Below are 144,179 nucleotides of genomic sequence, written 5' to 3' on the forward strand. Positions count from 1 at the left end.
ACTCCCATACCTTAACATAGACTTAAGGTAGTCTTAGAGCTAAGGTTGTTTTGTACAACGGTACCCTGTTCTCTAATATACACTCTGTGGGAGTATATCTGATAGCATACGGTAACCGCAACACAAATCGATAGGTACAGCTCTCATATACCTCACGTTCAACTGTCACGTTGTACTATTGAGTATTTTATGTGTTTCGTAGGGTTTCAGTGAAACACATATCAATAATGTATCAAACTTGCGTCACTGAGAATTGACACAATACGTGTGGACATCACCACATTAAGCAGCGGACCGACTGGGATAACAACTGATGGAAGCCACTGGTACTGACTGAGTATGGTTTTAGACCGCTTAAAGCAATATTCCAGCAATATCACCACGGAGGACACCTGAAACAGGCTTCACACATTGTAACCATGTGGGGAATCGAACCCAGGTCTTCCGCGAGCGAACGCTTTAACCACCGCCCCAAGCCACTGTTAACAGCGGTTTACCACTTTGGTGAGGAGGGAAAGTACTGTCACAAGGAGTGTGATTATTTGAACTCACAACCAGGGTATCCTTGAAAGGCTTAGGAATACAATGCATCTCAATACAAAATATCAAACTGAACTTCATAATAATTTCATAACATCTTTTATTAAAACTTTCCCTGACACTCTCTGCAAATCATAGTTATTTTTCATCATTCACCTATAACAAGAATGTCAGAGCACATTAAGACTTCACCAGTCCAAACCTCAGCAACATGTTTCATAAATAACAAACAAAAGATCAATCTGTATGCATGTATTTTAAACCTTGTACAAGGCCAGCCATTTAGTTTCACAGAAACCATCACAAACAGGTAGGAATATTCCATTGTACACAAGACACTGTAGTTGGTAATTGAACCCGCTGAACACAGAGGTTTCACCTTCATGCTAGGATGCACCATTGTGCATGTGAAAACACACCAAATATGTTCATGCATGTTCTTCATCAGGGCTAGAAAAAATAACACAGCCTTGATTTGACATACATATATTTCAAAAGACAACATATCCACTGTTAAATGTTTTTCTCCACACTAACCCCAAGATATTCAGAGACATATGAAAACATACTTTTCAAAACATGCCTTGATCACAAAACCAGACATCAATTTCCATACAGCAATAAATACTTTGTCAAAGGTGAGTTGTTAACATATTTACAAAACTGATGAATACTGTTACCAGATCCAGGTCCTGGCCATGTATTTGTGGCTGCAGATCATCCTTAGTTTCTACAGACACGAATATCTCATAGTAGCCCTCATGAAAATACATGTGGAGTTTGAATACTCATACATTGCCTAACCTGTAGACTAAGGCTTAGTCTCTGAATATATATAATTTTGATAGTAACAAACAAGCCCATTTAAATTGAAAAGGGGCCCTAGGGAGACCAGAGATTCAGAACCTGGAGAAATCTAGACTTGCTTTGTTTAGGGCTTTAGCACTACAGGGAAGGCTAGGCTGTAGGGAAAATAATGTGGTTCAGGGACTGTGAGACAGACTACCTAACCTGTTACAAAACCTGCCTGTGTCTAGTCACTTTCATCTTAATTATAGTTTCAGTGAGGGAGTGGGTGAGAGTTTAGTTTTACCCCGCACTCAGCAATATTCCAGCTATATGGCGATAGTTTCAATGACAATTTTTACCGGTCTGTTCTTGTCCTCTTCCTTTTGCATCTACAATGACCTAGCTTGAAGTAAAAGAATAGCTTAATTTCTTCAAACATTAAACAACTTAACAGTGGGTGCGAATTATATACAAGAACATATGGCAACAACCACAGGGTTACACAAACAGTGATCAGGTATTATCATTGTTTATATTTAAAATGTGATATCATTTTAACGTATTTCCTTTCTGTTGATAAAATAGATATGTAAAATAAACAAAATTCTTATGGCCTAAACACCCACCTAATGTAAAGCCCTTTTAGTTCTCAGAGAACTTGTCATGTTCCCTGGTGACACTTGAAAACAACATACAGAGTCATGCCCTCGGCTGAATGCAAACTCGAGTGATTATTTCAAGTCCAATCTCATAATAATCTCCAAAATCAAGGCATCACTTCACCACATGGTAAAAATGTACACAGATGATTGTATGACAATTTGACTGATATTGAAGTGTTGGATACCAAATGATCCAGTCAGATGCAGGCCTCTGCCTCAGTTGTACAATACTGGTGGTATTGCATGAGGCAACACGTTTTTATGTTTTTATTTATGGAAATGAAACCACAGCCAGATAGAACATTAATTATTTATTTTAAAAACGTTTTCTACGGCTGATTTGAAAATAGAAAATACCACAACAAAAAATTCAAACAAAAAGGTAATGCTTCACTTTTTAATTGTAAAAGGTCAAACTCATTTTATATTGTCTCTGGTCACAGCAAACCTCTTAAAATGAGAAGAAGCCATCCAAAAAATATGTACATACTTGATTCTGTAAATATGGAAACTTTCATCCCTTTACACACCATCGGCACTTAACCTGTGGTCCATCACACATGCTGATTTCCTATGACTCTCTTGCCCTACCTCAACATGTACAACAGTCATTCCTCTTGAGCACTAATTTTCCACGTCAAAAATACCTAATTAAGAAAACACTAAAAAATGAAAAAACAAACACTAAATCTGTATATCTTTATAATTTATTTGCCTGCACTGACAGCATGGAAAGGGAGGTCACTGCAATCATGTGTGGGAGTAACAGTGGAGCTGGAGTGAGTCAAGGTGTGCAACTAAGCCCTGGGGTATTTCAGCTACTGCGTTGTGTTAATAGCATGTACTGGAGAAGTATCTTCCCTAGGTGATACAGGTCAATTCCATTTTGGAATTGTCTTTTTTGTTACTTGGTTCATGGAACTGCTGACCCTCAACTCATGAATTTGGAGAAAAAATACTTCCATTTCAAAGCCATCTCTTTAAAAGCTGAGGCTGGGATTGTAAATGAAAACAAATAGAAGGGTTTCTCTTCTTGACTGACACTGTTGCACACTCAATGCCCAGTTGCTGTTTGTCCAATACAATTTATAGTACAATACAATAGTAAATTGGCTGAATGATATTCATGTTGCATTATATAACGTCACAAGAACAAACCAGGCAAATAGAATACATTTCATTCTCATTCCACTCCTCTATATTCTTACAAAAAAAGAAACACAAATGATTGAAATCAATGAACCAAGCAACGAAAAAACTGAAGGCCTCGCTATGCCTCTATTTTTCAAAATTCTTCCTGTATATCAAAGAGGCAAAATTCATATTTTCAAGCATTCTCAAGTTTTCTCAAGTAAGTTAGATATCTTGATTTATGACACCACTGAATTTCTGTGACTGTTGAGCTGGACCATAAACATACTGTAACCATCGTTTTTAGAATGCAAACAACAAAGTCATAGAAAACCAATATGATTTCAATTTTTCATCTTGAACATGCTCTAGAACAAATTACATTCCCATAAAACTGGAATCAGTTCCCATCCTGACACTAGTAAATTGACATAGCATGAAGTAATCAGCAATCATAAATTCAAACCACCTCAGCTCCAGAAAATCAGAGAATAAATATAAAACAGTATGCAAAACACTACAATCTGTGCAATACAATCATTGATCAGAAAAAGATGAAAGTATATTTTATGCAACAAAATAAAGAGTAGAGAATCTGACTCACAATATTATAAACAACATAATAATCATAGCACTTGTCATGTCACAGAGTAGGTCAAATACTGCATGTCTATTTCATTATCAGAAGTACGATCAAATTAGGAGACAAAATTTATAATTTGATAATATTTTTATTATCAACCACATCTGCTTGTTGTTATGTTTGACATTGACACGCTCGGGAAGATAATTTCATTTTGTTACTGAAATAAATACAATTTCATAATCAGCACAATCTCAATCTTAGCACCACATCATAACAAAACACAGACTATGTGGAAACAGCTTCCCAATCCAACATTAATAAATACAGACATTGTTCAGGATGCCTGCTCAAAACGGTCATAATTCTGACAAATTTATGCATGTCTCACCTTGTGTAAATTCCCTTACCAAAAGGCTAATCTAAACTCTGATACTATGCTAATAGGAATGTAGAATCTGGTCTGGGTTTTGCCTGGGAATGAGTTTGATCTGCATGGGGCTGAGAAATGTGAGCACCAGTTGTTTCAAAATACCAACTAGCTACTCTCACCACTAGCTACAGATGTCACTGATGGTCATACTGTGGGTTTTCAGATGTATTGAAACTCTGAACAAGGTCAAAGAGAATACAAAACCAAAGTCAATACTTCACAGGTTTGTGTACACGACCTTCCACCGCCACTGATATACACATACAGCCATAATGCAGTGTAATCACGGTGGTACTAGCATCCCTGTCTGGAGTCACGTAACAAAATGAAGATATGTTTTCAGGACCAAACATTTGATATATATATATAAGGTGGTGGGAGGAGGAGCGGGTAACTTATCCAAAAGATAAAATTGTTGGAAGGTGATTTTTTGCCAAAATATATCTACAAATTCACTGATGTGTTTCCATCGACATTTAATTCAGGCATCAGGCATTGCCAATGGTATCTTAATGGATATTGTTTACAGCAGTTATACATAAATCTCAGTGAACAATCATGTTTCGACCTAATTATTTGTCACTTCTCATTCTAAGTGATCAAACGTGTCAGTCATGGTGTCCAGTTCGGTATTAGTATCTCATATCCGTGGTGTACTGACAAACCCAACAGTGTAAAAGCATGTGTAAATGCCAGTTTAAAATCAGGTGTCCTTCAAGATGTCCAGCTTGGTATTAGTATCCAATTTCTGCAAGGTACTGACAAACTGAACATTGTCAAGAATGTGTCAATACCAGTTTATAATCAGTAGTCCATCAAAGTGTATAGCCAGGTATCGATATCCATAAGGTATTGATGTACCAATATAATGACATAAAATCAGGTGTCCACCAATGTGTCATGTCTGGTATTTCTACCAGTTTCCCTTCAGGTGTCCAGTTAGGTGTCAATACCAGTTTCAAATCAGGTGTCAATCAAGGTGTCCAGTCTGGTGTCAACACCAGTTTTCCTTCAGGTGTCCATTCTTATAACACTGCATTTTTCCAATCAGGAGTCAAATGAATTGATATGATCTGTGATTACACCAGGTGTCCAGCCTGGTGTCCAGACTTCCCACAAGGAGATCTGTCAGGAACATACGCCATCTGACAGTACTGTGAATCCAGGTGCATCTGCTGCCAGTCTAAGTGAGGGTTGTACTATCTGGTCAGCTTCTTGATCATCTTCATTGTCTTCTGCATCATTGGCGCCACTCTCCTCATCGCTGAAACAACAACAACTTAGTCATATTCCTGGCGGCTAATTACCAGTTAAATACCCAACTCTACGGGGATTTACATGGAGTCCTGTACTTGAGAGTCCCTGGGACCCATACTCTTAATTTCAAGGGTCCTAGACAACAAAATTGGGGTCCCAGACACTTAGGTATTATTATTAATACTGTTATTGTATTGTGTATCATGATCATCACATTGTTACAGTAATTAAATTGTAAATAATACCATAACCAAGCTAGTAGCAAACTCAGTGATAACTTATTTTCACTTGACTGGAATTTTTACAAAAGGTATTTGGACTTTTTTCTGCGTCCCTATGGACACGCTAATAAATTTTGTAGCATCCATTGTCAATTTTTATGCGTATAGGACGCAGGAATTCGAGTCTTGTAAATCCCTGACCTCTATGTCCACCCACAGAGTATAAATAAGTCCTTGGGATTTTTCAAACAGCACACTTGGGATTACATTTAAGTGAATATTGTCAGGATTTTTCCTAAAAATTTCGAGGCCACTCAAAGATTATGGGTGAGGTGAGGTGAGGTGAGGTGAGGTGAGGTGAGGGATCATAAAGGGTAAAACTGTAATGCAGCATTATAAACTGTTCTTATCCTATTGAATCCTTCAAACGAACACTCTAAGGACTCACGTTTTGGAGGGGGGATGGGCCGAGTAGCCGCAGGAGTTTTAGAGCGGGACCAGCACATATCAACGTTGCCCTTGTTTGGAGCCTTGGAGATGGTGGCAGTCCCATACTTCTGCTGCATGCGCTTGACCTCCCGGGGCGGCTTCGCCACCACGCTGTCCACATATGCCAGCTTCACCTTCTTGGCTGGAACATACCACATGGTATAGTCTTGTAGAAGTAGTTGATCACTGATTAGTGACCACAAGCTATCCACTGGTTATTGCCTTCATTTGTATAATGTACAGAGTGAAAACAAACAGAGCCAACACAGAGGGTTCTCCTGGCTTTCTTGTAAAATGGAACACAATCCCTTAGCAACGTGTGCAACGTGTAACGCTGATGGCTGCAAGGCTGAAGCACACAGCGCATGAGAATTACTGTTATGTATGTGATGTATTCTGATCACTGGTCTGAGTACCCACTGCAAGCTGCAACATGGCTTGTTTCTGTGGTTAATATAGCAACTATACTACAAATTCACCATACAGTAGAATACTTTTATAATAAACACGGATATAACGAACTGATGGCTATAACCAGGGATTTACATGGAGTCTTGTATTTGAGGGTCCCTGGGACTCATACTCTTAATTTTCAGGGGTTCTGGACAACAAAATGGGGGGTCCCAGATACTTAGATATTATTATTAATACTGTTATTGTATTGTGTATCATGATCATCACATTGTTAAAGTAATTGAATTGCAAATATTACCATAACCCAGCTAATAGCAAACTCACTGATAACTTATTGTCACTTGATTGGAATTTTTACAAACAGTATTTGGACTTTTTCTGAGTCCCTGTGGATGCGCCAATACATTTTGTTGCGTCCATTGTCAATTTTTATGCGTATAAGACGCAGGAATTCGCATCCTGTAAATCCCTGTATAACGAACTGTTTTAAAAGTCCTGAATAAACCTTATATTATCATATAAAAAAGTGAATAGCAAACTACGGATATAACGAACTAATTTCAGTGGTCCCTTGGATTTCGTTATAAAGGTATTTTACTGTATTTGTTTGTTGTTTAATGCTATACTCAGCAATATTCCAGTCTGTAAATGATCAAATTCAGACAATCCAGTGATTCTCAATTATGAGCATGAATCTGCACTTGATCTTGGGATACACTGACATGCATCAGTTAGGTCAGCAAGCCTGACCACCTGATCCTGTTAGTCGTCTCTCACAACAAGCACGAGTTGCTGAAGATGTGACAATATGTATTCACCCATGATTGAAGAACATAGCGTATACAAAACTGTCTACTGTCTGGATATAAGGATATATTTTTTTAAATAGCAACTATTTAACACAAGATGTTGATAAATGTATGTGCTTTTATACACATTTATACACCTAATACAAGAGTTGTCTCCCTTGAAATGCCAACCTGTTGTGTCCAGGTTCTTGACAGTTTTCGACATGCGTCCCTTCAGTCTCTCGTACTTGGCTTCCCTTTCATCAAGCAGGCGCTGTAAGCAAAACAACAGGGACTCAGTCACAAGAGAGTCCTCAGAGGGGTAGCTGTGTTAAATGCTGGATATTTGTAATTGTGCTGTTTGCTTCATTAATATTATAGTGCAAGAACGGGATGTATTTTGATTTTGAGCAACACTATATTCTGAAATTCGGAGCTATAATGTTAAAAGGCCCTGTGAAAGGTATTTCACTTAGGGCCTTGAATGTCAGAAAAATATTTATGCTGAAAGTACCCTGAAACCAAACCACATGATACTGACAGGTCTGGGCATATCAGGGATCGGGACCAACAATCAGCTGATCCAAGCATGGTCAAGTGGCCAGTTCTACTCACAGAGATGCAGTGACTTAGATGACCCAGGTATTCGTAACCCTGTTGACAAATAGTTTAAATATGGCCATATACATTTTCCCTTTTCCGAGGGATTTTGACTGTTGACCAAGACAGAATGCTTCAGATGATTAATCATCATTACAAGTCAGATTTTCAAATTGATCATATTTTATAGGACTCAAAAAAAGGCCAAGAATGTTACTCTTTTATAACCTATTGATTGAAATCAAACTTTATGATGATACAAAATCATGTACTATTGACTTTTTTCCTTCCTACTGTCAAAATTGATCATTGCAAAATTTCATGTACCTGCCCCCAAAAGACACCTGCAAAAGTAAACGAATATACAGTGCACCCTTGTTATACTGCCCCTGGTCATAATGCCATCCTGGATATAATGCCATGTTTTTGCCAGAACGGTTTCCTGCCAATATAATACCCTGGTTATTGGAACCCTGGTTTTTGGAACAAAAAGTCATTTTCCCCTGGTTATAATGTCAATTACATTGGTTGCATGTAGTATACTAGTACTTACCTTAATTGGTTAATTGACATGACTCAAATTAATTGATTAAACTCATTAAGGCTGTAAGTAGTCATGTAATCCCAGATAGGATAGCAATACACTTCCTGCCACCTACAACACGTCACTTGCAGTCCCAAGACACTGGGATTATCCAGTCATTCAAGGCTCATTACAGGAGACATCAGCTCGATCACCTTGTTTACTCCTCAGGTCCTCTAACTGGCCTACCTGATTATAATGCCACCCTGGATATAATGCCATATTTTGTCCTGGACCAACAGTGGCACTATAACCAGGGTATACTGTCGGTATGGTGCTGATAAACCAATGACTTTTGTCTGGCATGTGCATCCAGTATCATAGGATCCTGGTGTATCAACATGTAACACTGTGCCACTCCCTCTACAACGCCACTTACCAAGTACATCTCTCGCCAAGTCTCCATCTCCTCCGGCTCCTGCTTCCGGAAGTCTCTCTCACAGTGCCGGTGCCAGAGTTCATCTGTGTCCTCGAGGAAGTGCTGAATCAGACATACCAGTACTTTACCATCAAACATAACAGTAATTCACCATCAAACATAGAAGCAGTTCACCTTAAGACACACAAGTAGTTCTAAGGACAATTCAAGGTGCTAAATATAGGTCTTAAAACTATTAAAATCAAGTGATTGCCACTAATATGGCAATGTTCCCTGCTGCTAAAGAAGAATGAAATATTTATAACACAGTTACTACTTTTTATATTTGGGTCACATACAAGAAATGACTGGTGTCTGCAAAATCACCCAATGTAGGCTGTTGACATAATTGAGGTGAGGTGAGGTGAAATTGGGTTTAACGTCGTGCTTGAGAATATTTCGCTCATATGACGACGTGCATGCGTGTCTATGTGCGGCTGCTTGTACTAGCCCAGACTTAAGTTGGTTTTATAGTGCTAGCCCACTGAGATACCACACCGCAGTGAAGCATGAATACCCCACTCAGACACATTATACTGACTCTGAGCCGACCAGTCCTTGTTGTACCCATTAATGTTGACATAATTGAAGACATTGGGTGCAATGTTATATGAGATATCGCGTTTACATAAGCTTGAAAAGTGATCAAAGTGTCGTGGTGACCTTGAACATAAGGTCAAGGTCACCAAAATCAACTGGTGTCTGCGTAATCCCCCCCAATGTAACCTGTCACCACATTTGAAGACAATGGGTACAATAGTACATGAGATATTGGTCAAAGTGTCGTGGTGACCTTGAAAATAACGTCAAGGTCAACTAGATCGACTGGTGCCTGCATAATCCCCTAATGTAGGCTGTCACTAAATTTGAAGACATTGGGTACAACAGTACATGAGATATCATGTTAACAAGAATCAGGACGTATATACGGACAGACAGACGCTGCTGAATACATGGTCCCCCGTTCCGCATTGCAGCGGGGGGACAATAAATCAAATAACAGACAAAATAAATATACGCAAAATATAAGGAGGAATTATAAATGGGTAGAGACATTTTCGGTCAGAAACGTGCACTTCAATGGTCATATTAGTTTCATAGGCCACTATTACAACCATATCTTTTGTCAAAAGCATCGTATGTTTTAGCAGATCACAAAAAACAAATGGGTGAGTGAATAGTCTTCTCACACTCAGCAATATTTTAACTACAACTCGACATCCAAGAATAACTAAATCTGGGCCTCCATAACCATTTTGGCTGACAACCAGTAACCTATTCTGCCCTAGAATAGCCTCAGAACAAAGGCATGGAACTCACAGGGTTACAATCCTCCAGGTTGTACAGCTGTGTGGCAGTGCATCTCTTCAGGACCGGCATCAAGATGTCAGCAGGGATACCACCCACATAGTCAATAGCTGAAACAACAGAGTAGGTTACAATGGCTGGGGGAGGTGGGGTAGCCTAATAGATAAAGCATCCACTCGTCACGCTGAAGACTTGGTTCGATTCCGCACATGGGTACAAGTGTGAAGCCCATTTCTTTTGTCCCCCGCCATGGTATTGCTGGAATACTGCTAAAAGTTGCATAAAACCATATTCATTCACTACAATGGCTGGACCCATTGTTATATCAGGTAACACCATGTAAGCCTCACCAAATACTTCATATGTAAAGGGGCCGGTGGGGTAGCTTAGTGGTTAAAGCGTTGGCTCGTCACGCCGAAGACCCGGGTTCGAATCCCCACATGGGTACAATGAGTGAAGCCCATTTCTGGTGTCCCCCGCCGTGATATTGCTGGAATATTGCTAAAAGCGGCGTAAAACCAAACTCAGTCAGTCAGTCATATGTAAAGACAGCTGGTCAAGTGGTGTGAATGAATGAGTAAGTGAGCTGAGTTTTACACTTCTTTATGAATTTTGTATATTCCAGCAATATCACAGCAGGGAACACCAGAAATGTGTTCACACGGTATATTCATGTGATGAATCGAACCACACATTGGAGTGACAAGGGAACACTTTACCAACGAAGACAAGGAGATCTATGACATTACTGGATCCAGTCCTGTAAAGGACAGATAACTACTACATGAATAAGTACTGATTCATCATTTACTAAATGTATTTTCATCCAAATAATCCTTGTCTCAAGTGATAACGTCAGGGGTGGAAATAACTTTAAAATTGATAGTGTACTCCGGTACAGTGGCACATGTAAAGTCACTTGCCCTGATAATTTGTCCACTATTCCAACCGTTTTCTTGCTGATTTTCTAAATAAACAACATAATTAACATTGGAAAGTCAACTGAACACCGGTACAGTGTGATATACAAATTTGCTTGCCCAACAGAAAAAAACACTGGACTTATTTCCACCCCTGAACGTGGATATCATAAGCTAGGTATGACACTCTTAATCTTATGGATGACAACTTCTATTACATTATGATGCAACGTTTTGGTATAGATTCTTATACCGTTTTATAGCAAGAGTCGTCAAGCAAGTCACTCTTGAGTCAAAAACTATGCATCATAATATAATAAAGAAGCTGTCAACCATAAAGTACCATATCTTTCTTATTATTCATCAACTTCTAAAATGCCAATCAAACAGATCAATGTGGATATCAACTCCACATGTTAATAGGTACACATCATAAGTTGGACTTGTTAGATATTGCACATTTTGGTCAGAACTGATAGGAAATCTGACTGAGGAAACGTAAAACACCTCTTAAAGTAAAACTATTGCAATGCTATTTAAGTGAACTTGCTTGGCACGCATGATCTGATCAACTTCTGACTTCAACAACCTCAACATTCTCCATTGAATCATTACCATAGCACATGTGACTTTTGATGAAAATATAGTTTCTTAGATATTAATAGCTGCTATTTAACATTTAAATGTTATATCACTTTAATAGCAGCCTTACAAATATCACACAGAGAACCATCCACATTTGACAAACACCCTCCTGACCATACTTACAGTCAATGTTATCTATAAGAACTTGCATACAGATGTCAAAGAGAGGCTTCATTGCTGAAAAGATAAGAAAAAACATCAGTAATGGACACAGAAGATTTATGACATGACGAAGTGGTAAATAAGTGGGCGTGGGACAAGCTACAAGTGTTTAATAGTGTGAGTACCATGGTGCCATGATGCACAGTAAAGGGTCTTTGATCCCTATGATAATAAATATATCTTTTCCTTTCTGCTGGCTGCTATTCTTCAAGATCACTACAATGGATGTTGAAACCACTTGCATTTAGCATAAAAGAATGAGTGTAAGAGCTTGTGAGAATGTGTATCGTTGGTTCAACCTGTGAACTTCAGTGCTTCTTGTGACAATGTATGTCATAGCTTCATAGAGTGATCATCAGATCTTGTGTAACATAACTTCATAGGGTGATCACAAGATCTTGTGGCAATGTGTATCATAGCTTCATAGGGAGATCATCAGATCTTGTGACAATGTATGTCATAGCTTCATAGAGTGATCATCAGATCTTGAGACAATGTGTACCATAGCTTCGTAGAGTGATCATCAAATCTCGTGTACCATAGCTTCATAGAGTGATCATCAGATCTTAAGACAATGTGAACCATAGCTTCCTAGAGTGATCATCAGATCTTGAGACGATGTGTATCATAGCTTCATAGAGTGATCATCAGATCTTGAGACGATGTGTACCATAGCTTCAAAGAGTGATCATCAGATCTTGAGACGATGTGTACCATAGCTTCGTAGAGTGATCATCAGACCTTGTGTATCATGACTTCATAGGATGATCATCAGATCTTGTGTACCATAGCTTCATAGAGTGATCATCAGATCTTGAGACGATGTGTACCATAGCTTCATAGAGTGATCATCAGATCTTGTGTATCATGACTTCATAGATTGATCATCAGATCTTGTGTACCATAGCTTCATAGAGTGATCATCAGATCTTGAGACGATGTGTACCATAGCTTCATAGAGTGATCATCAGACCTTGTGTATCATGACTTCATAGGGTGATCATCAGATCTTGAGACAATGTGTATCATAACTTCATAGAGTGATCATCAGATCTTGTGTATCATGACTTCATAGGTTGATCATCAGATCTTGAGACGATGTGTACCATAGCTTCATAGATTGATCATCAGACCTTGTGTATCATGACTTCATAGGTTGATCATCAGATCTTGAGACAATGTGTACCATAGCTTCATAGAGTGATCATCAGACCTTGTGTATCATGACTTCATAGAGTGATCATCAGATCTTAAGACGATGTGTACCATAGCTTCATAGAGTGATCATCACACCTTGAGACGATGTGTACCATAGCTTCATAGAGTGATCATCAGATCTTGTGTATCATAGCTTCATAGAGTGATCATCAGATCTTGAGACAATATGTATCATAGTTCATAGAGTGATCATCAGATCTTGTGTACCATAGCTTCATAGAGTGATCATCAGATCTTGTGTACCATAGCTTCATAGAGTGATCATCAGATCTTGAGACAATGTGTATCATAGTTCATAGTGTGATCATCAGATCTTGTGTATCATAACTTCATAGGGTGATCACCAGATCTTGTGGCAATGTGTATCATAGCTTCATAGAGTGATCATCAGATCGTGTGACAATGTGTATCATTGGTTTAAAGAGTGATCATCAGATTTTGTGACAATGCTTATCACTGCTTCAAAGAGTGAACACCAAGGCTTGTGACAATGATTATCATAGCTTCATAGAGTTAACTTCAGAGCTTGTGACAATGATTATCATAGCTTCATAGAGTGAACCTCAGAGCTTGTGACAATGCATATCATAGGTTGAAAATTTTATCACAGGATTCAGAGCATGCGAACCACCCGTACATCTGACTATCTGGCAAACCTGTCACATCACACTGTCAAATATTGCCTTACTTGTAGTGGTGTGTTTTCTGCCTGAGTACACCTGTGTGCGGGTATTGGACTTGAAGCCAATCTTTGTTGGGTCATGCACTGTAAACATAAAACACACATATCACTAAATATTGTTTGATAAGCTTTACCTGTTCATACCAAGATGCAATTTAAATGCAAAACTATGAGTATCTCCTGTACAAGTGAGACATTTTGACTTGCTATTTCAAAACAAAGAAAATGTATGGTTGAAGAGATTTTATGGAAAAGGGGGTATTGGAAAATAGAATACAGGGCCTCCTTTCACGAAGTAACCTTTACTAAGGTTAACCTTAACTCCCACTCTTTAACATTGCACTAAGGTTAGCTTAGTGACTTACGATCACCTTAGTGCTTTGTGAAAGGAGGCCATGGTGAGATTAGGTTATCACTGCATTCAAGACTTTTATACTTATATAAAAATATGCACTCTTGTGAGTGTGAGATTGCTGATACTTGTCTAAGATACCAATTTACCATGCAACAGTAAAAATAACCACTCAGAGAATATCGCTGTAACAATGCATCGAACTATCGACGGATTGCAATTGTTGAGTCTCCAATAGTAGAAACGAAAAGCTATTGATGCATCGATAGTATATGTGACTATTCGATAGTTTAGTAATTGACTTCTGTTGATAAATGCTCTGCACAAAAATACAGGAAGTACTGAGATTAGTTCACTGCTATCTCATAAACAAACATGGTGGCAAACACAGCATGGGACTAGGAGTTTGAAGTTGAGAATAACAATAAGTTTATGCTTTAACTGTTTACTTGATCTGGGTTTCAAGTTTGACAGTTTTAAAAGAGACTGAAACTACTTCAACTTGTTTTTATTTCATATAAACTATACCGGTACATTGATTTGGGAAATGACTTCAAATAGAAAAAACTACCGTATATTACCGTAGATAAGCCTAATTTTGAGGGAAAAAAAAGCAGTCTCTAGAAGGGGGTCGTCTTATCTATGAGATATAATTTCTTGAAAGTATTTTTCATGTCGTCAGTGCCCTGTCAGGACGATCTTACAGGTTAGCGGTACAGCAGTGGATGTTTACTTAATGATTACAGCCACTTTCTTATACATGATAAATAAAATACATATACAAGTATACATTTTGTGGTTATTTCAAAATATTTTGCCCTTAGTCATTATTAAGTTTAGTACCTACCTATTTACACTCAATAAATCCACAAACAGGAAGTGATAATCCTGTCCGATTCAGCCATTTGCAAAATACATATTAAAGTATACATTTTGTTGTTATTTCAAATATTTTGCCCTTCGTCATTATTAAGTTTAGGTACCTACCTATTTACACACAAAAATCCACAAAACAAGAAGTTATAATCCTGTCCGGTCCCCATTTGCAAAATGACATGTGCCAATCGCGATCAGCCGATCGCTTGATTGCATTCACTTTCTTATAAATGAGCAATAAAATACATATTAAAGTATACAGATTTCGTTCTTTCAAAATATTTGGTCCTTAGTCATTAGATTTTGTAACTACCTATTTACACACAATAAAGCACAAAAACAAGAAGTTATAATCCTGTTCTGACATGTCCCAGTGCGATCAGCTGTTTCCTGTGACGTCACATACAGTGAAGAGGGTGATTGCTTCCTGTTGTTTTGTCATGCCACACAAGCGATACACAAGTACTGATAATAATGGGCCCGATTGCTATTGTTGTGTTGTTTGCACAAACACTTTCAAAGAATGGGAGATTGTCGGAGTAGGGGCTTAATTCCTTTGTTTACCACAAAACAAACATACAGTAATAAGCGTGTGAAACCTCTTGAATAAATGATGTATGTTCAGTGTGTATTATAGTTTATACAGTATGAATGGATTAACGTATTGTTGCGGCTGTAATGTTTGATGAATAAATGATGTATGTTCAGTGTGTTTTATAGTTTATACAGTATGAATGGATTAACGTATTGTTGTGGCGGCAATGTTTGATGTTCTGGAGAAGTTGTATCAAGGAAATTGGTAAAGTAGGTATTGGTATGTAGGTATAAAAGTGTGCATAACTTCTGAAAATGACAGTGACACCGAGTTCGAGGGATTCACAGCCGATCTATATATAAATTACTGTGAATGTTTAATGAATGTACTTATTGTGTAATATAGTGTTTACAAATTAATTTCATCACTGTATTCATTCTGTATTATTGTCGACTTATTGTGTAATATAGTGTTTTGAATGAAAAATGACTTCAGTTTTATTTACATCGTGGGTACGTTTTCTCATGGGTTCATATTTTGCAATAGTATTGCAATAGTTGGTCGCATAATAGTATGTTGCAATAGACTATCGCTATCGCAATAGTTGCTTCCCCCTCAATAGTGACCCATAGAGAAAATACACCGAGTCAGAGCCCGGTCCATTTTTCATCCCCTTAATCATGTCAATGCTGACCACCATGCAGGGCAACAACAAGTACCACGTTTTAACATCTTTTGGTATGATGTAGTCTGTCTCACAGTCCCTGAACCACATAATTTTCCCTACAACCTAGCCTCTCTGCAATGCTAAAGCCCTAAATAAAGCAAGTCTAGATTTCCTCAGAATCTGACTCTCTCGTCTCCCTAGGGCTCCTTTTCAATTTAAATGGGCTTGTTTGTTACTATCAAAATTATATATATTCAGAGACTAATCATTAGTCTAGGTTTGATGCTGCCTAGTGATCGAACCATGACCTTCTGTTCTCTGGACAAACAGTCTATCCACTAGTGTTGGGCCGATAAACTGAAATAATCAAGACTAGTCAGCGATGACCATACCACCAAGCAATCGATCATGTTTTCTCATAATCGAATACAAACAATTTTGGAACACTTGTTTGCATTAACAATATTTTTTCACAAGGTTGGTTTTGTCTGTTACATTTCATGGGCACTACAGGCTCGTTCCAGGTCATAATTGAATTTATCTTAAATATTCCAGGAAATTTATGTTCCTAACATACTAGACATCCTTTAAAAATGTGAAATTTGAAAAAAATGAAAGAATTACATGTCTTTTTTTATTTTTTGTGGAATAACAAACATAAACGGTTGTAATGAACCAATCATCAATTAATAGAAGCAAAACAATTCTACTATCCACTACAGCATGGAGATGGTCATGAAACAGAATGGAGTTATCACAAGGATGAAAGCAGGACACATTCTACAGATGAGATATAGGCATGTTCGACAGTCCCTTACCTTGCTTCTTATCCACCTCGTTGAACCTCCAAGGCCTGTAATGGGCATGAGTCTCGGGGAGGTAGCCCAGAATATCCTGCTCTGTGATCTTCACCTGAACACAACCACGTAAATCACATCCAGATCCTCATCATGTTCATGTTATCATACTGACATTTTCCCATTACATTTTCCAAAACACTGATCATATATGCTAAAGGCAACAGTTGTTTACATTTGTCAATATCCTGAACAGACTGCTCCACACAAATTATAACAAATAGGGCTGGGACGATTCACCGATGCACCGATACATCGCGATACATATAAGTTTGATACAGCTATCGTATTGTTGACTGGTGTATCGATACAAAACAATACACAACTTTTTTTCAAAACAGTATTATCTTAAACATGTTAAAGTACTTATTTAGAGAAAAATATGCAAGTTTTAAAAGTTTACAACCCACATTAAACTAGCTGTCTGTTCGGTAATATTCGACCACTACCAGACATTCAATTTAAATCTTAATACTGTGTCATTCTTTCAAGGTGTATGTATCGTGATGCATATCGTATCGCACGTAAAATATCGCGATACATATCGTATCGTGACAAAGTGTATCGTCCTAGCCCTAATAACAAATCAGTCAGATTTGAAAACTCAACACTTATGAAAGTACAGGATTCAAAAACAGACATCAAAGGATGTAATTTCTAATTCTATATATGAAAACAGAGGAAGCCTCAAATTGATGACCCAAGGACTAAAACCCTTTAGTTTAAATCAATATAGGATCCAGACCATGTGCAAAACATGTTTTGCCATTTTCCTTTTTTTTTAATTACAGATATTTTTTTTTTTGGCTATTTATGTACATGGGCAGCTAATTCCTTGTCAATACCAGAAAACTGACCACTGATAAACATGGTAAACATTGCATTGTTGCTTGTGTCTCACTCATCAATATTACAGCTGTATTATGGCAACATGTTAATATTAGAGTCAAGGCAAGATAAAACAGCAAGACTCACATCTCAAGCTGTCAAGGTATAATGACACACAAACAACCAAATCATAGAGCATGACCACACTGTCCTCAATACCATCAACTCTTGTCACAAGCATGTGGGGTGGTGGGGTAGCCTAGTGGTTAAAGCATTCACTCATCGTGCCGAAGACCCGGGTTCAATTCCCCACATGGGTACAATGTGTGAAGCCCATTTCTGGTGTCCCCCGCCGTGATATTGCTGGAATATTGCTAAAAGCGGCGTAAAACCATACGATAAAGGTCGAGAAAATCATTGGATCAACCTCACTTGAAGTCAATAATTGAATAAAAGGTATGATACTTTATGGTTGACAGCTTCTTTATTATATTATGATGCATAGTTTTTTACTCAAGAGTGAATTGTTTGACGACTCTTGCTATACAACGGTATAAGAATCTATACCAAAACATTTCATCATAATGTAATAGAAGTTGTCATCCATAAGATTAAGAGTGTCATACCTTTCTTATGATATCCATGTTATCACTTGAGACAAGGTTTATTTGGATGAAAATATCTTTAGTAAATGATGAATCAGTACTTCTTCGTGTAGTAGTTATCTGTCCTTTACAGGACTGGATCCATTAATGTCATAGATCACTTTGTCTTTGGGCGGAAAGGTAGCCTAGTGGTTAAAGTGTTCCCTTGTCACACCAATGTTTGGTTCGATTCATCACATGAATACACCGTGTGAACACATTTCTGGTGTTCCCTGCCGTGATATAGTGCTGGAATATTGCTAAAAGCGGCATAAAACCATACTCACTCACTCACTCACCCACAAGCACATGGTACTGGATCCATATAAGTTCATTATCCTAGGCAAGCTTTTGTGCCACTCACCTGCTCCCAATAAAAAGCAATACTTACATTCTTCGGTGCTGGGGGAACCCCAAAGCCTGATGTTCCTGCTTCAGGTTGCAGGACTGGACTCTCCTCCCTCGCTGGTTTCACCTCTGTCTTTTTCTTCACTTTAAATTTGTCGTAATTCATTTTTCTTTCCACAGGTGCTGCCATAGTTTTGGGTTTCTTTGGTGCCAATGAAGTATCACAGTTCAAAAATCATCAAATGACATACTGTCATCATCTAAATTCACATGTTTCCGTTTTTCTACCTTCTTCTTCTTGTCACTACTTTCCCTCCCACTATCCTTCCCACTATTCTGAACAGCACCACTACTCCCTGAATGAGTATCCCTGCTGCTACTCTTGGGATGATTGTCACTAGCACTGCTCTTTGAGGGTCGATCTTTGGACCTCTGTGTATCATGCTTAGACTTCTCCTTCAGATCCTTCGCTTCTCTCCTCTCATCCCTATGTTTGTCCTTCTTAGGCACATCGGAAGAATGTTTATCACCCCTATGGTCTGACTTCACATGACCATTCCCTGAGTTTGAATACTTTTCATGTTTACCAGGCACAGCATTAGAATGAGAATTAGTTTTGGAAGAGTGAGATGGCTTAGGAGAATGAGTTCTCTCTGGTTTAGGCAATGAAGGTTTGGAAAATGCACCGGTAGGATCCACTGGTTTAGGCTTTGGTTTAGTTGAAACTGTTTTAACTTTTTCAGTATTGTCAACACTAAATAAATCAAAAACTGACTCGCCATGACCTGATACAGGTTTGGCTTTCTTTTTAGGCACCATCTTCTCATCTTTATCTGGACTAAACAAACTGGCTGAGGAATACATATCATCTTTGGAAGGTTTGGCACTGCCAGATTTAGAATGGGAATGTGAGGAACTAGATTTGGAGTCTTTATCCCTCCTGTGTTTGTCAACATCACTTTTTTGTTCTTTTCTGTGATCTTTTATTTCCTGTTTCTTTGATCTATCATCACTAGTCTTCTCCCCTCTGTGTCTTTCTTGTGGCTTAGGAGACTCCAGTCTGTTTGAACTGGAGTGACTTTTCTCCTTACTGGAATGTTTAGTTCTATCTGATGAGGCACCTTCTCTGTACTTCTCCTTCTTGAGTTCCTCCTTCATTCTGTGCCTGTCTTCCTTAGAAGGCAACAGTTCAGTGCGGTCTCTATGTTTGTGTTTGACATCCATCTTCGGGGAATATTGTGGACTTTCTCTATGTTTGTGTTTGATATCGGTCTTTGAGGAATATTGTGGACTTTCTCTATGTTTATGTTTGATATCCGGCTTTGGGGAGGACTGTGCACTTTCTCTATGTTTGTGTTTGATATCCATCTTTTGGGAAGAGTGTGGACTTTCTCTATGTTTGTGATCCCTCTTTGGGGAGGACTGTGGACTTTCCCTATATTTCTGCTTCTTTGACTCTTGGTATGATGCATGACTCCCCCTGTCTGAACTATCTTGATAACCATGTCTCTTTTTATCTGAACTATCTTGATAACCATGTCTCTTTCTATCTGCACTATCTTGATAACCATGACTCTTTCTATCTGAACTATCTGGATAACCATGTCTCTTTTTATCTGAACTATCTTGATAACCATGTCTCTTTCTATCTGAACTATCCTGATAACCATGTCCCCTTCTATCTGGACTCTCTTGATGCCCTTCACTGCCACTATCAGAGCTGCCCCGATAACGGTGTCTCCCTCTATCAGGACTATGACCATGCTTTTTTCTGTCCGGGCTCTCCTGGTAACCATGCCTCCCTCTCTCTGGAGAACTTTCGTCTGACCTCACATCCTCATCATCCTCCTCACTGTCTGAGGTATGCTCATCGCTGTCAATAAACATGTTCTTGGGTCGGCGGGGTGGTTCATCGTATTCCTCCTCTTGTGCTTCACTGTCGGACTGTCCCCCCTCTGAGGAATACCTCCTGTCTGATTCGTCCCCTGGAAATAGGAAAACTTCATCAAACTCAAGATATAACAAACCAATATGACTTATCTAGGTGTTCTGTGGGAAGATCTTCAGACATGGGTCGACAGTATGAGTCAGTAACAAGACAAAGTCATTCATATCACAAATAGTAATCTATCTGTTTTATCATACCTTCATGCCAGAGAAGTTTAACCTGCATATAAGTCACAAAATATACATCTTACGCCAACGAAGTTTAATGCTAAATCTTTTTAGTACAACAGACATTATGATGGATAACTGAATCAAATCTGTTCTTCAAATGCTTTCTATACCTTCCAGTGACCAGAATTGGCAACAAGTAATTTTCAGTAGATACAGCCTTCCATTGGATAGCAGTTACACACATATTTAACATTCTCAATTATTTTCATGACATAAAAGCAAAAGATCAATCTTCCCTGGATGTATGTATGGATTGGTATGGATTGTCAGGTTCCCTTAAAACTAGTTTTATACCTCAGCTGCCTCACTCTTAATTAGTCAGTTTAATTCTTAAAAAGGCAGATGCCAATTATATTAAATTAAGCTGACAGATGGACAGGTGAACAGAATGATGGATTGGACAGGTCACTTGGTGTCTAAGTTAACCTACCTGAGACATGCTCTCGTTCTCGTTCAGGAGATGGGGACCGAGATGGTTCAGGAGATGCAGACCGTGAACGTTCAGGAGATTGGGAGGGTGACCGTTCAGGGGAGGGTGATGGTGATGGGGAGGGTGGGGGTGATGGGGAGGGAGGTGGAGAGGGTGACCGCCTAGAGGAACCTTTCTTCTTTGAGGAGCTGGCCTCGGTAGCAACTTGATTCTTCCATCTGGCAACCAATTCTCTAGCTCTGACACCTATTTCAGTGTCTCTCTTGCGAAATCCATTTACTAGCTTGCCCAATCCAGTTTCCTGTAAAGGTGAATTTCTTTCATAAGTAATTTGAGTAAGTAAATTCAAGGCACAAGGACAATGCCTTTAGGAATGAGAGGTTGATAAAAAAAAGACTGCTGGAAGCAAGCTGATGCAGTTTGAGTGAGTATGGTTTTACGCTGCTTTTACTTGAAGTTTAAGCAATATTCCAGCAATATCACTGCAGGGGACACCAGAAATGGGCTTCACACATTTTACCCATGTGGGGAATCGAAACCGGGTTTTCGCCTTGACGAGCCAACGCTTTAACCACTAGGCTACCCCACCGCCCCTGATGCAGTTTGATATGTCTTTGAAGTAAATGATTATAATAACCATATGATTGATTTGCAGTTACCTTAATGCAAGCACATATCTTACAGGCATATGAATGATCAATGGCTAAAATCCATGTGTTCATTACTCATCAGCAAATCAATCATGGAAGCTTTACTCACTGACAACGCTTCCACAACAAGGTGAGGTGAGGTGAAATTGGGTTTAACGTCGTGCTTGAGAATATTTCGCTCATATGACGATGTGCATGCGTGCGTATGTGTATGTGCGGCTGCTTGTATTAGCCCAGACTGAAGCTGGTTTTATAGTGCTAGCTCACTGAGAAACCATGCCGCAGTGAAGCATGAATACCCCACTCAGACACATTATACTGACTCCGAGACGACCAGTCCTTGTTGTACCCATTAATGCCAAGCACCAGGCAGGGACCAACAAGTACCATATTTTAACATCTTTTGGTATGACGCGGTCGGAGAGCGAACCCGGAACCATCCGCTCTCCGGGCGGACGCTCTAACCACTACCCCACGGAGGCGGTCTACCACAACAAATATGTGCCTTCCAAATTATCAGATTGCGAGTCTCCAAACCCTCAGCTTTTACATTCTACCAATCTAGTTCCAGATCACAATGCATGGCATATACCACACAAGTAATACTGTCTACACTTCCTTTGACTGACCTGTAACAGTGATATGGAAACTTGGAGGGCGGACAGTTTGTTGAGGACTAGCAGCACCTAAAATGATAGGAAATGTTTTCAGCTAATGGAATAGAGAAAGATGTTTCACTTGAAAATCTTGGATCCGTAGCAGGATATACAGTATTGTATCCAAATACAAAGCATACAGTGTAATACAATAATGTACCAACCTAGAACTACAATACATATTATATACTGGTATAAAAACATGTCAATATGAACAGAAACTGTTCAACAACAAACTTATTCCCTACAACCTTCAGATTCTCTAGCATATGCAAGATCCCTTTAACAACATATCATTCAGGATTAATAATAACAGTGCATATTTGTAGGGCTGGGACGATTCACCAATGCACCGATACATCACGATACATTTAAGTTTGATACAGCTATCGTATCGTTGACTGGTGTATCGATACAAACCGATACACGACTTTTTTTCAAAACAGTATTATCTTAAACATGTCAAAGTACTTATTGAGAGAAAAGTATGCATGTATGGTAGAGTTACTTGTTTGTTTATTACAATAGTTTTATTGTTATACAAACATACCTTGAAATAAATCATTTTAAATCTTAATACTGTCATACAGTGTCATTCTTTCAAGGTGTATGCATCATGATACGTATCGTATCACAGGTAAAATATCGCAATACGTATCGTATCGTGACACTGACATAGTGTATCGTCCCAGCCCTACACATTTGTAATGCACACACATCCACGCTCTTAAGCATGCTCTTGTTGGCGCTAAAGGGTTGTGATTCACATACAGAAAGAAAATGGTCAACTTATGAAATACCAATATCATGTTGGGATATGAACCATAATGCACATATAGTTTAAGTATATATGTCATAAACCAGCAATGTGTTGCAATATGAATCATATTGCACCTATAGTACCAGTACATGCATAATGTTTACAATCGTCTAAGCACCAACATCCCTTTGTGGAACTGCACCCTGGATTTTAACTTAGTAATCAATGAATTTCCTTATTTTATTTCTTGGAAGATTGTTCAAACTTATATGGTGTTATTTTCATTTCAGATTCCTTATTACATCTACTTGCCTTGATAAATTTGAGACACTGACAACAGAAAGATATGATTTGTGTAAGCATTGAAACAAACGTGTGAATGACTGGTTGGGAGGCAAGGCAGTTAAGGAAATTAAATTTATGATATGAAGTAAATTCAGGCAAATGAGATTAAGATTACACTACTTAAAAATTGAATACTTTTGTCCTAAACACTGGAAAACATAATTAGCCTTGAAAAAGATAGTCTATATCAGTGTACATAGATCTGTACTTACTTAAGTTTCACGATCCTAGCATTGTGATTTAAGTGGCTTACATTTTTATTAGTCTGACAGTAAATCAGGGAGTTTCATTTTTGCTTTCTTTTCGGTCCCACATGTATAGAACCTGAGCACCATCAATTATCAGTTTTCAGCTGCTAATAATTTGCATGTATCATGAACCATACTTCATATTTGAATTTTAGCAATAATTAAATTCACTGTTTAGAATATTTAGATTACCATAAACAAAAACATCACTTAACCGCAGTGTATTTTCTTTTCGATTTCTTGTATGTAGACGTTGAAAATTTCAGTGCATTTATTTTTAATTCATGCTTAGCATAGATATAATCGGTTCATATTTATTGCACCGTGTATGATGGGGACGACCACATATATTTATGCTACCTTATCCCCGTATGGATGTGACTCTAGATACGCTTTATATTTCTTCAGTTTGTGTGAAATCTCTGGATCCGCCATTGCATACGTCTACTAAGGGCAGATAACTCTAATTCACTGGTAACGGTCTCAGAAACTTATACAGTAGCTTCTTTTATCCCCACGTTACCGCTTATGACCTATGAGAAATGCGGATGTTTGATGCATCTTACTAAAATGGACAGTTGTTCTGCCAACAGATTATTTGTAAATATACATTCGCCGTTCATTAAATAATGATATGTTTGGATATATTTTTTAATTTGATGTTAAAAGTATCTGCTGAGTGCTACATAAGGGACCGTTCATAATTTATGGCTGGGGGTGATGATGATTTTAAGGGGTCACCCATTTTGTTCTGAGAAGCTAGGGGGTCAGCAATTTTGTGCACACGTATTAGGGGGTCAGCAATTTTGTACATAAAGATATGTTTAAAATTATGCTTAGAAATTATGGGAAGTGGAGGGGGTCAATGAATTTGTACATGACATGCAGGGCGGGGTCACTAATTTTGTACATACATTTTAGGGGGCATTCACATTGTACATGTTTCTCCATAAAAATCATCATCCCGCACACACACACACCCACACACCCCCACCAACCCCCACCCCTTGCCATAAATTATGAACGGACCCTAAGCAGTACTAAATGATTTCATTCCAAAAACGAACAGCATGTACAGTTCTAGCACAAGCAAATAAGCCCTATTCCCAGTACGATCTCTCATAAGAAAATTTGTCATATGCCCAAAAGATGATCTTAAGTTATTTGATTTATAAATTGTACCTATACTTATGTATGCCAGTGAAATATTGGGTTATAAAGACATGCAACAAATTAAAATTGTACTTCGATCATTTTGTAAATTTGTATTAAATGTTGGTAAATCAATTCTAAACGTTGCGATACATGGAGAATGTGGTAGATATCCACTTTATGTGAAACAGTTTACAAACTGTATAAAATATTGGATAAAACTTGTTACAACCCACATAAAGAAATTGTTATTTACGTTCGAGTTGGGCCATGTTTGGCTGTATCAAGGTGTTTGAAATGTAGATAGTTGAAAAAGAAATGTTAACTCAAAGAGTCATCGACTGTGCGAATCAAAACTGGCATTCTGAATTATTAGAAAAGAATTCTCTATGATTTTATTTATCCATTAAAACTGTATTTAATCAAGAGTTGTATATTAATGCTGAGAAGAACCAAAAATACAGATGGTCATTACTTCTATTTAGAACAAATTCTAATCGTTTAAGAGTACAAAATGTTAGAAAAGGTTTTTGTAATGTTGAAAATGATGATGCTAAATGTCCCCTGTGTAATATATTAGAAGATGAGAAACATATATTTTATCCATGCACATTATATATACACAATTTAGTCTCCGTATGGAATTAACTGTCTCTTTACAATGTAACATACGTCCGGATAATTTTAAACATTTACTGAATTCAAATGATACAGATACTTTGTTTATATTAGGTAAATATTTATATAATATCTTTAAGATCCATATACAACAATTGTAAAGCGCACATGCATGTCTTTCTGTATATATTTGTATGAATGTGGATCAATTGGCCTTGAAAACAATAAAGATGATGATAAACGCGAACGGTTGTATAAGCCAGCAACCTCATTGTCTCACTGTGACGTTTGATGAGTTTTGATAAAATAAGCAACACTTCAGAGACAAAATAGGGTACGTAGATGTGTAGTGTGATCTCCTGGTTATTATAACAGGAAACAAAGAAATCACCATTGGCTTTCGACACACCAAAGACGACTCATATCTGTCTTTATCAACAAAGCGATATATAGAAGTTGTGCTAAATATATGGGGGAGTTTTGCCTCTCTCAGTCAGTTAAACTTCAATACGAACACGGATGCTGATATAAAAATGCCAACCAGGAGTACATTTTGTGCCCGATTTAAAGATACTTTGCCTTTGAGGTATCTTTTTTTCTATTGGAAGCGTTTCAAACTTTTTGCATTTCGTCAATTGAAGTGTGCATGTCACAAATAACATATCACGGCTTATCAAAGTTGTTTGACAGACTTATCTTTTTGACATCTTACCATTTAACATCAAACGCATGGTCAAAATTCAGCTCATAAAATTTTACCGGACACAGACCAGTTTAGAAGGAAAAGGTCACCTATTAAAACAATCTATAGCTCAAAGACCTTTCATGACTGTCTTACCCAAGGTCTTTTTAACCTGCACGTCTTCTTAACCGTGTATATGTCAAATACAATAGGTTTTGTGTTTCTTTTATCATTTTCATATGTTGATACATGTCATCGTATCCCAGTTGCGTAGATAGATGCTCATGCTGTTGATCATTGGATTGTCTGGTGCTGGCTCGGTTATTTACTGACCGCCGTCCTATAGCTGGAATATTGCAGAGTGTGGCTTTATAAACAAACAAACAAACAAACAAACAAAATGTTCCACGATGTTTACTGAGAATCATTACCATATAAACATATTGAAAGGAATTTCGTGCCATTTGATTGCTAACCAAGCAATTATGCTTAATATGCACACATTCGCTGTCATGTTCCTGTTGTTAGGTATAACTAGGTACAATAGGTTCCCTAAACCTCGTGCTTATGTATGTCCGATGGGTGACCTTGCTGAACGCGTGCCATCGTGAACCGACGGCATAAATCATTATTCGTGTTATCAACCCGTGGTCTGGCTGGCTCAGACAAGACTATTTATTTCTGGTTAAAGGTAGTCATCGAGGGCGCTCATTCCAACGATCCTTCTATTACCACGCTCACTTCCTACACGCTAAACTTCATTCCTGCAGGCTACGTTAGAATGAATCGCGAACACTTTACGAGTGGTCGTTAGATAATCGGGTGGTCAAGCTCGGGAGCTTGGCTGATCGTGTGTCTTTCTCCTTAAACGGCGTGGGACTTCATAATAAAATCAGTCAATACTTCGTTTAGTACTGGTACGTTATTTGCTGGCCACTTAAAAAGTGTTGGACTGTGGCGTAAAAACAATTGTACACATATTCTCGCGTAACAGTTGGAATGTATTGGCCGTCTTAAGAAACAGTTAGTTAACTATTTAAATAATATATTAACGAGATTCAAGAGAGATTTTAAAAAATAGGTTTGAATTTATCGTGATATTATTTGGGGGTTATAAATCGTATTGGAGAAAAGAAAGAACTTGCATCTGTAAGTGTTCTGGGTATGAAATCATTTAGGTGTGGTATATTTGTCTCCTGAATAGGCATGACCGCCTCCGCGGTGTAGTGGTTAGAGCGTCCGCCCGGAGAGTGGAAGGTCGCGGGTTCGATCCCCGACCGCGTCATACCAAGGACGTTAAATTATGGTACTTGTTGGTCCCTGCCTGGCGCTCGGCATTAATGGGTACAACAAGGACTGGTCGGCTCGGAGTCAGTATGATGTGTCTGAGTGGGGTATTCATGCTTCACTGCGGCATGGTATCTCAGTGGGCTAGCACTATAAAACCAGCTTCAGTCTGGGCTAATACAAGCAGCCGCACATACGCATACACACGTATGCACGTCGTCATGAGCGAAATATTCTCAAGCACGAAGTTAAACCCAATTTCACGTCACCTCACCTGAATAGGCTTGCTTAAAAGGAACTGGGAAAGATGACACACTCGGGTGCGCAAGAAAATGATATGAGAAACAATGAAGGGAACGATTAAATGAAGAAGTGGACGGATCTTCAAATCCTCATCAAGGATCATGAGTTTGGGATTAAAGACATAAGCAAGTGCACGTGAGCGGTAACGTAAAGCTCTGTCGGTTTCTCTGGCGTTATTCGAATTTCACCACATGAACAAGTTTTAAAACCGCAGATTACTAGACCTGTAAGTAATTATAAGCCAAGAAAACTTTAAACATTCGCTATTTGCAAAGTTCTCCACCCTGTTTCAATTTGAGGCAAATCAAAGCTTATGTTGTAAGAAACAAGCTTATATGACTATGTTGTTGTCGACAACAGGGTGAGACAGGAGGAGAGTCAAAGTAGTGACATTCTGGAGTGAGTGAGTGAGTATGGTTTTACACCGCTTTTAGCAATATTCCAGCAACATCACGGCGGGGACACCAGAAATGGGCTTCAAGCATTGTACCCATGTGGGGACTCAAACCCGGTCTTCGGCGTCATGAGCGAACGCTTTGACCACTAGGTTACCCCACCGCCCCAGTGGCTGTTTGGAACTCATGGAGTATGCGGACAGGGGCGTGTCACGCTTAGAAACAGCGTTAGAAAGACATATAGGTACATCCCTTTCCTTTTATATAGTACTAGGGTTGGGTCTATATACCTATATGTCTTTCTAACGCTGTTTCTAAGCGGACACGCCCCTGTGGGAGTATGCGGACAGGGTATCATCTTCTTGGTGACTGGGCATAAATCTTTGGGTTGTGTTTTACCAGTTGAATGTTTCACTGATGTGACTCGTTATTGTGTACGCATCTAAATAATGTGAATTATATGATTATGTATTTATGTTTTGTATCTTACAAAATATTTGTTTGATACGTGGAGAAAACTGAGCTGAAAAACTAGTTATCATTTGGGAATAAAAATTTCAACTACCACGTATCCCGTGAAGATCCGGGATAGAACTGTTCTTCAGTAACCCATGTTTGTCCTTAGAGGCGACTAACGGATCGGGTGGTCAGGCTCTCTGACTTGGTTGACACATGTCATCGTACCGCAATTGCGTAGATCGATGCTCATTATGTTGATCACTGGATTGTGTGGTTCAGACTCGTTTAGTTACAGACCGCCGCCATATAGCTGAACTATTGCTGAGTGTGGCTTAAAACTAAACTCACTATTTAGCGCGACAGATGGTAACACTGAAAACACAGACAGTCGTATCAACAGGGGGCTAGGTTTCAGGGTTACACCCTATATTAAAAAGGGGTATAAATCAAGGGCTGATCGGCCTGGGGGCAGTGTAATGTGTCGGAGTAGGGCATCCAGTTAGAATTGTGGCATGGTATCTCAGAGGGATAGCACTATACATGTAATACTGGCATATACCCCTAAGCTCCTATAAGCAGCCACACCTCTCAGCACTGGCACCTATGTGAAACAGTCTTGAATTCCAGGTGAAACCCCATTTCACACCTTTGACTGAAAGTATCCATGATATATAATCTATATAGTTTATATATATAGCAAGAATGCACTGTGCTTGGGGAAGCTGTAGAGAATAAGTCACTTCTGAGAAATAAACTACCCATCAAAAGTTTAGTCTCACTAGTGTAAATGTAGCCACTTACTTCAGTCAACTGTTCTAAACCAGATTTTGCAAAATATTCCATACTGTTTAAAGGTACTGTTTACATAATAACTGATGTATTGTAAAAGAAATTTGTAACATTGAAAAGATTATTGTCATGAGTTCAATAAATGATGAAACTCAGTGAAACCTGGAGAATTCTTAAAACTTTACACCAAAACACAGCTGTTCACATGCACGATATTTGCACATTCTTTTCAGCAATTTGATGCATGATCCTCGTGCAATTCATCTGCATAAGATTTGCAGTTGGTTCCCCCAAGTTAGTGGAGAAATTCATCTTCGATGTAACCACATATATATATATAACATATAGTGAGTGCTTTAAGTGAGTCTAAACTTTTGATGGGTAGTATATAATTGTGAAAAATGGGATTTGCAAAGGCTAGTTTTTCACCCAGTGACAAGATACCCTCTCTTGTTGTGCTGGTGTAGTTCAGGAAGTCACACATGTATGACAAGGCAATTGTTATAAAAGGATGAATTTATTATGACAATGTACAAACTTTGATATTATCTTGGATTATATACACATGAGAATCGTAGAAAACACCTTGTAGAAATCAACAACATGTAACAATGTGTTTATAACAGAACCAAGGCTGCATAAAAGTAAAAATGACTGACTGACAGAGTTTGGTTTTTACGCTGCTTTTAGCAATATTCCAGCAACATCAAGGCGGGGGACACCAGAAATGGGCTTCACACATTGTACCCATGTGGGGATTCGAACCCGGGTCTTCGGCGTGACGAGCAACGCTTTAACCATTAGGCTACCCCACCGCCCCTAAAAGTATAATGAACTGGTTTTAAGGCAAAGTCCCAATCTTGCTGAAATTTGTCTCTTACATTTTCCTTATTTAATTCACATTTGCAGATCTCAATCCATTATCCACTTACTATAGACATACTGCTGGCCTTACAACATGTGACAAAAAAGAATATTGCTTCACAAATGTCAAACTGAGCAGACAGGTTAAACTATGATTTTGTTAAATCATATCCAAAATGGAATGTTTTCTCACAATAAGTAATACAAATGTCAAGGTCAAAGGGGTATTCTTTTTGTATATCAAACACAAATATAAAGGCAAAAATTCACAAAAAGACAATGGGACTACAAGGAATAGAAATACAAGGAACATTTGAGATAATCTGTGTCGCTGCCATACACACATAAAAATTATAAAACATATTTACATGATCATTTACTTAGACATGTAATTTGTCAAACTCTCATGTTTTACAATACTATTAAAATGTAAACTTCTCATCAAATGACAACACTATTAATAATAGCAGTTTAACTGAAATTGCTACTATAGATGCATAGATAACACAGTGAACAGTGAGTGAGTTTAGTGTTTATGCCACACTCAGCAATATTCCAGCTATATGGCGGCGACACAGTGAATAAGATGTAGAGACTCATACTTTTATGCATTTTTTTAATTTAACTGAAACATCATCATAATCTATCACTCAAAAGAAGTTAAACTTATTCTGACATCCAAGTAGCTGTAGGGAGTGGAAATGCCATGTTCTGTTCAGCAGTAGAAAACTGTATCGCTTACTTCAACCACAAAGACTGTGTAAGAATTCTGAACTGTAGAGATTGATGCAGACCAAAGACTGTTGATGAAAGAATTACTGTCAGGTTATCTCTTCCAACCATGGATGATGTTAAAACAACAGAGAAGAATCCTATTTACAGTGTCTTTAACAATTTTTGGCATATGCTTCTAAAGCTGCTCTAAAAAAGCCAAACGATGTCATCAATACATACATTACCTTTTTATGTACAAACAGTGGGACATGGGTATCCAATGCTGCTGATAAGACGTTGGCATCAAGCCATTATAAATATTCTATCTAGCCGTGGAAGTATATACCCATACATATTACAGTTCCTGGAGATGGATGATGGCTCACATGTACACCTAAATCCCTGAAAGGTATGTCACTGAGATTTCAGTTTATATGCTACATCAAAGACAGAACTTCCCACACAGAAGGCAGCAAATCTCATAAGACTCAGCTTTGACAGTATACATATCAACATGATGAGCTGACATACTTGCAAGCCGTGTTAAATGTTAAACATATATTAAAAATAATAGGGCTGGGACGATACACTATGTCACGATATGATACGTATTGCGATATTTTACCTACGTTATGATATGTATCACGATACATACACCTTGAAAGAATGACACAGTATTAAGACTTAAAATGATTCAAGGTATTAGTGTATAACAATAAAACTATTGTAATAAACAAACTCTACATTATGTAATTACACAGACAGGCAGGTGTGATACTTGACTTGTTATGATGTCTGTTGATTGCAATTTTCCTCTAAATAAGTACTTTAACACGCCGTCATATGTTTAAGATAACACTGTTTTGAAAAATTTCACACCTCACCTCGGTTTGTATCGATATACCATAATCGAAAATATTGATAGTTGTATCAAATTTACCAATGTATCGATAGTTGTATCAAACTCGGTGTATCGATGCATCGGTGAATCGTCCCAGCCCTATAAAATAAAAGCACTAACAATGTATGCCAATTTATTCGGACATTACTGTAACAAATGTATTACACATCAGATAAAGTACACACAAACTAAAGAAAATAAAAATACTGCAGAACAAAAGATTTCCTGTTTTCAGTATGGACTAAAATTCTGCTGGAGAGATGGAAAGTCTTTATCTAACAATACATGCATGGTATAATCTGTCACGCTCAAATTATTCCTTCCAAGGTGTAAACAAGCCAAATAAAGTTTTAATGCTTTCTTTGACCACAATTTGAATTAAAGGACTGATAAGGTTATTCCATGTATCTAATCATATCTGTATTATTTAATCACCAAACCATCTCACACAGCATATTTGTAGGCAACAATAGATATACAGGTGAGACGAACACAGGTGCAAGGAAGGTTTGAGGGTAAGGCATCTTGGCAAGGTCAGCAACGAGACACGTTTGTCATGCTGCTTAGTTTTGAGTTTGTCGATCCTCTATAATCATGTTTATCATACCTGAAATGGTAAAACAAGCATTGAGGTTGAGGTTCACAAAACGAGTATTTAGTGCAAGCACATCTGTTAATTATCTTTTTACTTTACATACAAATGTTAAACTGGCATTCAGAGCTGCCCCAACAAGAGAATTAAAGAAAGATATGTTTTTATCAGTGTAGAAAACATTTGATCCATCTGAAAAAAAACCTTTGATTCCTATCAACTTTGTCTTTAGTCCATGTTGTGTAAGTAGATGTTACATTAAAAAGACTAGGAAAAAAAGAAAACATGACAAGTTATAGGAGGACAGAGATTCATAAGAAATTCATTTCTTATTCAAGTTAACATTTGTAATTTGAACTCTTTGATGGAAAAACATTACAGAAATTTACCAAAGTAACCATCAGATTTCAATTTAGTTTGTCAAGATAAAATACTGACATGTTCTAATGATCGTAATAAAAGCATCTTAAAAGCTTGCAAGATGTCATTTAACATGAAAGGTAAAAATCAAAGTGTATATAATGTATATCATAAAAAATATTCAACCTTATAAAATCACTCCAAAGGGAGACAATCCTGCCCCGGCAATGACGGTTTTGTGACTGCTCCCAGTCACCCTCACACTATACCATCACCGGACAGTTATGTTTGTTTGTTTGTTTGTATGTTTGTTTGTTTAACGTCGCATTCAGCAATGTATGTCTGTTAATGCATTGGTTGTACTCAGTCTTACCTGTCTGCCTCTCTGGTTCTAGCTGGTCTATATTTCGTCTCATAACTAAAGAAAGAAAGCCACAGGACCTTCTTAAGCAAGTGACAAAAGAGGGGAAAGTACAAAGCAGACAAACCTGTGAACTTTTGATTTTTAACATTAATTTCCTCATTATCTCATACAGTCACAGATACAAACAGAACCAAACATATTCCTAAAGATCTCAACATTTGCAGGGATTTACAGTACGCAAATTCCTGCGTCCTATACACATAAAAACTGACAATGGACGCAACGAAATTTATTAGCGCTCACAGGGACATAGAAAAGGTCCAAATACTTTTGTAAAAATTCCAATTTAGTAACAATAACTTATCACTGAGTTTGCTACTAGCTGGGTTATGGTATCATTTGCAATTTCATCACTGGGTAAGAGTTCCTCCCGTTCCCCCATCCCAAATAATATTTATAAATTAATATATACTAAAATTATTAACAAAACCTAACACAAACAACTCACACAAACAACTAAAATCCCAAAATTTTAATTACAAAATTTAGGGTCGAACAACGTTGCATTACCTCTATTAATCTGCAGAAGAAAGAAGTGGGCAATATGGGGGAACGGAAGGAATTCTTTCTCATTACTGTCACAATTAATGTGTTGATCATGATACACAATACAATAACAGTATTAATGATAATATTTAAGTGTCTGGTACCCCCATTTTGTAGTCCAGCAGCCCTTAAAATTATAAGTATGAGTCCCAGGAACCCTCAAATACAGGACTAAAGGCAAATCCCTGCATCTGTTTAGTGATATGAATATTTGTTGCCGCACCTAGGTATTGAATCTTACTTTTGAAAAAAGAAAGATGTTTCACCGATCTTACTGAAAGAATTACTAATCAATGATAGAAATACCTTGTGATAAGAAGTAGGAGTATAATTAATAAGTAGACAATGTATCATGACGTATTATCTGTAACAAACTTAGTTCACAGATTGGCCAAGCTGCGTGTGGGATTAGGAAGCACAAATACTGGGCAGCTCTGAATTCACTGTTATAATTCATGCTAATACACATTCAACCACTTCTCTAGACAACATGAGAGGAACTTGAAAGCAATTGGTTGAAGGAGTAACAAAGAAACATGTTACTTCATAAAATGACACGTAATGAGTATGACCAAATCAATTATACAAGTGAAAAAGGAATACTTTAGAATTGTAAAATCAAGGTATTAAAGGAATTTTCTTATTCATCTATAAGAAAGAAAATATACCAAGAAAATAACAGTGCAAAGTATAGTATAAAATGAATGAAACAGTTGACATGCTTTTGATAAATACCACTTCGGGTGTGAAAGAAACCTCAAATTTATAAGACAGATAAAGAAAAAATCAATACTTTTTAGTCCTTGTCTTTCTGGCGAGGACAATACAGACGGCAATGATGATGATGATCATGAGAGCACCTGCTGCAACCAGGGCCCATGTTGATATCTCATAAGCTGATGTTTTCACAGTTTCTGGAGATTGTGTCGTCCCAAAAGCAACTGTAAAAGAATGTACTATCATTACCAATCATGGTTATCATGACACATGCTGATCAGGAACAATATTTCATAAGGGCAATTTTAAATCATATAATCATTTCAAGCAGGAATATAGTGGGGGGAAAAGCAGATGAATGCATGTTATTACTGTCAATCCCATTAGTAACGCTTTATGAAAAACATATTGTGTATCTATCGTTCCCTGTCCAATTGGTCAGTCAGCACTCATCCTTCATCAGTGTATGCTTGTGTTTTAAGTGCATGAAATAAGATCTATATGCTTGTATTATTTCACTGAATGTCAAATTATAAAATACAGGACATATTCTATTTTTTAAATTGGTACAATACCCATTTGAAGGCCCTAATTCTTTTGTATTTGACCAAGGACTACAGGTCCTGAGAAAATAAATCTGCAAAGAGGAATAAAAGGCCTGATTTTATCATAAACAGTCTAATCCTTTGCTACACCATCTGGTACTTAGCCACTGGACATACTAGGTCAGTTTAAAAAGCTAGCTAGTAAATTCTCAGGTGTTATATAGATGTCCATTATTACTATTCAGTCTAGTAAGACTTTCAAGTTAATTTCCATCTATGGCCAACATACAAGTATTGTTTGTAATACTCACATAAATCTCTCCCTGAGACTTTGGGGAAGTATTCTGTCCAGAAGGCATACTGTTTCTGTCTGAAGTTGGTCAGGTTCTCGGACTTGTCGGTGATACACAAGTAGCTGTGGTTGGTGGGGTTGTACCCTAACCAGGTTGCGTTGCGGAAGTCTTTGATGGGACGGTCACGTGGGGTTGGATTACTGGAACACAATTTCATGTTATGAGCCATAGAATGAAAACGGCAGCACTCACACATGATTAATATGCAACTTTAACACTGCCATCGACTGTTAGGGCTGGATATTGCCCTGATTGTCATATTGCAATATATTGCAACAACTTAAGAGATATTGCAATACATATTGTGATATATTGACTGGAAGGTTTCTGCCCAAGTACATCATAAATTCATAATAGCTCTCTGTGTGCGACATCATCTTCTTAGTTACTGTTACACCATACTTTGAGGCTCCCCGTCCCCATTGTGTATGGCTGTATGTCAATCGTTTACAGATAAATAAAATGATATAGAGTCTTGAGATGAAATGTTTAATTGAAGTATTGCAACACAGTTTTGCGAACATAATGATAAAGGTAATCATATAACATGATTTTCAGTGTTGTTTGCTTCAACAGAATGCACTTCAATGCAGTATGTAATTATTGTTACTGTATGTCAGTGATTCGTTCAGATTCAACTCCAATATTAACATGTGTTAACATGAACTGTTGCAAAATGAAACAAAAACATGATTTAATTGAACTACTTGAGCATAAAATCGCATATGAGCTCCAATTACTTGGATCCTGGACTAGAACGTCATTATACAGTCCTACAAAATTTATAAGGCTTTGACCTTTATGATAAATTAATGTCAAATGTCCCATTATGAAACAAACAAAAATAAAAAAATACTGTGAATTGTGACATGGTCACTCACAGGCCAGAGGCTCTACTAATAAGTCCAAATAAAAAAATGGTCCATTTGAGGCCACTTAACTCCTCCAAATGAAACCATTGAAACCCACAAAACGTAATGCATTTGGTAGAATATTTGGCACTTTTGGAGCCACTTATAATGACACTTCCACTTGTAATATGTTACATGAAACCAACAGAAATAAAAATATATTTGGCACTTTTAGATCACATATTTTGCTATGGAAATCAAGGGCAGATAATCCAATATATTGCAGAATCTGAACCATCTGAAGATGATTTACTATAATGGTAATTTGGTGGTGTAAGATGATTGACTATGATTGTGGTGTGGTGGCCTAAGATGATTTGCTATAATGGTAATTTGGTGGTCTGAGGTGATTGACTATGATTGTGGTGTGGTGGCCTAAGATGATTGACTATAATGGTAATTTGGTGGTGTAAGATGATTGACTATGGTTGTGGTGTGGTGGCCTAAGATGATTTACTATAATGGTAATTTGGTGGTGTAAGATGATTGACTATGGTTGTGGTGTGGTGGCCTAAGATGATTTACTATACTGGTGATTTGGTGGTGTAAGGTGATTGACTATGGTTGTGGTGTGGTGGTCTAAGATGATTGACTATACTGGTGATTTGGTGGTCTGAGGTGATTGACTATGGTTGTGGTGTAGTGGTCTAAGATGATTGACTATACTGGTGATTTGGTGGTCTGAGGTGATTGACTATGGTTGTGGTGTGGTGGTCTAAGATGATTGACTATACTGGTGATTTGGTGGTTTGGTGGTCTGAGGTGATTGACTATGATGTGATTTGTGATTGTGATGATTGACTATAGGTTGTGGTGTAAACTGGTGATTTGGTGGTCTGAGGTGATTGACTATAGTTGTGGTGTAGGGCCTAAGATGATTGACTATACTGGTGATTTGACTATAGTTGTGGTGTAGTGGTCTAAGATGATTGACTATATTGGTGATGGTGGTCTGAGGTGATTGACTATAAGATGATGATTGACTATAGTTGTGGTGTGGTGTAGTGGTCTAAGATGATTGACTATACTGGTGATTTGGTGGTGTAAGATGATTGACTATACTGGTGATTTGGTGGTGTGAGATGATTGACTATGGTTGTGGTGTAGTGGTCTAAGATGATTGACTATACTGGTGATTTGGTGGTCTGAGGTGATTGACTATGATTGTGGTGTGGTGGTCTAAGATGATTGACTATACTGGTGATTTGGTGGTCTGAGGTGATTGACTATGGTTGTGGTGCGGTGGCCTAAGATGACTGCCTCTGACTGTGGTTTAACGTACACTTACCCTCTGGCCGTAAAGTTGGTGAACATGTTGATCATATATTCGCTGATGTTGCGATCATTCAAGTCATATTCTTGCCGAGGTCTCAGACCGGTCATATTGATGTAGGTCTCGTTGAAATATGGCAGCCCAAATACATACTGTACGTCTTGTCCATGGGCCACACCTGGTTTATCAAAATGGTGAGTGAGTGACATACACTGACAAGTGAGTGAGAGTGATTAGTACCATTTTAGTGATCACTAGATTGCAGATTAACCAACACAAATTGCCCTTCAGACACTGGTTTTCTCCCAAACAACTAAAGGCTTTAGTAAATTATTACATTTTGATGGGAGGTGGAAGGCATCTTGTTTTATTATGTTAAACTTTATCAATACAACTGCTCACAGTAAAATGTACATGAACTGTCAACTGTGATTCACATTTCGACAGGTCTATCCCAAATGCAGACGTTTACTGTACTTAAGGTAGTTAAGTGCTCGTTATCCCTGTTTGTCAACAATATCACACACCCTCACAGGCGGATCCAGAGGGGGTTGCAGGATTGTGCTACCCCCCTCCCCCCTGTCCTGAAAGTTTATTAAATGACCATTGAAACTCATGAAATCGGGTGAAAATGAACTGTGCACCCCCCTTTCTCAAAAAGCTGTATCCGCCCCTGAGAGAACACGTGATATAGGCTTCACACATTGTACACGTCGGGAATTGAACCTGAGCTTTAGGCATGCCAGGTGACTGCTTTACACACATGGTTACCAAACTGCCCTTGAACTTTTCCCCCTGATAACTGTTCATTTGCTACATCACAACATTTGAACACATTGCAGACTATACATCTAATCAACAAAGACAGAAATTATCTCACCTCTCCATGGTGGAAGGAAGTCATTCCAGGATTTATACTTGAAGACATAGAAGTAGGTTGTGTTGAAGATAACCTGGGAACGCAACATCTCATTGATGCCAGTTCCAAACATGTAGTCTGACATCAGCTGAAAACATTCACATGATTATTGACAGGCAGACATGAATATTTAAACACATGCATTTCATTTCAGCATTAAATGTGAGTGAGTGAGTTTAGTTTTACGCCACACTCAGCAATATTCCAGCTATATGGTGCCGGTCTGTAAATAATCGAGTCTGGACCAGACAATCCAGTGATCAACAGCATGAGCATCGATCTGCACAATTGGGAACCGATGACCACCCGATCCCGTTAGTCGCCTCTTACAACAAGCATGGGTTACTGAAGGTCCATTCTAACCCAGATATTCACTGGTCAGCATTAAATGTATGAACATGTAACAATACCAGGTGTTCTCCTCTGATTGCACTCAATACTGCTTATAACCTCTTTCCTTACTGACCAAGGGTTGGTGGGGTAGCCTAGTGGATAAAGTGTTCACTTTTCACACACGATCCAGGTTCTATTCCCCACATGCTTACAATGTGTGAAGCAAATTTATGGTATGTGACTACTATTTGATGTCTGACAACTAGTAGTCTAGATCACATACTTTTAGTACCCCTCTGACAAGTGTAAACTGGCACAGCCCCCATTATCGAAGCTATGGATACACAATGCCTTTTAGAAAGTTGTCAAACGCAACATGTTATTTTTGAGGATCACAGTAAAGTACCCCAACTGGGATACGAACATACACTGTTGAGAAGTAAGGTGAAGAAGAGAGACTTACATCTGTCAACATCTGCCTGACTTGGCTGTAGTTCTTGGGCTCCGGCCAGTATGTGTACTCATATGAAAGAGCATCAATGGCATTGGACATGTCCACAATCCCTCGGTCACGAAGAAATTCCTTCAGGATATTGTCAAACTGGTCTGGAGTTACACCATCCAGGAGATTTTGTAGGTTGGCTGGATCAAGCAACAGAAGAAAAGACAAAAATATGCAAGGTCTTTAAAATAAATCACAATTAAAGAATATGCAAAAAGTTGATAACAATATCTCATGTTTTCAAAACTATAATTATGATATTTCCTCAATAAAACAAGTGTCATCAGAAGATGACATATCCCCCCAACAAATCATCTGACAGTTACTTAAAAAAAAAGTCCAGCTTGATTTTAATCATTTCCATGGAAATCACGAAAAATATAAATGCCAAAAATCTGTAAATAGCAATAGGCACCACATCAAGATCTGTCTCATATATCTGCCAAATTCTGATGAAAGATATTGAACGGTTTTCAAGTTGTGCTCCGGAAACGAAGCCCAACCCTCCTTTTTGAGACTAAGTCCGATCGTTTCCATGGAAACCGGGATAAATATAAATGCCAAAAATCTGTAAATAGCAATAGGCACCACATCAAGATCTGTCTCATATATCTGCCAAATTCTGATGAAAGATATTGAACGGTTTTCAAGTTGTGCTCCGGAATCGAAGCCCACCCCTCCTTTTTGAGACTAAGTCCGATCGTTTCCATGGAAACCGGGATAAATATAAATGCCAAAAATCTGTAAATAGCAAAAGGCACCACTTCAAGATCTGTCTCATATATCTGCCAAGTTCTGTTGAAAGATATTGAACGGTTTTCGAGTTGTGCTCCGGAAACAAAGGCCACCCCTCCTTTTTGAGACTAAGTCCAAATCCATGGAAATCAGGGAAAATGTAAATACCAAAAATCTGCAAATAGCAAAAGGCACCACTTTGGGATCTGCCTCACATATCTGCCAAGTTATACTGAAAGACATTAAGAAGTTTTAGAGTTGTGCTCCGAAACGAAGCCCATCCCTCCCTTTTGAGACTAAGTCCGAATCGTTTCCATGGAAACTGAAAAAATAATAAACCACAAAAGTCTGTAAATAGGTTCTGTTTGATATATCTGCCACGTTTTGTTGAAAGATATTGAACGATTTTCGAGTTATGCTCCGGAAACGAAGTCCACCCATCCCTTTTGAGTCCAAAACGTTTCCATGGAAACCAAGACAAATAAAAATGACAAAAATCTGTAGATAGCAAAAGGTACCACTTTAGGTTCTGTTTGATATATCTCTACCTAGTTTTGTTGAAAAATATTGAACGGTTTTTGAGTTATGCTCCGGAAACAAAATGATTACGGACGGACAAGGCGTCAACTATATCCCCACCATTACATGCGGGGGATAAGAACCAGTAACTTTAGTCCAATTCCAGAACTGACATGATACATGATATCTAATAGTTTTAAAAGTCTTTTGAACTTGAGTGTACCATACTGCTTTGGAAATGAAAACAAACCCCAAGATTTCAAATTACCCATAGATTTGTCCCATAAAGCTCAGCAAGATATAAATCAGTTTATACGTTATGCTCAAGAAATGAGCAGGATGGATGGATGCAGCCATGTCTTTATCATCCATCCCAAAATGCTTGAGTGGTGATGACAATAAAAGCACATTAATGTACTCACGGATAAAAAATGAGCCTTCATCCAGGACAAGGCCTGCCAAGACCTGCATCTTCTTGAAACGACCCTGCTTGCGGATGGTGCTTGGGGGATCAGGCAGGAAGGAGTAGTCCACTCCTAGCACCTGCCCATCTACCACAGGGCCCCAAGGGTTCCCTACCTTGCCAGGCTGAAACACAAATCATGGACAGATAAAATCAGAAAATGTAGCTACTCAAGACTAACATCTTCTTGAAATGACCTTGCCAATAGATGATATTTTGGGGTTCAAGCAGGAAGGGGTAGTTTCTTCCTTGCCAGTCTGATACAAAAATGAGTGATATAGATAAATAAATATAAATATTGCTCAATGCCACATCAGCAGTTTTGCAGCTATTTGCAGTGAGCTGAAAGTCATAGTCAGATAAAGTGGGAATGTGTGGCTTCTCTTCAGTTATTAATGTCAAAGATCCTGTAATAATGAAATGTAGTCATCTTGACTAAATAACTACATTATCATGGGAGCAAACATTTGAACTGAACCTGACAGACAATGCCATAAGAACAGAAAGTGTTCCAAGAATTTAGCCTTTGAAATATTCACAAATACATATTCTTCATTAGAGGTGAGGTGAGGTGAAATTGGGTTTAACGTCGTGCTTGAGAATATTTTGCTCATATGACGACGTGCATGCGTGTGTATGTGTATGTGCGGCTGCTTGTACTAGCCCAGACTGAAGCTGGTTTTATAGTGCTAGCCCACTGAGATACCATGCCGCAGTGAAGCATGAATACCCCACTCAGACACATTATACTGACTCCGAGCCGACCAGTCCTTGTTGTACCCATTAATGCCGAGCGCCAGACAGGGACCAACAAGTACCATATTTTGGTATGACGCGGTCGGGGATCGAACCCGTGACCTTGCGCTCTCTGGGCGGACGCTCTAACCACTACACCACGGAGGCGGTCTTCCTTCATTAGACTTCTAGTTAGAATTTCTAGAGGTTTAATCCTCACCTTCATCATGACCCGAGCAGAGGCATTGACGATTTCATTGTAGCTACGATACATTCGGAGACATTCCATGAGCCGCTGGTTGTCATTAGTGGGGCAGCCCACCTCATAGCCCAGAGCCTTGGAATATTTCTTAGCATCATCAGACGGGATGATGGCCCACTCACTCAGGTCTGACCCACTCATCATGATGGCTCGGTGGAACAAGTCTGTAACGCATTACATTAGAACACACTCTTACCATTAGAACACACTCTTACCATTAGAACACACTCCATCTGAACATACAGTTACCATTAGAACACACATTTACCATTAAAACACACTCTTTTCATCTGAACACACATTTACCATTACAACACTCTGTATCTGAACATACAGTTACCATTAGAACACTCTTTCCATCCTTACACACATTTACTATTAGAACACACACTTTCCATTAGAACACACATTTACCATTAGAACATACAGTTACCATTAGAACACACTCCATCTGAACACACAGTTACCATTAGAACACTCTCCTTCCATCTGAACACATATTTACTATTAGGACACTCTCTTTCCATCTGAACAGACAGTTACCATTAGAACACACTCTTTTCATCTGAACACACATTTGCCATTAGAACACACTCCATCTGAACACACATTTACCATTAGAACACACTCTTTTCATCTGAACACACATTTACCATTAGAACACACTCCATCTGAACACACATTTACCATTAGAACACACTCTTTTCATCTGAACACACATTTACCATTAGAACACACTCTTTTCATCTGAACAGACAGTTACCATTAGAACACACTCTTTTCATCTGAACACACATTTGCCATTAGAACACACTCCATCTGAACACACAGTTACCATTAGAACACACTCTTTTCATCTGAACACACATTTGCCATTAGAACACACTCCATCTGAACACACACTTACCATTAGAACACACTCCATCTGAACACACATTTACCATTAGAACACACTCTTTTCATCTGAACACACATTTACCATTAGAACACACTCTTTTCATCTGAACACACATTTACCATTAGAACACACTCCATCTGAACACACATTTACCATTAGAACACTCTTTTTATCTGAACACACACTTACCATTAGAACACTCCCCATCTGAACACACTTTCCATCTGAACACACATTTACCATTAGAACACACTCTTTCCATCTGAACACACATTTACCATTAGAACACACTCCATCTGAACACACATTTACTATTAGGACACACTCTTTCCATCTGAACACACAGCATGACATTCTTACAATCACAACAAACATTTACAAAGAAAACACTTGGTGTCTGTGGCAGACAAAACAGACATTTTATGTCAGGACACATTTTATCAGAACACACATTTCCTGTCGAAACAAACAGTAACCATCCAAATACACAATTTCCTCTCAGCAAGAGAAATTTCCTCATAGCACACAATTTCCTCTCCCATGTTCAAGGGATGCAACTCCATACACATGGATAGATAACAAAAGACCACATGACAGTAACTTACTGCCACTCCTGGGAGACAGCAGGTGGAGCCCCACACTGACAGCCCCCACGCTCTGCCCCATGATAGTCACCAAGTTGGGGTTGCCCCGGAATGAGGAAATTGTCCGCTTCACGAACTCGAGTGCTCGAATCTGATCCCACATCCCATAGTTGCCAGGGGCATGCTGATCTCCAGTGCTCAGAAACCCTGTAAATGTGTCACACTTATGAGACATGTTGTTACCATGGGTTACATTGATCACAAATACAGCCTATAAAATTGAAACTTTTAATGGAAATAATGAAAGATTGGTAAATAATATGCTTTTGGGACTAGTTACCATTCATCTCATGAGTGAGTGAATGAATTTAGTTTTATGCCACTTTTAACAATATTCCCGCAATATCACGGAAGAGGGACACCAGAAATGGGTTTAACAAATTGTACTCATGTAGGAATTAAACCCCTTTTTCTCAGGAAAACAAAACTTGTTCAGCTTCTACAATAAAACACCCGTGAAGATCCTGGTTAGAAATGATCTTCAGCAACCCATGCTTGTCGTAAGAGGCGACTAACGGGATCGGTTGTTCAGGCCCGCTGACTGGGTTGACACATGTAATCATGTCCCAATTGTATAGATTTATGTTCATGCTGTTGATCCCTGGATTGTCTGGTCCAGACCCGATTATTTGCACTGACTGACTGAGTTTGGTTTTACGCCGCTTTTAGCAATATTCCAGCAACATCGACGGGGGACACCAGAAATGGGCTTCACACATTGTACCCATGTGGAAATTCGAACCCGGGTCTTCGGCATCACTAGTCAACGCTTTAACCACTAGGCTACCCCACGGCCCCCGATTATTTACAGACCGCCGCCATACAGCTGGAATTTGCTGAGTGTGGCGTAAAACTAAACCCACTCACTCACTCTACAGTGAGACCAGCAGCACCAGTACTAACCTAGAGCATTCAGCCTGTAGTTGAATGTGACAACTACAACTGATCTGTCGGCCAGGAACATGCCTGGATACTGTTGTCCAGATCCCATGGTCCATCCTCCTCCATGTATAAACACCAGCACTGGGTACAAGTTAGTACCTCCAAAATCATCAATTTTCTGAAATTTAAAAAAAAAAATCATCTTTATAATTGAATTGCTCAAATTAGTGTTTTACTGACACAGCAGAAAAAAATAAACCAGGCATAATTAATACAAATTACTTACAGAGATCCAGCATTAAACCAAACTCATTAGGTATTCAATATGATCAAACTATCACAGAATAACATTACATTTTCTACATTGTACGACCAAACATCAAAGCTTTGTAAGTTCCACATCAGTGTGAGTGACTGATACACAGAGATGGCTTAGTGTTCAAAATAAAACAATACATCCAGATTCACTTTTTCTAAAATTTGGTAAATCAAATAATGGCTTAACTTGACATCCCATTTAAGACTGCACATAGTCCTTCAGCATGTTCAGTCTGGTAGAAACACTGTCATGTCTGTTAGCAAAGCATGGTCTAATATCAGCACTTACCTTGCCACACACTTTTATGGAATAATGGAAAATGCAATGTAGTTTTTGGGGGGACTCACATATCAGAATGGTGGCATTCTTTATCAGCATGATCAGGCACTCAATTTAAAATAGAACAATTCATTTCAGGACCTTTCATGCTGCCTCTTTTCACTCTCTTGACAGAAGAGAAACCATAGTAGCAATTGTAAACAAAAATCATTTGATTGTCATCAAGCTTATCATGTATTGTCACTTACATCAGGTGTGTAGATATTAAGGTAGAGACAGTCTTCACTCGTTTCGCTGTACTCGGGGAGGGTCTCCCTGAGGAGCCACAGCTGCTGGGGACAGGCCGGGCGGTGGTAGGTGGCGTCCCAGATCCCGTACCAGGAAGGTGGCTCAGCATTCTGCACAAAAATATGGTGAGATTGCCACATAGCATAATACTGAAAAAACATCCAAAAGGTTCACAATTTATATTTTACAAGCCAAGACTAGCCTGCAGTCATTTTTTTAAAAGTGCAGATAAATATTTAGGACACTGAATACTATATATACTATATAGAGGTCATTCATTATTGCTGAGGTGACTGTCAGTGTTAACTTATTTCACACACTTTACCCCAGTCCTACAAACAGTAACTGTTTCCTGATAACATCCATTCGTTTAAGTGAGTGAGTAAGTGAGTTAAGTTTTACGCCACACTCAGCTATATTCCAGTTATATGGTGGCTGTCTGTAACATGGTAAATAATTGAGTCTGGACTAGACAATCCAGAGATCAACAGCATGAGCGCCAATCTACACAATTGGGGTACGATGACATGTGTCAACCAAGTCAGTGAGCCTCTGTAAATAATCAAATCTGGTTCAGACAATCCTGTGACTGACATGATGAAAATCAAACAAGTCAAAAAGTCTGACCATCTGACCAAGTTATCCCGGTTTGATAGAATCAGATATGGATCAAACGTTCAATTATTAGCCAGTGATTTCAAATATAACTTGGAATTACTAGTAACATAACTCAGAAGGGGGTTTGTTGATGATTTTAAAAGGGGCTCACCCATTTTGTTCTGGGGAAGCTAGGTGGGTCATCAATTTTGTACACACGTACTAGGGGGGTGAGGGGTCAGCAGGGAAAGATTTCCGCCCGTAACCCCCGTTTTTATCATTCTATAAGATTTATAGTAAGACTATATGTTTTTTTAATAGAAAGCCTACCGTAACCCTAACCCTAAACCTAACATAATGCGAAATCTAAACCATAAACCTAAACCCTAACCCCTTGAAATAATAATAATAAACAGAATACAGAATACATAAGCAAACTTCCTATGTACTTGTATAATTTCTTATGTTTGTTTGTTTTTGACAAAATATGCATTTTCCATCTCAGAAAAACAGTGCACAGTTTTGAAAATAGTTGCTATAAGATGTATACAACATTTTATCCTCATGACAAACTCAAAAGGAAAATTTAAGATAGTATCTATAAATTGTAGAGGCTTAAATAATAGTTTTAAAAGGAAACAAGTTTTCAGGTTTTGAAAATACAAAGTATATTTATTGCTTGCAAGATGTGCATTTCACAGCTGACCAAGAACAAATCATAAAACAGCAGTGGGGTTATAAAGAATGCTACATTAGTCCATTTAGAAGTAATGCAAAGAGGTACAGCTATCTTATTTAATAATACCTTTGAATTTAAAAGTACTGCAATGCAAGTTTGATAAAGAAGATGGTAACTATGTAGCAGTAGATGTTAGCATTGATGATAAGATATTCACTTTAATCAATCTCTATGGGCCTAATTCTGATAAACCTGAGTTTATTAGGAAGACAAAAGAAATTGCTGGGAATTTAACATGTGATAAACTTATTATATGTGGAGATTGGAATTTAGTTTTAGACCCTGATAAAGATACTTACAATTATAAACATATAAATAACCCTAAAGCAAGACAGGAATTACTCAAAACAATTGATATATTAGATCTTAAAGACCCATGGCGAGAGTTTTACCTATCAGCTCGAAGATTCACCTGGCGACAACCAACACCATTAAAAACAAGCTCGTTTAGACTATTTTCTAGTTTCCATTATATTCTCCAGTCCATTGAGAAAGTGATATCATACCTAGCATAAACTCAGATCACTCTATAGTATCTCTTACAATTTCACTTTCGGGACATGCAAAGGGGAAAAGGATTCTGGAAATTCAATAATTCATTACTAAAGGAATATGTAGAAATGATTAAAAAAACAATAAATAACACTCTTGAACAATACGAAGACAAAACTGTTAAAGATGGAAAGATGTTTACAATAAATGATCAGTTATTATTATGGGAGATGTTACTTTTAAATATTAGAGGAACATCAATACTTTTTTCATCCACTCGTAAAAAAGAATATCTAGCTTTGGAATCGAATCTAGAACAGAAACTAAGTGAAATTGAGATTAAACTGGGAGACGTAGCTAGTAGACAGTCAGACGTATTACTAGAAGAATACAAAGCAACTAAACTTGAATTAGAAAACTTACATAAAGTAAAAACACAAGGTTCCTTTATTAGGTCAAAAGCCAAGAGGATAGAACATGGAGAAAAAACATCCAATTACTTTTTAAAATTAGAAAGTAGAAATTTTCTAACTAAGTCTATCTCAGCTCTTGAAAAACCAGATGGTACGTTATTGAAGAAACAACATGAAATCATTCAAGAAGTGAAACATTGTTACGAAAAACTGTATGAAACTGAAGACTGTACACAGATTGATCTTGAAAACCTTTTTGAGAAAGTATCAGTGCCTAGGTTAGACTGTCAAACATCACTTTCCTTAGAAGGGGAGTTGACCTATAATGAAGTACCTGAAGCACTAACAAAAATGAGTCCTGGCCCAGATTGCTTCACAGCAGAATTTTTAAAGTTCTTTTGGTTAGACCTCAATAAATATTTAATAAATGCTTTAAATTATGCATATAAAACAGGGGCCTTATCTACTACTTGTACTGAGTACTACCCAAAAACAAGGTCTAATCACTTGCTTGCCTAAAGAAAACACATCAAAACTCTTTCTAAAAATTGGCCCCTATTACTCTTTTAAATACTACTTATAAATTAGCTGCATTGACAATTGCAAATAGAATAAAGCCAATCTTACCACTGATTATTCATGAGGATCAAAAGGGTTTTGTATCGGGTAGATATATAGGTGAAGTGACTAGACTTATTTATGATATATTAGACTATACAAAATCATACCAGATACCAGGCTTACTACTACTTATTGATTTTGAAAAGGCATTTGATTCTGTGGATAGAAAATTTATACATAATGTACTTAACTTTTTCCGCTTTGGGCCCAGTATTCAAAATTGGATAAAATTATTTTTCGAAAACATTGAAACAAGTGTTTTGGTTAATGGTTTTGCAAGCCCCTTCTTTAAGGTTACAAGAGGTTGTCGTCAGGGGGATCCTATATCACCATATCTCTTCATATTATGCATGAAATCCTAGCAATAATGTTAAGAAATAATAAAATATAAAGGGATTAAAACTTGGTAATATATATTTCCTTCTAGCACAATAGGCAGATGATACCACCCTTAGTTTAGATGGATCAGAAAAAAGTCTCTACTCTACAATGAGTACATTATCCTTTTTTAACAGATTTTCAGGATTAAAAGCAAACACAGAAAAAATTTTTTGATATGGATAGGTTCCAAAAGAGATCAAACTCTGTAAAGAGTAAAGTTGGACTGGACACAAACACAGTTTAAGCTATTAGGTATTGAATTTGATATTGATTTAGGAAATATGGTTAATCTGAACTATGTAAATAAATTAGATAATATTGAAAAGAAATGGAACATTGGACAAAGAGAACTTTAACACCAATGGGTAGAAATATTGTGTTAAAATCATTATTACTACCTAAACTAAAACCATTTATTCAGCAGTATACCAAGCCCACCTAAAAATATAATAGAAGCTTTTCAAAAGAAATGTTTTCAATTTGTTTGGAAATTTAAACCAGATAAAGTCAAGAGAGATACAATGTCACTACAGCCTAAGTATGGTGGCATAAGTGTACCCATATTAGAAAAAGTTATTGCAGCTCAGAAACTTTGTTGGATCAAAAGACTATCTGTTAGTAAGTCCAAATGGGCATGTTTCTTTTATGATCATTTAGTTGAGGCAAAAATAGTAAATTTGGCTGATGCTTTCTACATAGAAAACAATATTGTCCAAAATATCCACAACCAGTTTTGGAAAGAAACACTGTCAGTATATGCATCATATTTAAATTGTTGTGATAATATTGAACTATCTGTTACGGATGTAATGAATAAGTCAATCTGGTACAATAATAACATAACAATTGATGATAAGCCAGTATATTTTTCCCATCGGTATGAAAAAGGTATAACATATATTAACGATTTCTTCAACGATACAGGAAATTGGTTTAATTTCCATGAATTTATTCAAAAATATACTTTGAATACAGACTTTTTAACATTTCAAGGGTTGAAACAATCTATCGCCCAATACATGTACTTACAAAGAATTAACTTTAGTCAAATACAAGACATCACTCAAACACCAATATTACCTTATAATATTTCTAAAATCAACAGTACTTCAGGTAGTAGATTATTTTCTGAAATGTTGCAAAATTCTAAATTTACAAAACTTAAAAGCTATAGCAAATGGGAGCTTTATCTTAATAAACACATTACTGAAACAAAATGGATAAACTATAGTTTGATGGCAAAAAGATGTACACAAAGCAGTGACTTAAGATGGTTTCAGTTTAAGATTTTACATAATATTCTTAGCACTAATTGTTATTTATATAAGATTGGCTATGTTAAGTCACCAGCATGTTCATTGTGTAAAGATCCAGCTGAAACTATAGCACATGTGCTTTGTAATTGTCAATATGCAATAGATATTTGGACAAAATTTACTGAATGGATTGAAGGATACATGGAAAGTAAAATTCACTTAAGTGAAGAACATATATTATTTGGATTTAAAGGTAAACATAATAATCCTCTTAATGTGGGGATAATAATAATCAAATATATGTTGTATAAATGTAGTAAGAAAACAGTGAAACCTAATTTTATATGGTTTCAAAAGAAGTATTAAAATATTATGAAATCTCAAAATTTATTGCCTTTTCTAATTGTAACTATGCAAGTTTTCATTCTTTCTGGTCATCCTTCCATTTTACTTTTTCGAAATACTATAACTGACTGACTGTAACTACATGTATTTTGTATATATGTGTACTATATATATAAGAGGTAATGTACACACTATGTATTTACATCAACACTACTCACTGTACACTAATGCGAAATCTAAACCATAAACCTAAACCCTAACCCCTTGAAATAATAATAATAAACAGAATACAGAATACATAAGCAAACTTCCTATGTACTTGTATAATTTCTTATGTTTGTTTGTTTTTGACAAAATATGCATTTTCCATCTCAGAAAAACAGTGCACAGTTTTGAAAATAGTTGCTATAAGATGTATACAACATTTTATCCTCATGACAAACTCAAAAGGAAAATTTAAGATAGTATCTATAAATTGTAGAGGCTTAAATAATAGTTTTAAAAGGAAACAAGTTTTCAGGTTTTTGAAAAATACAAAGGCGCATATTTATTGCTTGCAAGATGTGCATTTCACAGCTGACCAAGAACAAATCATAAAACAGCAGTGGGGTTATAAAGAATGCTACATTAGTCCATTTAGAAGTAATGCAAGAGGTACAGCTATCTTATTTAATAATACCTTTGAATTTAAAGTACTGCAATGCAAGTTTGATAAAGAAGATGGTAACTATGTAGCAGTAGATGTTAGCATTGATGATAAGATATTCACTTTAATCAATCTCTATGGGCCTAATTCTGATAAACCTGAGTTTATTAGGAAGACAAAAGAAATTGCTGGGAATTTAACATGTGATAAACTTATTATATGTGGAGATTGGAATTTAGTTTTAGACCCTGATAAAGATACTTACAATTATAAACATATAAATAACCCTAAAGCAAGACAGGAATTACTCAAAACAATTGATATATTAGATCTTAAAGACCCATGGCGAGAGTTTTACCTATCAGCTCGAAGATTCACCTGGCGACAACCAACACCATTAAAGCAAGCTCGTTTAGACTATTTTCTAGTTTCCATTATATTCTCCAGTCCATTGAGAAAAGTGATATCATACCTAGTATAAACTCAGATCACTCTATAGTATCTCTTACAATTTCACTTTCGGACATGCAAAGGGGAAAAGGATTCTGGAAATTCAATAATTCATTACTAAAGGAATATGTAGAAATGATTAAAAAAACAATAAATAACACTCTTGAACAATCACGAAGACAAAACTGTTAAAGATGGAAAGATGTTTACAATAAATGATCAGTTATTATTATGGGAGATGTTACTTTTAAATATTAGAGGAACATCAATACTTTTTCATCCACTCATGAAAAAAGAATATCTAGCTTTGGAATCGAATCTAGAACAGAAACTAAGTGAAATTGAGATTAAACTGGGAGACATAGGCTAGTAGACAGTCAGGCGTATTACTAGAAGAATACAAAGCAACTAAACTTGAATTAGAAAACTTACATAAAGTAAAACACAAGGTTCCTTTATTAGATCAAAAAGCCAAGAGGATAGAACATGGAGAAAAACCATCCAATTACTTTTTTTAAAATTAGAAAGTAGAAATTTTCTAACTAAGTCTATCTCAGCTCTTGAAAACCAGATGAATGCGTTATTGAAGAAACAACATGAAATCATTCAAGAAGTGAAACATTGTTACGAAAAACTGTATGAAACTGAAGACTGTACACAGATTGATCTTGAAAACCTTTTTGCGAAAGTATCAGTGCCTAGGTTAGACTGTCAAACATCACTTTCCTTAGAAGGGGAGTTGACCTATAATGAAGTACCTGAAGCACTAACAAAAATTGAAAAATGATAAGAGTCCTGGCCCAGATTGCTTCACAGCAGAATTTTTAAAGTTCTTTTGGTTAGACCTCAATAAATATTTAATAAATGCTTTAAATTATGCATATAAAACAGGGGCCTTATCTTATCTACTACCCAAAAACAAGGTCTAATCACTTGCTTGCCTAAAGAAAACACATCAAAACTCTTTCTAAAAAATGGCTCTCTATTACTCTTTTAAATACTACTTATAAATTAGCTGCATTGACAATTGCAAATAGAATAAAGCCAATCTTACCACTGATTATTCATGAGGATCAAAAGGGTTTTGTATCGGGGTAGATATATAGGTGAAGTGACTAGACTTATTTATGATATATTAGACTATACAAAATCATACCAGATACCAGGCTTACTACTACTTATTGATTTTGAAAAGGCATTTGATTCTGTGGATAGAAAATTTATACATAATGTACTTAACTTTTTCCGCTTTGGGCCCAGTATTCAAAATTGGATAAAATTATTTTTTGAAAACATTGAAACAAGTGTTTTGGTTAATGGTTTTGCAAGCCCCTTCTTTAAAGGTTACAAGAGGTTGTCGTCAGGGGGATCCTATATCACCATATCTCTTCATATTATGCGCAGAAATCCTAGCAATAATGTTAAGAAATAATAAAAATATAAAGGGATTAAAACTTGGTAATATATATTTCCTTCTAGCACAATAGGCAGATGATACCACCCTTAGTTTAGATGGATCAGAAAAAAGTCTCTACTCTACAATGAGTACATTATCCTTTTTTCACAGATTTTCAGGATTAAAAGCAAACACAGAAAAAATTTTTTTATATGGATAGGTTCCAAAAAGAGATCAAACTCTGTAAAGAGTAAGTTGGACTGGACACAAACACAGTTTAAGCTATTAGGTATTGAATTTGATATTGATTTAGGAAATATGGTTAATCTGAACTATGTAAATAAATTAGATAATATTGAAAAAGAAATGGAACTTTGGACAAAGAGAACTTTAACACCAATGGGTAGAAATATTGTGTTAAAATCATTATTACTACCTAAACTAAACCATTTATTCAGCAGTATACCAAGCCCACCTAAAAATATAATAGAAGCTTTTCAAAAGAAATGTTTTCAATTTGTTTGGAAATTTAAACCAGATAAAGTCAAGAGAGATACAATGTCACTACAGCCTAAGTATGGTGGCATAAGTGTACCCATATTAGAAAAAGTTATTGCAGCTCAGAAACTTTGTTGGATCAAAGACTATCTGTTAGTAAGTCCAAATGGGCATGTTTCTTTTATGATCATTTAGTTGAGGCAAAAATAGTAAATTTGGCTGATGCTTTCTACATAGAAAACAATATTGTCCAAAAATATCCACAACCAGTTTTGGAAAGAAACACTGTCAGTATATGCATCATATTTAAATTGTTGTGATAATATTGAACTATCTGTTACGGATGTAATGAATAAGTCAATCTGGTACAATAATAACATAACAATTGATAATAAGCCAGTATATTTTTCCCATCGGTATGAAAAGGTATAACATATATTAACGATTTTTTCAACGATACAGGAAATTGGTTTAATTTCCATGAATTTATTCAAAATATACTTTGAATACAGACTTTTAACATTTCAAGGGTTGAAACAATCTATCGCCCAATACTTACAAAGAATTAACTTTAGTCAAATACAAGACATCTCTCAAACACCAATATTACCTTATAATATTTCTAAAATCAACAGTACTTCAGGTAGTAGATTATTTTCTGAAATGTTGCAAAATTCTAAATTTACAAAACTTAAAAGCTATAGCAAATGGGAGCTTTATCTTAATAAACACATTACTGAAACAAAATGGATAAACTATAGTTTGATGGCAAAAAGATGTACACAAAGCAGTGACTTAAGATGGTTTCAGTTTAAGATTTTACATAATATTCTTAGCACTAATTGTTATTTATATAAGATTGGCTATGTTAAGTCACCAGCATGTTCATTGTGTAAAGATCCAGCTGAAACTATAGCACATGTGCTTTGTAATTGTCAATATGCAATAGATATTTGGACAAAATTTACTGAATAGATTGAAGGATACATGGAAAGTAAAATTCACTTAGTGAAGAACATATATCATTTGGATTTAAAGGTAAACATAATAATCCTCTTAATGTGGTGATAATAATAATCAAATATATGTTGTATAAATGTAGTAAGAAAGCAGTGAAACCTAATTTTATATGGTTTCAAAAAGAAGTATTAAAATATTATGAAATCTCAAAATTTATTGCCTTTTCTAATTGTAACTATGCAAGTTTTCATTCTTTCTGGTCATCCTTCCATTTACTTTTTCGAAATACTATAACTGACTAACTGTAACTACATGTATTTTGTATATATGTGTACTATATATATAAGAGGTAATGTACACACTATGTATTTACATCAACACTACTCACTGTACACTTAAAATACTTTCAATAGAAAAACATAAAGCTGCTGTAATGGAAATTGTAACATAAAAATGGAAATAAAAATTAAAAAATTAAAAAATAATGCGAAATCTAAACCATAAACCTAAACCCTAACCCCTTGAAATAATAATAATAAACAGAATACATTTCAAGCGGGGGTTACGGGCGGAACTCTTACCTCCATAAAAATCGCCCACACCCCATACATTATGAACGGTCCCTAATGACAGACCAGTAATAACCACTTGCATACCTTAAACCTGAATTCCCTTCGCCAATCACTGTACTGCTCAATGCGTTTAGCGTACGGTATCCCAAGGAACATGTTGATGCGCCAGTTGAACTTGGTCCCAAGACTGGATTTTATTCTCACACCTTTCACTTTACCATACACAGTATCTGTGGTGACATAGTCGCCGCTGTAACTATATCCACAGGTAAGTTCTATCACACCAATTAATATCACAGACAACAAGGTCAGGGCCCCTAAGGACCCCTTGCCCAATCGCATCATCATTGTCCCCATCTCTTCCGCGTTCTGTCAGCCATTTTCTTGTCACAAACGAACATGGCTGTTAGCCGTTTATAGTGTCACGTGATCAAGGTATTGCTTCATACCTGTGTTCAGGTGTGTCAAGAACGGTAACTCATGTGCGATCTACTCGGTGTCCCCAACAGTGAGAAGAGAGTCGAAATAGATGTGATGGGGGGCATTGCTTGTACCAGGGAGACTCTATAAGTTGTAGAGTATCCCTGCTTGTACTAGGCGAGACTAATTTCGGTTTCACACAACGCATGTGTAAATTGCTTTTGATTAGCTTATCAATTTACAGACGTTTTTCATTTCAAGTGTTGTATAGTAAAAGTGATTTTCTAAGTTAATTTGATAGAATGAATCGTAACATTTGTGGAAACTATAATGGTCAATCTGTCTATTATGTTGTAATGTTTTCTGTGGAGCAGAACCGAACCAACATAACAGGGATCACGCAACGATAGAAAATGATGCACTGTAACAGTTACGTCACGAAATGTCTAACTATAATGAGAAATGATTATCAGAAATTGCGCACTTTCATTCAACCTACAGGTGTAGGGCGTTGTCCACTCATCAGTCTCTGATTTGTCTTACAGTTATTGAAGTACACAACGATTTCATACTCAGGTGTAATACTGCTGAACTTGGTGGGGGAAAACATTCACTCACTCACCATTAGCTGCTTATTGACTTTGGTGGTGGGGTAGCCTAGTGGTTACGGTGTTCGCTCGTTACTCCGGAGACCCGGGTTCGATTTTAAACGTAGGATTACAAACACCTAATGTTATAATATATGGTGAATGTGGACGATATCCTTTGTATATAAATGCCTTATGTCGAGTTATTAAATATTGGTTAAAACTTACAGAAATGCACTCTGGTCGAATACCAATAAAATCATATGACATCTCATTATATTTAGATAACATTGGGCAAAATAATTATGCTTCTCATATTCGTAATATACTTTTTCACATAGATTTGGCTTTGTGTGGTCAGCACAAAGTGTAGGTAATAAGGTTGATTTTCTTAGATGTTTTAAAGATTTATGTGTAAATATGTTTTACCAATCTTGGCATTGTACTCTTGACAACAGTTCACGCTACAATTTGTGTAGAGAGTATAAGTGTTTGCTGAAAAATATTTAAGTGTTATACATGAAATTAAATATCGTAATATTCTTATAAAATTCCGAGCAGGATTATTACGATTAAAAGTAAATGAAGGAAGATGGTTAAATATTGATGCATCTCTACTCACATGTCCTTTTTGTAAATTTGGAATTCTTTTAGTATGCAAATATTATTCAGAAGAAAGATTACGTTATTTTCCACATGTTTATAACAAATATATTTATATTCAAAAGCCTCCGCTTCAAATGAATCATTATTGAATTTATGTAAGTACCTGAATAAACTCCTTCTAAAAAGAGTCAGACTTTGTTAAACTCTTAAAGAACAAATAAACTTTGTTTATTTTGTACTCTTTTAACTATTACATATGAAAGATTTGTGGTTAGTCTTATGCGGAACACCAAATTTATTCTTAAAAAGCTTGTGGTTAATTAATACCGAGCGATTAAAAGTTGCCAAAAAGTCGCCTGCTTCACTCTGAGAATTGTGCACTGTTGTCAAAAAGGTCGATTTAAGTTAATTAAAGATCGAAATGAGTAGTTTTAATGACGGGGTTTCATTTATAACGATCCCAATTAGTGATTTATGTATTTGAACCCCTAGAGTATATGTGATCTTTAATTGTTTTACATCATGTTTCCAACATATTCTGATTGTATATATGTTATATGCATATGGGCAGGCGACCTTCACACACAATAAAGATCTTTGACTTTGACTTGGATTCTCCACATGGATATGTAATGTGTCATGTAATGTGTCAAACCCATTTCTGGTGTCTCCCGCTGTCTGTCTCCGGTGTCTGCTGGGATATTGCTAAACGCTACTTAAAATTAACTCAGCAGTGCTGAAGACTATCTATTTGAAACCGAACTGTCCTTTAGGCGTGCCAGCCATCGACTATTATGCATACCAGACTCACCCTGATTATGTATCTAGGTTTGTTACTGTTAGCAGCATACCATTCCACCAAAATGGCAAACGTCTTACATCTGCATCACTTTAGCTTTCTCCACCATATTAAGGGGGCGATGGGATAGCCTAGCGGTCAAAGCGTTCGCTCGTCACGCTGAAGACCCAGGTTCGATTCCCCAGATGGGTACAGTGTGTGAAGCTCATTTCTGGTGTCACCGTTTCCCAATTGCTTTGATGGATGTTCTACGCCGCACTCAGCAATATTTCAGCTGTAAGGCGGCGGTCTGTAAATAATGGAGTCTGGACCATACAGTCCAGTGCTCAATACCGGCGTAGAACATCGATCTAAGCAATTGGGAAACGGTGACATGTGTCAACCAAGTCAGCGAGCCTGTCCACCAGATCCAGTTAGGACTTCGCCTCTTACGACAAGCATGGGTTGCTGAAGACCAGTTCCTACCCGGATCTCCGCGGGTGCTGGCATCTGGCGTCAAATTGACGAAGGACTTAAACCTCAATACAATGCTAAACCCGTTAAAGCTATTCCGTCCTTCACAAACTGTTTCTGTGTGAGCTCTCATGTTACCTGTGTATATTCAAACTTCCTGACACCATATCGTGACAATACCTCGGGAGAAGGTTCTTTAATCATTGATGACAGGGTATTTGTTGAAATGCACCGGACGAGAACATCCGGTGTTTGTACTCACTTTAAATGGTATTGGCTTTCATTTTCTGTTATTTTATAGGACCTTCTTTATACACATTTATTAAATATAAAACACTAACTCCAGAGAAAACACGCATCAACCATGTCAGCGAGCCTGACCACCCGATCCTGTTACTCGCCTCTCAGGTTTCTTGGTTTGTTGTTTTACGCCGCACTCAGCAATATTCCAGCTTTGTGACGTCGGTCTGTAAATAATCGAGTCTGGACCAGACAATCCAGTGATCAACATAACGAGCATCAATCTACACAACTGGGATACGATGACACATGCGTCAACCTGACCACCCGATCCCGTGGGTTGCTGAAGACCAATTCTAACCCGGATCTTCACGGGGAACCTTTTAGGAAAAGCGTGGGCTGCTGAAGGCATGTTCTAACCTGGATCTTCACGGGTAGCCTCTTAGGACAAGCATGGACCAACTTAATACAATCTTGTACATATATTGGATATAGAACGCAAACGCTGAAATTCAGACCAATCGGCTGGTACAGACTCTACTGGGCAGAAACCCAAAGCTCGTGGTGAACAATATATGAACTGAACGTCAGGCTCTGACACCAGGTGTTAACGAAAACAGAGGTAGCGGTCACCACTCATAAACATTGCACATATTGTCCTCTCAGTAAACTTCATATGTCATGCATATTGGACAAACTGTCTTGAAATTCTTAAGACAAGGACATCTATGGACACAACGTTTGGAAACAAACGCCCCGTGGATCAAGAAATGAAATCATAAAATTGCAAAATCAAATGTTTTGAGAGATTTTTGTCTGATTATTTTCTAAGATTGCAAAAAGTCAAGCGAAGCTAAGTATCACATGCATAATGTATAGGTATTCAACCACTTCCTCTCAGTGGTTCGGATAGGTATCAACATCGATTGTCCAAACTGCCAGTGTAGCGAGCACAGAGACAATGAAGACTTCTGTATTCTTAACCATCGTTATTTTTGTTAAGTATATACTTTTAATCGAAGCTGATGCTGTGATAGACCAAAGTTTTGAGACACGAAGACTAGGGATCAAGCAATGTCTGGAATTGAGTCTCCAAATTGTATCGATAGAAATGAGATACAACCCCGATCAGTTGCTGTGTCAGCTTCTTGAACCCAGGGATATGCGGTGTAGATGTATCAGGCATACACACTCTTCTAAGGTGAGTGCATCTGTAGAGTATGTGGAAGTGAAAAAGGGACGTTCTTATACCCTCCCTCATATTCATCTGACACTTCTCAGTTTCTAACAAAAGATATAGAGAATCTCACCCGAGTGTCTTTTGATATCACCACGAGTTGTTTTTTTCAATATTTTTATTCATTTCAGTGAAGCATACAGGATGGCATATGAATATCATTTGATGAAATAGTAGACAAGCATGACATATGCATTGAGTACTAAGAAGGTGTAATCCCGAACCCGACACATGTTACATTTGATTTTCATAAAGTATCAAAAAGTAGTATAGTGAAATATCCGTATTGACATAGCAAACATTTTGGTCCAGCCAAAACAATACAATAAATAGCGCATGATACACTTATAGAAAAAGTATTGTAGTTTGAGGATATTATTTCAGTTCCTTCTATGGTAAATATGGTACAGTGAAATAACTGTGTTAGCATAGCACACATTATAGCTAAGTATAATAGATATAATAGCGTAAAGCACTTTTATAGTAGGTATTGCATCGTACATTTATAAGAGAAAAATACAGTAAGGCAAAGGATATTCTATCCGTTCCTTGTGAAAGCAAGAATCATAGTTTGAGGATACTATTTCAGTTCCTTCCATGGTGAAGATGGTACAAAGAAATAAATAAAAGGATATTGTTTCAATTCCTTGGGCTATTACCGCAATGTTGTTATTTTTCTAATGTATGATGGAATAACAACATTTACATAGCAAGCAGTATAGTCTGGTATGCCAAGTAAGGATAATAATACTTGGTACACACCCAAAATAAAGTAGAGTCAGGCTACAAATATATATTGGTACTACAGTTTCAATTCCTTGGGCCATTTTCTCTGGAACTTTGCCATGTTGTTATTTTTTCTGGCTATATATCTTTCAATTGATAGAAGATTTTTTAGTGAATTTAGAAATTTGTCCAAAGTCGGTTTTCTATCATTTATACTGGCTAGGTATATGAACCTTTTTCCAGCAAGAATGATGTTATCAATAAAAAGGTAGCCAGTGTTAATCCCCAGTAATATTGTAAATTTCGTAAATAGGATATTAATATTAACAGTATTTTTAATATATATACTTAAGTCATTCCAGAAAGTCTGAACAATATCACATGAAATATACACATGTACAATGTCTTCAGATTCTTTTTTACAGAATGTACAGCGATCATTATCTATTATTTTCATCTTTACTAATTCTTTTCTTGTGTAAATAACTTTGTGAGTGAATCTGTACTGAAAATCTAAGAGTTTAATATCATTTGTACATTTTCTATAATTTAAGAAAATAGCGTCCCAAGGTATAGCAATGTTTATCAAAACTTCCCATTTTCTGCAAACATCAGGCAATCTATCTGATTTGATCAATTTGTCATAAAATGTTCTACAGCCTTTAGAAGGTGTAAGCAGAGTTAATATCGCTTCATTAATACCAAGATTTTGATTTTCCAGTTTATGGTCATTTATTGTGGCTTTCCATGTATTGGGAATAAACTCTGTCAAAAAAGAAACGCAACCCCTGTCCTCAGATATGAAAAATTCGTTTGAATGAAGTTATTGCTTCCAAACTAAATTTTATTCGAATGTATTGAAATGATACACGTAATTAATGAAGATTACCATCCAAACAACTGCATTTGTACGCATAAGTGTATTTTATTGCTTATTCCGTCACAACGCATGAAATGACCCTCATGGTGACTTCGCACAAAAAACACATGCAAATCATGAAAATGGCAGTTAATGTAGGGTGTATAAAAAGCCCATGTGCTTCCGTATTATATTCATTCATTTGTCGCCGAAAAAGCTGTGTTAAATGCCACGATTGAGTGCTGCCGACCGAAATATCGCCATTGGTCGTGTTCAAGCCGGAGAAAGTTTTGGAACTGTTGCACGGCACCTAAATGTTCACAAAACAACGATATCCCGACTTTGGAGCCGCTACAACAACTTTGCAATTTGACCAACGATCGCCCCAGAAGTGGAAGGCCAAGAATCACGACCCCCTTCAAGATCGGTACATCCAAATCCATCACCTGCGTAATCGGCATGCCCTACCAACCGTGACTGCCACACAAATACCAGGTTTGAGGAGAGTGTCAGCTCAAACGATTAGGAACCGTCTGAAAGAAGCGGGTTTACGTGCCTGTAGACCAGTTGTTGGACCTGTACTACGCCCCCTACATCGACGCCGACGACTCAGGTGGTGCAACAACGTAAGGATACGGACTTTACAAAAACTGGAGGCGAATCTGGTTTTCTGATGAATCACGTTTTCTTTTTGCAACGTCACGACGGAAGACAGCGTCTGTATAGGAGACGTCATAAACGTTTTGCGCCCATCTGCGTCCGACAGGTGGACAGATTTGGCGGAGAAAGCGTCATGGTTTGGGGAACCATCTCATACAACCAGAAATCAGAGTTGGTGATCGTTCCAGGGAACCTGACAGCCCAACGTTACATCAACCACGTGTTAGAGCTTCACCTTCTCCCGATTATTGACCAACAGACACAGATTTTTCAACGGGACAACGCCCGGCCTCATACTGCACGTGCAACAATGAACTTTCTGCAGACTTCCAACGTCAATGTCTTGCCATGACCCTCTAAATCACCAGACCTCAACCCTATTGAACACCTGTGGGATACTCTGGATCGACGCGTACGTCAACGTCAGCCGCCGCCACAGACGCTGCAACAGCTCGCCGTTGCACTGCAGGAGGAGTGGAGAGCCATTCCCCAGGAAAGAATCCGGCGTCTTATCCGTTCTTGTCCAAGGAGATGCCGTGCAGTGATTGCAGCGCGTGGTGCTCATACGTTATTACTCAAAACTCTGTTGTAATCCTAAAAGGTACCTTTAACTAAGAATTTATTTTTAAAGTCATCAAAAGATAATAGCCCGTTAAAGTTACATATATCTTTAATCTCAGTTACACCCTTATTGAACCAATTACAGATAAAAAGAGAAGGGTTTGCAAAATGATGATTTAGCCACAACGGTTCATGAAGTATTTTCTGATAGTCGCATTGATCAATTCAAAGGAAGATCTGTACCTCTTCCATGCCTAAAAAACATCTTTCCAGTAAAGGTTATCAACTTCCTTAGATAGATCACTATTAGCTCCTAATTGGAGTAATGGTATAATGGGAACATTGCAGGGATTGTTGCAAGGAGCTCTACAAAGGCATCTTTTCAATGCTGCTATTTTTAGTGAGTCGATGAAAGAAAGGATATCTGTCATCCTAATTCCCCCCTCCCGGTGGTCCATTTTCAATGTTACTCTTTTTATTTTGTCAGGTTTCCCATTCCACAGAAAAGAAAAAAACATTTGCTCTAAGTGTTTAATAACAGCTTTTGGTGGATTAGGTAGAGCTGTAAAGATATGAACCAAGGAGGAGAGAGCTAGAGTTTTAATAACTGTAATTTTTCCAATAAGAGTTAAATTTCTTCTTCGCCAGTTTCCTAAAATATTCAGTATTAGAGTCATTCTTTTTCTAGTGTTGATAACCAAGAGGTCGTTCAACTTAACGTTTAATACTATACCCAAGACCTCAAAGTTACCAGAAACCCAATCCAAAATATATTCACTACAGATAATATCTTTACTATTAATCATAGCCCCTAACCATACTGCTTTGGTTTTATCAACATTAATTTTCAATCCTGAAATTCTATAAAAAAGAGAGAGAGTATCCATAGCTGCCTTTAGACTATCCTCTGTGCCATCCAAAAAAGCTATATCACCACGAGTTGATAAAGTAACAAATATCCGAGGCTTGCCGAGGATATTTTTACTTTTATCAACGAGTGTTGATATATTTGATATCAGAAGACACCAGGGTGAGATTCTATTTATCAGAAAAAATCCCTCTTCATTGGTTTCCAATGATAAAATGTTCATCTCTGAACACAGTACTGCCATTAGGCTTGCAGTGCAGCGATGTCATAGCATTGTGACGTCATCAAGTTCATGACGTCATAGCATTGTCAGGGCATTGTGCAAAATCTACTATCAAAACGATATCTCCTAGGAGATAAGTAGAGGTTATTACACTTCATTTTTCATATCTTGCCCGATATCATCCCGAGACACCCATATCTGACCGAGACCGTCAGGCCGAGGTCAGATATGGGTTGAGGGATGATATAGACAACATACAAAAAGGAAGTGCAATAATCTTTTTATCAAATAATACCTGCCTAAATTAACATTTTCTTTCAGTTGCATGTTGTTTTATATCTCTTTGTCCAAATACACGTTGTTTATTAAAAAATAACTGATACAAACAGCAAAGACAAATATTCCGTTCAATGAATTTAATAAACTCAGAAAACATAGAAATACACTTTCAACATACTGCTTCGTTTCGATTTCCATATTTCCTTCCTCCTCCATCTCCACTAAATCTTCCAGTTGAAGCAATCGCTGTGATAAAGACGCTAGAGTCCATTCCCCAGCCATGATCAAAGAATAATCTAACATGACGTCATCTCTATGACGTCATTCTTGATGTGACGTCATTGGATTCATTAACGTTCCGTGACGCCGTGTACAAAATTGACGGGGAAGAAATCGATATCTTCCCTCCTCTCAGCGGGCAAGATATAGAGATTACTAAATGAGTGTCTGTCAGATACCATTTATCTTACAACGAGTTGTTTCAAAACGTATTTAACGAGCGAAAGCTAGCCGGGCGTATAGTGTTAGCCCACTAAGGAACCATGCTGCAGTACCACGTGTACGCACCATTCAGATACAGTAGCCTATCTCAGGGCCAAACAGGTTTTGCTTTGTCGTCTTAGTGCGTAGCATCAGACAGGGTAACAACATATACCATCTTTTAAATATATTTTTAACACGATGGGGGTTGAAATATCGTGGCCATACCATTTTTGGTTAGTTGTCTGACACGTGTGGTGTGGATGCTACATCTCAGGAACATTGCATCAGAAACATGGAAACCTGCATACACAACGTGCAATCCTTGACGACAAGCAACAAGCTGATGTTGAACGTGGACAAAACAGTGACTATGATGATCGATCCACCAGTTTGCCTTGGAAAGTTTGAACATCATCACATAACAGTTGATGGATCGGATATTCCCTTCTCACCCTGTCTGAACAATCTGGAAGTTTATCTTGACACCTCACCCTCCATGGAACAACAAGTGACACCCAAAGTAGGGAAATGCTACTTCTACATGAGAAACATCGGCAGCATCCGCAACCTTCTCACTGAATCATCAGCAGCAGCACTACTGCTCTAGGCTCGACTACTGCAATAATCTTCTTGCAAGAGCATGTTCAGAGCAGATATAACATTACAGATACAGAAGCTCCAGAAAACAGATGCCAGGATTGTAAACAGATCACCAAAGCACTGCTACATCAAACCGATTCTTTAAGTCCCCACACTGGTTCCCAATCCAGAAGAGAATCCAGTTCACCTACCAATGTGTCAACGGAACAGCGCCAAGCTATCTTTACGAATTGGTCATAGAGTATCATCCTCCCAGAAGGCGCAGGTCATGTTCGCAACACAATCTTGTCATTCCGCGGAAAAATTGAAAACCTTCGGCTGTCGATCATTCTCTAACGTATCGGCACAACTCTGGAACGCTCTTCCAATTGAGTTGGAAGATTTTACGGTCAGTGACCAAAATCAAACGTCAGCTTAAGGCGTTTTTATTCAACTACCACTTTGTGTTCAACCTGTGCTTCTCTGACATGTACTCTCTCTGAGCATACATGCGTATGGAATTAAGCCCTATATAAGCAGCCATAGGCGAGATATTTGAATAACGTTATAAATTTGCTAAATTATGCTAAGATTACTTTGTACCGTATAGAGACACTTTCCTTTATTTGTAAACAAAACAACATTCGATTTTTAGCACGGGAAAATATTCTCGTCTATGGGGGGATGTTCTAATAGCAATATGAATTAGCTGAACTAAGTTTAAATACGTTGAATTATGTGTCATGATGCCTAAGGAACACTCCATTAATTTGTTAATTTAACAACATGAGTTTTGAACAATGGTAAACATTCTTTCCCATGGGGAAATAGTTTCAATTTTATGTTCTCATTTTTAAACTTTAATACATATCCATGAAAACAGCATGTTGAATTTTGTAAAATTCTTTGCCAGAAACGGTCCCAGCGAGTAGAATCTCTGGACAAATGGATTTCCATTGAAATTGTGGCGTGTATGTTACATATAATATAATCTTGTTTTCAATCCAACCTTTACATTTACTTTGTTGATGTAATCCTAGCGTTACCACAATGTTGTATCCAGTGTTCCCCGCCTTGTGCCGTGAGAGACAGGTGTCTCACTTCCAGAACCAAGGGGCATGTCTGTGCACCTACGGGGATCACCAAGATACCTCCAGCCACAACAAATACAGTTGACCATCCCAGCCTAACGTGTAAGAGTTGACGTTTTAAGTCAAATTCGAAGTATATAACATATGATATGAATGTAATGTTCATAAAGCAAAACCCTGTTATTCTTCTGCAATGAAACAGCATGAGTATTGAATCCAAATTTGAAAACATAGGAAGTAAAAGAATATCAATATTCAATAATGATGTCGATTTGAATGAATATACACAACACAATGATTGTTCAGAACGTTACGTCTTGGTTGAAAGAATGACCAGCTTTCGTTTAATATTTGTTTGCCTGTCAAGCCTTGCCTAACTTTCGCTGACTCAGTTAGATAATTATTCAAACCAGGCAACCTAAAGGTATGTTCATTTAACGGCCCATTTGGAAATGTAATGTCTCTTTACCAACTGAAATCACCCTGCCTGTATATACCAGTTCTTTTGTCTCCATGATGATCAGGGTTAGATCTGGTCTTCAGGAACCCATGATTGTCGTAAGAGGCGGGCGGGTCTCTGACTTGATTAATGCATATCACTGTATCCCTATTGCATAGATCGATGCCCATGGTGCCAGTCACTGGATTGTCTGGTTTATATGAGTATACACAAACCGACGTCATATACCTGGAATACTGAAGAAGAGTTACGAACCCATGTTGATTGGAAACATCTTGACATTTCTTCAGGTGTTATTTTGTTGCTATGCATGTACTCGTATATTCTGTGCTTTCAGGTCTGTTTGAACCAAACTTCTGTTATCAATCACATGATACGGGAAGGTGCTGTTCCGAATCTCAACAGGACAACTGTTTCAACGTTGTGACCAAACTTGTCTTTTCCAACAGCTCGATTTATAATGCAATTATTAGAGTTAAAATCGTGATGCATGAAGCAGCCATTTATAAACGCATTCTTACTATCAGCAGTGGTATGAATAACACTAACGATCCTGATCCCTTCACAAATGTCTGTAGTCTGTTCCAGAAGAACACGACTATCTTCCTGACTGGACGGTTTGTGGATATTCCACTTTCGATGTTAAGCAAAGGCCACGGTGAAGAACTGGACATCGGAATCAGTTTGGACACTTTGTTGTCTCGAATCTATTGCTCTGTCTTGGCTGTCAATGACAAAGTCATGAATTTGGATACATCAACCTTTTCGATAGTTAACATCACATCTGATACTTTTTTGACAAGGATTTGGTTCAACTGTGATTGGCCAGGTACCGACTTTGTTTGCATCCGCACCTGTGAAGACACACACAATCTTTCAAAACTATTTTCACAAAATTCGAAAATATCTCTTTGCGTCAGAAATCTCTTAGGGTCAAAGATATTTGAGTTTGAGAATTTTGGGGAAATATTGATAATGAAAATCCGAATAATGAAAAATCTATTACCTTGCACAGATCTCAAGAGTTTTGCAACATTTGGAAGGTTCCATTGCAATCCATTTCTACTATAGAAAAGACTAATTTATATGTGTACATTTGGAATTATGACAATCCAGTGATTAACATCATGAGCATCGATCTATGCAATTGGGACATGATGACATGTGTCAACCAAGTTAGCGAGCCTGACTACCCGATCAAGTTAGCACTTTCTGATAGTCATGTTTATCATATAGTCATATAGTAAAACTACAGTTACATTTCCTGTGATCGTGGAAACGTTGTTTGTCGCTTCCATGATCATGGACATGGTTTTGTCGCTTTTACCAAGACGTAGCCGAATACTAGAATCAGTTTTACTTTATAAATTAGCATCTAAGAAACAAAACCCGTAAGTCTACAGAATGCCGGATACCTTCCGCCATCTTTGAAAGCACGCGAGTTAACTGAGGGTTAGGGTAAGGGTTAGGGTTAGGGTGACGTGACGCAAGACAATATGGCTGGTAGGTATCCGGTATTCTGTAAGTGTACCGCAAAACCAATATATAATCTCCCATTCCCACCCTGTCAGTGTGAAAATATTACAAGAGATGAAAAACTGTGTCAAACTGTTATTAACCGTGCCTCTAAGTGCTGCCGTCATGTTAAGGTCTACGTTGTGTGTCACGCTGCTCTGGAAAGCTTGGTAAATGTGCACTCGAAATTAACGACAAGTATGGCTTTCAAAACGATATTGGTATCATTGGCCTCCGTCATGATAATTTAATTAGGATCCCCTTCCTCTAAATAAGTATATGTATGGGATAACAAACTGGACCAAATACCATTCTTTCTCCTTTAAAAAATAAATAAATGAATAAATTGAAAAGAAATATTGACATGTTTTGTAAATATTTGTATTGATTTATCGTTATTTATAAATTGGGAGATAAAATTAGCAACTCAGATTGTTACGCTTGTATCATCAAAGGGGGTTAAAGTATTGTAAAATTGTTGACCAACACACAGGGTGCTAAAGCAAATTTAGGCCTACCAGGTTTTCAATCGTAGTATATTTGTTGTTTTAATACATCGCTATATTTGTCTACAATCGCTACCATCTGTAGGGATTGTATAAATCTACCTTCAGATCTATAGCTCGTTTTTATAATGTTTCGCATATAGAAATATCGTTTTATGTTTTTTTATACTTTTAAATGTAAATCTGTGACATTCCAGTTAGGACCTTCATTTAGGAATTGTCGTCAATGCTTAACAATAACTGCTTAAATCATGTGGAAAGGACGGGTCACAGGATAGCTATACAGCCAACGCTGATGTAGACTAGTAGAGGCAAGAAAGGACCCTAAATTATTTTGGAAAATACTTAAGGAAAACCGGAGTTCACAGGGTTTATGTAACCAAATCACAGATGAACAGTGGGTAACACACTTTGTAGAGCTCCTGAGTACAGATACTCAAACAGACTTCACCTCCCACTGTAGTACTTCCAGCATGGACTCCTCATGTAATACTAAACAGACCAATAACAGAACAGGAAATATTAGTAAGTATTTCAAACTTACAAACCAACAAGACACCTGGACCAGATGGGCTTGCCACAGAGTTTTTTAAAGTAACAAAACATAAGATTATCAAACCTCATATATTTCTTTTTAATAATATTGTGAATACAGGATACTTCCCAAACAGCTGGGGCAAGAGCATCATATGCCCTTTACATAAATCAGGAAATAAACATGACACAAACAATTACAGAGTCATTTCACTTATTGATACACTCTGTAAGATTTTTACCTCAGTTCTTAACAAAGGCTACAGCTGGTTACTCTACTGTGGATCAAATGTTTGTTCTCCAGGCTGCTATTCAAAAGTATTGCTGCAAAAAGAAGGGAAGATTCTACTGTCTCTTCATAGATTTTTCGAAGGCATTTGCTACAATTAGACATGATGTTCTTTTAGCCTCTTTACATAGGGCAGGAGTATCCGGCACGTTTTATAATATTATTGCATCAATGTATTCCAACCTTTCAGCCTGTGTCAGAACTAAACATGGCCTTTCATCTTGTTTAAATGTTCTGTAGGTACAAGGCAGGGATGTATTCTAAGCCCACAGATGTTTCTTATATTTATTGATGATCTGTATAAGAAATTAGAATTGGAGGGAGGTCAAGGAATCTTCATTAATCAATTTTTCTCGAATTTATGTGCACTTATGTTTGCAGATGATATTTCAGCACTATCTGGCACATGTAATTTGCTTCAAAAGAAATTAAATGTTTTAGAAAGCTTTTGTAGTCTTTAGAAATGGGGGCCTTTTCGTCATTATGAGAAATGGTTCTATAATGGTTCCCCTGTTGAAACGGTTCCTTTTTATAGGTATTTAGGATTAGTTTTCACACCCAAGCTTGTCTGGAGTAAAGCCCAGACATGTCTTGCATCTCAGGCCTCTAAAGCTATAATGTCTTTAAATGGTTTCCAGAGGAAAATTGGTAACATAGTTTGCACTGATCTACTTAATATTTTTGATTCAATGGTTGTGCCTATTCTTTGTTATGGCTCTGAAATCTGGGGAACATGTCACTCCAAAATAATAGAGGCTGTGCAAATTAAATTTTGTAAACAATACTTAAGGGTGAAAAAACTACATTAAATGGTATGGTTCTTGGAGAGTGTGGCAGACTCCCATTACAGCATTTATACATGTCAAGAGTGATCAAATTCTGGTGTAGACTTATACATATGCCACAAAATAGACTCCCACATCAATGCTATTTATTTAATGTTAAGATCACTAGATAGCTTAGGCTATAATACCTGGGTAACAAAAGTTAGGCACATCCTGTTTCAATATGGATTTGGTTATGCTTGGCTAAGCCAAGAAATTGGAAATGTGGAATATTTTGTGTATCTATTCAAGCTAAGGCTAGGTGATAACTTAAAACAGTCTTGGTTCTCATCAATTAGTGAATCTCCTAAATGTATATTTTACAAGGAGTTCAAAACTTTCTTAAATGTTGAAAGATATTTGTGTTGTGATATCCCTATGCATTTAAGAATTGCTATATCAAGGTTTAGATGCAGTAATTTTAATACGGCTGTTGAATGTGGCAGGTATAATGGTATTGAATATAACGAAAGGCTATGTCCTTTTTGTAAAGCCAGACGCCAGCATTATATTGAAAATGAATATCATGTACTATTTATTTGTAATGCCTATGATATACTTAGAAAGAAATATATAACAAAGTTCACTAAAGAACCACTTACTCATTACTCTGTCGTAAATCTTTTGCAAAGCAAAAATGATGCTGTCATATACAATGTTGGCCTATACTTATACCATGTACAGAAATTGATAAACTCCAGGACATAGAGCTGCAAAGTTGTTTTGCGCACCCACTAAACACAATGTCAGTCTGATTGTATTATGGGCGAGGGCCTCTTTACTGAATAAATACTGTCTGTCTGTCAGGACACACCATGCTGTGGAAGACACTGCACCGGATTCAAGAGACAGGCCTCTTTGGAAATAGTCCACAGTGAAAGTTGCATTACAGTTGAAGTGTTCTGAACATTTGTGAGAGTACTAGCGTTACGTTTAGGGCCTGTTACTTATTACAGGCGCCGCTCATCTGATCTACTGTATTAACCTTTAACTTGTAAAACTATGTATAGATATATATTTCATTGTTTAGTGGTTGATATTGTGTGGTCATATTTAGTTCTCTTTATATTCTGATGTGTTTGAATCTTAAATTTGGGATATCAACTCGTAACAACATGCCAGGATGCAGCCTTTCTTAGAAACAGATTTTACTGACTTGTAAAAACATCTACTTGTGAAATTTATCTATTGTATTGATAATAAAGTGGAGAAAACGTGTGTCACATTGTTAAATTGCTAACAGACAATCAGAATTCAGAGTACATTAGATGTAATCGCAAGAAGGTGTTCAGTGTTGTAAAGAAAAGGATACGGTAATTGCGTATGTCCAACCAAAGTCAACGATGCGGCAGTAAAATAGTTCGCTGCCAGCCATCGAATATTATACATACCAAACTCACCCTGATTATGTATCTAGGTTTGTTACTGTTAGCAGCATACCATTCCACCAAAATGGCAAACGTCTTACATCTGCATCACTTTAGCCTTCTCCACCATATTAAGGGGGCGGTGGGGTAGCCTAGCGGTCAAAGCGTTCGCTCGTCACGCTGAAGACCCGGGTTCTATTCCACAGACGGGTACAGCGTGTGAAGCCTATTTCTAGTGTCCCTCGCCGCGATATTGCTGGAATATTGCTAAAATCGGCGTAAAACTAAACTCACTCACTCCGTACAGCTGAACTACTCATCAATGCAACTTTACATAATGTAATGCTATTAAAGGTGATGTGAAAAAAGGTTTGTCGAGGCTTCCAAATGTACTGATAGCACTATAGTAACATAAAATTATTCGTAAACGCTTGTTTAAAATATTAGTCAGATTAAAGTTCTTGTTGAGTAAGTAAATGAAATGGAGTTATTATCGGATAGAGCCGCAACCCGTGAAGATCCCGGTTAGAATTGGTCTTCCAATGCTTGTCCATGCTTGTCCTCAGAAACGACTAATGGGATCGGATGGTCAGATTCGCTGACATGTCATTTTAAAGTACCCAAACAACGGGGCAAAATAGACACCATACCTGGAGTCGAAACACTTTAAACCTCAGTACACTGCTAAACCCGTTACAGCTAATCTGTCCTCCACAAACTGCTTCTATGTGAACTCTAATGTTACCTGTGTATATTTAAACAACCTGACATGGTGAACATACTTCGTAAGACTTTTCTTTAATCATTGATGAGAGGATATTTGTTGAAATGCACCGAACGAGAACATCCGGTTCTTGTACTCACATTTAATGGTATTGGCTTTTATTCTGCTATTTTATAGGACCATTACTTTATACACTCGTGTACATATAATGAATATAGAACACCGACGCTGAAGACCAATTCAGACCATTCGGCTGATACAGTCCCTACTGGCCATAAACCCAAGGCTCGTGGTGAACATTAAATGAACCAAACACTGAACACCAGGCGAAAACTGAGGGTGTGCGAAAACTGAGGTTGTATTTGGCAACGAACGCCTATGGATAAAGAAATGAAATCATAAAATTGGAGTGAGTGAGTATGGTTTTACGCCACTTTTAGCAATATTCCAGCAATATCGCGGCGGGGAACACCAGAAATGGGCTTCACACATTTCACCCATGTGGGGAATCGAACCCGGGTCATCGGCGTGACGAGCGAACGCTTTAAGCACTAGGCTACCCCACAATCACTCATAAAATTGGAAAAATCAAATGTTTTGACATTGCAAGATTGCCAAAAAGTCAACAAATCTATTTTCACTTCCACTTGTCTCAAATACAAACATTATTAAGGATTATGGTTGCTCTTGGGGATTTGGGATTTGGAGGTACATATGCTGGACCAACAATATCTTTGTATGGATTCTTGTGGATCTGTGGAATGCAGTTCAACGGAGGTATGAACGAAGCTATGTATCATATGCATGATGTAAAGGTATTTGAAAGTAATTCCATCACTTCCTGTCGGTTGTTCAGATTAGCTTCAACATCGATTGTACAATCTGTCAGAGCCGCGGGCACAGAGACAATGGAGACACCTATTTCCTTAACCATCCATGCTTTTGTTCAATTTATACTCTCAGTCGAAGCTGTGATAGACCAACGTTTTGAGACACGTCGACTGGGGATCAAGCAATGTCTGGACTGGAGTCTCCAGATTGTATCGATAGAAAACATGAGATACAACCCCGATCAGTTGCTGTGTCAGCTTCTTGTACCCGGCGGTATGTGTAGGTGCCTCGGGAATACATACTCTGCTAAGGTGAGTGCATGTGGAAGTGAGAAAATGGGTATGCTTGTAAGTTAAAAGTGGATTTCACGCTTAGTTGGTTAAAGGGGGATTTCACGTTTAGTTGGTTAAATGGGGATTTCACGTTTAGTTGGTTAAATGGGGATTTCACGTTTAGTTATTGACAGGAGCCTACTACATAAGGGGTCTGACTATACAGTTTGATCCAGGAGAGCCTACTGAACATTTCTAGGTACTATGTAATCCCAAATTAGAGGGTAGGTAAAAATCTAGAGGCATTTTAATGGAAGGTACCACTTGTAAAAACTAAGTTCATTTTATAGATATATCTGCACGGTGGGATAGATTCAACATCTGTAATAACTGTTACAGGGGTCATAATGTGATGAAACATGGCACAAAATTACTTCAGTGACCAACAATGATTTCTAGTTGTAGAAATATTACTATATAAGCTAATGGCCGCCATTTGGCAAATTAACTATTCTGAAAAAAGTATGGTAATACAAATTATGACCAATGATTGCTTTTGTATGTGTAATTCACAAATACAACTGAGCGCACTTAGTGTAATGGATTTGCCACGAGTGCTAAACTCTGCATTATGTGGCACATTCTTGTAGTTTAAAGGTCTGCTTCCACTGAGATCAGCGGTAACCTCCCAAAACCCCTACATCTCATGACCCCTTCAGCTCTTAATAACAAACTTCATGGTCCAGTGCACCACTAATCTCCTGCCTGTTACCTATTTCATACAGATGGACCAGCCCAAACACTTAGCAATTGAGAGAATGAGTTTAATTAGCAATAACCAAAATTAGAGTTAAAGAGAATGGTTTTAATGGACGATAAGAGACCGTTCATAATTTATGGCAAGGGGGCTGCTGCTGATTTTTCTGCAGAAGCATGTACAATATGAACGCCCCCCCGCCCCCTTAAATTTACGTACAAAGTTACTGTATCTGTAAAGTGACGAATGTGAACCATTTGTGTTTAGGTTCTTTGAATGTCATTAAGATACACATAACGGCAAGGATTTTGTGGATGTCAAGTTCTTTATTGCGATTGGCACAATTGTTTTCTTATCCAATGTTAAATGCCACCATTGTAACAAATCCCTGGCTTCCACTTGTCCATCAACTAATTTACTGTTCTGACCATTGTGTCTTAGGTCACATCATCCCCGAAAGAGGTGGCATGAAATTATCATTCATCATGTATGTGTTATGCAACTCCTGTTCAAATAGCTTTAAAAACACGAGAAATAACTAAAAATATAACTGAGATAAAAATGATTAATGCTCCCTTTTCATTTAGTGAGAGAGTAGCCTCCCACAGGTTATGTTTGGGTCTATTTTACTCAATTACTCGCTCAGTTGTTTGTGGTACACATTACTGAAGCTACCTCATGATCCCCGATTCCATTAGACACGCCATAGTATGTATCCATAAAAGCAACATGTTGAATTTTGTAAAATTCTTTGTCAGAAACTGGCCAGATCGAGGAGAGGTCTGGACAATTGGACTTCCAGAATAAAACTGTGACCGTGTTTACGACAGTTATATATAATATTATCTTGTTTTCAATCCAACCTTTACATTTACTTTGTTGATGTAATCCTAGCGTTACCACAATGTTGTGTCCAGTGTTCCCCGCCTTGTGCCGTGAGAGACAGGTGTCTCACTTCCAGAACCAAGGGGCATGCCTGTGCACCTACGGGAATAGCCAAGACACTTCCAAATCCAGTTGACAAGGACAGCTCAACGTGTAAGATTTGACCTTTAACATCAAATTCGAAGCATTTGTCATATGATATGTATGTTATGTTCGGTATCTTCCCATTATGACTACTCTCAGTATGACTACTCCTAGTTTGACTACTCATGAACATAAACATATAATGGAGCACCCCTACACTTAATAATGTACTGTAACTGTATAGTTGATTACTCCCAGTTTGACTACTCATGAGCATAAACATATAATGGAGCACCCCTACACTTAATAATGTACTGTACCTGTATAGCTGATTACTCCCAGTTTGTCTACTCTTTGAAATAAACCTATAACAGAGACTCCCAGGGCTTACCTATAATGATTAGAAGCCAAGCGAATCGGGGATCTTGTGATCATTTATTGTTTGTTTTGATATTTGGAGATAACTCCTGTACTCGGATTAAAACTTTGTAAACTTATAGTACAGGTTGTTTGTTTTGATATTTGGAGATAACTCCTCTACTCGGATTAAAACTTTGTAAACTTATAGTACAGGTTGTTTGTTTTGATATTTGGAGATAACTCCTCTACTCGGATTAAAACTTTGTAAACTTATAGTACAGGTTGTTTGTTTTGATATTTGGAGATAACTCCTGTACTCGGATTAAAACTTTGTAAACTTATAGTACAGGTTGTTTGTTTTGATATCTGGAGATAACTCCTGTACTCGGATTAAAACTTTGTAAACTTATAGTACAGGTTGTTTGTTTTGATATTTGGAGATAACTCCTCTACTCGGATTAAAACTTTGTAAACTTATAGTACAGGTTGTTTGTTTTGATATTTGGAGATAACTCCTCTACTTATAGTACAGGTTGTTTGTTTTGATATTTGGAGATAACTCCTGTACTCGGATTAAAACTTTGTAAACTTATAGTACAGGTTGTTTGTTTTGATATTTGGAGATAACTCCTCTACTCGGATTAAAACTTTGTAAACTTATACTACAGGTTGTTTGTTTTGATATTTGGAGATAACTCCTCTACTCGGATTAAAACTTTGTAAACTTATAGTACAGGTTCTTTGTTTTGATATTTGGAGATAACTCCTGTACTCGGATTAAAACTTTGTAAACTTATAGTACAGGTTGTTTGTTTTGATATTTGGAGATAACTCCTCTACTCGGATTAAAACTTTGTAAACTTATAGTACAGGTTCTTTGTTTTGATATTTGGAGATAACTCCTGTACTCGGATTAAAACTTTGTAAACTTATAGTACAGGTTGGTTGTTTTGAAAACTGGACATAACCCCTCCTAACTTCCATTCAAACTATTAACTGTAGAACGCAAAGATATTCTCAGTCATTTATACCGAGCGTGATTTCATTGTGGAATTCATTGCCCGATGGAGCTGTTCACGCTATTTCCCGTAATCAATTTAAAACCATACACAAACAGGAACTCGCAATTACTTGATTTATATTTTGGGACTAGATTTTGTCAAATCATTCATTGTCGCCTCAAGCTCGGCTGTAGTGATCTAAATGCAGACAGATATTATCGACATATATCGGAAACATCTAAGTGTTCATGTCGTCATTATAACGAAGACGTTATTCACTACCTTTTTACATGTCGGAAATATCAAAATTTAAGAACAACAGTGTAACGAAATAAAATATTATACAGCACAATAACTTCTTAATTCATTTACTATGTAATATACACTCATGTGATATATCGTGTAACTCGGTATATGTGTGTACATGTACTTGAACTCTTCCACAACAATGACCTATGTAATTAGCTGAATAAATACTGTATGAAACTGGTACAGCTATAATTGTAAGTAAGTGTTGGTGGAACGGTCTATCTGATGGAGGGGGAGAGAGCTAGTAATTACAAACCACTCGACTGGAACAGGTTGTTTATTGGACGGGTAGTCAAACTGGGAGTAGTCATAATGGGAATGAAGCTTATGTTCACACTATGATATGTATGTTATGTTCATACTGCAAATCCTCGTTATTCTTTTGCTATTAAATACCATTGGTAATGAATCCAAATTTGAAAATATAGGAAGTATATCATTAATGATGTTGATTTGAATGAATTCAACAATGATCGTTCAGAAAGTTAGGTCTTGGTTGAAAGAATGACCAGCTTTCGTTGAATATTTGTTTGCCTGTCAAGCCTTGCCTTGTCTTCGCTGACTTGGATCAGGTAGATTATACTTCAACCCTCTCAACCTAAAGGTATGTTCAGTTGACGGAAAAGTAACACAGCATGTCTCTTTACCAACTGAAATCCCCCTGTACAAAGTTCTCTACCGTGTATAGCCTTTTGTCTCCGTGATGATTCGTGATGAACTGGTCTTCAGCAACCCATGATTTACGTAAGAGCCGTGCGGGAATTGGGTGGTCATAATCTTTGACTTGATTGATGCATATCACTGTATCCCTATTGCATAGATCGATGCCCATGGTGCCAGTCACTGGATTGTCTGGTGTATTTGAGTACACACACATCGACGTCATATAGTTTGAATACTGCTGGAAGAGTTATACAATAAAGTTACGAACCAATGTAGATGGGAAACATCTTCACATTTCGACAAGTTGTATGTTGTTGCTATTCATGTACTCGTATATTCTGTGTTTCCAGGTCTGTTTGAACCGGAATTGTGTTACCTATCACATGTCGTCAGAAGGTGCTGTTCCGAATCTCAACAGGACAACTGTTTCAACGTTGTAACCAAACTTGTCTTTTCCAACAGTTTAATTTATAATGCAATTGTTAGAGTTAAAATCGTGATGCATGAAGCAGCCATTTATAAACGCATTCTTACAATCAGCAGTGGTAACGGTCCTGGTCCCTTCACATATTCCTGTAGTCTGTTCCAGAAGGACACGACTATCTTCTTGTCTGGACAGTATGGTTATAGTCCACTTCCGATGTTACATAAAGGTCACGGTGAAGAACTGGACATCGGAATCAGTTTGGACACTTTGTTGTCTCGAATCCATTGCTCTGTCTTGGCTGTCAATGACAAAGTCATGAATTTGAACACATCAACGTTTTCGGTAGTTAACATCACATCTAATCCCTTTTTGACAAGGATTTGGTTCAACTGTGATGAGCCAGGTACCGACTTTGTTTGCATCCGCACATGCGAAGACACGCACAGTCTTTCAAAACATTTTTTCGAAATTCGAAAATATCACTTCACGACATAAATGTCTTTTAAGTTAAGAAATATCCCGCAGCCCAGAAACCTTTCGGGAAAATAATGACAATGAGAAATCGAATAATGAAAAGTCGATTGCCGTGCACAGATAGAGTTTTGCACAGTTGGAAGATACAATTGTTATCCATTTCTAAGTAAGAGAAGACGAACCCTAATTTATTATATGCATATGGGATTATGATAAAATATAATGTTCCTGTCAAAAGTCTTATTTGAACCCTATTGTGGGATTCTTTTCGCCAGCTCTACGCATCACCATATTCTGACATTCGTGTCTATCATACAGTCGCGTAAAACAACAGACTGAGCAGTTAGATTTCCTGTAATCCAGGAAATGTTTTTGCCGCTTCCATGATTATGGACGTAGTTTTTCCAAGAGGTAGATGAGTATTAGAATCAGTTTTACTTTATACTAGTATTTGAGAAACAACACAGAAAATAATGCCCCATTCCCACCCCATCAGTTCGAAAATATCCCGTGAGATAAAAAGAAACACGGATATTTTTGTGTTCTGTGTCTTACCGTTATTAACAGAGCCTATAGGTGCTGCTGGCGTGTATAGGTCCACGCTGGGATTCACGCTGCTTTGTAATGCTTTGTAAATATGCATTCGAAATGAACGACCAGTATGGCTTACAAAACGACATTAGTTTCATTGGCCTCGATATTGAAAATGTTTAAAGGATCCTCATCCCTAAATAAGTATACTATGGGGCAACAAAGTGAACCAAATACCTTTCTTTCCCGTTTTCCAAAGAATAAAAATAAATTGAAAACAAATATTAAAATATTTGTGAATAGATGAATGTTATTTTTAAAATGGTAGATTATAATTAATCAGCAATTATTAGTGACTGTATAATCAAATGGGGTTGAAGTATTGTAAAATTATTGTCCACCGTAGAGGGTAGTAAGTAGAGTTAGACCGACCAGGTTTTTAATCACCGTATATTTGTTATTTCATTGCTAAATGTGTCTATAATTGCACTTGAAGGGAGTCTGTAAATTCAGCTAGGGCCCATGCAGGTAGCGAAAGTAATGGTCTCTAGTATGACCTACCTTCAGTTGCTGAACGATCTATGAACAGTTTTTTTTTATAATTTGTTGTTTAAGATATGTACATGTATTCTACTTTTTAATGTAAATCTGTGATATTCTAGTTATTTTACTGTGCTTTGTTGACAGTTATATTTATATCGTTTGTTATTGTTAAGATTGTTTTCATTGTGAATAAAAGTTCTTTGGAAATAGTCCAATCTCAGCGGAATTACAGTGGAAGTGTTCTGAACATTGTGAGAGTACTAGCGTTACGTTTAGGGCCCATCACTTATTACAGCCGCCACGCATCTGATGTATTGTATTGACCTTTAACTTGTAAAACTATGTGTAGAAATAGAGTTATTGATTATTCGTTGATGTGTAGTCACATTTAGTTCTGTACGTACAGGACCCGTGAAGATCAGGAGTAGAATAGGTCTTCAGCAACCCATGCTTGACTATGCTTGTCGTAAGAGGCGACTAACGGGATCGGGTGGTCAGGCTCGCTGACTTGGTTGACACATGTCATCGGTTCCCAATTGCGCAGATCGATGCTCATGCTGTTGATCACTGGATTGTCTGGTCCAGACTCGATTATTTGCAGACCGCCGCCATAAAGCTGGAATATTGCTGAGTGCGGGGTAAAATTAAACACACTCACTCACTCACTCACTGTACGTACATAAGTGTTTGTCAACCTCTGCGATTGGATTCTTGAATTTGGAATGTCAACTTGTAACGACATACCAGGAAGCAGCCTTTCTTCGAAACAGAATGTCTTACTTGTAAGAACATCTTGGTGTGTAATATCTACTGTATTAGTAATGATGAATGGATAAAACGTATGTCACATTGTTAAATTGCTTACACTGACAAGCAATCAGAAATCAGATCTGAGTATATGGCAACACAGAGCACACAGACAGATTTATTTACAAGAAGGTGTTCAGTGTTATACAGAAACTGATACAGTAATTTCGTAGGGCCAAAGTCACCAAAGCGGCAGTAAAATACAGTACAACCAGAAATTATTGAGAATATAAGATTGTAATTTTATATATTTTTTTCACTCATTCAAATACAGGTGAACAGTTAATATTTTGTCAAGTCACCATGGGCAGCAATGCAGGCTTCAATGCGGCAGGGCATACTACTGATCAAAGAAGTTAGAAAGTCGTGGTCCATGCTGTCCCAATATCGGACCACCTCTTCTTTCATTTCAGCAATATTTGTCAGATATTTCGCATTGACACTTTCCTTCATAAGTCCTCAAACATTTTCTATTGGATTTAGGTCAGGGCTATAGCTTGGCCAATCTAATAATGTCATATTTTGGGTCCGAAACCAGGCCTGTGAATGCTTTGAACGATGGTTTGGGTCGTTGTCCTGCTGGAAAATCCAAACATTTCCATAGAACACGTGAGCAGATGGAAATACATGTCCCTCGAGAATGTCTGTGTACCGCTCACTGTTCATATTCCCTTCAAATACACAGAGGGGCGTTGCCCCTAACACAGATATGCCACCCCACACGTTCAATTTCGGAATGTACTTTGGGTGATGATACAAAGGTTTTTCAGTTTGTTTGGTCCAGAATTTCAGTGTATTAGGAAACAGCCACACAGAACTTTCATCTGAGAAAATCACATTGTCCCAGTTAAACTTTCTATGCTGTAAGCACCAGTTCAACCTTCGCTCCTTTTGTTCAGGTTTCATGATGGAATTCCTCGACTTTTCTGCCAACCCATTGCATGCAGCTCAGTTCTATTTGTCTCCTTACAGACAGCCACAGTTCCTCTATCAATCATATCCAGCCTTAAGTTTTCTAAACTCCTTCGTTTGTTTTTAGAAACAAGAATACCAAGCCGCCTCCTGTCACCGACAGTCAATTTTCTGGGCCTATCTGCGCCTCCCTGGTGCTCAATGCTATATCCATTGGCAATATTTTTCAAAACACGATAAACAGTGGACAAAGGGATGCCTGTTCTACTTGAAATCACTTTAGCTGATCTGATGTCCTTGCTATAATACTCTAAAATCAACTTCCTCTTCTCTAAATAATCCATACTGAGGATCACTGAAAATGTCGTCTGCTAGCAAGTAAACAAAGGGGGATAACTCTTCACAAACTCATGAAAAAGGATTAACGGAGTTGTCTCTCTTGAATGAAACCAAGCACTTGATAGCTGGTCAAGGTTGTTTATACTAGAAATCCAATTAAACATATTCCTAAAATTCTCAATAAATTCTGGTCATACTATAGCTCGCTGACAACCGTCCAACATTTATGCACGACGTTGTTTGGAAAATTTGTAGTCTGATGGTTATGTCCTGAAATTATTACGTACTAATAAACGCTTACTCGGTGTCCGGAATATGTGAGGTTGGGACAGGGAGTGACATCGCTCTGAAATAAGGTTTCTATATCAGAAAGCTTCGCCTGTGTTTATTGTATTATGTGGCAACAATGTTATCTGGACTCCATTCCACAAAGCGATTGTATCGCTACGACTGTCGTACGTCCGTGTTAAAGTATGGAAGTTACGATCGCTTTGTGGAACGGTGGCCCGGACGATATAATGGGCCTAAAGCGCCATTTACACCTGTCCATACCTGCAAACATCAAATGCAATGGGACACCTACACCTATTTTGTCAAAATTCATACGTTTTGGATTCATGTTCCGGATCCGTTTTCCTCCAATATTTTTTCTTTGAGCAATGTTTACGGACGCTTAATCCGGACGCTCCCTCTTCTATAGCATGAAATATTTTCTATCGAAATTTCTTGTTGCTTCATTTACTTTCTCGTTATTTCAGTTATTTTGTTGAAATTTCGAATTTTTGTACGAAAATTGAAATATTGAGAAAATAATCGACATTTCGCCGAACAACATAATTTATGATACTAATCAGGCTTTCGCAGATACGGAGGGAACCTTTTCTGTGAACTTCGTTGAATTAATGTTAGCTTGTCTACAGAATGTTCTAGGAGAGGACACATGAGGAAACAACAACGAACAAGTATAAAGGTCGCATATAGTGCCGTTTTGGCTCCGTATTTGTGTCCATGACAAGCATCCGTATTGTACGGTGTACACGGTGAACAGTCCATCAATCACGGGTTGGTCTGTTAATTGTGATATTCTCGTGGTTGTAACACATTTTTCATTTTTCACCAGTTGTAGACTACTCCAAACCTAACTGTTTATCGTTGCGTATGTTGTAGAGTCTGAAACCTGTGACAACAGAGTTGAATCTAAGAAGATCCTGATTATGTGTCCAGCTTTGAGAACGCCATACTAGCGATGAGTTGCGCACGACTTGCAAACCGGCATCACTTGAGCCGTCCCTCCTAATGAGCCAGTCACGCTGTGATGTAACTGAAATACCGGTCACCAATTCACTCGCTCACTCATTCTCAGTATCATATTTAACGTTTCATTCTGTTGTACTATGAAACCCATCTTGCGTCTGCCAGGGTAAGAATGTAGCATCTTCCGCCATTACGGTAACGGTTCATTCCTAATTCATTCCTAAGTAACGACTTCAGTGTTCTAGACGCCATCTTTATCGCCTTGCAAAACGGGTTAGAGGAAATACTTTCGTGAATGAGTGAGTTAGTAAGGTTTATATCTTTACGGCAGACACTTGAAATGGGCTTTACACACTGTACCAATGTGGGAAATCGAACCAGGGTCTTCGGGGAAACAAGCGAACACTTTAACCACAAGGCTACCCCACAGCTCCTCTTTATAAATAATATAATGTTATATTACCAAAGCTGATACAAATATCTATGTGTTTGTTGTAACGAGATGGATGAGGCTCAGATGAATGTCATTGATGAGGTTGTCACATGGCATGTTGTAAATTTAACTATTCGAACGCTTTTTTTAAATGTTCATGTCCACTTTCCAATGTTTATGGATTGCTATGATTCCAATTCCGAGGCTGAATCAGATTTAACCATACAAACACAAAGGTCGCTTATTTTGAGCCATACAACCTTGTGTTTCAATAATGATGCTGTCTCCAGCCGCTATATTGTAGCATAAAACAACATGGCGGACATATGACCAGTCACAATGTATGTTGATCTCACTCAGTCTTTACATAACAGTTTAAGAAGGCAAACCATGGCTACAGCTTGGAATCACAAGCACCGGTCTCGACTGTAGGATGTGTTTGTGTTGGTTAGCGCCACAAGCAGTCATATCTCACATATACAATGAAAGTTTGTAAATAATCGTGTTTGTGTTGTCAAAAGTAATAATATTATTACAACCGCATTTCAAGCGAGTCACCGAGTCTGACCGCCCGATCCATTACGTCACCACTTACGTCACAAATGACGCACTGGAGTTCTATTACTCAAAGGACAAAACTGAGAGTCGACCATTACCTATATCACACATTCAGCACACACACACACACTCACTCTCACACACACACACGTACAATGCATGAACCTTCTTGTCAGGAATATCCTACGACACATCACTTGAAATATTGCAGCGTGAACAATACACAATCGTTCTTGATTAAATGGCACGTAGATCGATATTCATGCTGTCATGCTGTTGATCACTAGATAGTTTGGTCCAGACTCGATTAGTTAGACCGCCGCCATATAGCTGGAATATTGCTGAGTGTGGCGTAAAACTAAACTCACCCACTTGATCAAAGAGCGATGGTGTAGCCTAGTGGTAAAAGCTTTCGCTCGTCACACCGAGGACCCGGGTCCTATTCCCCTACATGGGCACAATGTGTGAAGTCCATTTCTGGTGTCCCCCGCCGTGATATTGCTTGAAAATGGTTAAACGTGACGTAAAACTAAACGCGCTCACTCTTGATTAATAAAACAGAAAGGTGGCACAATTTGGATTAACTTTTTATTGTCGTTAGTGGCACCCCTATTTACAAAGTTGATAGTTAACGCTAGCTACAGCCTCACCCACCGGCAGCTTGCATTGACAGTGTACATCGCATGATGGGCAGACAGTAAGAAGCAGTAATGCAAACTACATACAAGTGCAAAAACATTTACATTCACAGTATAAAACCTGTGGTAATTATCCGTCAATGAAAATACCGTTAAACATTGCAGATTCGGTGATATATTAGGATGGTTATACTTACATTCCTAAACTGCACACTCGTGATTTATTGACAACTGAATAGCCTGTTTCAGAACAATAATACCTGGACAGGGTGTGTATATTCTCATACAGATATAGAAGTAATGACTTCACTGTTGACACTGGAGGTATCTGTCTTGTGAGTGTAGGAATTTATATAACTGACATCATCAAGAAGCAGGTCATGAATTAACAATGTGTGTATCAATGATACATCAAGCAACATGTAACAACTAAGGTGTTGATTTTCGTAAGGTACGTTCGGTTACAAAGTGTATCATTTTGAAATAAATAAATCTGAGTTGGGGTAAGTCAAACCAGCAAGGTAAGGCACACTATTGTATGAAGTATGAAGATAAAAGGCACAAAAACCCAAATGTTATAAACTGTTACAAAATACACATCAATATCGTCCACATATAAGGCACATTTATTAGTTAATATAAACAACGATTCGGTGACCTTTAGCAAAACATATAAACTAAAAACACCGGCTTGTTCAGGTCTGAGGTGTTTAGAATCTGCAAAAAAAAATAATGTTAAAACCCCGGATACGGCATAACATAACGTGGCTTAACTAATGCGCAGTGCTTAAGGCACAAGAACCACGAGCAGAGGTAGTCCATATATAGAAACACGTGTTTCTCTAATTGTAAAAAAATTGAAATTTACAGAACCGATTAGCTGTGTATATAATGAAAAAGACAAAGGGAATCCTGAATACTTCTTGTGGAGAACTGTGAATTTCACTAGAATTTAAGAACGTCCAAGATGTTTCAATCACAGATTGCACTTTTCAATGCTCTCGTGACTGAAGTAAAAAGCACTGACAAGAGGAAAGACGCTAAACAGAAACGGAGTACGACAAAACAGTTCATCAAAAGTTGGAATGGACATAACGGATCTTAAAACGAATGAAGCAAATTTACATTTTTACAAAGTCTAAGAAACTAATTGGAGATGAGTGATAAATGCATGGATTATGTTGTAATGGACGCCAAACACCCCCCATTAACATAATTGTCCTGATCTCATCATTAGCATAATGGACTAACCTTTTAAATAGTTTGCATAGAACATCAAAGGCCATTTTGTCATTTAAAAATGACGTTATTTGTTATGCTTATCTGCATTCTACTTATGAAAGGTGACATCGTTAAGGAGTATGAAGAACAAGAAATGAATTAATTGACAAATAATGTGGCAAACGGTAAACTTAGGTCCTTTAGTAAATATGACAACTGAAAGCAAGGTCTTCTTGGTTGACACTGTGGATTACTCATATGTCTGTAAATGTCTTTAATGACCTGCACCCAATTTTATTGTACTCTAGTAATACGAGCAGTGTTATTTTAAGCCACAAACGTACATTACCCTCACATTTGTGCAACAACAAAGACTAACATAGGTTTTCATTACAATCTCATCTTGATGGACATGACCGCGGCAATTACCAGAAGCACTGAAGAGGTCCAAGCATTTACAACGGAACTTCCGTTTGTTTTATATTTCAAAGTATAGCTGCAATTGCTCCCATTCCCCATTGAACCTCCATTTGCGGTTTTGGAAGCAAGGTAAAGAACAAAACTAATTTCGGTGTTTGAGTATCGTTCAAGCAGAGGCTCGCTAACTTCCCATCTGTGATTTTCAAAATCATCGGTAAGGTCAATTGTTGTATCATTTCCAAACATTTCTGTGTCACTGGCCGAAACGAAACCAAGGCTAATTTCACATGTTTGGTTGGCATTGCCGGGCTGGGTACGGCACATGGTGACGACTGCTTCTCTTCTGTTCCACGTCATTTCGCCGTTGTGTTTGATGGATACTTTGGGGGCGAACATTGCTCTTGGAGGGACAGCCCTGAAAACGTATAAGAGCTTTACAGGAACACGTTACATAGGTACGTATGTAAGAATATACGTTTCTGTTTTTTTATACAACCGGTCAAACCAAGAAATTGGATTACAAGCAACCAGGGCCTAGATTTTCGAAGCTCTCTTAGGGCTAAGATAGTCGTAAGAGCCATACATTAACATTAACTTACGACTATCTTAGCTCTAAGAGGGCTTCGAAACTCTATGCCCAGAATGGTAATGAGACTCAGATCGTATAAGAAGTGCGCCTTACCCGTTCGTGTAGACAATATCAGGTGACCAAACCGCGCTCACATTGGCAGTGATCTCCTGAACCTGGTAGGGGTACCAAGCTAAACGCTTGTCTTTCCACATCTGAAGAAAAAGAGAGAATGGTATAGCCCAAATACATAACACATACTTGAGAGGTGGCGCAGTAATCTCATCATGTTGATCAGCAATCAATGAGGAAGCAGTCTGAATCAATTTTCATTTGAAACCCGTGTGGAGTCAACGTATTGACTTCTTCACATGGGGGTTTGAAGTAATTAGTTTGGTACATAATTCGTTTATACATTCAGTCTTATAACGGTACATTACAAATACATAATCGAGACAGGATAAGGAACTTAATGATAGAAAACATGGCAAGGATGACAAACACTTGGCCAACCATTAACCGAGCTGGAGCACCCGGCACCATCTGATCTCCCATAAAATCCTCACCCTCCTTTCTGTTTGTTTGTTTATTGTTAAAGGCACATTTTCACTCAATAGTTTGGCCTATATTATATATATTGGGGCATATGCACTCACTTCAGACTCAGTATAAGACTTATTATCCCTTGCGACTTGCCTGAAATCGATAACTGAAACTTCGAGAACTTCGAGACAAACAGTTTCCAAACAGAGAAAACTTGCCACATATGGAATGTAAATCGAAAACTGTCGCACGCGATGTTGTCGATGTTTGCCGAACTGGTTTCAATCACAAGTTGTGCGTAGGATATTCGTAAAGAGCGCTCCAAGGGACATAACTCTAAGGGGTTCGCTTCAAATAATGTTCTGCCGGTGGAGGGCACGTGAATCATTTAATGCAACGCTGCATTAATTCATTCTAACTTTTTCAATTCAATACTGGAATCTAAATGTGTAATTTTTTTGTTTTGAATACATTACATGGTAGCTTCACTGAGGGCTGATAGTAATTTTGAGAGAAATGCATTATTTATTTTTAGAGAAGTGTCTTTAAAATAGTGCCTTTAAACTTCGAAACTCAGCAATATTACATATATATGACGGCGATATGTAAATAGTTGAGTCTGGACCAGACAATGCAGTTATTGGCATGTGCACCAATGTACACCTGAACAAGTTGGTAGTCACTTACGATTTTCATGTCCAGCAGCGACTCCAACTCTCGCCTGTTGAGGTCCAGATCTCGTATGTGGTATAACGTGGCCTCGATTGTCACCAGCACAGGGTTGGGGAAGTTATCTGGTGGGCGGACTCTTTCATTGTACTTGTGAAAGATGGTAGAGTAGATCTGGGCCGCCTCTTCTTGAAATGCATCAGGGTCGTTTTTGTCTCTTTCCTGCGCCACAGCCCCGTAGATACTGAAGCATCAAAGACAAAAACGATTAGGGATATATTTACTCACACAAAATGTGAGCGTAGTTTGATGCCGCATTTCCAATTTCATCACGTTCGCATCATAATAATTGAGTCTTGACCAAACAGGCTATTCCATGAACAACCTCCCGTAACCATCAGATCAGAGAACGAATTGCTGAGTGTGGCGTTAAACAAATAACAAACCGTTCCAGAAAAACGAGTGCATATAGCTGATCAGATCAAGTCTCAGAGGTTTAGCACCCGATCTATTTCAATCGCGTCTTTTGAAATAAGAGCGACGGTTCCTTAACCATAAGTAATCTATGATAAAGGCAGAGACCTTTGTAAATTCACGAATATATCAATCGAAAACGATTGAAGGAACAGCATCTACACTTCCACTGCCATAAGAAAGGTATGACACCTTATGGACGAAAATTTCTATGTTATATTATGATGCGACGGTTCGGTACAGTTTCGGTTGGCAACTCTTTCCGCTTCCATATCGAAAACGGTCATGGGTTCACACGTTAATCTGATGTAAACAGAGTAAAAACGAAGGAACCATTTACTTGATGATACCGGGTACTACTGGAACGGATGACTGACTGACTGAGTTGGTTTTACGCCGCTTTTAGCAATATTCCAGCAACATCACGGCGGGGGACACCAGAAATGGGCTTCACACATTGTACCCATGTGGGGATTCGAACCCGGGTCTTCGGCGTGACAAGCCAACGCTTTAACCATTAGGCTACCCCACCGCCCCGGAACGGATGAAGATCTACCCATGTCGCTGGCACTAGTGGTTTATGAGGATGTACTAAGCACTAGCTACTTCTACTTAGACAGGGATTATCACAGTCGATGTCTTGCTTTACAGGTTATAAATGGAAGCCATGATACCTAAGGACGTCAATGAATTGAGTTATTTATTTATTTTTGTGTATATATTTTGTCAGTAACCATTACACACAAAATGATGATTCAGGAACCTACACCAATAAATCACAGTACGCTCGGAGTTCGAGAAACAGGTGTGCCTGTCAGTCCCTGTAAATGTTAATGTCTACTTTACAAGTGTTTAAATGACTACGTTAAGTAGGAGAAGACGGGGACTGAAGTGGCATGGAAATAAGTAACTTGAAGAATATATATGCATAATTTGTTGGTTAGAGAATGTCAACCTTTGGTAAACATAGACACCAAAAAATTGGGTCTGATGCACCGAATAGTCTGGTTCAAACGATGGATTTTTGCACCGACTAGTCAGGTTCAAATAACTGAACAAAAATAGTTTTAAAAATCACAATAAATTTGTATACCACACGTATTTCAATAAATTAACTTTTAAGTTATTCACTACGATCAAATGCAATAAATTGACATGATGCGTAACAATTTTAGTTCAGTATATCAAAACTACATTTTATAGTATCACGTATACTGGAACTCTGTGTTACCTCGCCTGTTAGAAACATTATATGGGTCGTGCATTTATCGCCCATGTAAAGAGCAGGAACAGAAGACCTTAACGGGTAATGTAAGGGCAAAGTGTATCATCTAACCCAGCCGTTTATAAGACATATCCAGCCAGCAGGTGCGCTGTCAGTCATTCGCCTTGTACACATACACAAGTCCACTCAGCATGGCTGATGTTTAAATGCATCATTGATTGAGATAATTGGCGATATTTATTCCCTACGTCCGGCAAGCATGAACTTGGGACCCTGTATTGGCATGTATGTCATGGCCGACGGGTCCCGTCATGGGCCGTCTAACCTCTCCCATAAACACAAAACCCTTGCTCTGTTTGAGCACGTCAAACAAAACTTCATCCTTCTCAATAAGTAATTGGACACGCAAACGGATTTTCTCTTCCCAAAAGAGCAATGGTAAACATTTTGAAATTGTCACTGGGATAGTAACTATCTCATTACATGCTTGTGAGAACGTGAGAGTGGAGCAAGTCTGTCAATGTGTGGTTCTCTGTTTTCATATATATCGCAGAGAGCATCACAAGAAGCCTGACGACACCAGCAGCAGCATGTTTCAAGGCCCCGACAGATAACATCAACAGTATCACATTTCAAATGAGACTCGACACGATGTGATTATTTACATAACGTTAACCTGTATAGTTAACCGGAATCTTGACTAATCCGGATTTCTGTCAATGTCGGACACATATTCACGGGCCCATATATGCCGCCAGAAAGACTAATAGTTCCGTAGCTTTCTCCCCGTTTATATCTAACTAATCCCACACAATTAGAATTAAAAATACTGTACGTGGAATTATTGTGGAAATGCTTCAAATTTTCAGCATTATTTCTAGTTACCACCGCTCTAACATTTAAACCCCGTAAAGATCCAGGTAAGACTTGGATTTCAGCAACCCATGCTTGTTGTAAGAGGCGACTAACAGTATCGGGTGGCAGGCTCGCTGACTTGTTCATACTGTTGATCACTGGATGGTCTGGTCCAGAGACGATTATTTACAGACCGCCGCCATGTAGTTGAAATGTTGCTGAGTATGGCGTTAAACAAAAACAAACCAAACCAAAACTAACATTAAAAATAATATCACAAAACGTTACATACGGGCTGGGCCAGGGATCTTGCGTCTAATGCATTGTTAAAATTGCACACGAATGGTCATAAATAAACTGACCCTAAATGTTCCATTAATGTATATAACGGGAATAAATGATTTCTTCATACAAGTGTTTAACTCGGCCATAGAGTATCGGTAATGTACAATCCACAAGGAACGAGTACAAGGCCCTTACTAAAATAGAACCAAGTAGTTGTCAAGACGTCATCATTTCACTGAAAAACAGAAACTGCTGTTAAACTGATCGAAGCAACGACCATTCTGATACACATCTGATACCACCTAATGATAGAACCACAAGTCTAGCTCGGCACTGTCAGCAGTTTTCTGCAATCTTAAGTATGTTTCAAAATAACCCAGCCAACATGCAAGCTTAAAGGAGAAAAACAAATTTCAACGTCAAACGCAAATAAGGATGGTCATATATATTACACTTTGAATTAAATGCGCATGATATATGTGGCCAGACATGTTTGCTAAATATATTACACTCACACACTGTCGTGTGGAACTTTGATGTTCACACTCACACACCGTTCTGTTGAACTTTGATGTTTACACTCACACACTGTTGTGTGGAACTTTGATGTTCACACTCGCACACTGTCGTGTGGAACGTTGATGTTTACACTCGCACACTGTCGTGTGGAACTTTGATGTTCACACTCGCACACTGTCGTGTGGAACTTTGATGTTTACACTCACACACTGTCGTGTGAAACTTTGATGTTTACACTCGCACACTGTCGTGTGGAACTTTGATGTTTACTCTCACACACTGTCGTGTGGAACTTTGATGTTTACACTCGCACACTGTTGTGAGGAACTTTGATGTTTACACTCACACACTGTCGTGTGGAACTTTGATGTTTACACTCACACACTGTCGTGTGGAACTTTGATGTTTACTCTCACACACTGTTGTGTCGAACTTTGATGTTTACTCTCACTCACTGTTGTGAGGAACTTTGATGTTTACACTCACACACTGTCGTGTCGAACTTTGATGTTCACACTCACACACTGTCGTGTCGAACTTTGATGTTTACACTCACACACCGTTGTGTCGAACTTTGATGTTTACACTCGCACACTGTTGTGTCGAATTTTGTTGTTTACTCTCACACACTGTCGTGTGGAACTTTGATGTTCACACTCACTCACTGTCGTGTGGAACTTTGATGTTTGCACACACACTGTCGTGTGGAACTTTGATGTTTACACTCACACACTGTCGTGTGGAACTTTGATGTTCACACTCACTCACTGTCCTGTGGAACTTTGATGTTTACTCTCACACACTGTTGTGAGGAACTTTGATGTTTACACTCACACACTGTCGTGTGGAACTTTGATGTTTACTCTCACACACTGTCGTGTCGAACTTTGATGTTTACTCTCACACACTGTCGTGTGGAACTTTGATGTTTACTCTCACACACTGTCGTGTGGAACTTTGATGTTTACACTCACACACTGTCGTGTGGAACTTTGATGTTTACACTCACACACTGTTGTGTCGAACTTTGATGTTTACTCTCACTGACTGTTGTGAGGAACTTTGATGTTTACACTCACACACTGTCGTGTCGAACTTTGATGTTCACACTCACACACTGTCGTGTCGAACTTTGATGTTTACACTCACACACCGTTGTGTCGAACTTTGATGTTTACACTCACTCACAGTTGTGTCGAACTTTGATGTTTACTCACACACTGTCGTGTGGAATTTTGATGTTTACACTCACACACTGCCGTGTGGAACTTTGATGTTTACACTCACACACCGTTGTGTGGAACTTTGATGTTTACACTCACTCACTGTTGTGTGGAACTTTGATGTTTACTCTCACACACTGCCATGTGGAACTTTGATGTTTACACTCACACACCGTTGTGTCGAACTTTGATGTTTACACTCACACACTGTCGTGTGGAACTTTGATGTTTACACTCGCACACTGTTGTGTCGAATTTTGTTGTTTACTCTCACACACTGTCGTGTGGAACTTTGATGTTCACACTCACTCACTGTCGTGTGGAACTTTGATGTTTGCACACACACTGTCGTGTGGAACTTTGATGTTTACACTCACACACTGTCGTGTGGAACTTTGATGTTCACACTCACTCACTGTCCTGTGGAACTTTGATGTTTACACTCACACACCGTTGTGTGGAACTTTGATGTTTACACTCACACACCGTTGTGTCGAACTTTGATGTTCACACTCACACTGTTGTGCCGAACGTTGATTTTTACACTCACACACCGTTGTATCGAAGTTTGACGTTCCCACTCACACACCGTTGTGTCGAACTTTGACGTTCACACTCACACACTGTTCTGTCGAACTTTGACGTTTACACTCACACACTGTTCTGTCGAACTTTGACGTTTACACTCACACACTGTTGTGTCGAACTTCGATGTTTACACTCACACACCGTTGTGTCGAATTTTAATCTATCGAACTTATTGTCTCACGGTAAAAGCTGGGTCCCTTCGTATCCTTCAAACATCATTTTCTGTTGTGTCGAACCATGGATCACTCAAAGTACTTACGTGGGTCCATTTATATTTTTCAAGCCGTTAACATGATAGTGTTATTAAATATTTGGTGAAGACCTTTTCAACTGGAAATCATTGTTCACAAGATTAGGACCTAATTGAACGATCCAATTTCTGGTACTCCACATGAATAGAATCTTATTCAAGCTCAATTGTTGTAAGCTTTAAAATGTTAGAAAAGGGGGGTGACAGTACGCGTGAGATTACCTTCCAACTTCACATACGATAATATGTACAGCTTTGCAAAACCATCACTTTCACAACAACGAAAACAAGGACCTACACCATTGATCTGTCACAAAATGTTCTTCTCGCATCATAAAACATGTTCACTGTCTACCGATGTCACGACAGAACCGTGTGCACTTTGTACTAACAACAACTTGCCCACATCAAGAGGTCTCGGAAATACTCAGGAATGGTCGTGAGTTTGAGGAATACGAGTGAGTCAGTTTTGTGTCTTTTTCTTTCATAAATAAATTTCAATAAAAGGTGATTTGAAGTATCCTCCGACAGTAACTAACAGAATGTGTTTCTGTAGTGTTCAAGAAGGTCATATTTTACTCTTATTAAAGTTTGTGAAATGTACTCTGCTGACAGTTTAACTGATAAAAACTACACGAGGGAAAGTGTGTTAAGTACCGATGTTCCGATCTATTTCTGGCCGTACGTAACCAACTGATCAGCATCTGTCAAGACCTGAAATCTCGCGTTCGGTTATGTCCGTAAATAAATAACGATAATGCCAGCGCCATCTGCAGTCAGACTGATCGACGACCAGTAACCAGATCAGCAGGTCAACTCAAGTTCAAGACGGCTATTGGTGTAATTGGTACAGTCTGCTAACTAACATCATCATATAAGTATGTATTAAGTGACCACTTTATCTAAGGGGTGTGTCTTGATGCTGCGAGGGAGAACACCAGCCATTGCAACTATCTTGTATTGGTGAAAGAAGCATTCAATGCTATGTTTCTTAATGTAGGCAGTTAACCTTTTCTCAAAAAATGACAATATATCTCTTCTTTGAGTGGCATTTTAGAAGTTGGGAAGTACAATATTGAAAAACTCTATGGACAAAAACTTCTTTTACTCGTGAGTGCAACATTTCGATACGGATTCTTGCAGGAATGCTTGACAACGGTACATGGATCTGTATCGAAACGCCGTACTCACAAAAAAAACAAGAGTTGTTGTCCATAAATTTGTCAATATTGTACAATATATTTCATTGCAATGTTCAGATATTGATTTATGTGTGGAGTATGGGGTTGATTGATTGAAGCAATCGGTCGTTTCGCCAAATACCCGTGTTCGACTTCCGCCATCGGTACAACATCAGATCCCCGCTCTGATTTCACTCACACACTATAGACGTATATTCATCAAACGTTGAGAATGTATGTGTCACAAAATGGCAATAACGGACATACATTAATTATGATATGTATGACAATAATGGTTGTTAATGTCTTAATCATCATTTCAGGTCTGTTGTCTACATGACAAGAAACTCATAATGAATTTACTCTCGTAAAAACTTCCGACAATTATACAAAAGCATAGTAAACGACTTTAGATGGTCATGCAGTGTGCATCGCCACATCGGGTCGTTATGCTTCAAATGGCAAGTGAGTCGGATTAGAGCACACCCTATGATCTACACACATTAAGTGGGGATAATTGCATGCACCTGCTCCATTGGTACCATACTAAGCTTGTTCTGTAATTGAAGCACAATTAATAACGATACTGAGACTAATGGACCACGTGGTTTGAGAACTGCTTCACTTAGGTATGCAAATACTAGTTCGTTAGAGGTAGTTAATTGTAGAGGTCATGTTGGTTCAACACTGATCTGTATCGTGTGAAAAAAAGGGCATGGACAACACTATTGGCAGGACGATGACTCTAGGCAGTGCACTGGATTGGTAATGAGTACAAAACATGCCACATGATTTTGTTTCATTATTTGAGGCAGTCAGATATAAGTAGTTTAAAGTCACTGTAAAGTATGAAAGTGTAATTCATTTTTTTTACAATTCTCAACCTTTCGGCCATCGGTCTTTGTTCTGAACACTCCTTTAGTTTCGCAGTGCATTGCTGTTAGCCGCATCTTTAATAATTTAGTGCAAAACGAAAATAGCGTACCTGATGAGTGAGGCCCAAACCTTGAGATTTTGTTCACTTGTGTTTTAGTGTTTCTCATAAATTGTAACTGTGAAATGTGACTAACAAATTGCCTGCCTTTAAATTTGGTGCTATTACTTTTTCTGCTTTTTAATGACAATGTAATGAATATATGTTTTCGAAATAAAACTCATTCCGAGTATGCACTTACAATGTTTATTAATGCAAACTTGTTCTCGTCACTATATGGCTGGAATAATGCCGATGTGACGCAAAACCCAACTCAACTCAACTCAACTATTATATGGTCTCTGTTCATTAGAAGTCCCCCTGAGGGAGCGAACATAATCTAAGATATATTTTTGCAAATATAGTAATGGCACACCCAATAGTTTCTCTAATTCATGGTTTCCTAAATGTTCTAAGGTTTGCTTAAACACCTATGAAACTTTCGGCTTTGTACATCACAGACCTATGAACAGCGAGAAGCCCATTGTCAGGAAGGCCATTAGCTATTCCAAGAAAATATAGTATATAATTCAAAATTGGAACAAGTTTAAGTGTAGCACCTTCAGTGCCTCGCCTTACATCAGAATCCTAAGTATATGTCTGGAAATGTTCCAAATGAATCGTATAATTCTTAAGCAAATAATGTCCAAAATTAGCCTCCTAATAAGAGCCCATTTCAGTATTAGGTCTCTTCAGCGGTGACACTTAATCTTCCTTGCACAACAAGAACACCATGCAGGGACTAGCCGGAACTATGTTCAGGCAAAGTGTTATGCTGATGTACATGGTCCCCTAGGCTTGGTGTGCAGCACTGCCACACGTAAGTGGTGCATATATGTCGGATGCATTACCACACATGTCAGCAGAAGGTCAGGCTAGCCCCGTGAGGGACGCGAGGCAACGGGAACCCCCGTCACATTCGCTACAGGGGGACAATTTATTTGTAAATCTCGTTTATCAGGTTGAGTTCAAACCAGTGTGTTAAAAATACCCATAAGTGTAAGTCATTTAGAAAATTAATTTTCAGCTGTTTGCGTTTTAAAGGCCTCACATGATGTTTCGTGATACGTTTGAAAGTGTCTTATTTTCATTTAGAAAATCAGAAATGAAAGTTCCGCTAGTAAGCTACTGAATTGTATATAATCCTGCGGACTTTTCTCACATCATGATAGATGTCTTGTAATAGGATATCGTATACATTATCAAACATAATAGAACTGGATCAGGGACGGAAGGCCTGGTATTCCGATGCACCGGTACTGAAATCTGATACACATGTCCTAATCAACTCGTGCCACGATACATTTTGAAAGTACTTGCAAGTCCCATTTACCTGCACACCTTGACATATCTGATACCGACAGCTTTACAAGCTTCACAATGAACACATTGACCTCCTGCGCGCCTTTCCACGTGAGATGCGGGTAAAGCACGCTGAAATATAAGCACGACTTTCGCGCAAAAAATGCCCATCACCATTCCTTCCTGAATTACAGTGTCAGCATTCCAGTACCAAATGCCAAGGTCGGAACAGAAGGGGACATAACTCTGCAGGATGTGAAGTGGAACACATGTATTTACGTCAGTGTTGCCCTTCTTCAATTAGATAAGTAACAATACTCATAGCCACAGGGTCTTATAGCGCTTAATCAACATGTAAATGTTTCCAAATGAAAATATGTAGAAATGATATTCTATGAAAAGTTGTGTTAAAGGTTCACGAGCGCAAGGCTTATGACTCGAAAGATTGGTTGCCCAAACAGATCAATTGGGCAATAATGGCAAATTAGTGATCACATTTATGAGAACGGATCACTGTTTTCCCAAATCATAGCCCTTTACTCCGACCCAGCTGAACTCAATTGTAAAAGAGAAACGTCTATAAACAACATTCATATTCCTATGATAAAGTGTCGGTTCCCCTGTGTAGGCGTTTGATGGTTACATTATCAGGCAGATGCCACATATTACCATCATCCTCCTGTCTTTGGTAGCTTCTAAACAAGGAACACGTGCAGCCTCCAAAACAGCTACCATCCCCCAGACCAATTAGATACACAGCGTTTAACCACTTCTTACAAACAATTGCATGCTTGAGAACAAGACGAGTTCAAAATAAACGTTTCGAGGGTAATCTTGTAGATTATCGGTGTAAATGATAAACAGTGCATTTGATGACTTGTAATGTGTTTTAAAGTTTAAAATTAGGCATACTTTGCACTTGTTTTTGGCATTTTGGTTCCTCTAAATAGCTGAAGATGAAGTATTTGTGCTTCTTAAAGGTAGCAAATTATCAGTTATGGGGATATTTAGTTTCAGGACGTGACCTGGGAATAGTTCACTTCATTCCTGATAACCCTCGTCATGTATCAGCATTTATGGGCAAGTACTTACATACATGGTATGTGCAACGTAAGCAGTTATCTATCTGTTGGAGTGTAACCTGCAAACTGCAAAATACCAAAGTCTGTGACATTCACTTCCTCCAGCGATTGCATCTAGCATCTAAATCATTCTAAATATTTGATAATTTACATGTGTAAATTTCGAATTTGATGTTCTGTCAGTATCTGGTCGAATTCAGGAGTGAGTTGAGTGAGTGTGGTGCTAAACCACTGTTAAGCAATGTTCGAGCAATGTTACCTCGCACATTCTACCCATGTGAAGAATCGAGATCATGCCTTCGGTGTGACGTCTGAAGGCGTTTCCCACTGCCCCTCGCTTGCAGGAGGGTATGCATAACTAGTTCGTACTAACCTCTACAGAGGCAATCATTCACAACTGAACTGCTTGACGTAGATCACAGTAGGTGGTTAGAGTAGGGCCAATGTTAGTGTTGTTTGTAGTGAGAGTCAATTAATGGAGGCCATGACGTGCGACCTGGCCGATGGTGTGTCATCCTGTTCCGACGGCATCGGTAGTTGTCTGGGCTGTCAACCACCGCCTGGTTGGGTTGTTGTGTAACGACTCCATTCATATGGCTTCGGTCTATACATAATCGAGTGTGGACCAGACAATCCATTGATCAATAGCATGAGCATCAATCTACGCAATTAGAATATGATTACGTGTCAACCAAATCAGTGAGCCTGACCACCCGATCCCGCTAGTCGCCTCTTACGACAAGCATATGTTGCTGATGACCAATTCTAACCCGGATCTTTACGGGACGACCATTGCTTTGCCTTCCAAGATTGGGTTTATTTACAGACCGCTGTGATAAAGCTTGAAAACTGCTGACTGCAATTGCACGTTTAGTGACGTTTTTTACGTTAACTGGGATCATCTTTTCAGTTTTGGCATTGGGTAATGCTTTTAAGGTCGTTGATCATTTAAAAAAATGATATCTTAATGATAGCTTCTGTTTTGGCTTCCCCAAAATAATTTAAGTAGATTGTTTTCTGCACATAGCTGTCTTTGAAAACCTTCTTTTCAGCATCAAGACTGTACTTTTCAAAGGAGAACTTCAATTCTGTTAGTTTAACAGGTTTGGCTAGAAAACAGTCGGAATAGCAACAACTGTTATAACTCAACATGACTAGTTGGAAAATAAACACCAGCCAGTGTCCAACTAGGCGTGGTGGGATGTGTATTCTCAGCATTTCCTTGCCTATCTTATGGATCCATATGGGTATAACTGTCTGTTCAATTCGCGAGAAGGTTGAAGACAAGCTTACAGTGTTCGCACCACTAAGTCGACTACCGTCAGAAGCGCTACGTTCCTAATACCTAGCTTTCATTTGTTCATTTGATACTGTAAATAAGCGTCAGCTAAAAGTTTCGGTCTTAAATACATGGTAAAAAACAGCACAATGAGTCACTGCAATAATGCATACTGATGTTATTACCAAAATAAGGAAGGATGATGGGAACCAAGCCGATTCAACAGCTTCACTTGTTAAGGGGTAAAATTTAAACAACTGTGCTATAGGATAGGTGGTCCATACCTCTCAAAGGGTAAATGAACAATATCATTGCAATATTATTATATATTAAAATCGAAATCTTGAAATTAGATCATACATTGCAATCTGCTGTTCCGCTATACATTCATCCATCTGACGATTTGTTGTTTTTCCATCTATATATCTATTAATATTTTCTTCTCCAATGATAATCGTCAGTTATGAAAACATTGTTCCCCAAATATTCAAATTACTATATAAACATACATTGGGCATATTTGTTCGTGTACTTGCGTTTACATTTCCAGATGACTGGAAGCGAGGTGATACAATGTTGCCCTATCTGTACATCTGTTTATCTGTAAATTCACTCCTATCCATCGTCATGTGCCCTATATTTAGTAATGGCAGTGTGTAAAACTGCCATCAGTATAACACATTCGAAATCCAGATAACGCGTCAAAAAATCACATCGATGCGAAGGTCATTAAAATATGCTTTCATCCATCAGATGAAGGTTCGGGCCGACATGAATTAATGAACTTTCCAGTGATGATGATACGAGCTTCTGCTTCGAAAGGGCACCGATGTCTGTAAATTAGTCTCATGAGTGCAGCGGTGTACGAGTTAGAGCTGTATTCAGAAATAACACGCATAAAACATTGCATGCCTCGAAATTCTAGTGTTATTTGTTGTGGAAACGACGTGCACAGGATCTATATATACCCATATAGTCTAAATGTAGATAATAAGAAAAAGACAACATGCAATCCCAAACAAACAATAGTCATGGATGCATACACCGTCAAATCATGGACTTTAAAGACAGCATTTCCCATCCAATGTGTTGAAAGAGAACTCTAAAGAGTATTGTCTAGACCTGATCAGGGCCCGTTTCACAAAGCTCTCGTAGCGCTACGACTATCGTAAGTCAATGTTACAGTATAGGAAGTACGAATGCTACAAAAGTTACGAGATCTTAGGCTTACGAGAGCTTTGTGAAACCGGGCCCAGGTCGCTTATATTTCTTAATACGGAACATAATATTCTCATTTTTTATACGTCAGCTGATTTCATTGCATTAAAATATCGAACGCCGGTGGACGATCTGCAGCTTTTAGTGATATACACAAAATACGCACACTCATGAACAGCAATTGTCAACAGTGCTACGCGTATAACATGGATGTTTCCTTCGGATTTCATAGGTTAAGGACGTGTTGAAAAAACAAATATCTGAACATTCACTACCAGGACATGTCAATGCATTCCACATCAGCGTTTCACATTTACGTGATTAAAATACCCGGTGACAGATAAAGCGTATGATTTACACATATCGTGAGGCTGAGATACAACTTTGCCATCATAACCGGATATCACGCTGTCGACGAGATTCTCGTATTAGTTCATTGGCAAGTACAGGTCATTACTCAATTAATCTGCCACGATGTACTTCCTGTCTACCTTAACCTTTTCGATATCTGCAAGTGCGCACTGCCAGAACTTGGAACTAAATGCTTTCAAAATAACAAACATGGTTTATATAATAGAGTGTGCAACAAACAGAGTCAGCCTCTAGCTCCTATTCTCTGTGAGGTTTGATGTACTTCATTACATAGCTGCTGGGCAAGCTGTTACATTGGGGCGGTGTTTGTGAATTTCATGTTCCACCAATTACAGGGTGTTTTCTTTGAAGTAAAGTCTCTGAAAGATTGACAAAGCATATGGAACATTTTCTAACCCGAGAATCTTCGAGACCCGGGTTTGATTCCCCACATGGGTACAATGTGTGAAGCCCATTTCTTGTGTTCCCCGTCGTGATATTGCTGGAATATTTCTAAAAAGCGGCGTAAAACAAACCTCACTCAAATTCGGATCAAGAAAAGTCAGTTGATAGAAAATGAACTTCTGACACAAACAATTAGGATGTCTGGCAATTCTCTCATTTGTACATCGACGACATTTCTGTTGATTCTGGCACCTTGAATCCCAGCAACAAGTTAATTTGCCATTCATGCTATTGATTGGCATTCCTTATATCAACCAATAGAATGACAATGATTTTATTCTCCCTCCATGCCTTTTGTGGCAGATTTTTTATAAGTGTCAAATGAAGTACCGCCCATTGTATAGTATACCCTGGCTGTACAAATTCCACACTCACGTTGAAGAGAATCTGACATTGCCCATCATAAATGACTGAAGCATTTATACACATCATACGCACTTCTCGATGAAAATTCTTACACTGTGATCAAGCAAAAATGTACATCGAAACGTCACTAAATGCAATAAATGCAATAAATCAGATATCCACAAATTTGTATGTTTTCGTATTTACTCATCATCTCATATAATGAAAATTAAAAAATAGGTTTTTATATAAAATATTATCTTTACACGACCTGAACTACTGGGAATATGTTTGTTAGATTAGAGGATCAAGTGCCTTGTAACTTAGCTGACTAAGGGTATGTTTAACAGATTACACGAAGGTGGATCAAGACTTCTGAAGAATATAAATCTAAACGAATGTGGCACCAGAGAAATACACCAACAGGAAAAGGTCTTAAACTTTAGGGAGATTACATTAACTTCAGCAAACATCCTTCCTCAGCCCAGGATTCCCATTTACACCCTGTCGGCTTTGGAGATAAATGCTTTGGAGGAGGACCTCTTGAGGTAACGAATCCAAAACGTACATATATTTTAGATTACATTCAACAGGAGGTACCCTGCTGAATGAGCCAAACGTATGTCAGAACAATATCGCAGTTTGTACTTTGAACTGCATTACGTACATGTCGCATCATGATGCATCATTTGTACGTAATGCTATGTAACTTTGTAACCTAAAAATGGCACGCAACTTGCGTGCGCATCACAACCTTAGCATGTAAATGTGTGCCTCGCAACCTGATTGTCACGAGGAACGTATGCATAGCAACATCAAACAGTTGTATATCTATCCAGTCCGTGTGGTTATAGTATACCGTATGAAAAGCAAGGAGATTGTTGTGTGCACAATGTGCATCGCGCTATTATTGAAGCGCGTAATCTACCGATCCAAACATCATTAAAGCCGGACATATTGGCATACAACTTCATTAAGCACGTAGCATACGCACTGCAACACCACCAAAGTGTGTAACATTCACGTAGAACCATAACCAGTGGCAAAGTGACTGGTGTAAATAAATACTATATGTATATAGGTAATGAATCCTCTCGAAGCAATAACAGTCATGTTTCGGTGATAAAACAGCTACGTTTTACGAGTTTCCCTTCTTGCAGGAACTGCTGGAGAACCAATGTGTAGCTACAGGAACCTATATAGAACATTATCTGTTCTCCGACAATCTTCTCTGGCTGACAAACCATACCAAGCCTACGGGGAACTGTGCAGAGTGAGTGAAAGCCATGCGCTTAAAACAAAATGTCTCAATAAACTAATATGCCTCAAGTATTACAGTTGTGTGTAGTATATGTTTCAAGACATTGAGTCATTACACAGATGTCATCTTCATCTTGCCAGCTTGGTCAGGTGAACACGACGTCCGAGCTCAGATCAGAAGGTCATTTAACATCACATGAGAGTAACTTCGATTCAGTTGGACTCAGGAAGAATGGGGAAAGCTGACATTTTCACGAAGTTTATGTACGGATTGCAACATCTTGTGAGTGAGCGATGGGAATCTTGTAAGGTTGGAGTTTTTACATAGATGGAGCATACTGCTCTTTAAGGGTGATTGAAGAAACTATGCTATAGGGGATAGTGTTACCTTCTTAATCTGATAAAACAGCTCAGCGTAACTCATTTAGTTTTGTTGAGAGAACTGTCATTACCAACAAAAAAGTCAACGTTTGGCATTAACGTTTCACTTCAGGTGTATTGGCTGTAAACCGATGTATCTTGTAAATATAGCTTATGCCCTCATATGATTCTATTATTACGCCATAAACCCCACATCAAGGTTTGAATACCGATTCGCACCGAGAGTTCCTAGGTTCATCAGTACCATCTACGTGTTCTTGAGTTCAACCACAGTAGCAGATGTCTGGGACCAGTCTTTTCCGCACATACCAGTTAACCCAACTTGTTCAATAAATCACTGACAACACTTAAATGCTCCTTTATGTCACGAGAACAATCCAGAGAGGATCAGGACAAGATATACCTTGATTTTCATGAATTAGTCCCAGGCTCAATCTGTAAACTCTATTATCTGTGAAGTTTAACGAGCTCCATGTTTGTTTTAGATTTTATGGAACCAGGCAAACGCAAAATTGATACGAACATCAGCCCAAACATATGTTTTAGTGAAAGTTAACAAATCATGCATAAACGTATCACCCAGGGCCGTGTTTTATCCTTTTCTCGGAAACTTGGTGTCATAGCTGATTTTCAGTGATTCAGTCATATAGGTTTTAGCAGCATTTAACACCCTGTTTGGAATCTGTTTCGGTGAGCAATCAAGACTGGGTCTCACGTTCTAGATTTACATACACGTATAGTGTAAAAGCACAAACTGAACGTATGCATATTAGGTTTTTTGCCAAAATACAAATTGGCCGTAATAGCCAGAACGTTAAATCTACGTGGAACTGAACAATGGTAAACAATGTTCTGTTTCAGCTGAATCAGCGCAAAAGTGTGGTGTCAAGGCCATATCAGTTAGTGGTGGTGGTGGTGGTGGAATTGGGTTTAACGTCGTGCTTGAGCATATTTCGCTCATATGACGACTATCAGTTAGTAATTTGTGTCCAACGGTCTTGATTCTCAGATACAGAGAGTCAGTTGAATGACTTTAACTGATGAGTTATTTGTCATGCTTACTTAATTGCGTTTTGCGGTAGCATAATAATTGTGTTTTTTCCTGGGAAATGTTTCAACAATATGTAACTATCATATTTCTCACGTAGATAATTTTCAATGTTAAGAATAGGTCACAATAACAACAGTGAAATGCAATTATTTGGCTGTGTTAAGGTTGCATATCAATTGCTTACAAATGTTAATTATCTTGTTGTTAGTTTGGGATTAACTAGTTCATGATTCTTGGTGATCTTTGTGATTATCATGGTGTACTTCTCACCGACATTTCTGTTGGCATTTCTCTTTCTGTAAGCATGTTTATATGTTGGTATAAGTATGTTGAAAACTAATACACTATGTGTGTGTGTGCGCGCACACGGGTGTGTATGTTCGTGTCTGTTTTTCGTGTATGCGTGTAGGTTCAAAGGAACCGGTTCAAATGCGTGAAACTGTCCGTGCCTCTCCCTGAATGTGTGTGCGTACGTATGTATATGTGTGCCAGTGCCAACCTCTGCGTGTTTAAATCATTTTTGTGTGTGTGAGTGTGTAAGTGTGTAGGTGCGCACGTATACGAATATGTGTGTGAAAAGGTTCCTACAATTTCTGGTGCTTTCTCATAAAACAATCTCGCAAGAAGCTTCTCAGAATTCTGTTTTGAAATTGGACCCAGCATTTTCTTTACAAAGCCTAATGTCATGGAGTCCGAACATTTCAACGGACTGTAGCTTGTCTATGGCGCTGTTGAGATATATTTGTCTACATTCAATGACAGTAACAACACTCTGGGCACGTAGCGTGGATAAGACGATCACGTCGAGCTTGTAACGCTATCTGTCAAGATAAACCTAACAAATGCTTGCTATTCTGTAAGCACGTTACAAAACAAACACTTAGGCTATTTCGTATTTGGGTGTTGTTCCTCGTGATCCTTGTAGACAAACCAGATGAGACTATCAGCAATGAAACGTTACACATCCCGGCATCGGCGCTTTTGGAAAAAGCACTTCAAGAAAAGTGTTCTCTTGGGTTCAAAAAGTAAAATGTATTATTCATGTAGTGTACATCAAACAAGCCCTAGTGCATGCTGGCGAATGTCTTGTCAAGAGTAATAAAGGGGGGAAAGAATAAGATATTTAGTAGAGAATCTTTTTAAGAGGATGTCATGTTTTTCACCTTGTGTTATTTAGGATTCCATTGGCCTTTTACTCATTGCTCTGCAATGGATGGGGGACACCATTCATGTTTCGTTACAACTACAGGTTTGTTCCTCTGACCGTTTTTACTTCGGAAACGTATTCCAGATGTTACTACAAGAGGGGAAAGCACTGCGTGAGTGGGTACGGTCTGAGACCGCTTTGAAATATATCACGGCGGGTCAGCTTAATGTGCAAGTAATACGTCTTGAAACGCAAAAGGACGGGTACATTGCTGGCTAAACTTCGAACGGAATGCACTTATTCTATAATTCTAACAGTATATATTTATTAAGTCATGAAGCTCTTTCTTGCTATGATATTTCCTTAGGTTTGATTTGGAGAAACGTTTACAGAAAGTATTCGTAGAAGTAGTTATTCAACACCACAACATGTATCTTATAAGGTTAAGCTGGCAACCAAGAATTAAGTCCATTCGATAGAGGTTCACGTGTTGTCTTCTTACAGACATTGGACAAGAAGAAGGCATCACCATACGGATCCCATGTGCATATGAATCAGAATCAGAATCTTGGGTTGGCAAGATCACAAGGTAATTTGGTCAAGTGGTTTAACTTAAGCTCCAGGTATACCGATTATCTGATATCGACAAGCCAATTCCCTTCCACTGGTAAGCCCAGAGGAACTTGACATAAAGGAGACAACTGTACCCGTTTCGTGTGTATAGTTAGATCTATGCATTCAGAGTGACAAAATTTCGAAGATTACTTCAATTTTCAAACCGTTTAATTTCCATCAGCTCGATTCAGGGATACATGATATCAATCAATTCAGTATAAACACGTATAGGAAATTTCAAACTTTGACGCATCAGTAACAAAAATGATAATACGATACAATTCCACATTTCGACTTGTACCATACGTTCCCGATGTTTTTCCGGTGAACGATTGACTAGCCTTTGCAAGTGTTTATGATGTGTGTCACAGGCGAGGCAGGATAGGCTCACTTTGTCGTGAAGACCTGGTATCATCGCTATTTGATACTGATTCATAAACACATGCTCATGATATATTTGAAATCGTACAATCGACTCTGCTCCTATCAGAGATTTCGTGAGTTGTGGAAAGGGTTTTGTCATTTCATATTACGTTTTCAGTGGTGAGAATGTTTTGTGTTCATAATTGTTTTCAACAAACCTTTTCATTTTCCAATTAAAAAAAGAGTGGAAACAAACAGAGTGTGTTCCATTTAAGTTATTGTCAACAAATCATCTCGGATTTCACTCCCGGCGTCAGACACGTATTACGTCACATGACCTTCAACTTTCACCACAGTGTCAATTTCGTTCATGATGTTGGTTTTATTCACTGACATCACTGTATGGCACGGTTCCAGGACATGGAGGTTCCAGTGCTCTCTCCAGAAACACAAGCTCGCACACTCCCACGCACACGTATGTCTAAAAGTTATGAGGACCATTGGGAATTTTGTGGTTACGCTGATTCTTGTGTATATTTTCAGAATGTCGTATTAAGAGACGATATTGCTGACTGAGCTGAGAATTGTTTGTTACCGAATGCTACTGCACCCACATTCGTAGATGTGACATACGAATAATGTCGATTCGAAACAAATGCATGAATTGGACGAAGCAACATATATGTTACAGTCAGATTGTGAAATCAGTCATTTCATGAAATGACTAATAATTTCAGTCATTTCGTGAAATGACTAAGAGGATCAGCCATTTCGCTATTGGCTATATAAATAGGTTTGGACGTTTCCATCAAATTTGATGTACATGTGCTTGATAACGATTGCCAATATGCGTGATGTACGAAACAAATCGCCAAAACGCATTTTGTGGCCCCGACTCTCAGAAACACGAAACACATGTCTTAGTCGGATACATGGGAAAGATCGTGCGAAAAATCAGTATAAATGTCCTGTCCAATACTGCAATATCACTGCACAAAGAATGCCTAGGTTAACCCAACAAGAAAGAGAACGAGCAGTAGGGATAGTTGAATGGCTGACCCTCTTGGTTATTTCAAGAAATGACTTAAATGTTTAGTTATTTCACGAAATGACTGATTTCACAATCTGACTGTAACATATAAGCATGATACCGAAATGGCAAACGAACATGGCGAGCAAATACACGATCTAAGCCAATTCGAAAACAGTATGCTTATTTGAATGAAACTATACAAATTATGTCCAAACAATTTAGGATGACAGCGTTATGAAGCAGGAAACGATTCATCTCAACAGCACGTTGTCAGTGTTTTTGTGATAGGTGCGAAGTAATACATTGGACATTCACGAGACATTTGGAAAACATTCAAAGTTCATATTTGTACTGAAGTATATACATGCCATACTTAAATCCAATAATATATTGATGCTTTCGGGGAAAATATAAGGAAACAAGATTACGGTTTTAGGATAAGATAGATCTTAACGGCCAAGCACTCTGTCGTCAATGGCAGTCAAGTTTTGACAAATATTACCAAGCAACAGTCCTCCGAGTCGTTATGTGTGATTAACGATCTGCGAACATCCACTCGCTGCACACCTGTTTTCCTTGTGTTTGTTGGTTTCTTGGGGCTTAACCCGGCCTTGATGTACGGGAAAACAAGACTAAGGAGCGAACCAGTGGCAGCCTGGACGATAAACTATCATCCTAACTGACGAGTAATTACTTCAAGACAGATAAGAAATTATTTATGCCGGTCAACTGTGTGGAGCTGAATCACGAATAAATTGCTAAATAAAACATTTCCAATGTTGGTGAGATGTTTCCTAAAACGAGTCAAAACGTTTCTATTTTTCATACTGTTACGAAAGTATTTAGAGATATACAGTTAAATGAATGATAATTTAGTTACATTTGAATAAACCGAAATTGTAACTTTGACATTTAAGGGGTTTCAGTTCTCCATGCATATTGAATATGTAAAAGCGGACATGTGATAACATGTGGTTTCATCTTAGGCAGGTGAATTTGTTCAAAAAATTTCTGTTCACCCAGGAGATAATGGGTACCCGGTGGGATAAGTCATAGGACTATTAACCTTCTTGCGCCTCACTGGCAGACGGGTTATCGTGGGTAATGATATTGTCCATCATATTCGCTTCGAGCATGAAGCGTATGAATCTAGTGTCTGAGTACGTGAATGACTGAGGTTCTACGTTCTATTCCAGCAATATCACGGCTGGGGACACCAGAAATTGGTTTCACACATCGCACACATGTGAGGAAACGAACCTTGGTTTTCGGCGTGACAAGCGAACTCTTTAACCACTAAGCTACCCTGCAGCCCCACTAGTTTCTGGGATTGGCATGATATGTCAATGTGTAAGTGAGTGAGTGCAGATTTGCTCTGTTTTGGCAATATTCCAGCTGTGCCTACGTGCGGTCGTCAATATACCAAGGCTCTATTTCACTAAACAACAATAACACTTAAGAGCAAAAACAGCATGCGGTTATTCAAAATTACTTTATGCTCCTAATAAAGGACTTGCTGTCTCACACCACATTGTTGCATAATAGTTTACCGTAATTATGTCAGTTATAAAAAAAATAATGTCTACGCTAGTTGATGTATCAGCACACAGTGGCATTTCCATATGCCATTAATCAAAAAGCTGCTGTAATATTTTACGAGTCAGCAGGCCATAAGCAATATTCCAGCCACATAAAAACGAACTAACACTTTAACCACTAGACTTCCACGCCGCTAATATACCGTTACACTGTGGATATTGGACTGTTCTACATCACACAGTGGCATTACCGTTAACATTTACTGTCATACTGTACAACACACAGTAGCATTTCCACATGTGATTACCCATCTAGCTGATGTAGCATAGTACACCACACATTATCAAAACCACATGCCACAAAGGAACTTGCAGCTGTAATCCTTTAGATCAGACAGTACCATTGCCATATTCAATTAACAAACTAGCGCCATCATTGTTTCGAGAAGCCATCATGTTCCCAACGTTGCCTTTTAAAAACACTTTCAAAAAACCTCTTTCACTTATGTTCTTGGTAGGCAGGCATTTTGTTCTGGTATGAACCCACACCTTCGATGGAAATATGACCCCAGCGTACTGTTTATATATAATATGACACCTTGATGCCAGTGAAGGATTTCCCGAAGGCTGAATATAAGCCCTACCACAGAAACATATGCATCAGGAAAGCATCCCCAAGTGAATACAGATTCTACTTTCAGATGCTCCTTGGTTTTTGACTACATAACTGGTTTGTTTACAGAGTAGACGGCTTGGTAGACTTTAGTAGTCATCAAATAGACATAGTAAAGAACCTTCACTGGCAAAACACACGGCTGTGTAACCGCTTGATAAAGCTAGGGAACCTCACCTTCATCCCCAATAGTTCGTTGGGTCTTAACATGTTAGTGTAGGGTAAGCCTTTGACCTCAGCTGGCACCAGGTAGGTTCTTATGGTGTCGTTAAAGAAACAAGTGGATCACGTCTTCAACGGACATACTCGGTCATATCATGTTGTCGGTATGCTTTATCGCCTTTTGCACATCACGTTCTGAAGATCGCGGCGTCGTGTGAAGGATGTGATGGTAAATAAATGTCTTTTACCATAGTTTATAAAGGATGTAGTGATTGTTTACCTTTTTCTATGTTGGCACATTCTAGATTTAATGGAACATATAAGGTACACATGCCTTACTGCTAGGATATTTAAAGACACACAAAAAATGGAATTCCTTATACAACATGTATGTCTCAGAGTGATACAAGCGCTGCTGCACCATTGCTTATATTACTTGGCACGAACTATTTTGTTAATTAATACATAAACATTTTGTCTTATACCTTCCATGTCCTACTGTAAGATCCATACATATACACAACTTAGTTTGGCCAAATAACGCTTGGGTTTCCATATTTATGCATATCATTCATCTTCTTTTCATTTTGAAACTGAACGTCGAATATCAAAACTTTCAAAAGACTTACAAGATGATGTTACATTTACACGAAACTGGTTTCCTTCCCCAAGTATAAAACTGTAAGTGTCGTCACCCTACTGAAAAGCTGTTTGCATTACCACAGACGAAGATATCGGTTACAATTAAACACCTTTCAACAGAAAAATGGTGTATGACCTTGAGACGCATGTAGTAGAAGCGTCTTATCTACAGACTGTCTACATGCCTGGTCCAGAGACAGGTGATGAAGCGATGATATTCTGAACTGATGTGTGCTATCTCACACCCTGACACAGCATGCCTGCATGGGGAGATAACTCAGCATAGTTTGCAGTGACAGGATTCGTTTTAGGGATAGCTGGAAACGCTTGGCTTGTTTCTTGTTATGTGCATGGACAGTTCGCTGTAGCAGATAAACCTTTAAGAACACTGTTTGCCTCCATATCTTTGGTATATCTTAAACAGTATGACGAGTAATTCGTGAACAGAAATGCAAATACGTCTTGTGAAACTTCTAATTTCTAAACACTTCAAGTTCTTGATAATCACTGAAAGGTGACTCTCCAGCACTTCATGAAGCCCTGGTGGTACCTGATGTCTTTAAATACAACTGTAAAGACACTCTAATGAAGTCATAAGTTAGTATTTTTGTACACAGGGACGAACCCACTCCAAATCACTTTGTAAGAAAAGAAAACCACCCTAGAAATAAATTCAGTTGTAGGATCCTTCAAGATCCCAATGACGTTTCCGATTTTGTTTACCAAAGAAATGCTAAGAAACTTGCCACATAACCCAGCATATGCCGGGTATATCTACATGTAGTTAGCTTTGAATTCATTACCCTTGATACATTACGTTGGTTGTTTCACGTGACTGTAACGAATTGCTTGTTAATGCCATGTGTTCAGATTGTGAAATACCCGTCCACCCTGACAAGGGTTCAAGGAGACCAAGTATAGGCACTAGTCACATCTTTCAAGTGCATAGTCTTTAGCTTCTATTGGGCTAGGGCAGATGAAGGGAATACAGATGCACTGATATTCTGGCTTTGCGATGAATGATTAGGGTACCCATATATTACATCTTTATATTTTTAATAAAATGCTGCCTAATACAGATGTCTACTATTTTGCATACAAACGTTATGATGTCATGCTACAATGAGAGCGTAATACTGTTTAGTACCTCTATGTGGTACCGAAAACCCCTATCTGAGTGTTCTGCTCATGGACTATATAGCATGTAGTGTCTCATGATGGAGTATCTGCTGGCATGAGTTTCTGGAAGAATATTCAACCAATCATCGAATAACATGCATCATTCCTGTGTACTTCTATTGTTTACAAATCAAGGTAGTTCAGAACAAATATCCCTAACACAGGGCACAAATATGCTTCGGAGAGGAAGTTCTTCCGCAGAACGTAGTCATCCAGAATGTATCAGTACATCGTGTCTAACTCTCCCCACCGTAGGGCTCGTGATAGTGTCACTATTGCATGGTTTGTGCAGCCTGGAACGGTATCGAGCAAACGCGATTATGCTGTCAAGATAAAGGTTGTTTTGTAACACACAACCCCAGGTGAGTAACCTCTGTTTTGAAGAACGTTTTACAGGCACTCTGCACCTTCTCCGTTGCTATTCCTGGATTTAAAGAACAAGACTTAAAATTCATTTCTTGTAAATAGAAATATCCGTTAAAACCGACTATGTTGAGTTCCGTATGACGTCAATGCCTATAAAAATTATAGTTTTAAGGAGATAAGATCAAGGTGTGCTTGGATGTGGTGTCAAACTTCTGTATTCAACAAGTTCTTTCCTTCCTCTTACCATGTTCATACATTTGTCAGTCACAAGATCAATGTGTCTTAGTTAGAGTACTTTCGAACTCTTTCAGTCTTCTTTTCTTTCTGAACACATTTGTCAGTAAATCTTTTGAAATATGTCCTAGACCACCCCTTGAGTTGGCGCAAAGATTAAGAAAGCTATTTCAGTGGTAGTTTGTGGATTTTTATGCAATAATGAAATCCGGTATTCGGCAGAATTTGCGTATACACACACACTTAGTGTTCCAAATATATAATACACATGTCTTTATCGAAGTGGCACTACCTCGTAAATATATGACATGTACATAAATGTCCGTACTTCTTTTCAGGTTAAAGTGTACACACGTGTATTTTTTCTCTACAAAATCCAGCTACGTAGTATTTCGTCCCTCGGGCGTGATAGAAACATTTGATCCAAGGCTACAATCACCCCATTTTTACCTGATCGTGTTTCAAGGTTTATCAGCACGTGGTTTCTCCAAGATGGGGAACCTCTGAAGCCTGCATCAACTCGGACTTTCCTTGAACATCAAGCTGAAACGCTTGATGATTAAATTGAAATGCTTTTCAAAGCCTCACCTTTATAGCCGACAAACAATAACATGGAACTTATTAGTTTATTCCTTCTTGAACGCACATATTTAACTGAAATTGAATATGTTCTCCGGGCCCTCATCAGTCATGAATTATGAACAACTCTTTCAGTTAATGTAATCTTAAGCAGTTTATCAATAAAACCACTTATACAAGATAAACATGTACATTTACGATAGCAAGGAAATAAACTATCACAGCAAGACAATAATGGACAAGTTTATTTCAGGAGTTAGATGTGTGATAGCGTTAATGTTGAAGAAATAGTATGGAGATAGTGCACTTGTGCACATGGCACCATTGCCATCTGCTTATCACAGAAATAAATCTTCTTAAATCTTCGAGACTAAAGGGCTTTAATATTTCACACATGACGTTATTTAGATATGTTTTCCACACGATTCTATGACAGCATGAAAAGCACAAATAATCAGCAAAAATATCTTCATTTTTATTCCTAACCTGCGCTCGTATTGAAAAAGAGCAGCTTGAGAGGCTATTTACTAGACTAATTGAGTACCCCACCTACCACATTACGTTGGGAAGGTTCAGATTCTTGCTGTGACAGGTTGATGTGCGAAAGCATGGGGTTTACCGGATGTATTTGATTAATTTCGCGAACATTGTCAAATCAGATAACATATTAATGCCATGCTATAAATGTCTGCAGAGAACGAGCAGAAGTATATTGCAGGATGCTGAGCAAGATTGATCTCGGAACTTTGTGCCGCTGCAGGCTTCAACCGGTCCAAGAATCCTTTCTACTTGAGTAAGATTTATGTCTAATTATCGGTATTATGAACGTGGGAAAATGTCCGTATTAGACAGCAGTTACCGTAGATTTATATACTTCATGTCGACTTAGACAGCATTCAATTAGCTCCGTCCTCCACCACATTCTATTTACACACGAAACACACGTAACAAATTACTGTTAACACCCACCACTCTTTGTATAAAACTGGTTATTTACTCTTTCTAGATAACACATTACATCAACTCCAGCCAGCTGTCAAATGAATTGTCCTGGTTAAGAACAGACTAGACATGAACACTTCCTTCAAATTATCCATTATACACCTTATTGAAATAAGAACTGTCAAGGCAATTTCTCCATGTTCTCCCAATGTGATGCTTTCTTTTTGAATTCGCTGTGAGCAGTTGCGTCCCTTGGGTACACCAGAAACCTAATCGAGTCACTGTGTTGAATCGAGTCACTCCTATTATGTTTGTAGGTTAGTCAGCACTATACCTGTGGCTTTCACCAGGATGGTTTGGTCTTCTCTCTTGCAATAAGCTGACTTGCCATGATGTAACTTGAATACTGTTTACTGCGGCGTTAAATGAAACTCATTCACTCTTGTAATAGGTCGGTTGTGGGGGTTTTGGTCAGTGCATCATGCTGAAGCGCGTGCATCGTTTATACAATTACGCTGCAATCAAATCCCTCTTCACAAATCATTTCAATGAGGTTTGTCAATAGTGTCATCTTTAGTAACACATATAGCTCCTTCCTTGAGGTTCACAGAGTAGAGTTGTGTGCCCCCTTGTGCTCCTTGCTCTGTGTGATCAGCTCGACACGTTTGTAGGCAAGCTTCAGTTGCAAATGCCCCGGCCTGGTAGTCCCTCCCTGACTTCACTACATAATCGGGTTAATCGGTGACATTATTTACATGGATGACAACATAGCCTCGCCCTGCTACTGTGTCGTGAGAACTGAGTAAGCATGGTTTCAGCAAGTGGCATTTGCTGCTCCTTTTCATGCTCAGTATTAGTTTCTTATGTTTCTTGTCTAAGGATTAATGGATTAATCTTAAACCATATTTGCACAAAGAGCAACATATCACCGGCACAATGTCGAATGTCCTGTTGTTTAAACAAGTTTAAAGACACTGTACATTAGTTTAGCATGAATAGGCTGCTCTCCTGCTCTCCAGACATGTGCTGTATCAACTACACCTCTAAAGCCTGTTTTATGTCCAGATAAACAATACATACTCCATAATGTGTGTCGCAGATGAGCTAATGGGAGTCACTTCTTCACTTTACATGTGTAAAACTCGTACCTACCAGGCAGCAGCGGGAATGTATTGTAAGTCAAATAAAAATTCCTTTGAACGCGGATCCAGATAGATGTTTATAACCGCTGAAAGATGAGGTCGGTGCGTCGAGGTGTTCCCTGGTAGGTCTGGCATGGCGAAATGGGGCACACATGTAAGACACACACAACATGCTCTGCAATAACATAAGTGGAATCATCTTAGCTGAGGAACAAACCCGGGGGAATAAAGAATAAACAAAATAATCACATAAATAGGAAATAATATATGTGATAAATGCAAACGATTTTTCCACAGTCCAACCAAGGTGTTAAAGCATCTTTGTAGGCAATATGGAATTACTGGAATCAGATATCTTGGGTCACTGATTAAATATTGTTTCATGCTGATATCAGCAAGGCCAGGACTAAGGGCAACACGATTTTTCTTTCTTTAGACCGGCACTTCAGCGTGATTTTAAAATAAATAATTATTTGCTGACCCCATGTTCAATACATTCGAAAAGACTACGCCTGTTAGTGCGTGATCCTAATCTAACAAAGGTACACATTATACATATATCAGCTGATACTATTCGAGAATGTACAATCGACCCTGCTTTTAGCAGAGATTTCTTATGAATATGGAAAGGGTTTTGTCGCTTCTATAATTATGTTCTAGGTATGACACAATGACGCATCTCTCAGATAAGTACATGCACAATTGACGAAATACTTTTAGTGTAGCTTTAAATGTGCCATAGAACATGTTTGACAAATGTGTCTACAAAATAAAAGACAACGGATGAATAATGAGAAAAAAGAGAGTTTTCGCCACGACTTGTGTTCGCCTGATGAAGTAGGTGTATTCTGGTTCAAGGGACGTGTTGTAGAAGAACACACGTGAACAAGAAGAACAACTTGTGGCTGATGAACTGCTGCCAAAATAAACAACAAGGGAGAAATAAGATGTTTGTTTGTGCAAACAGTCAACAGAAAAAACTACGAGTTCTAAATCCATCTTACGAAATCCTATTTTTAGGTTTAAAAAAACCTGAATGCTGGTGATGCATCCTTCGAAACGTTTACATATATACTTCCGTTCTATCATTTATTACATTAGTATATTGATGTCTTGGGGTTGTTGCCTGGGAGAGGAATGTTTTCAGAGATGTGAAACCATTACAAATAACATACGTTAAATTTAATATTTTACAATAAACGGTGAATATTTGACCGACTAATCACGACTCTTAAGTACATATTTGGCTGATGTCCATAACTATTCTTAATATATAGTCAGTGAGTGAATATAGTTTTACACCACCATGGCGAAAACACCAGAGATTGATTTCACATGCTGTACCCATGTGGGGAATCGAAACTCGGACCTTCCGTGTTTAGAGCGAACGCTTTAACCACGAGGCTACACTCCTCCCCTAACACATTCTGATACACGGCATGGCTACACGGTGACAATGACTGTATTGTCTGATAAACGCCATCATACAGCTGTATTACTGCTGAAACAAATATCTGCTCATGATATCGGCACAATTGGACAATCGACTCTGCTTTTGGCAGAAAGTTCTAATGAATGTGGAAAGAGTTGTGTCGCTTCTGTTAAAAGGCGCCATGGATGTGCGACCATAAACATAGTCTTGTCGGAATACTTAGAATATATAAGAGGCTGTAGGACACCCTTTGTACTTGACTAACTACAACAGACTCCTCAATTCCTTCAGTATTCTAGCAAGGTTGCGTTTATGGTCGCACATTCTAATCATCACAATCTTATCATCCAGATCTATTTTCTTCTGAAGAGGGAATAAAGTTCCCTTCAACACTCCTGTTGGTGTCTATGGGTGCATTTCGTGTTTCATGGGTACTTCTAGGAACTGAAGTTTAAGAAATAGACGGGGAAAGTGAAAGAAACGACCCAGTGCTGATCTATTGTAAATACGACAGGAATGAAATTAGTGAAGATTAAAACAATGTTCTCTGGTGACACTGAGCATTGTCTTCATGTACTGGATACATACATATGAGGTCATATTTGGAGCACGTGTATTTCTTTATGTCAAGTAATATTATTGAAATGCAAGGCATAGAAAGCAAAGTAGGAATATACCACCTATACGCCTTTAACTCTTCAGTTTGACATACGTGTTTAAGATTGGCACATGGAATACCGGTCATAATGCGTAGAGAACAGAGACTCAGTAGATTTACGTTCCTCTTTGATGGCCAGTAACCTGTGACTCGTATCCCGCGCTGCCCCGATGTAATGCCAGGTTTGTCAGGCCCCGTTTCTGCTGGCTTTACTCACCAACTACTTAACCTACAGTCAAACATTAGTCAATAGTGATGCGCTTGTTTGTGGTGGCACATTTTGGTATGTCTCAATGTCAGAGTACATTCCTATGAAACAAACGTTTACTGATGCACCACAAACTTAAATGCATCTGAATAGCACGTTAAAACCGGATCAAAATAGAGGTAGCATTCCATGGAACGTCTTTCAGAGGCATTTTAGAAGTTGTAAAGATGAAGGAAAACCGGGTTCTATGGATAGTCAACTTCTTTATAGCAATGAATGCTTGTTTGATAACGATGTTAGTATCTACACCGAAACGTCGCATTCATTGCAATAAAGAAGTCGACTACCCATAGAACGTGGTTTTCCTTCATTCCATGGAACGTCAGACGATACCAAGGTTTCTTTGAAACATATGCCTTTAGTCTTAACCTTTTCATACACAGGCTGTGGTGACCACATGATACAAACTATGCCCATTGCAGTTGCCTTTGCAGAATCTTTTGGTAAAATGGCAGATGAAAGAATACAACAAAAAGCTTTCAACACAGGTTGTAAGATAGACATCACTATGTTATGATGCATGGAAAGACTAACGGTTTCTTTGAACTCCACTTCTACGCTCTTCGTGTTAACGTACACCCTAAGAAGCGATGATACATAGGTTTGCTTTTGCCGAATCTAGCAGTCGTGTTTTATTTTATGTTTTACAAACTGTCATGTTTCGAATTACCACACGCAGACGTTTGTAGTTTTTCCTGGAACAGCTGCTTCACATGATACTTGAAACAATCTTTTCCAACGTTTTTAAGCATCTGTGAGTGTCTTTATAACAATTTCCATCTTCAAGAAGAAACCTTATGACTATTGTAGCCACATGTTACTACATTCAAGCACTTATTAGTTATATTGTTGGCAGTTTTTCATACGTCAGTTCCAGATGATTTGAGCTTTAACTCTTAATTATAAGTCTAAACAGTATTACGTCCCAAAGAATGTACTGGGTTCAAACACGTTATACATGAGAGTCACTGTAAACGTGACTGGCAAAAAGTAAGTGTACTTATTACCCAATGACATATGCATGTTGAGAAGTGTGTAAGGAGATCGTAGTTCTCTCATTCACTTGGTGCACACAGAGGAGTAGAGGGAAGCCCTGAAGCCAGTATTCCGCGTCTTCTGGAGGTTCAAGGGTAGGTGTTTAGCCGATCTCCTTGTAAATACCACCATCCAGGTAGTTGCCAGACGTTGTCGTTAGGCTGTGGGATGTTATATGTCAGAGACGATAGTGCAAATGTTAACACAGAGGAAATCAGGACATTGCTGATGACAGGGATCATGTGACGTGTCCGTTGTTTAAAGTTCATTATGATTTATAGCCACATTTCCACATTTCCACTTTTAACTACACAAGACTACAATTGGTTGAATCATATTTTGAATGACTGACTGACTGAGTTGGGTTTTACGCATCTTTTAGCAATATTCCAGCAATATCACGGCGGGGGACACCAGAAATGGGCTTCACTCATTGTACCCATGTGGGGATTCGAACCCGGGTCTTCGGCGTGACGAGCCAACGCTTTAACCACTAGACTACCCCACCGCCCCAAATCATATTTTGAGGATTGTTCAGACACTTATTACAACATCACGTTTTTCTTAAATTTCATTTTTTTAATCATTGCAATTACTAAAATAAAGAATAGGACTTCAACAATGTTATTTCCTCTGTAAAAGTTAAACAACGTCCATTAAATCAACTGTAGTTGGTATCTAAAAATCTGTATAAACTCTATAATTATGTAACATACAGTCTAAACATTCCTGACATTGGGATAAATATATTCAACAGCATGTGGTATATGCATTTCAGTATACATATTACACATAATATAATATTGCAACCAGTTGAGTGACAGCATAATGGTACAAGAATAACATCATCAAATTCAAATCATAGCTGACATAATGTATTTGATATTTGTATAACAAAATACGGTGCGACTAAAAATCAAGTAACCTCTGATGGCTTGTTTAAAATTGACATTCCATGAACCTGTTCCGATATTCTCAGCATGGCATTGGACGCTACACACAGGCAACTTAAACAACGCACCAGGCAGTGTAGTGCTGGAGTCTTTGTGATACTTTGTGAAAGTCTGACTCACATAGAGTATGTCAAACACGCAGTACAAACTACAGATGTTTAGCAAGTTGGAGTTTAGATAACGCCCTACTTTATAGAAACACATGTTGGCATCCATCTGGACCTGCAATAATGTTTACAGATGAGGTCAGGTGGCAGTGTAATAACAGTCCTCCTGTAGGTGGTCTGGTCTTACAACTGGTGTAATAACCAAAATACATAGCCATGTTAAACATCTCTTTGTCCTTTACACCATTTGATGCTCCTTGAACTATTCTGCAAAGCATGGATATTCAATAATATAAACCTCCCAAAAATATGCCTGTTTACGTACGTGTGTACATTTAACATTTAACCTTATTCTTGTTTCCCCTTTGGGCTGAACACTAGTATATTTAAGTGAACATGATATCAATTGTAGTTACCAACATTCCGATAAAGTCCGAATGTTATACGAAGGGATCGTTTTTCCTCAGTTTACATATACCTTCAAGACGTTAAAAAGGGTTACGTGTGTGTAAATTACACTTCTATCATCCCTCTGTAACACCGCCTCTCAAAAATATGCTATTTACTTCGTTATTTATATTACCTTTAGAAAATGACATGTGTAATGAACTTGGAAATCCACATGAAATTAGTAATTAATCATGCAGCAAAGTGTGTGAACACCGAGTGTTCAGCATAGAAATGAATGCATCATGCCGGCCATACTCCGTCAGTTAATTGTCATCCGCAATCCAAACGGAGTTATCAAGTTGTACAGGAATGCTCGCCTTGTCTCAAAGCTCAATTTATATAGGTTCACAAATATATTATTGATTATATTTTACAGTTTCACATATGTTTAGATCACTCAAAGTCTATCATGTAAAAATTGTAAACTTTCCGGTAATATTTTTTAGGATATCTCCAATTTTGCATCTTTATTACTACAAGTTAGTAAATACTTGTTTTAAGTGTTAAACTACATATCTTTGACGTGTTTCATTGCTGTCTGTTAAGAGGAACAAGCTATTTACGTCAAAGCATGGATGCTTTATTGCAACCATCGTCTCATAAGATCGATGGTGTCAGAGTAGGATTCTCGAGTTACTCATGCTATATACAGACATTCTATCTTTACTTGACAAGTTGTAAAAAATAAACATTCATTAGTTTTTTTCCCTGATTCTCGGTTAACATCTGCACTGTCAGCACTTTTATGTGGATACAGTAAAACCACGCTCTTCAGCCACGTGTATACAAATCTTGACTAAACAGAAGATTTACTTTGTGTGTTATATCAAATTCACATATTCTTCTAAAAGAATTGTCCAGTATCAAATGATGAGAAAACTCCACGTGAAGATATTATTAATTCAGATGAAAAAGAAATGTGTCAATCACAGATAGTCGAATTAATCCGCATATACAATTGCATATAATGATCCTGGTAACTAGTCAGCTGATAGCGAGTGTTATTTTAGGCCAAAGCCAGCATTTCAGGAATAATGGGATGGCACGTACATAATCCTGAACCGTCGGTAACTGCAACAAGGAAAAATGACACAGCATCAGATAGGCCACATTATAAACGTTAACATAGGATCGGAAATATTTCCACCACATTGCGAGTAAAACTGTGTAACCATCCCATGATCATTAGTCGGCTCCTAAGAGTAGAATCAATAGTGGGGACCCATTATTCCCTTTAGGGATTGTAAAATGGGTTCGAATGGGTTAATTGTTGGTAAATACTAAATAAATTATTGCACAATCTCACGAACCCAGTGACACAGCGAGTTTGGTTTAACGCTGCCATTAACATATACTCTCCCAAAAAAGAAATGCATCATGAAAAAAGCAATTTCATGTAGCAATGAATTAAAACGTGATTCATTTTACAAAAGGTTTTGCTCTGTTTATGAGTCCTATGGTGTTTATGTTTTGAAACATCACAACAAAACGCACCATCCGTAAAATACCCGTATTTAACAGCATGATTTTCAATTTCGGCGTGTAGTGTCACAGAATACACAATTCACATGCAATGCACGTGAAAGTTGGGGATAAGATAGTCTCAATGATGGGTATGAAAGGTTGATCGCTGTCTGTCGATTATTCACTGTAATTGGAATATTGTTGACGAACGCAAAATGTCACGTCTAAGTGAAGCCAACCGTCATATCGCCATTGGTTTGCTTGAAGCTGACCAGTCTCAACGTGAAGTTGCCCGACGCATGAATGTTCACCAAAGCACCATTTCATGGCTCTGGGAGAGATATCGCCGGCAGATGCCCCTCGTAGTGGGCGACCACGAGCGACCACTGCGGCTCAGGATCGCTACATCCGAGTACATCACCTGCGTCATCGAACAGCTACGGCGACCAGTACCGCTCGACAAATACCCGGATTGAGGAGGCTGTCTGCACAGACCGTCAGGAACAGGTTGAGAGAGGCTGGTTTACGTGCCAGAAGACCTTATTTTGGCCCTGTGCTTCGACAACAACATCGTCGACATCGAGTTCAATGGTGCACCAACGTTCAGGCCTGGAACCTACCGTGCAGTTCTGGATGCCCACGGTGGTCACACGAGGTATTGACTTCAGCGCCACCACACGTCTCCATGTGACACTCAAACTGACTTTCCTCGAGTTGGTGCCAAAGACGAATAAGTCTGCATTCCCAGTGTGCAATTTCGCTATGTTTCAAAATAAACATAAAAATACAGTTGAAATTCCTATATGCGTTTCTTTTTTGGGAGAGTATATCTTAATCTTTCACAGCCTTTCAGCTCGGCGTGACAGAACGCTCGAAGTGATGCTGGTCTGAAATGGTTATCATTGAGGTGGAACTCTCATGAAAGGGTATGATGCTGAAACGTCTGGAAACTTTCAGGGTTATCGGGAGCCGCTACCCACATCAAAGGTTTTTCTCGCCTTTTAATTCTGTAAAACGAATCGCAAGGACTGACCATGAGGAATGGTCTCCCCAGGTTGGATGTGCAGTGTGTATTCATGTATTCATCCAGATACACTTCACCAAAACACCGCTAATGATTACCTATTTGCTCTACTCCACATCTGTTTACACATACGATTATTTCATTATAAAGCATGCCGAGAGCTTCCAATGGGCGGACACATTGACATAGTGTGGTATAAACGCATTGGTGTATAACTCCTGCGATTACAATTCCCAGTTATATGGAGACATTTGAAGATCAGAACATGTCATATTCCACATTCTTGACTCAGTATAAGGTATCTTATATCATCATTTCCTAATTTGTAGATACAACTTTCACTTTCATATAACAAGGAACCATCTGAAGAACAGAACGTGTAATATTCACTATGTTCGACGCAGTAGCGGGTACGCTTAAAAGACACATATGCTTCATTACACTTCCCGTTCTGTGAGTATACGGGTTTCTGACAAGACCCCCAGAGTTGCATGGAACACTTGGCTGTGTAGCGAGATTGTTTGTAGAAGAAACTTGGCATCAAAACACAGAGTCCTGGGGGTGCCAAGATTGTAGTTGCATTGTATGAATGGTACATGGAGAACAACAATAGAAGACACACTCGTAAATCACCTTGGTAAACATTGCTATATTGTGGCTATGGGTAATTGCCTGGCGAGTGTGTGTTCGCCTAAGGAGATAGCAGACCCAAACCTCGGTGTATCTACAAAGTAAGGCCAGTAGGACGCTTCTTGGAAGGCTTGAAGATCTGGAAACTAGTTGTCACCATCACCTACCACCATTCTTGTGTCAGTTTCCGTGACTACCAGATAGAAAGCCCATGGTTATCAAAACAGGAACACGTGTACAAAATCATCAAATTTCTTCTGAACTGTGACTGTGCTATCAAATGTGTCATTGAAGTCTAAAGCAAATTACATTTAATATCAGTATGACTGATAAAAGGGACTTATGTGACGGGTATTTCAGAACAAGCGGACAAATAACAAACATTTTATCCACTGCCTGAGCACCATCTACACCAATGGCTTTCTCCAACACAACCGTGTAAAATGAACCGTTCAGAAATACCAATGGAAGTATATTTGGCGATTATCACGAGACATTCACATCACACGCTCTTCTTCACATCGAGGAAAACATTTCTCAACCAACTTCACGGCCATTTCATCCACACAAAACAAACCATTAGTATTTCCGTCGACATTCTAACTTTACCTTACGTTATTCTAGTTAAAATTATCCAGATCTGTTTCCCATAAAATGGATTTAGAAAACAATAACTGTTTATATTGAACAAAATCACTGCTTTAAATCCATAATGTGAAACCATCTGTGTATACAATCGTTTCAAAACTATGGTGGACCGGAAACGGGAATACAATTTAACGGTATTTTAACTCTCAGAAAGGATGGACATTCTGAATGTAATTCATGGACTCCGGGTTGAAAGGTCCAAGCGAAATGAATTAATCAACTTACTCTCTCGGTGAAAACTTCCCGTCGATGCCAACATAAATGGTCCAGAACAGGTAATAATATATAGGCGGGAGCCAGTAGTAGCTGATGGTGTATTTATGACCGCGGGTTTAAGACCAGCTGAAAGCCTGCAATCTCAAAGTGTGGGCGTCGATGAAAGAACCAAACCAGAAACGGCGCAATATATCAGATATCTATAGAATTAAATAGGTTTTTACCAATGGAGGTCATGAACACTGCACCCTTAACAGTGGTGGCAGAGACTGTATATCATATGTGTATTTAAAGGTAAATTGTCAATTTGAATATTTGACCAATGTAACAATTTTCTGTGTTTGTTTTATTGCTTCCGACATAATGTCATCATGTAGAGTTTTTCATACCGGTTAGATTTGTTCTGTCCGTGGAGGAGAATGAAGAGAGTGAGGGGAGTGGTTACAAGAGAATGGCGCTGGCGGGATCCTAGTATGGCTGCACCAAGAGATTGTTCCCATTATGCACCCTGTTGTACAGGAACGGCCAAATGGTTTCTGGTGCCACATGTCAATCCAGCCACCGTTTCAAGAACGTTCCACACATTTACGCCAGTTGGGATTATGTTTTTAGACAAACAGACACGACGTCAGGTTGATAAGCCTTTCAAAGGACATCAAACCCAAATAAATCCGTTCAATCTTTGGTATTATATGTAAACGAGCAGAACACTGTAAGCCGACAGATCAGGACAAGTACTAAGGTACGACTGAATGAGGTTTGATGGTCATGATGCCAATCAAGGACTATCATGTGCAATCTCTATTATGTATTTCTCATATGCTGGTAGTGACTGAACTGCGACGTAACACACACAATTAATACGATTATATACAATTAATTGGAAATATTCAGTTCACATTTTGTCATATAATCATCTGAATGCAGATTGATCGACTATCCCACGCCAAGTTTTGGGTGAGTGCTTTATCCGTCTGATCTTTTATAAGGAAACAAATGTGTACTCATTCTGCGACAGAGCAGCGTTATTGTCTCCTAATTGTGCTCTACGGGCCATCAGCAGACTAGGACTGGCGTGTATGCACTACATGAAACATGACCTTTGACACCGTGCATATATCAAGTATGCGGTCAATGGCAGCATTAAATGTCAGACATAATAGTGAATTAGCCAAAAGGTGTAATGTATTAGGATTGGTTGCACCGAGGTATCAGGTTCTCCACAGTCGAGACCATATACATTACATAACACATAGTAGGTCTCTCTGACAGTACTTAACCATGGAAACTATACCTAGTGGAAGATAAATTTTGTTTAAAATAAGTCATTCTAGTTTGTAATAGTTAAGCATCCGAAATATATAAAGTTCAGTGCACTAACATTCCCATATGTCTTTATGAAGCGCCTAAATTTAACATATCTCTAAAGTGTTAGAGGGGCAGTTTGTCAGTGATTAGAGTTGAGTTTAACGCTGTTTGGGACACATTTTCTGTTATATATAGCTGTCACCTTTAAGTCCATATTTAGCATGTACTGTTGATAGTTTGGGGGAAAAATGACAGTCAGGACAAATTTGATTTCAAATGTTACTGTTGGGAAAAAAACGAAAACAATCTTACATTCATCTAGAAACAACCTTTCAGTCGTCAGTGAACATCACATCACAAACTCTTTTTCTCTGTTTATTTATCATTATTTGTCCCTGCTCCGTACGTGAACAAACTCGATAAGGAGGCATCTGTTTGCTTTGCATTAAGATCCGAACAGTACACGTAACTGAAATACACATCCGTTTCAAAGTGATTACAGACTATAAAGGTTCGGCTACTTGAGACATCTTGCTAGGTTCAATGTAATTGAACGTATGTGTGTATAAAGCAAGCAGTCAAAGGCAGCATCAAGTTCAGACAATGGTTGATTACTTGAAGGTCTCAACGGACTGACTGACACAGATTCGTTATACGAAAATCTTAGATTATATCCAGCTGAGGCGAATTACCAATATACTTACAGCACAGGCGTCTATAAAAGTCACTATCAGAGTCGGTGCTTTACGCTACCGTAGGCCAGTATCAAGACATACAACATATGATAGCCTCAGCAGCAAAACACGTGAAATTGAATATGGTTATCAAAAAAATATGTTCCTCACACTTCGAGTTGTGTATATTTCCAGAATCGCTCAAATTGCTCAAGTGTGTATGGTGTTATTACGCCGCTTTGAACAGTAATTAGTTTGTGAGTGAGTATGTTTTCATATCATTATATCCAGGAACATCAAGGTAGGAATATCTGAAACTGACCTCACACATCAAAACCATGTATGATATTGAAACCGTGCCAGCGGGGGCATCGTGATATCGTGATATGGAACACATTAGACTACTTCATCGACCCTATCCGGGGGAGTTATCACAATATACACACCCTTTACTGACAGCTACACATTTACACACAGTAAAACGTTCACACTGACAGTAAAACATTCATACTGACAGCTACACATTCACACTGACAGTAAAACATTCATACTGACAGCTACACATTCACACTGACAGTAAAACATTCATACTGACAGCTACACTGACGGCAACATATTCACACTGACAGAAACATATTCAGACTGACAGAAACATATTCACACCTACAGAAACATATTCACACTGCCGGCAACATAATTACACTGACGGCAACATATTCACACTGACAGAAACATATTCACACTGACAGAAACATATTCACACCTACAGAAACATATTCACACCTACAGAAACATATTCACACCTACAGAAACATATTCACACCTACAGAAACATATTCACCTATTCACTGACGGCACTGATTCACACAGAAAAACATATTCACACTGACACAGACAGAAACATATTCACACCTACAGAAACATATTCACACAGACAGAAACATATTCACACTGACGGCAGCATATATCACACAGACAGAAACATATTCACACTGACAGAAACATATTCACACAGACAGAAACATATTCACACTGACGGCAACATGTTCACACTTACACTAGCACTGTTTTTGACATGACTCAGACGTGCCCTTGTAACCGCCCAAAAATGAAGAGTTCTTTCATAGATATCACAGTATCGCTCTGTGATATACAGAGAAACGAACTCAGCGAATTTGTATCAAAACCCTTCTTTAACTTCGTATAAATCTACATCACGATAAACATCATAGACATGCTCTTTGGTTTACGCTATTTTTAAAGTTGCGATAAACAAACATTATCTGTTGATGATAAACCACTGCGTGCGTGATGTATCTGGATGTCCTAGCCCCGAGGGACGATAACATGTCCCATGTTCCTGTAGAAGACGTGTATGCCAAGAGGTTCTACTACTTATCAAGGCACCGAAATAACTGCATATTCATTCTTCATAAGCAATATGAAGATAACAGAAGTTTATGTCATGCATAAATGCCCTTGAAACCTGACAGTTGTTCGGATGGCTCTCAGGTTACCAAACCAGTGCACCTCGGCTACAAAACCAATGAATCCTGTGTGCACTGTTTTCAATGGGAATGGCTTCAGATGCAACAAGTGCAAACCGATCGCTGTAGCAATTGCTTCAATTATGAATAATCGCTCCTTGCGGACTAAGATATGCGCATCCTCGACTAGGCACATAGGAGAAGACTTCTTGGCATTTATCGCTTGAGTTCCACACAGGGTTACGGAGGTATTTAATCGTTTAACAAGTACGAGAAGATGTTGCGAAGCTTGCATCATGAATGAGTGAACTTGATCAACAGAAAATATTTGGATAGGCATTTCTCCATAACAATTTACTCAGGTAAAGGGTTACGGTACTTGAATACTGCCATTCTTTAAATACTTTATGAGATAAGTTCACATGCAGCAAGTATGTAATGTGTTTGGTTTGGGATCGTTTTACCCACCCGAGAGATAATAAACTTCTTTATCTTTACCATAAAAAAAGCATAGATACAAAAAATACATAGATAATTAGAAACCTGCAGCTTATATGATAAACCTATCACATAGACATTAAAATAAGTGAAGGTAAAGGCTTATAGAGATATGAATGTTTAAGTGTTATTTAAACTCGGTCAGCATTAACGGGAAGAAAATGAACTACCTTTACATGTTTATTCTACGAACAAATCCAATCAGTAAACATTTAACGGAAAGTATGCTATCACTAACGCCTGCCGCCGATTCTTACCTAAAATATCTTAATTAATATCAGTCTCCAAATGCCGACTCTTTGTAACGCCCGGGTTACCGTTCATAAAGCAACTTTAGTTTCCTTTAGTCTCTTGTGATCTTATGTTGATCAACATGGAACTGCCTGACTGATAATGAGGCTGTTTTGCCGCATTGCTTGCCATCAAACGAGTCCAGAGAGCAATTATTGGTATGTTTACGACTGGGGTAGGCGTACGATATGGACCATCATGAATGACACCTGTTGCCAAACTCATTTACATCGACACGAACCTAAATCTGGAGGCAAGAATCATTCATTTATTCATCAATGACGTCAGCGCTCATCCTATACATCTGCCAAGATAGGCACAGTGGGCTTTTCAACGAATTCGTATACGAAAGTATTGAGTTTCAAAGCGTATTACAGAACACTGATGTTTACTTATGATCTGATGCTCACGGAAAAACGTTCAAATACCGTAATGACGGCGTTCTAAAAGCACGAGTCTATTACATGGAGGCAAACATGGGTCCTTAATGGTTAGACTTCTAAAGCACGAGTTTATGAGATGGAGACAAACGCGGGTCCTTAAAGGTGAGCCTTCTAAAGCACAAGTTTATTAGATGGAGACAAACGTGGGCCCTTAATGGTTAACACGAGTTTATTAGATGGAGACAAACGCGGGCCTTTAATGGTTAACCTTCTAAAGCACGAGTTTATTAGATGGAGACAAACGTGGGCCATTAATGGTTAGACTTCTAAAGCACAAGTTTATTAGATGGATACAAACGTGGGCCCTTAATGGTTAACACGAGTTTATTAGATGGAGACAAACGCGGGCCTTTAATGGTTAACCTTCTAAAGCACGAGTTTATTAGATGGAGACAAACGCGGGTCCTGGTGACCATAAAGGTGAGCCTTTATAAAAACGCACGAGTTTTTTAGATGGAGACAAACGCGGGCCTTTAATGGTTAACCTTCTAAAGCACGAGTTTATTAGATGGAAACAAACGCGGGTCCTTGATGGTTAGACTTCTAAAGCAGGAGTTTATTAGATGGAGACAAACGCGGGTCCTTAAAGGTGAGCCTTCTAAAGCACGAGTTTATTAGATGGAGACAAACGTGGGCCCTTAATGGTTAACACGAGTTTATTAGATGGAGACAAACGCGGGCCTTTAATGGTTAACACGAGTTTATTAGATGGAGACAAACGTGGGCCCTTAATGGTTAACACGAGTTTATTAGATGGAGACAAACGCGGGCCTTTAATGGTTAACACGGGTTTATTAGATGGAGACAAACGTGGGCCCTCAATGGTTAACACGACTTTATTAGATGGAGACAAACGCGGGTCCTTAAAGGTGAGCCTTCTAAAGCACGAGTTTATTAGATGGAGACAAACGTGGGCCCTTAATGGTTAACACGAGTTTATCAGATGGAGACAAACGCGGGCCTTTAATGGTTAACCTTCTAAAGCACGAGTTTATTAGATGGAGACAAACGCGGGCCCTTAATGGTTAGACTTCTAAAGCACAAGTTTATTAGATGGAGACAAACGTGGGCCCTTAATGGTTAACACGAGTTTATTAGATGGAGACAAACGTGGGCCCTCAATGGTTAACCTTCTAAAGCACGAGTTTATTAGATGGAGACAAACGTGGGCCATTAATTTTAGACTTCTAAAGCACAAGTTTATTAGATGGAGACAAACGTGGGCCCTTAATGGTTAACACGAGTTTATCAGATGGAGACAAACGCGGGCCTTTAATGGTTAACCTTCTAAAGCACGAGTTTATTAGATGGAGACAAACGTGGGCCCTTAATGGTTAACACGAATTTATTAGATGGAGACAAACGCGGGCCTTTAATGGTTAACCTTCTAAAGCACGAGTTTATTAGATGGAGACAAACGCGGGTCCTTAAAGGTGAGCCTTTATAAAGCACGAGTTTTTTAGATGGAGACAAACGCGGGCCTTTAATGGTTAACCTTCTAAAGCACGAGTTTATTAGATGGAAACAAACGCGGGTCCTTGATGGTTAGACTTCTAAAGCAGGAGTTTATTAGATGGAGACAAACGCGGGTCCTTAAAGGTGAGCCTTCTAAAGCACGAGTTTATTAGATGGAGACAAACGTGGGCCCTTAATGGTTAACACGAGTTTATTAAATGGAGACAAACGCGGGCCTTTAATGGTTAACACGATTTTATTAGATGGAGACAAACGTGGGCCCTTAATGGTTAACACGAGTTTATTAGATGGAGACAAACGCGGGCCTTAAATGGTTAACACGGGTTTATTAGATGGAGACAAACGTGGGCCCTCAATGGTTAACACGAGTTTATTAGATGGAGACAAACGCGGGTCCTTAAAGGTGAGCCTTCTAAAGCAGGAGTTTATTAGATGGAGACAAACGTGGGCCCTTAATGGTTAACACGAGTTTATCAGATGGAGACAAACGCGGGCCTTTAATGGTTAACCTTCTAAAGCACGAGTTTATTAGATGGAGACAAACGCGGGCCCTTAATGGTTAGACTTCTAAAGCACAAGTTTATTAGATGGAGACAAACGTGGGCCCTTAATGGTTAACACGAGTTTATTAGATGGAGACAAACGTGGGCCCTCAATGGTTAACCTTCTAAAATGACGAGTTTATTAGATGGAGACAAACGTGGGCCATTAATTGTTAGACTTCTAAAGCACAAGTTTATTAGATGGAGACAAACATGGAGACAAACGCGGGCCTTTAATGGTTAACCTTCTAAAGCACGAGTTTATTAGATGGAGACAAACGTGGGCCCTTAATGGTTAACACGAATTTATTAGATGGAGACAAACCCGGGTCCTTAAAGGTGAGCTTTCTAAAGCACGAGGTTATTAGATGGAGACAAACGCGGGCCCTTAATGGTTAACACGAGTTTATTAGATGGAGACAAACGCGGGCCTTTAATGGTTAACCTTCTAAAGCAGGAGTTTATTAGATGGAGACAAACGCGGGCCATTAATGGTTAGACTTCTAAAGCACGAGTTTATTAGATGGAGACAAACGTGGGCCCTTAATGGTTAACACGAGTTTATTAGATGGAGACAAACGTGGGCCCTCAATGGTTAACCTTCTAAAGCACGAGTTTATTAGATGGAGACAAACGTGGGCCATTAATGGTTAGACTTCTAAAGCACAAGTTTATTAGATGGATACAAACGTGGGCCCTTAATGGTTAACACGAGTTTATTAGATGGAGACAAACGCAGGCCTTTAATGGTTAACCTTCTAAAGCACGAGTTTATTAGATGGAAACAAACGCGGGTCCTTGATGGTTAGACTTCTAAAGCAGGAGTTTATTAGATGGAGACAAACGCGGGTCCTTAAAGGTGAGCCTTCTAAAGCACGAGTTTATTAGATGGAGACAAACGTGGGCCCTTAATGGTTAACACGAGTTTATTAGATGGAGACAAACGTGGGCCTTTAATGGTTAACACGAGTTTATTAGATGGAGACAAACGTGGGCCTTTAATGGTTAACACGAGTTTATTAGATGGAGACAAACGCGGGAGTTTATTAGATGGAGACAAACGCGGGCCCCTCAATGGTTAACACGAGTTTATTAGATGGAGACAAACGCGGGTCCTTAAAGGTGAGCCTTCTAAAGCACGAGTTTATTAGATGGAGACAAACGTGGGCCCTTAATGGTTAACACGAGTTTATCAGATGGAGACAAACGCGGGCCTTTAATGGTTAACCTTCTAAAGCACGAGTTTATTAGATGGAGACAAACGTGGGCCCTTAATGGTTAACACGAATTTATTAGATGGAGACAAACCCGGGTCCTTAAAGGTGAGCTTTCTAAAGCACGAGGTTATTAGATGGAGACAAACGCGGGCCCTTAATGGTTAACACGAGTTTATTAGATGGAGACAAACGCGGGCCTTTAATGGTTAACCTTCTAAAGCACGAGTTTATTAGATGGAGACAAACGCGGGCCCTTAATGGTTAACCTTCTAAAGCACGAGTTTATTACATGGAGACAAAATGAGATCCTTGTCAGAAAACTTTAAATGTGTTAAATGCACAAAAGAAAACTTTGTTCCCTCGCCTTTGTATGAACATGAGCTAAGTAAATGGAAAATTATAATCCTTACAGTGACTTTCTACAATACAGCTTCAGTTAAAAGAGAAAGGTTTATATCATTAAGTGTTGACTTTCTATTAACACGAGGAACCTCTGGGTCCTTAGCGGTTAAGAATGGCACTGATGAAATTCAGCTTGTTTGCTCAGACTGTTCCCTATTTACAGGCAAAGCATGTTTAATGTTTCAAATAGAGAAAATTATAACATAAGATTATTAGCACCAGTAGCAACAGGAACTATAGCATCAACATCATCTGAAATGCAATGCCAATCTGCATTAAAGAGATCACACATTCCTGAAACATCCAAGTAATGTGTTGCAACTCCAACATGATGCGTGCAGGTGCAACACGTGCATGTCTTAACTAGATATGCCCTACAAACACGCAGGTATAAAACCACAAAGCGAACGTATACGTTTGTACGTGCAGTTGATGCCACGAAGGCCCTAACTCACATCTCCTGAACGTGAAAGGTGCGTACATACCACTCCCACGTTTCAAGCATTCTGCGCCAATGATCAAGGTCGACTTTTTTATTGGTTAATTCACAGGGAGGGTAAACGACTTAAAGGTAATTAGTTCGAGGTTAAGTTGCAGATTCTGCTCAGACACCTGAATGTTCCTTGTCTGCTGCTGATGAAAATATTGGTTGTGTTCGAGGCAACCAACATGGGAGTTCGTAATATGATTCTGGGTTTACGCTGACCCGAGTTCTTGGATCAACGGCTTCATTGACTTTGATGGTTACGAAATTTAATTACACAGAATAAATACACTTGAAAGTTTATTTTATTTTTTAATGGTATGGATGTAGAAGTGATGGCTCACGGAGACGTCTGAATGTCTATACGGTTATTAGACTAGTTCTGTAGATACACTCAGGTATGTAGTCATTGCTGTGAAACAAATGAATATCAGACTCACAAAACTAATGAGACTGGATAGGCCCACCTCGCTGCTAACACACATTCTAATTGTACGATGAGCATTGTAGTTTGATAGTGGTTATAGCGTTGACTCATCACGCAAAACAAAGGGGTTCGATTTCAAATGTCGTGGATGCCCATTCTTTGTGTCGCCCACCATGACCAAAATGAAGTTAAAAGATGCTTAAAATCTCCAAATCACTTACTTATTCAATACTATGAGTAGAAATGTATCAACAGACAAGAGCAGTATATCGCTGGTGTAAATGATAGAAAGCTGAAATAGGTCTGGGGGTGAGTGAGTGAGTGAGTTTAGTTTTACGCCGCGTTTAGCAATATTTCAGCAACATCACGTCGGGGGCCACCAGAAATGGGCTTCACACCCAAGTGGGAAATCGAACACGGGTCTTCGGCGTGACGAGCGAACGCTTTAACCACCAGGCTACCCCACCGCGCCTTGGAATCGGTCTAACAGGATACATATTGGTACTATATACAATGCAATGTCGCCATTACCACAGTTACCCTTACTCCCTGGAGATCACAAAATAATATAACATAATGGAGACCTATCTGCACTGCAATCTGCGACACAGAAACCTTTACCGTTTGTTGCTGAAATAGCTGCCAAGCCTTGATGACTTAAAGATATCTTTACATATAATGTTTTGAGATTAATATCGCAACTCAATATTAGTGAGAAGCGCTTAGACATCAGCGTTAAACACAACAACCTTAGGTGATGTCGTTTGTTGAAAAAATGTTGTTTTCAAATACCTGTCAATAGCATCTACGTCAGTTAATGAATACTGTAACATTAGCTGTGTCGACTGTAAATCTCTCCCGGCAACATGCTGTGCATGACATATAAAAAACTTCTTTGAAGCCCAAAATATTTTTATTTTCGGGGACAGGAATGGTAAGGACGTGAAGATAGGATTCCTTGTAAGACTACTCGTCATTAATCGTGGTAACTGTGTAGGCACGAGCAAGAATACTCAGTGTCAAAACAAACGGAATTCTTAGAAACGTTGCACGTGTTTCTCGTGCATTCCTTTTTGCACACGCATAGTAGATGAGACGAGAAAAGCAGCCCATTTACCCCGTTGGAACATGTTCATTAACGCTGGCGTCGTCTCTTGTTCACAGTTTCGTTTTCGTGGGGTTAAAGGCGTAATGGAATATATAATTCCCAGCTGCGTGCCTAACTGTGATCCTCATGAGACAAACTCAGATTCAAAAATGTTTTTTACCTCCACAGAGTTCGGTGAAGCAGGAGCTGGTGGAGAAAGGGTTGGCACAGTACAAGGATATTTGATCTCAAGTGTCTTTGACCACATTCGGAAGACTTGCTTAACCAGCAATTTCTTGACCATGAATTTTCAGGCTGTGCGCACTAGTATATTTAATTAATAATTTCAGCAACATTGTGTCCGAGACAAGGGACAAAACAACTCACTCACAGTCTTCACTCAAGCCTCTTGTTCCATTAGTTGTCAATCACAACTCACCACGCTGGCGATTTTGGCTGAAGACGAGGTCTTCCTGATTGATGTATCGGGAATCGAACACGGGTAGGGGACGTTTTAACAACCTCACCAACCCACCTAACACCGCCCTTCGGATATTTCTAGCATGTAATGACTTGACGCAGCAGAATATAATCCATTATATCGTATAGCCTGTCGGTTTAGTTCTGCTTCTTGTTTCCATAACAGAACAAGTACATGTTGGTATACATTAACCAATGCATCCTATATGTTCTCCTTTCCATAACTACCGGCGGAGATGGAATGGAAAATACACCTGACGTAAAATTGGCAATCGGACGAAACAGTAATCAAATAGAAACATTCAAACTGAGAAGTTATGCTGAATTTAACTCTCTTCCATGCAGTCTGATCCCCGAGATGATCATATGATAAAGTTCTGGCTGACCCTTAGTATTGTGTCGTTCTGGCTGAATGATGTTGTGGCTGTTCCCCCGATATCACCTTCTTGCTTATCCCTGATGATCAGCTAGTATAGTGTAGTTCTTGCTGATCCCCTACTATAAAGACGCTGTGGCTGTTCCCCCGATATCACCTTCTTGCTTATCCCTGATGATCAGCTAGTATAGTGTAGTTCCTGCTGATCCCCTACTATAAAGACGTTGTGGCTGTTCCCCCGATATTACCTTCTTGCTTATCCCTGATGATCAGCTAGTATAGTGTAGTTCTTGTTGATCCCCTACTATAAAGACGCTGTGGCTGTTACCCCGATATATTGTAGTTCATGCTTATCCCTGATGATCAGCTAGTATAGTGTAGTTCTTGCTGATCCCCTACTATAAAGACGCTGTGGCTGTTCCCGGATATATTGTAGTTCATGCTTATCCCTGATGATCAGCTAGTAAAGTGTAGTTCTTGCTGATCCCCTACTATAAAGACGTCGTGGCTGTTCCCCCGATATATTGTTGTTCATGCTTATCCCTGATGATCAGCTAGTATAGTGTAGTTCTTGCTGATCCCCTACTCTCATAACGTTGTGGATGTTACCCCGATATATTCTAGTTCTGGTTGATCCCTCAGTACAACGTAACTCTGACTGATTCCCTAGGATAGCGTTACTGTGACTGACACCCTATAATATTCTAGACTTCCATGCTTATCCCTGATGATCAGTGAGTATTAGTGTAGTTCTTGCTATCCCCTACTATAACTGATTCTATAGCGTTACTGTGACTGACCCCGATATATTTCTGTAGTTCATGTTATTCCCTGATAGCGTTACTCACCTATTATAATGTAGTTCTGGTTGATCCCTTAGTACAACGTAACTTACTGTGACTGATTATAATGTAGTTCTGGCTGATCCCTGTACAACGTTACTGCTGATCCCTGATGATTACACCCTATTATAATGTAGTTCTGGCTGATCCTCAGTACAACGTAACTCTGACTGATTACCTAGATTCCCTAGATAGCGTATAATGTAGTGTGGCTGATCCCATAACCTCTGATGATTCCCTAGGATAGCGTTACTGTACACCCTATTATAATGTAGTTCTGGTTGATCCCTTAGTACAACGTAACTCTGACTGATTCCCTAGGATAGCGTTACTGTGACTGACACCCTATTATAATGTAGTTCTGGCTGATCCCTTAGTACAACGTAACTCTGACTGATTCCCTAGGATAGCGTTACTGTGACTGACACCCTATTATAATGTAGTTCTGGCTGATCCCTCAGTACAACGTAACTCTGACTGATTCCCTAGGATAGCGTTACTGTGACTGACACCCTATTATAATGTAGTTCTGGCTGATCCCATAGTACAACGTAACTGATCCCCTATTATACTGGCTGATCCTATTCCTAGGATAGCGTTACTGTGACTGACACCCTATTATAATGTAGTTCTGGCTGATCCCTCAGTACAACGTAACTCTGACTGATTCCCTAGGATAGCGTTACTGTGACTGATCCCTCATTATAACGTAGTTCTGGCTGATCTGATACAACGTAACTCTGACTGATTCCGTTACTGTGACTGACACACCCTATTATAATGTAGTTCTGGCTGATCCCTCAGTACAACGTAACTCTGACTGATTCCCTAGGATAGCGTTACTGTGACTGACACCCTATTATAATGTAGTTCTGGCTGATCCCTCAGTACAACGTAACTCTGACTGATTCCCTAGGATAGCGTTACTGTGACTGACACCCTATTATAATGTAGTTCTGGCTGATCCCTCAGTACAACGTAACTCTGACTGATTCCCTAGGATAGCGTTACTGTGACCGACACCCTATTATAATGTAGTTCTGGCTGATCCCATAGTACAACGTAACTCTGACTGATTCCCTAGGATAGCGTTACTGTGACTGACACCCTATTATAATGTAGTTCTGGCTGATCCCTTAGTACAACGTAACTCTGACTGATTCCCTAGGATAGCGTTACTGTGACTGACACCCTATTATAATGTAGTTCTGGCTGATCCCTCAGTACAACGTAACTCTGACTGATTCCCTAGGATAACGTTACTGTGACTGACACCCTATTATAATGTAGTTCTGGTTGATCCCTCAGTACAACGTAACTCTGACTGATTCCCTAGGATAGCGTTACTGTGACTGACACCCTATTACAGTGTAGTTCTGGTTGAGTTATGGATAAGTTCGAGAGGGAAAGGTCGGTCGTGAGTTGCAATGATTAACTAAACCGGCAGATGCAGGGGTGGGAGCGTGCTACAGGGGGGCCGACAGGTGGGAAAGCACTTAAGCACATTTGCAAGTCAAAGCGGTCTATGGGTGTTCTACGTTCGGCCTCTCAGACACATAGATACATGTTGCAACATCTTGGCTCTACATCTCCCGAAGGCTGCAAGTTCCTGATGCACGGCAGCTGAGAAAGATAGGATGTCATACCGATACCAGACTGCCCGTTAGCGCAGAGACAGCATTGTTTTATGGCGAGCGTAGCATCGGATGCCAGACACTGAATGGTCGCCATGGCATGACGTTCCAGCAGTCACGAGCACACTGACCAGAAAATGAGGTTAAAGTTTCAGTTTCCTTTATTTTATTTTCACGCAATATATGTAACATTGGTTATGCCGGAGTGTATCGTATGGGTATTACAAATAAATGCATCAGTAATTCTCAGCCTGTGAAAAGGTATCATCGCTTACTACGACACTGTTGCACAAAGCGAGTTTAGCGCTACGATTATCGTTAGCCTATGTTTAGGTAGCGTTATATGATCCATCCTGCAACGGAGACCTGGCATCAACAGCATCCTTTATATCATTCCCGAAATCTACATCAGGATATTCTTCAAGCCTCACGAAAAGAGTCGATACATGTATTAATATTCCGAGTACGACACTTATAAGCATGCCACACGTAGACACACCCTGAAAGCTCGACCAGAGGTTCTTTTTCCCATAAACATATAGACACTAAAATTCCAGAAACCCAAGCGGGGTTGCTACAAACAATAAAGTGACTCGGTGCCCATGGTTCTTTGAGTCAGACATTCGTAAATCAGAACATTCTCCTGCCAGTGGCGCTGACCAGACTGATGGTGTTTTACTGCATCATTAAATCCTAAGCACCTGCATTAGTAACGTCAGTCTCAGACAAGGTCATGTTGGATGCTGTGTTGAGGTACCACACAGCTTTTATTTGCTAATACTTTAAACTGGGTATAGATGTTTCTGTGCTGTACAACACAGCCAGGTAACACAACTAAGATTCGCGTGGTCAGGATTGGTTAAACTTCCCTACGGAACGCGTGTGACCAAACAGTTTAAACCTGGTACACATAAGTATGTTGTATTACGTTCCTATGAGCCATCCGTTTGCAATCACGCATATCGTGGTCGCTGCATCAGTTTAACGGCCATTGCACACGGGCTTATCTTTCACACATGGGTTTTCTGGAAGCAATAATTCTACCGGTAGCAGTGGTAACTTGACGTGATCAGATTGAATGATACTGGCAACGAGGTCCGGCGATCTCCCACATCCTGAGGAAGAGATGGCCAACAACTCTGCCATGACATCCAAAGATTTCTATCGCCTGTAGTGGTGTTTTTTATTTTAAAATGGTAAGATGTTAAAGTAACACTGTACTCGGTACGCTGTTGCATTGGTCTAAGCATCAATGATTGATGCCCTTCTCCAGAAACTATTACCCAGTGACTATTTCGCATTGGCTAGGACGATTTGTGCACTGGAATTTCAAAGCCTTCAGTATCTCTGGATATTCGTATTTGTGCCCGGATTTGGGAAACTGATACATTTTTTATCCGACTGTATGGTAAAAGTATATGTTGACATCTGTGAACTCCGTTATCATTGAGTTTATGATCGTTTAAAACTCTTTCAAAAAGGAATAAAACAGATGTTTTAAAAATAGACTCTTTCGCTTTAAATCATAATTCGTAGGGTTATTTCACTGGGTTATTTTTTATATTCTTTATGATAAGATGAGTAAAACCGGAGACAGGAAGAAATACAAGGAATTGTCAAAGAAGTTTCATTAGGACGTTTGCAAAAGTTACTCAATAGCCAGTAAAATTCACTTACCTGTTGCCAAGGAAAATCCCAATGGTAAAGACTACGACGAAAGTCGTCATGGTTTTATGTCCCCAATCCTACCTACAAGAATCACTACACATCCAACCTTCTGTATCCCTCAAGCCAACTGACGACCGTCTCTCCGCTTCACACTCTGCCAACAAAAATAGACCCAGAAGCAGACGATAGATTGTGCGTTGTCAGCTCGTGCGAATTGGGGAACTGAGCGTCCGTCAATCTGGTATCCCACTAACAATTCCCGCGGTTACTCCACAGGCACTCTCTGTAGTAAACGGCAGGCTTTGGTAGTGTGCGGGTACTTTTTCCTATCCGCGGCCTTGAATGTGTGTGTTATTAGCTTGCTGTACACCAGCATCTACCAAACTCATCGGTTTTCACTGCGTTATTTTACTGTGCAAAAAGTAACTCCTGTAGTTTTTCATTAGAGGAGAATTCAAGTACTTTTGGAGGGTACGCAAACGTTTTAAACATCCAGAATCTCGTTCAACAAACACCAAGATGGATAGGTTTGATGTTTTAGTTAACAGGGGATGAGCGAGTGAGAGTACGCCGCATTGTATTTACCCACTGATATAATTGTACATACAGGTTTTCCAAAGGCTTAAAATCAGAGGTGGTTGTTGTGATTATAAACTTCGAATTGAGGATCGGGTGATATCCAAATTCACGATAGAATTCGCAAATGGGAAGTGAGGAGTGAGCGAGTTAAGTGTACGCTGCTTTTATCAATACTCCAGCAATATCACGGCGGGACGCCAGAAATGGGCTTCACATATTGTACCCATGTAGGGAATCGAACCCGGGTCTTCAGCGAAGCAAAATGGGTAGTTACAAACGGAAGCTTAACTACTAGTATTACTCTAGATGATTTGACGAAAAGAAATGCATTATTAAGACACAAACACTTTCAGCGACACCTCGTTTGTCTTGACAAGTTACTCCGGTAGCCCTCAGCCTGGACAGTTATATTTTGGGGCTCGCATTAACTAAAGTGACATGCTGGATGGGGTTAACCACTCTAGTCATGTTAACAAGGCGTCCTACTTACGCGTCCGACTTCGGTTCAGAAGGTCCGTGGTTCGAATCCCAGCACGGGACTCCGAAATTTTGGATGGCCGCTACATTTAGACAATCCTGGCCCCTAATTTTCGAAACAAACTTAAGTTTTTATCAAATTTCAAACTGAGTTTGACAATTTGAAACAGCTGAATTTTTCCACTCAACTGCATTTTAAAATAAAAAAGACCAAACAACTTGAGTGATCTATCCACCAAACTCAAATTGTCTACTATGTTTGAGTTTAATATCAATTTCAGTTTATTCTAGGAAATGCATTTTCTCAATTTGGGTAAAATCTCTAACTTAAGTCAAAACTCAGACTTAAGCTTTTGTTTCGAGAAATAGGGGCCTCCTGCCAATGTTATTGGAAAGGTTCTAGTGATCGATGTTCCATTGTACATAGTACTTCACAAGCAAATGATGATAAGGTAATAATGCATGAATGGATGACGCTAAACTTATTTTCCACACTACCGAAGCTCATTGTGGTGGAAGTGAAGATACGCATAGACATTGTATTTTGTACATACATGTATAGAAAGTTCCGTTAAGAGCCAGGTATAATAGGCGGCTTGTGGTTGAAGGTAGCAATCGGTCACCAATTAAAGTCCCACTAATCCCACAACGAAGCTTACATCACCCGTATGTTCCTCACGTCATTGGGTGTTCTACGTTCGGCCTCTTAGACACATAGATACATGTTGCAACATCTTGGCTCTACATCTCCCGAAGGCTGCAAGTTCCTGATGCACGGCAGCTGAGAAAGATAGGATGTCATACCGATACCAGACTGCCCGTTAGCGCAGAGACAGCATTGTTTTATGGCGAGCGTAGCATCGGATGCCAGACACTGAATGGTCGCCATGGCATGACGTTCCAGCAGTCACGAGCACACTGACCAGAAAATGCCTCTTGAACATGAGGTTAAAGTTTCAGTTTCCTTTATTTTATTTTCACGCAATATATGTAACATTGGTTATGGCGGAGTGTATCGTATGGGTATTACAAATAAATGCATCAGTAATTCTCAGCCTGTGAAAAGGTATCATCGCTTACTACGACACTGTTGCACAAAGCGAGTTTAGCGCTACGATTATCGTTAGCCTATATTTAGGTAGCGTCATATGATCCATCCTGCAACGGAGACCTGGCATCAACAGCATCCTTAATATCATTCCCGAAATCTACTTCAGGATATTCTTCAAGCCTCACGAAAAGAGTCGATACATGTATTAATATTCCGAGTACGACACTTATAATCATGTCACACGTAGACACACCCTGAAAGCTCGACCAGAGGTTCTTTTTCCCATAAACATATAGACACTAAAATTCCAGAAACCCAAGCGGGGTTGCTACAAACAATACAGTGACTCGGTGCCCATGGTTCTTTGAGTCAGACATTCGTAAATCAGAACATTCTCCTGCCAGTGGCGCTGACCAGACTGATGGTGTTTTACTGCATCATTAAATCCTAAGCACCTGCATTAGTAACGTCAGTCTCAGACAAGGTCATGTTGGATGCTGTGTTGAGGTACCACACAGCTTTTATTTGCTAATACTTTAAACTGGGTATAGATGTTTCTGTGCTGTACAACACAGCCAGGTAACACAACTAAGATTCGCGTGGTCAGGATTGGTTAAACTTCCCTACGGAACGCGTGTGACCAAACAGTTTAAATCTGGTACACATAAGTATGTTGTATTACGTTCCTATGAGCCATCCGTTTGCAATCACGCATATCGTGGTCGCTGCATCAGTTTAACGGCCATTGCACACGGGCTTATCTTTCACACATGGGTTTTCTGGAAGCAATAATTCTACCGGTAGCAGTGGTAACTTGACGTGATCAGATTGAATGATACTGGCAACGAGGTCCAGCGATCTCCCACATCCTGATGAAGAGATGGCCAACAACTCTGCCATGACATCCAAAGATTTCTATCGCCTGTAGTCGTGTTTTTTATTTTAAAATGGTAAGATGTTAAAGTAACACTGTACTCGGTACGCTGTTGCATTGGCTTAAGCATCAATGATTGATGCCCTTCTCCAGAAACTATTACCCAGTGACTATTTCGCATTGGCTAGGACGATTTGTGCACTGGAATTTCAAAGCCTTCAGTATCTCTGGATATTCGTATTTGTGCCCGGATTTGGGAAACTGATACATTTTTTATCCGACTGTATGGTAAAAGTATATGTTGACATCTGTGAACTCCGTTATCATTGAGTTTATGATCGTTTAAAACTCTTTCAAAAGGAATAAAACAGATGTTTTAAAAATAGACTCTTTCGCTTTAAATCATAATTCGTAGGGTTATTTCACTGGGTTATTTTTATATTCTTTATGATAAGATGAGTAAAACCGGAGACAGGAAGAAATACAAGGAATTGTCAAAGAAGTTTCATTAGGACGTTTGCAAAAGTTACTCAATAGCCAGTAAAATTCACTTACCTGTTGCCAAGGAAAATCCTTGAATGGTAAAGACTACGACGAAAGTCGTCATGGTTTTATGTCCCCAATCCTACCTACAAGAATCACTACACATCCAACCTTCTGTATCCCTCAAGCCAACTGACGACCGTCTCTCCGCTTCACACTCTGCCAACAAAAATAGACCCAGAAGCAGACGATAGATTGTGCGTTGTCAGCTCGTGCGAATTGGGGAACTGAGCGTCCGTCAATCTGGTATCCCACTAACAATTCCCGCGGTTACTCCACAGGCACTCTCTGTAGTAAACGGCAGGCTTTGGTAGTGTGCGGGTACTTTTTCCTATCCGCGGCCTTGAATGTGTGTGTTATTAGCTTGCTGTACACCAGCATCTACCAAACTCATCGGTTTTCACTGCGTTATTTTACTGTGCAAAAAAGTAACTCCTGTAGTTTTTCATTAGAGGAGAATTCAAGTAGTTTTGGAGGGTACACAAACGTTTTAAACATCCAGAATCTCGTTCAACAAACACCAAGATGGATAGGTTTGATGTTTTAGCTAACAGGGGATGAGCGAGTGAGAGTACGCCGCATTGTATTTACCCACTGATAATTGTACATACAGGTTTTCCAAAGGCTTAAAATCGGAGGTGGTTGTTGTGATTAAAAACTTCGAATTGAGGATCGGGTGATATCCAAATTCACGATAGAATTCGCAAATGGGAAGTGAGTGAGTGAGCGAGTTAAGTGTACGCTGCTTTTATCAATACTCCAGCAATATCACGGCGGGACGCCAGAAATGGGCTTCACATATTGTACCCATGTAGGGAATCGAACCCGGGTCTTCAGCGAAGCAAAATGGGTAGTTACAAATGGAAGCTTAACTACTAGTATTACTCTAGATGAATTTGACGAGAACAAATCCATTATTAAAACACGTACGACAAACACTTTCAGCGACACCTCGTTTGTCTTGACAGGTTACTCCGGTAGCCCTCAGTCTGGACAGTTATATTTGGGGGCTCGCATCAACTAAAGTGACATCCTGGAATTGTATGTAGCAGGGCGTGGTGTCATCTTCCAGATGACATTCTTACTTTGACAGCTTGCTGATGGGGTTAACTTCTTTGGTCATGTGGACAAGGCGTCCGATGTCGGATCAGCGGTTCGAATCCTAGCACAAAACTCGGACATTCTATGGCCGCTACACTGGTTCCCATTGACTGGGCACGTTCATATCAAGTTTGAGCAAAATAAGTCTCGATATATAGCTATGCGGCCCTGGACGTTCCTTCTGTTTAAGGGGGAATATATATATATAGCTAGGCGTGGAGTTATCCCACAGATGACTTTGTCGGCATGCTGATAGGGTTAACCACCCTAGTCATGTGAACAAGGCGTCCGACTTACGCGTCCGACTTCGGTTCAGAAGGTTCGTGGTTCGAATCCCAGCACGGGACTCGGAAATTTTGTGGCCTCTACATTTAGACAATCCTGCCAATGTTATTGGAAAGGTTCTGGTGATCGATGTTCCATTGTACATAGTTCTTCACAAGCAAGTGATGATAAGGTAATAATACATGAATGGATGATGCTAAACTTATTTTCCACACTACCGAAGCTCATTATGGTGGAAGTGAAGATACGCATAGACATTGTATTTTGTACATACATGTATAGAAAGTTCCGTTAAGAGCCAGGTATAATATCACCCGTATGTTCCTCACGTTATTGGATTTTCACGCTCATGCGTCCTAGCAAGTGCCGTGGATCAAAACAAGCTTAACGCTACGAAAGCCTACGTTAAAGCATGCGAGTTACAATCACGCTGCGCTGAGATATCTTTGTACGACACCCACAGAAGTCGTGTAAGGAAAGACAACTCCACT

At 38.6% G+C, this 144,179-nt stretch overlaps 4 protein-coding genes and 1 long non-coding RNA gene across 8 annotated transcripts; 1 reads left to right on the plus strand and 4 right to left on the minus strand.

Annotated features, from left to right (window-relative positions):
• Positions 1-2,682: 2,682 nt before the first annotated feature.
• LOC124258842 (elongin-A-like) lies at positions 2,683-19,140 on the minus strand. 2 transcript variants are annotated; one of them, XR_006893697.1, is made up of 10 exons: positions 18,994-19,140; positions 17,092-17,185; positions 13,850-13,927; positions 11,905-11,958; positions 10,229-10,326; positions 8,870-8,971; positions 7,500-7,581; positions 6,065-6,247; positions 5,224-5,402; positions 5,116-5,126 (listed from the first exon to the last, which is right to left on the minus strand). XR_006893697.1 is itself a non-coding variant. In XM_046692935.1 (9 exons), the coding sequence occupies exons 1-9, from the start codon at positions 19,138-19,140 to the stop codon at positions 5,338-5,340; spliced, it is 903 nt and encodes a 300-aa protein (XP_046548891.1). In that variant the 3' UTR covers positions 2,683-5,337. The 2 variants fall into 2 exon arrangements, 1 of the variants encoding a protein (XP_046548891.1); XM_046692935.1 differs by having other exon boundaries at positions 2,683-5,402.
• On the minus strand, positions 19,116-24,669 carry LOC124258840 (serine/arginine repetitive matrix protein 2-like). Of its 2 annotated transcripts, XM_046692931.1 has the most exons (5): positions 24,578-24,669; positions 22,838-22,894; positions 21,559-21,859; positions 20,348-20,935; positions 19,116-20,305 (listed from the first exon to the last, which is right to left on the minus strand). In XM_046692931.1, exons 1-5 carry the CDS (start codon positions 24,650-24,652, stop codon positions 19,179-19,181), a joined length of 2,148 nt encoding a protein of 715 aa, XP_046548887.1. In that variant the 5' UTR covers positions 24,653-24,669; the 3' UTR covers positions 19,116-19,178. The 2 variants fall into 2 exon arrangements, with proteins under 2 accessions (XP_046548887.1, XP_046548886.1); XM_046692930.1 differs by having other exon boundaries at positions 19,116-20,935.
• Positions 24,670-30,743: 6,074 nt separating this feature from the next.
• LOC124258734 lies at positions 30,744-31,035 on the plus strand. Its single transcript, XR_006893664.1, has 2 exons — positions 30,744-30,949; positions 30,989-31,035. It is a non-coding gene; the product is annotated as an uncharacterized LOC124258734 (long non-coding RNA).
• Positions 31,036-32,609: 1,574 nt separating this feature from the next.
• On the minus strand, positions 32,610-55,671 carry LOC124258733 (cholinesterase 1-like). 2 transcript variants are annotated; one of them, XM_046692816.1, is made up of 13 exons: positions 55,331-55,671; positions 45,841-45,990; positions 45,016-45,172; positions 44,074-44,259; positions 42,529-42,734; positions 41,533-41,698; positions 39,818-39,996; positions 38,983-39,109; positions 38,118-38,280; positions 35,877-36,058; positions 35,097-35,244; positions 33,707-33,751; positions 32,610-32,988 (listed from the first exon to the last, which is right to left on the minus strand). In XM_046692816.1, the coding sequence occupies exons 1-13, from the start codon at positions 55,601-55,603 to the stop codon at positions 32,916-32,918; spliced, it is 2,055 nt and encodes a 684-aa protein (XP_046548772.1). In that variant the 5' UTR covers positions 55,604-55,671; the 3' UTR covers positions 32,610-32,915. The 2 variants fall into 2 exon arrangements, with proteins under 2 accessions (XP_046548772.1, XP_046548773.1); XM_046692817.1 differs by lacking the exon at positions 33,707-33,751 and having other exon boundaries at positions 55,331-55,670.
• Positions 55,672-84,150: 28,479 nt separating this feature from the next.
• Positions 84,151-139,067, minus strand: LOC124258772 (neuronal acetylcholine receptor subunit alpha-6-like). Its single transcript, XM_046692865.1, has 4 exons — positions 138,788-139,067; positions 87,654-87,879; positions 86,538-86,638; positions 84,151-86,270 (listed from the first exon to the last, which is right to left on the minus strand). The coding sequence occupies exons 1-4, from the start codon at positions 138,835-138,837 to the stop codon at positions 85,826-85,828; spliced, it is 822 nt and encodes a 273-aa protein (XP_046548821.1). The 5' UTR covers positions 138,838-139,067; the 3' UTR covers positions 84,151-85,825.
• Between the last annotated feature and the right edge of the window lie 5,112 nt (positions 139,068-144,179).

The sequence above is a fragment of the Haliotis rubra genome, unplaced genomic scaffold (assembly GCF_003918875.1).
Source record: "Haliotis rubra isolate DU_JTF1 unplaced genomic scaffold, ASM391887v1 Scf70, whole genome shotgun sequence".
Taxonomy (NCBI): domain Eukaryota; kingdom Metazoa; phylum Mollusca; class Gastropoda; order Lepetellida; family Haliotidae; genus Haliotis; species Haliotis rubra.

Bases quoted from the DNA above. Each gene is read 5' to 3' on its own strand.
- LOC124258842 (XM_046692935.1), bottom strand. From the start codon at position 19,140: ATGGCAGCACCTGTGGAAAGAAAAATGAATTACGACAAATTTAAAGTG. The intron at 17,186-18,993 runs GTAAGTATTGCT...GGTTGTGTTCAG, and splicing joins TTCCCCCAGCACCGAAGAAT to GTGAAGATCACAGAGCAGGA. The intron at 5,403-6,064 runs GTGAGTCCTTAG...TTGTTGTTTCAG, and splicing joins GCCCATCCCCCCTCCAAAAC to CGATGAGGAGAGTGGCGCCA.
- LOC124258840 (XM_046692930.1), bottom strand. From the start codon at position 24,652: ATGGCGGATCCAGAGATTTCACACAAACTGAAGAAATATAAAGCGTAT. The intron at 22,895-24,577 runs GTAGCATAAATA...CTATCATTTTAG, and splicing joins CACATCCATACGGGGATAAG to GTGCTGCTAGTCCTCAACAA. The intron at 20,936-21,558 runs GTAGGTTAACTT...TCCTATTTCCAG, and splicing joins AGAACGAGAGCATGTCTCAG to GGGACGAATCAGACAGGAGG.
- LOC124258733 (XM_046692816.1), bottom strand. From the start codon at position 55,603: ATGGGGACAATGATGATGCGATTGGGCAAGGGGTCCTTAGGGGCCCTG. The intron at 44,260-45,015 runs GTTAGTACTGGT...ACACATTTACAG, and splicing joins CTACAGGCTGAATGCTCTAG to GGTTTCTGAGCACTGGAGAT. The intron at 33,752-35,096 runs GTATTGATTTTT...TTCTTTCTTTAG, and splicing joins AGAAAGACAAGGACTAAAAA to TTATGAGACGAAATATAGAC.
- LOC124258772 (XM_046692865.1), bottom strand. From the start codon at position 138,837: ATGACGACTTTCGTCGTAGTCTTTACCATTGGGATTTTCCTTGGCAAC. The intron at 86,639-87,653 runs GTAAGTGACTAC...CTTTTTCTTCAG, and splicing joins CGCTGCTGGACATGAAAATC to ATGTGGAAAGACAAGCGTTT. The intron at 86,271-86,537 runs GTAAGGCGCACT...ATACGTTTTCAG, and splicing joins GATATTGTCTACACGAACGG to GGCTGTCCCTCCAAGAGCAA.